The sequence below is a fragment of the Balaenoptera musculus genome, chromosome 21, assembly GCF_009873245.2.
Source record: "Balaenoptera musculus isolate JJ_BM4_2016_0621 chromosome 21, mBalMus1.pri.v3, whole genome shotgun sequence".
Classification (NCBI taxonomy): domain Eukaryota; kingdom Metazoa; phylum Chordata; class Mammalia; order Artiodactyla; family Balaenopteridae; genus Balaenoptera; species Balaenoptera musculus.
In genome coordinates this window covers 4,481,335-4,625,513 of record NC_045805.1, presented here as the reverse complement: position 1 = coordinate 4,625,513, position 144,179 = coordinate 4,481,335, and positions in this window count along the sequence as shown.

Genomic DNA, 144,179 nt, shown 5'->3' with positions numbered 1-144,179 from the left:
TTTTAAGAAAAATGTATATGAGGTTAAAACACTCAATTTAAAACAAGCCTTTTCTAAGTTTGTGGAAAAGAAAATTTCTGAGCCTTTTAACCAAGGCCCATTGTTTTAACGTTACAACAATCATGTGTTTGATTGCGCCTTAAGGAGTAATGGGTTAGCTCGTCAGAAAACTCATAGAATCTGCTGTTATTGATGGGAGTCAGGTTACTTCACATCATACAGTTTTATGAGTAAATTTACCCTTGGAATTGTAAAACAGCTGATGCACTCATCTGGTATCTTCTGCATAATGTACAATCTGCACCTAAATGCCAGTTTTTATTAGACACATTATGAGGATAAGGGCTGTCAGAGAGAAGAGATTAGTTGAAAAATATCTGTTTTATTAAAATATAAAATATAGTGGGGCCCTATTCTTAGAAAAAAATATTGACAGGTTACATTATTTCTGTGGGGTTGTAATACTTGTAAGCTTAAAAAATGTGTACGTACATGATGCCAGCTTTATCTTCTACAACGCGGAAGTAGAATCAATATGGGTGCCCGGTGAAACACAAAACTGTGACAGTAGGTCTGCTGTATTTATTATCAGAGGTCATTTGTTCTTAGCCATCTCTGAGACTTACCTGTGTTTACATGTCACACATTAAATACAGTGTGTGTAGTGTAAGGTATCCACCTATTAAGGACTCAAAATATGACCAATAGTATATTTATATGCATTTACATATGAATATCAGGCATAATTAGTGTTTTATATATATTTGGTGTGAGTATAAATCCATAGGCACTCTCTTACAGCAAATACACGAGTGAAAACATTTTTACAAGTAAATTCATTTCTGAGTGGTTGGAGAGAAGAATTGGTGCTTTATGGGTGTTGGCAAATTGTCTTTCACGGAAAGGGAACTTCTTGGCTTAAACTTTTGAGAACTGAACTTGAGTCCCCACAAAACTGTCGTTTGAAAAGATTAGAATTTAGTGATTTCTTATGCTATTTGGACAGCAGTGAGATGCTAGAGTGATGTTAGCAATTCTGACACCTTGAAGCTTGTTATAAACTTACTTTGTTCTGCATCAATATCCAAGACCCCTGGAGTTTTTAGAAATCAAAAGTGATACATTTTTGCCATTTGTAAGTCGTAGACAAGTCAGTACAATCCTCTTGGTAATGAAAATGGCCTTATACTTTTAGAGAATTATAGATCATGATGCTTACAAAGAAGCGGTCGTAAATTATCAAAGGAACAATAGATGGTTTAAAAATGTCTAAATGCTTATTAACTTGATTGTCAATAATGTCTCAGGTTGACTCAGATAGGTCAATTTGCCAGTATGCTTTTAAAGATGTCAAGCTACATATTTGTGAATATACTATAGTGCTACTGTAACAATGTTTTCAAAATTGTGCATTTATGCATTTATTTCAGTGACCTTTTCTAGTGCATTTTCCATTGGTTGTCTCCATTTTAAAGAAATGAGCGAAACTGATGAGCAAAGGATACAAGCTAACAAAGAAAAAGCATAAAAAAAGAAAGTGAAAAAAATCTTACTTTGTAATTTATTTTTAATTTAATCTGACAGAATCAAAGAATTAGTCCATTGTTTGGAGAGTTGGAGAGTCTCAAAAGATTGTTAGATTTTATTATTTGATTGAAAGGAAACATGGCTTTTAGTTATAATGTTCATATTTCTTTGAATTCAGCCTTTTTTTTTTTTTCCCATTGTAGAGTGGCATTTCATGCAGTTGTCAGGCTTGTAAAACCTTCTGCACTGATACTGTAGCACAGCCTATGAATGTAGAATGAACAGATTGGTACCGTTTGTTTCAAAGGAGCCCCAAACATGTCATAATGTCTCCAATAAGTTTTGAGATCCACAGTATAGAACACAGCAACTTGGAGGATTGTCACATGTTAAACCAGGGAGCAAAACTGTATCATCTATATTATGACGAGAGAATCAACAAATATCTGTGCATGAGCAATGTTGATTGAATTATTACTCAGAACTCATAACAACTGGTGGAGGCAGCTGAAAGCGCACTGACTTACTGTGGTGATATTTCATTGTAATTATTTAGTTGTTCATATTTTCTTGAATAGATTTTAAAATTTGTTTTTTTCTATATTACACAGAAGATAGTGATAAATGAGATGAAGTCGGTTGTTATTACCTCTTGTTAAAATCATGTATATTTCTTAACCACATGCTTTTATAAAACAGTCTTTTCCAAGTGGTCACACAAGAAGATGTATCACAATGTTTTTGTCATTTGAAAAAGGAACATAGCAACCAAGGAACAGTGTTAGGGAATTTACTATCTTATCTTACTTAATTTGTTTTAAAACAAACATAATTGCATTTTTAAACTTTTTTCTTTTTTTGCATTGGTTTCTTTATTCTATATTACAGAGAGTCTACCTTTAGTCATCTTTCTCCATAAAAACAGCAATCTGTGAACTGGATATATCTTACAATGTCTAAGGCTACTATCAATTAGAGAGTATGCCATCTTCTGTTCCAAAAGACTTTAAAATAGTAGCCATTATAATGATTTAGATGTGGCGTCACATGAAAAGGAGAAGGCGCCGTGAATGATCGCCAAAGGATTCTTAACAGCTTTAAGATTGTATGATTTTTCTGAATGAAGTTTGGGTGTTCTGAAAGCAATACCATTAGTCATGGTAAGTTAAATTATTCATATAAGCCATCTCCTTATCTTGTCTAAATAATCAGCGCTAGCATGTGTAAAGCTTTAGCAACATCAATGTTATGCCCCTTGGCAGAGAGAAAAGGGATGAGTTGAAGGAAAAAGGACTCTAATTGCATTTGTGGAAGCGTCAGTATGAAGCTCAGTGCGTGGTTCCTGGTTTCAGTTTCAGTGACGTCTTCTTTAATTTGTGAAACCTCTAGAATGCCACACCTTCCTTTAGGAGCACTTACTTCTCAGAGAATATTTAGGGACTCCAGTGATAAACTCATAGAAGGCAGCTTCTCCTACAGTTGGATCACTGCCGCCGCCATAAAATAACTTTGGTCCTTTGGGTGTTGGCTGCCAAGAATGGTGCAGGGCCCTAGTGATGAAGGCTTTGCTCCCTCTAACTTCTGTGAGTCACTCCAGCTCACGCTGGAGACAATTACCAACCAGGCCTTTCTCAGACACTGCTGGTATCATGACACACATTGGTGAAGGTTATTTTCTTTTGGCCCATGGTGAAAAATATATAACCCCATCTTTTTCCTTTTTGTTTTAAGTAAGAAAATTAAGACCTAAACTCATACACAGTTGAGCAATCACTGCCCACATGTCGTTTCAAGGGCTGTGTAGCCTGGCATCTCTTCCTTCTGTTTCATTAAATTCATTAAGTCCATTAAATTCATCAAGCAGACTCTGCTCGGTTTTATTCCTTGATGCCTAATTTTGTAAGTTACTACATGTCCTCGTGGGAATAGGTGAAGTATAATTCTTTTTAAATTTTTTTTAAACATCTTTATTGGAGTGTAATTGCTTTACAATGTTGTGTTAAATTCTGCTGTATAACAAAGTGAATCAGCTATACGTATACATATATCCCCATATCCCCTACTTCTTGCATCTCCCTCCCACTCTCCCTATCCCACCCTTCTAGGTGGTCACAAAGCACCGAGTGGATCTCCCGGTGCTATGCGGCTGCTTCCCACTAGCTATCTATTTTACATTTGGTAGTGTATATAAGTCCATGCCACTCTCCCACTTCGTCCCAGCTTACCCTTCCCCCTCCCCATGTCCTCAAGTCCATTCTCTACATCTGCGTCTTTATTGCTGTCCTGCCCCAGGGTTCATCAGAACTTTTTTTTTTTTTTAGATTAATATATATGTGTTAGCATACGGTATTTGTTTTTCTCTTTCAGACTTACTTCACTCTGTATGACAGACTCTAGGTCCATCCACCTCACTACAAATAACTAAATTTCATTTCTTTTTATGGTTGAGTAATATTCCATTGTATATACGTGCCACATCTTCTTTATACATTCATCTGTCGATGGACACTTAGGTTGCTTCCATGTCCTGGCTATTGTAAATAGAGCTGCAATGAACACTGTGGTACATGACACTTTTTGAATTATGGTTTTCTCAGGGTATATGCCCAGTAGTGGGATTGCTGGGTCATATGGTAATTCTATTTTTAGTTCCATACTGTTCTCCCTAGTGGCTGTATCAATATACATTCCCATCAGCAGTTCAAGAGGGTTCCCTTTTCTCCACACCCTCTCCAGCATTTATTGTTTCTAGATTTTTTGATGATGGCCATTCTGACTGGTGTAAGGCGATACCTCATTGTAGTTTTGATTTGAATTTCTCTAATAATTAGTGATGTTGAGCATCCTTTCATGTGTCTGTTGGCAATCTGTATATCTTCTTTGGAGAAATATCTATTTAGGTCTTCTTCCCATTTTTGGATTGGTTGTTTGTTTTTTTGATATGGAGCTGCATGAGCTGCTTGTATATTTTGGAGATTAATCCTTTGTCAGTTGCTTCATTTGCAAATATTTTCTCCCATTCTGAGGGTTGTCTTTTCGTCTTCTTTCAGGTTTCCTATGTTGTGCAAAAGCTTTTAAGTTTCATTAGGTCCCATATGTTTATTTTTGTTTTTATTTCCATTTCTCTAGGAGGTGGGTCAAAAAGGATCTTGCTGTGATGTATGTCATAGAGTGTCTGCCTATGTTTTCCTCTGAGAGTTTTATAGTGTCTGGCCTTACATTTAGGTCCTTAATCCATTTTGAGTTTATTTTTGTGTATGGTGTTCGGGAGTGTTCTAATTTCTTTCTTTTACATGTAGCTGTCCCGTTTTCCCAGCACCACTTATTGAAGAGACTGTCTTTTCTCCATTGTGTATTCTTGCCTCCTTTATCAAAGATAAGATGACCATATGTGTGTGGGCTTTCTATCCTGTTCCATTGATCTATATTTCTGTTTTTGTGCCAGTACCATACTGTCTTGATTACTGTCGCTTTGTAGTATAGTCTGAGTCTGGGAGCCTGATTCCTCCAGCTCCGTTTTTCTTTCTCAAGATTGCTTTGGCTATTCGGGGTCCTTTGTGTTTCCATACAAGTTGTGAAAATTTTTGTTCTAGTTCTGTGAAAAATGCCATTGGTAGTTTGATAGGGATTGCACTGAATCTGTAGATTGCTTTGGGTAGTAGAGTCATTTTCACAATGTTGAGTCTTCCAATCCAAGAACATGGTATATCTCTCCATCTGTATCATCTTTAATTTCTTTCATCAGTGTCTTATAGTTTTCTGCATACAGGTCTTCTGTCTCCTTAGGTAGGTTTATTCCTAGGTGTTTTATTTTTTTGTTGCAGTGGTAAATGGGAGTGTTTCCTTAATTTCTCTTTCAGATTTTTCATCATTAGTTTATAGGAATGCAAGAGATTTCTGTGCATTAATTTTGTATCCTGCTACTTTACCACATTCATTGATTAGCTCTAGTAGTTTTCTGGTAGCATCTTTAGGATTCTCTATGTATAGCATCATGTCATCTGCAAAAAGTGACAGTTTTACTTCTTCTTTTCCGATTTGAATTCCTTTTATTTCTTTTTTTCTCTGATTGCTGTGGCTAAAACTTCCAAAACTATGTTGAATAATAGTGGTGAGAGTGGACATCCTTGTCTCATTCCTGATCTTAGAGGAAATGCTTTCAGTTTTTCACCATTGAGGATGATGTTGGCTGTGGGTTTGTCATATATGGCCTTTATTATGTTGAGGTAACTTCATTCTATGCCTACCTTCTGGAGAGTTTTTATCATAAATGGGTGTTGAATTTTGTCAAAAGCTTTTTCTGAATCTATTGAGTTGATCATATGGTTTTTATCCTTCAATTTGTTAATATGGTGTATCACATTGATTTATTTGCATATATGGAAGAATCCTTGCATTCCTGGGATAAACCCCACTTGATCATGGTGTATGATTCTCTAAATGTGCTGTTGGATTCTGTTTGCTAGTATTTTGTTGAGGATTTTTGCATCTATATTCATCAGTGATAGTGGCCTGTAGTTTTCTTTCGTTGTGACATCTTTGTCTGGTTTTGGTATCAGGGTGATGGTGACCTTGTACAATGAGTTTGGGAGTGTTCCTCCCTCTGTTATGTTTTGGAAGAGTTTGAGAAGGATAGGTGTTAGCTCTTCTCTAAATGTTTGATAGAATTCACCTGTGAAGCCATCTGGTCCTGGGCTTTTGTTTGTTGGAAGAATTTTAATCACAGTTTCAATTTCAGTGCTTGTGATTGGTCTGTTTATATTTTCTATTTCTTCCTGGTTCAGTCTCAGAAGGTTGTGCTTTTCTAAGAATTTGTCCATTTCTTCCAGGTTGTCCAGTTTATTGGCATAGAGTTGCTTGTAGTAATCTCTCATGATCCTTCGTATTTCTGCAGTGTCAGTTGTTACTTCTTTTTCATTTCTAATTCTATTGATTTGAGTCTTCTCCCTTTTTTTTCTTGATGAGTCTGGCTAATGGTTTATCAATTTTGTTTATCTTCTCAAAGAACCAGCTTTTAGTTTTATTGATCTTTGCTATTGTTTCCTTCATTTCTTTTTCATTTATTTCTGATCTGATCTTTATGATTTCTTTCCTTCTGCTAACTTTGAGGTGTTTTTTTTCTTCTTTCTCTAATTGCTTTAGGTGTAAGGTTAGGTTGTTTATGTGAGATGTTTCTTGTTACTTGAAGTAGGATTGTACTGCTATAAACTTCCATCTTAGAACTGCTTTTGCTGTATCTCATAGGTTTTTGGTCCTTCTGTTTTCATTGTCATTTGTTTCTAGGTATTTTTTGATTTCCTCTTCGATTTCTGCAGTGATCTCTTGGTTATTTATTAGCGTATTGTTTGGCCTCCATGTGTTTTTATTTTTTACAGTTTTTTTTTCCTGTAAGTGATATCTAGTCTCAGAGCATTGTGGTCGGAAAAGACACTTGATACGATTTCATTTCTTAAATTTACCAAGGCTTGATTTGTGCCACAAGATATGTTCTATCCTGGAGAATGTTCCATGAGCACTTGAGAAGAAAGTTTATTCTGTTGTTTTGTGATGGAATGTCCTATAAATATCAATTAAGTCCATATTGTTTAATGTGTCACTTAAAGCTTGTGTTTCCTTATTTATTTTCATTTTGGATGATCTGTCCATTGGTGAACGTGGGGTGTTAAAGTCCCCTACTATGATTGTGTTACTGTCGATTTCCCCTTTTATGGCTGTTAGCATTTGCCTTATGTATTGAGATGCTCCTATGTTGGGTGCATAAATATTTACAATTGTTTTATCTACTCCTTGGATTGATCCCTTGATCATCATGTAGTGTCCTTCTTTGTCTCTTGTAATAGTCTTTATTTTAAAGTCTATTTTGTTTGATATGAGGATTGCTACTCCAGCTTTCTTTTGATTTCCATTTGCATGGAGTATCTTTTTGCATCTGCTCACTTTCAGTCTGTATGTGTCCGTAGGTCTGAAGTGAGTCTCTCGTAGACAGCATATATACGGGTCTTGTTTTTGTATCCATTCAGCCAGTCTATGTCTTTTGGTTGGAGCATTTAATCCATTCACATTTAAGGTAATTATCGATATGTATGTTCCTATTACCATTTTCTTAATTGTTTTGGGTTTGTTACTGCAGGTCTTTTCCTTCTCTTGTGTTTCCTGCCTAGAGAAGTTCCTTTAGCATTTGTTGTAAAGCTGGTTTGGTGGTGCTGAAGTCTCTTAAATTTGCTTGTCTGTAAAGGTTTTAATTTCTCTGTCGAATCTGAATGAGATCCTTGCTGGGTAGAGTAATCTTGGTTGTAGGTTTTTCCCTTTCATTACTTTAAATATGTCCTGCCACTCCCTTTTGGCTTGCAGAGTTTCTCCTGAAAGATCAGCTGTTAACCTTATGGGGATTCCCTTGTATGTTATTTGTTGCTTTTCCCTTGCTGCTTTTAATATTTTTTCTTTGTATTTAATTTTTGATTGTTTGATTAATATGTGTCTTGGCATGTTTCTCCTTGGATTTATCCTGTATGGGACTCTCTGCACTTCCTGGGCTTGATTGACTATTTCCTTTCCCATGTTAGGGAAGCTTTCAACTATAATCTCTTCAAATATTTTCTCTGTCCCTTTCTTTTTCTCTTCTTCTTCTGGGACCCTTGTAATTTGAATGTTGGTGCATTTAATATTGTCCCAGAGGTCTCTGAGACTGTCCTTCAATTCTTTTCATTCTTTTTGTATTTATTCTGCTCTGTGGTAGTTATTTCCACTATTTTATCTTCCAGGTCACTTATCCGTTCTTCTGCCTCAGTTATTCTGCTATTGATTCCTTCTAGAGAATTTTTAATTTCATTTAATGTGTTGTTCATCATTGTTTGTTTGATCTTTAGTTCTTCTAGGTCCTCGTTAAACGTTTCTTTTATATTCTCTATTCTATTTCCAAGATTTTGGATCATCTTTACTATCATTACTCTGAATTCTTTTTCAGATAGACTGCCTATTTTCTCTTCATTTGTTTGGTCTGGAGGGTTTTTACCTTGCTCATTCATCTGCTGCATATTTCTCTGTCTTCTCATTTTGTTTAACTTACTGTGTTTGGGGTCTCCTTTTCACAGGCTGCAGGTTCGTAGTTGCTGTTGTTTTTGGTGTCTGCCCCCAGTGGATAAGGTTGGTTCAGTGGCTTGTGTAGGCTTCCTGGTGGAGGGGACTGGTGCCTGCGTTCTGGTGGAGGAGGCTGGATCTTGTCTTTCTGGTGGGCAGGACCGCGTCCGCTGGTGTGTTTTTGGGTGTCTGTGAACTTAGTATGATTTTAGGCAGCCTCTGTGCTAATGGGTTGTGTTGTGTTCCTGTCTTGCTAGTTGTTTGGCATGGGGCGTTCAGCACTGGAGCTTGCTGGTCCTTGAGTGGAGCTGGATCTTAGCGTTGAGACAGAGATCTCTGGGGGAGCAATTGCCTATTGATACTACATGGGGCCAGCAGGTCTCTGGTGGCCCAATGACCTGAACTCGGCTCTCCCACCTCAGAAGCTCAGGCCTGACACCCGGCAGGAGCACCAAGACCCTGTAAGCCACACGGCTCAGAAGAAAAGGGAGGAAAAGAAAGAAAGAAATAAAGAAAATAATAATAACATAAAATAGAATAAAGTTATTAAAATAAAAAACAAAAAAATACTATTAAAATAAAAAAATTAAAAAAAGAGAGCAACCAAACCAATAAACAAATCCACCAACGATAACAAGCACTAAAAATTATAGTAAAATAAACATAAAAATCAGAAACTAGTCTGTCACATACAGCAAACCCCAAGTCTACAGTTGCTTCCAAAGTCCACCACCTCAGTTTTGGGGTGATTTGTTGTCTATTCAGGTATTCCACAGATGCAGGTACCTCAAGTTGATTGTGGAGTTTTAATGCGCTGCTTCTGAGGCTGCTGGGAGAGATTTCCCTTTCTCTTCTTTGTTCGCACAGCTCCAGGGGTTCAGCTTTGGATGTGGCCCCGCCTCTGCTTGTAGGTCGCCTGAGGGCGTCTGTTCTTCGCTCACACAGGACGGGGTTAAAGGAGCAGCTGCTTCGGGGGCTCTGGCTCACTCAGGCCGGGGGGAGGGAGGGGTACGGAGGAGGCGGGGCGAGCCTGCGGCGTCAGAGGCATAGTGACGTTGCACCAGCCCGAGGCGCGCCGTGCGTTCTCCCGGGGAAGTTGTCCCTGGATCACGGGAGCCTGGCAGTGGCGGGCTGCACAGGCTCCCGGGACGGGTGGTGTGGGTAGTGACCTGTGCTCGCACACAGGCTTCTTGGTGGCGGCAGCAGCAGCCTTAGCGTCTCATGCCCATCTCTGGGGTCCGCGCTGATGGCCGCGGCTCGCGCCCGTCTCTGGAGCTCATTTAGGCGGCACTCTGAATCCCCTCTCCTCGCGCACCAGGAAACAGAGAGGCAAGAAAAAGTCTCTTGCCTCTTCAGCAGCTGCAGACCTTTTCCCGGACTCCCTCCCGGCTCGCCGTGGCGCACTAGCCCCTTCAGGCTGTGTTCACGCCGCCAGCTCCAGTCCTCTCCCTGCGATCCGACCGAAGCCAGAGCCTCAGCTCCCAGCCCCGCCCGCCCCGGCGGGTGAGCAGACAAGCCTCTCGGGCTGGTGAGTGCTGGTCGGCGCCGATCCTCCGTGCGGGAATCTCTCCGCTCTGCCCTCCGCACCCCTGTGGCTGCGCTCTCCTCCGTGGCTCCGAAGCTCCCCCCTCCGCCACCTGCAGTCTCTGCCCGCGAAGGGGCTCCTAGTGTGTGGACACCTTTCCTCCTTCACGGCTCCCTCCCACTGGTGCAGGTCCCGTCCCTATTCTTTTGTCTCTGTTTCCTCTTTTTTCTTGTGCCCTACCCGGGTACGTGGGGAGTTTCTTGCCTTTTGGGAGGTCTGAGGTCTTCTGCCAGTGTTCAGTAGGTGTTCTGTAGGAGTTGTTCCACATGTAGATGTATTTCTGATGTATTTGTGGGGAGGCAGGTGATCTCCACGTCCTACTCCTCTGCCATCTTGAAGCTCCTCCTGAAGTATAATTCTTAACCAAATAGATCTGGGTCTTTTACTCAGGAACTTTAAATGTCTCCCAGTTTTCTACTGTATCAATTCTAAGTTCCTCTGTGTGGTTTACAAGAGTCTCTGCTCTGTCTGTTGAATTTTATCTCCTACTGTTTCTCAAAATGTGCTCAGTACTCTAATTAGGCCCGTTTCCTTAAGGTTCTCTGAGGCTGTCACGCTCATTCTCACCTTTGCCGTCCCTGGAGCCCATCATCTTGCCTCCATTGCTCTTTCTTTTTCCTTCCTCCTTTGTAAATCCCACTATTCTGTCCTCTGGGGACAAACTTACACCCTACGTTCGTTATGAAGCCTACACTAATTATTCCTGGATCTCCCCCTTTCATATTAAAGTTTTCAGTTTCTGTGGTGCAAAAAATAGCCCTTAAACTATTCATACATTTTTCATCAGCTGCTTAACTATATCATAAACTTCAGAATTTCTGTGGGTAGAGATTATGTCTTCAACTTCTTATGTTTTCCGATAGGGTCTAAAATAAGGTTGAAAACTCTTTCAATAAACATTTCATAGTAGAGATCTGACCTCTGTTAACTCTTTCATGTATTACAGCTGTGTAGTATCCTTTAGTTAAGATACAGGACAAAGACAAGTAGTAACCTCCGCCCTCCCCCGGCTCCTCTCCATTCCCTAACCTTCCATGCTGTTCCAGCTAATGAGCTAGGAGCAGAGATGGCAGGTCACTAGGAGCCGAGGTAGATAAGAGCTGGTGTGTCTCTCCTGAGCACTCTGTCTTCTGATGTTGGAGGCGTGTGTTCCAGACAGCAGTTTTGGACTTCAGGTTGTTGAAGTTCAGGTGGACGAGAAATACACCTATATTATTTTAAGCCATAGAGACTTTGAAGTGTATCTCTTGCAGAAGCTAACTTAGTTATCCTCAAGAATATAAGGTTACAAATGACTGTATATATGCTTTACAGAATCTTCAATTATATGTATATATGTTTTGTAGGACCTTTAAGTATTAATCCAGAGTTCTACATTAATCTAGAACTACATGGAGTCCTACTCAGGAACTTCTTCTGAGTGAACTAGAATTGTCCTGTCTATAGGAAACAGAGATGCACAGTTCATGCTTTTCTTAGCGAAAGCGAACGTTGGCACCAACTTAATTTTGGCATCAAACATTGTTGATACCATCTCTGGGTCTTATGAAAATTTGTAATCTTAGTTGGAAATACTATTGGCTAGTGGTTGGTTAAGGGCATTAACCCTGAGGTTTGGGATTTTATTCAAAGTTCTTTTGGTCTTAAAAAGAATACACTCAAATAAAAGAACTTGTCCCATTTTAGGTTATGTTGGAGCATGACAAAAATGTACAGAAGTATTCTGAATTCTAAGGGAAGTTTCACATTATATATATAGTCTCAGTATGTAATATAATGATAAAAACTGTGCATGAGAAAGTCAGGAGAGAAGGTGAATTTGATACTCCATAACTCCATCTTCATTCCTCAATCTTACGCCTTTACTTAGAGAGCCTGTGGATAGTCACGGATAAGGAGTGTTCAAAAACCTCAACTGCTGAGGAAAGCTATACTTTTAATAATATTCTCATTTGAGAAAAATGAAGTTTTAAATCTCAGGTTTATAAAATTTTAACTATGTTAACCATAAGTATATGTTGTCATAGTGGCTTAATAATAATTAGTAGTATACATAATGTGACAGAGGACCTTCAAATTTAGTTTGCATATTCACAATAAAAGTTAGACCAAGATAAAAATATCCAAATAATTAAAAGATGAGAAATATGATAAAAGATGCTTAGAAGATAAAATTTCTCGTATACTGTTGGTTGGAATGCATTCTTTCTGGTTAACAGTTTGGAAATTCACATCAAGATCCCTAAAAATGTTTATATACTCTTCTCCAGTCATCTCACTTCTCAAAATCTATCCTAAAGAAATAATCAGGGATAATATCACATGTAGGTGTATATTGATATTTTTTCTAGTTTTTTAAAATTTAATGTTAGTTTTTAAAAATTTAATTAATAAAATTTTATTATTATTTTTTAAAATAAATGCTATCTTAGTCAGTTTGGGCTGCTATAATAAAATATGAGAGACTGGGTAGCTTAAACAACAGACATTTGTTTTTCACAGCTCTGGAGTCTGGGAAGTCTAAGATCAAGGTGCTGGCCAGTTTGGTTCCTGGTGAGGGCCCTTTCCCTGGTTTGCAGAAGGCTGTCTTCTTGCTGTGTCCTCACATGGCTGATCTCTCTTCTTATACGGAGACTAGTCCTTTCATGGAGGTCCCATCCTCATGGTTTCATCTAAGCCTAATTACCTCCCAAAGGCCCCACCTCCAAATACCGTGACATTGGGGGTTAGGACTTCAACATATACATTTTGGGTGGGCACAGTTTAGTCCATAGCAAATACCTAAGTGCAAAAAACTAGGGGCTTATATACACTACCAAACGTAAAATAGATAGCTAGTGGGAAGCAGCCGCATAGCACAGGGAGATCAGCTCGGTGCTTTGTGACCACCTAGAGGGGTGGGATAGGGAGGGTGGGAGGGAGGGAGATGCAAGAGGGAAGAGATATGGAGACATATGTATATGTATAACTGATTCACTTTGTTATAAAGCAGAAACTAACACACCATTGTAAAGCAATTATACTCCAGTAAAGATGTTAAAAAAACAACAGCAAACAAACAAACAAAAAAACTAGGGGCTTGAGTTAAGTATATTTTGGTACATTTTGATGATGCTGTATTTACGGTCACTAAAAATATTATTTTAAAAAAGAATTTAAAACATTTAGCGACATGGGAAAATATTCACAATGTTAAGAGAAAAACAGGTATAAAACTACATATACTCAGTGACTCCAATTTAATAAAAAAATATGTAGCTCTACTGAAAAAACAATGAAAAGAAATACACAGAAAGAGTAATATCAATTATTTTTGTATGGTGGAATTGTTAGAGATTTAAAAAAATTTTTACACATTTCAAAAGAGTTTCTACATGTAGAAATGAAGAATATAGAAGAACATACATGAACTATTAAGCCATTAAAATAAACATCAGTTGTTTTGGTCAATGGTAATCACCAAATTCTGCTCCAGCTGTATTGAACTCACATCATATTGTTGTCTTTCTGTAAATGCATTTGCTGTTACTTTATAACAAACAAACAACAACAGCAACAGAAAACCACTTTCATCTTCTTGGGCTAGTGTACTTCATCCTAGCCATCAGAAGAGCCCTTCCTGACTCCGTTCAGTTTGGGTTATATGTTCTTTCTCTTTACTTCTGTTGCATCTGTTGTATTCCTGTGTAATGGTATTCAAATGTTATTGATTTTCTTGGCTCTGTTTCCTGCTGGATTGTAACTCTAGCTCTTTGAGGTCTTGAATGTACTTAATCCCCATGTACTTAGCATTCTAGCACAATGACTGGCACATAAACACCAGTCAATAAATGTTTGTTGACTGAAAAATACTTACAGTGACTCATGGCAATTGTGTACACAAACTGAAGTGCTCTCTTGAGGCAGGTTAAACTCCTGATGTGATTTTATTCTAAATTTCTGAAATTTTGTGTCTAAGTAGTCTGGAAGCCCTATATTAAAAACATTACACATCAACTCCTGTTAGTCAAAGATGATTTACATAATTATAAATATAAGGTTAAAGGACTTTTTTTTTAGACATTTGAATATATTTTCCAGTGATAAATTTGAGCCTGTAGTCAACCTGAATAAACAGATGTAAGCTTTCCAAAGTAGAGATGTTAACGGTAGTCTTTAACAAAAATTCCCACCTTTTTAGAATTTGTTATAAATGATAAAGTGCACTGGTAAAAATCTTCTCAACGCAAATCACGGTAATGTTTCATAAATTCGTTTGATGAGGTTATTCGTTAATTATGAATGAATGAAAAACAATTGTCTTGGTAAGAGCTTAAAGTTAACAAAAACACAATCCCGGTCACATTTACTAAAGCAGGTGAGTCCGCTCTATTGCAAAGCACTTATCTAGTTTAAAAATAACAAGTAAAATACAAGGAGAATTAAACTGAACATTTAGGAGTATTTTTACAATATAAAAATAAGTTTTGAAAATCCCCCAATATAGAAAGCCATTTCTATTAGCATAATCAAATATTCAGATCACTGACTTTTCTATAGAATGCAGATTTTATTCTGAATGATGCATGGCAATGTGCCTGGACTTTAGTCTGATTTTGAGAGACTGAGTTTATAAGATGGCTGAGATGTATCTGAAAAAGAAGGCAAACAGATAAGATTATTTCTCTGGACAAAATATGTTATCTTTGATTCCCTACCCACGCTATTTGGTTTGTCATAACTTGCTATGATGCTAACTGGTGACAGAATGAATGAATGTGCTTTCATGGAAGAATGGCAGATGCTAAAAATAATAAAAAAGGCAATACCTGAGCTCAAGTAATTTCATTATTGTGCATTCAGACAGTTTTGAAATCTGTGGAATTCCTGCCGGGAAACAATTTTTCCTTGCTGAATGGATCATTAAAAAGTCCATTTACTCTGACAAAATGCATGTTTTGATTGTGTGCATGTGTATATACATATATATATATGAATTAGTAGATTTCTCTCTTCAACTATGGATACATGAATTTCATTGATACAATTTTAAAAGAGTGAAATACATTTCTTAATACTAGTTTCTTTTTAAGGTTACTATGTTCAAGCATTTGGCAAATATCACTGCTGATAGATCTCTGTGTTAGGAAAATAATATATAGCTTTCTCTCAAACTGTAAGGTATATCTTATGTACTTGAATGTTTAATTATCTGATAGCTATATTTTTAACAACATATATTCAACATCTTAGAGTAGCAGTCATCTCTGTATTTTAGAATCAAAAGCTCAAAACAAATCAGGGTTATATGTGTAAAATATTTCATGTGCATATTTTAACTACTGCATAAAATATAAATATATATTACATATTTTACATAATCTCCACTCCTTGACAAATGTTACAGTAATTTATCAATTGCTGAGGGTCAAACAGTTAGGGTGTAGGTTAAAAATAAAATTCGAGATGAAAAAATTTGCCTGGAATACCATTTACATTTTTAATTAGAAGAAAATTAAAATATCAGCAAGATATATTTTTAGATGCTATACTCATAATGGAAGATGTTTAGGTATTTTTAAACAAGTGTCCTGAAATCCCAACAAATACACATATAATATTATATACATGACACTGAATTTCTGAATAAATAATTTAAAGTGTCCTAAATAGCTATAATTTCCCCTGTGTGATAGGAAATGGGAAAATATTTCATAATATCCAAATAATTGACTCAATTCCCTGTGTCTGGTCTATAATTGTCAGTATTGAAATATCAAAAAGGTAGATGATTTAATTTTTGGATTACTTCAAGTTCCTGTAGCCTCAAAATGAGAAGAAAAGACATAAAACCTAAATCCTAGGTGTCACTTATGTACGTGAGGTTTTAGTTACACAGTAGCAATAACAATTGTGCAGTGCAACCTTTAAAAATAACTTTCAGAGTGTTGATTTTCACAATTACAAATAAGTACAATTTAACTAGTAATTAAAATGGAAATGTTAACAAATGCTCTGCATTGATACCTCATTTGCAAGTACAGTTGATGATCTCTGTTTTGAGGCAATCTGTCTCTGTGTTTAATCCTTATTTGAAAATTTCCCTGAGGATATTCCTTTTCTTAAAAAACCGAGTGAATTATTTGAAAAAATATTAAAGTGCAACTTTCTATACTGTTCTTTTAAAGGAATGAACAATTATTTGCATGATGTCAGGGTATCAGCATCAGCAGAATTAATTTATTAGGGCAACAACATCCCTATCAATATAAATACGTAGTTCTACTTTGTATCTGACATCTCTGTTCTTGTTATTAGAAAATTTTGAGATGTAGCTACCACTAACATTAACATTACCATGTTTTGACAGTAAAAATGTTAACTTTTTCTTGAATAATTAGAACAAATTACTCCTTTTAGCCAAGTATACATTATGCCTACTACACATTATCTTTTTAGTACACCCATATATAGACATTTATTTTGACATCCTCAAGTTTTGTTGTATTCTATAAACTCAATAGTTCTCTTCTTTCAAAGTATGATTTTTTTATTCAAATAATTTCTTTCATAAAGAAAATTTATCAGTATTTTATGAAGATTGTAATCTATGATTTTTCTAATGTTCCCAATGATTTTTCTTCTGACTTAAATCATATTTCCTAAAATAAAGCAAATTAAATTAACTCTTACATGCATACCAGGTCAGTGTAGAAATTCCTGGGGGATTTGTTAGCCATCCCAGTTCAGTGTAGACACATCAGGGGAATTATGCACATATACAAGGTTAGGGTTGAAAAAAACTTGGAAAATGTGGGAACCATCCCAGTTTAATATAGACAACCATGGGGAAATAGGGAGATATTCAAGATTAGGATAAAAACATTGATTAATTCAAGAGGTATCCCAAATCAGAAGAGACACTCTGGAGAGTTGAGCAGACATCCAAAGACATTGATTGAACTGGGGAGTTATAGATTCAACCGAGGTCAGTGTAGACACACCCAGGGATTTAGAAAGACTTTTTTGGTTAGTGTTTACAACCTGCAAAATTAGGGCAACATCCAACGATAGTTTAGAAACTCCTGGGGATTAGAGAGACACCCTAGGTGATAGAAGGCAAATCTGGGAAGTTAGGGAGAAATCACTAGTCAGTGTACAAACACCTGGGGAATTAGGAAAAGGTCCGTGGTCAAACAGACCTGGGAAATTGGGAAGATGTCCATGGTCAAACACACCTGGGAAATTGGGAAGATGTCCATGGTCAAACACACCTGGGGAATTAGGGTGACAACCTCAGTTAGTCTAGACATACGTGGGGTGTAAGTGAAACAAACAACATAGAGTAGAAACTTCAGGGAACTAGGGAGATATCCAGAATTATAGTAGACACACTGGAGAATTAGGGAGTCATCCCAGGCCAGGGTAAACACTTGGCGTGGTAGAGACATGTCGGAAAAAAAAAAAAAATTAACCCTTTATGAGTCTTAGTCCTTTCCCCTAGAGTCAATATGAGTTTTGCTGCATTATTTACAACAACATAATATATTGAATTTATGCAAAATGTACTCAATTTGGTATATTTTTTGAAAATTGTACTCAGAGGTGTATTGATAGAACAAAAAATATGAATTGCATGGCTATTGTGACTCTATATAAATACAACTATTTAAAATTCCCTTTTAGAATATGTTTTGTATTACTTATATTTGGTTAAATTTTAGATATAAAAGAAATACACATCCATGGTTTTCTAGGAAACATAGTACATATGATGTCTATGTATGCTTTATTTTAATGTGAACACAGGAAGCCAGAGAGGTTGTTCTTTTTTTTTCTCCTTGGAGATAAAGCAGTTGGGTAATGGATAATGAACCACCTGTCTGCTGCTTGAGAATGTGCTCGTGTGGCTTTGTGTTCAAAGAAGCGCTCCTGGTACCCATTGCCACGTTCTATGTTGTAAGTTAATAAAGTTAGAGTCTAACGGTCTTTTTGACGTATGTTTCTGAGGCTCTTTTGCCTAAAGGGTCCTCACTATTACTAAAGCCATTCCCAGTACTCCTTTGATATTTTGCTTTTCTGTCCTTTCTTGTGGATGAATTAATAAGAACAGTGAGATTAACTATTCACTCCCAGTGATGGCTCCGGTTCATCCCAATCACCAGCCACGATTAATGCTTGGAAGCCAAACATTTCCTGCCATGTCTGGTAAACCTGTGGAAGCAAAAGCTAAACAAAGGAAAAACCCCATTTTGGTAATGCAGAGAAGGTTTACTATTTCTTTTAGAGGTGTACTCAATTTTGTCTTTTTCCTTGACATGTTTTTCTTGTGGAATAAACATTTAGTTTCAATTAAGGCAAAATATCCATGTTTCATATGCTATCAGTTAAATAATGTATTGAATTTATGTGCACATTTTCCTCCTTCAATTATCTAAATTTCTTAATGTCTCACAGTTTTGAAGTCATACATAGTTCACTGGATTTATCTTTTCCAATTTTAACCCGATTTTTATTTACTCATTACTGCTAAATTTACCTAACTGGTATTCCTGAGATCATTTTGGGGGAACGACAAAGAAAGTACAATTTGATGTACCATTTTGTACAATGTGTTTTCTTTTATCCCCGTTGAAAAAGGCATTGAAGAAAATCTGAACATTTTATAGTATCTGATTGATTATATCAATATATTTAACTCAAAAATTTTTTCTTCTTTTTCTTCCAGCTCACATTTATAAATGATAATTAATATTCATATATTATTAAACATGTATTTTAAAATCTAACTTTCTTTCTATAATGGGATACAACCAGTATTTTCTTGTTTTGTGTTCGTGACCAGTTCGTATTTACATTCCCTGTACTCTGTAGCATTAACTTTCCTCATGCTGCAATGTAGAAATCTAAGGAGTATTTATTTATTAAGCATGTACTATATGTTCAACACTGCTGGTCAGTTGGTATTCACCCATGTAAGTTCCTCTTGTTGTCTTTCTAGCTGTTGTACATTTATCTGTCTTGTCTCTACCACTACAGATCCATTAGATCTTTTCCTCTTTATTTATCTTGTTTATCCCAATGTCTCTCCTCCAGTGTGAGACCTCTCCTCTCTGAATCTTGAGGGTGGCTAGAAAGCCCATTTTGATATGTTTCCCATTTACTCTCATCCTATAGGTTCTCAGATGCTTGCATTTCCATTATTATTGTTTGTAAATTAAAAATATTTTGAGTGTTTGCTCCCAGTAACCACATAATAAATTATTATCTAAATTTTCTTCCAACTAAATTTGAAGAGTAAAATTATGAAACTGCTGACCCACATCAAATTTATGAATTCTGTTGAGAGAACCTTTTATGACTCCTCAACCAGTGTGCATTGTTCTGACTTGGCTTACCTTTTCATTCTTCCAGAGATAACCTCTTTCTCCAGAATAATTTACTTTCTAAACTTGTGAGTGGAAAACTAATAAGTAAGACTTAGCTTATTTTATTTGATCTTTATGCTACCGAAAACTGTTCATTTTAATATTTCATTTATTACTGGTTCTTCTGTATTTTGTGAGTTGTACATTAAAAAAATTTTTTTCATAGAAAATCGCTTGAATTTTTGTCAGTGAACATCTCCTAAAATTAAAAAAGAATAATTTCCTCTACTTCCATTTCTAAATGTAGTTTCAGTTTTTTAAAAAAATTTATTTATTTTTGGCTGTGTTGGGTCTTCGTTTCTGTGCGAAGGATTTCTCCAGTTGCGGCGAGCGGGGGCCACTCTTCATCGCGGCCTCTCTTGTTGCGGAGCACAGGCTCCAGACGCGCAGGCTCAGCAGTTGTGGCTCACGGGCTTAGTTGCTCCGCGGCAGGTGGGATCTTCCCAGACCAGGGCTCGAACCCGTGTCCCCTGCATTGGCAGGCGGATTCTCAACCACTGCACCACCAGGGAAGCCCTAGTTTCAGTTTTATAGTAAAAGTTTAGGCGCACAGTGACCAAGAGCTGGTTAGCTGAAAACGTTCAATATCCTGAATTGTTGGATGGGAACGCTTCCCCCATGAAAGCACCCCAGTGATTCTAGCTTCCTTGATCTCTCTGCCTGTGAACTTTCACAGCTCTTGCAGCTCATATAATACAGCTTTGTCCTAATTTTATGCTGTCTTGGATCATCTCATGTGTGTTAGATTTGCCTCCTGAAATGATAAACTTTTTTAGGATAGAGGGTATGTCTTATATTTGTACACTCCCTATACTTCTATAATTCTAAAGGTTAAACTGTTAATAAAGGGATTGTATTTGTTAGTTACTGAACAGACTATCTCTAATTTTTAAACAAAGAGTATTTATGCAAGTGATTAACTTTTAACAATAACACCTTAGAGATACAGGCATGGTATTTAAACCTTAATTTTTATAGGTAAGGAAAATTAGCCCTAGAAATGAAATGAACGTTGAAATAATATAGCAAAATTGTTCTGTTAGCCTTTTTGAAATGGTCCCTATTTTCCACAATGTTCACTTAACACATTGTTTGTCTATTAGCATCTTTACTGGTGGATATGTAGAGATAGTATTCTTTTTTTATTTTAGATGAGTGACTATCTAAACATATACTTAAACATACAATTTAGGCTATCTAAAATATGAAACACAGACAAATGATTCACTTCTCACCTAACCCCAAATGTGTTAATAATTAATCACTATAGTGATGGTAATAATGTATAACTGACAGCTGACCGCCAAATTTAATGAGGTATTAAAACATAAAGTCTGTATTAAAGGTAAGATTCCTACGTATTTTATAAATCTTTCACATCAGATAATTATATAACTAATTGCTAGTCTACCCGTGTTTCTTTTTCTGCAAACGTAAATCAGTGAGCTATCAGCAAACACTGAAGTTACATTCCAATGAAACGCTGACACTGAAATTTAAAATATTAAAATATATTTTATGTTCTGTTTATGGAACACACACACACACACACACACACACACACACACACACACACACACACACACACGTAACTACTCCAGCATAGCATAACTAATTTAAAAGTATGATTCTAACTACAAACTTCTTTATGTAAGGTAAAAATATATTCCAGCAATTTATTTGTCGTACTTTTCCTCTTAAGTAAGTGTTTATCATTTTGCTTTATTTAGTGACTACATCATAAGATATAGTTGTAGCTGCATTTATTATTTGCACAGTTATCTAGTCTTTGAATCATAGGCCTAAATATCTAATATGTGTTTCAGAATGATCTTTCCTCCTTACATTGTTTTTCCTGGCCCACAGGAGAACAGAGGCAATTTCATTACACAGGGTGTTGTGCTGAATAATATAAACGGGCACGTATTGTATAAGTACTTCCCTATGTATCTGTGTATAAGAGAAACAAAATGCATTTTGTTCTCTTTAATAGGCATTTAAGTCCGAAGAATCAGACTGTACATAGGAAGAAGGCCAGAGGACCCACTGCCTGGGGTGGGCGTCCTCAGGCCTGGGGGGCTGTCCTCTGGCACATCCCCTTTGCAGGGAGTTTAACCGGAAGCCTTTTTTGTTTTTTTCATGTGACAAGTGTTTTAATAGAGGTATCTTTTTTTTTTTTTAACTTGGTGCACACATAGATTTAAGTTTTCTATTACAATTGGCTTTCTAATAAAAACCACTTTTCTATTATTCTTCCCTTTATTTTGAATTCAACATTTTTCTACCGAGTATTCACTTCACATTCTTTGTTAGTATTTTGAAAGTAATCATAATCTTCAAAACAGTCAATAGGACCTTAGAAATTAAATCAGAATATCAATATTAGCTAGAATGGAAATTTGGATATAAGACAACAGTTCTCAGAATATGCTGACATTTTCTGAGACCCTTTCAGGGAATCCAGAAGGTTAAAACATTTTTATGATAATACTAATATGTCCTTTGGTTTATTCACTCATTCTCTCACAAGCATACAGTGGAATTTAATGCTGCAGTTACATACTAGGCAATGATCCTTTCTTCATTAACCACACACCCCTTGATGTTTGGCTCTCACTTACACAATGTCAGTATGCTTCTTGCAGTTCTTTTTGCTCTTCTCAAACAAACGATGACCTTTAGTTGAAAGGAGGAAATTAGTTGTGATAATTTGGCAACAGATAACTTGTGGAACTGAAATCATCAGAGCAGAGAGTAGGTAAGGGTTTGGGGCCTAGAGAGAGCGGAAGCTGAGGGTAAAAATCAACTAGGGGTACTTGCAAGGAAAGTGACATGTGAAATAGATTCATAATGAACAGAGTAGTAGAAAATCTAGGTAGAGGAATGATAGATTAATAATGCCTGAATATAGGGTTCATTGTCTTCTATCTCGAATTTTTATTGTGGAGACCTGGCAGTAAGCTGCTTTTAGGGGCTTCTTCCTTTTCTTTCTGAAATCATGCTGTTCATGATGAATCAGTCATCATAACAGCGGTACACGTCCTCAGTTAGCACTTGCCCTCCTGAAAGCTTCAAGCATACAAAATGTCCGGATTCACTCCTTGGTTTTATTTTTCCTAAACCCTGTATACTCCCATTGCACAGCCTCTGGTCCTAACTAAGTGATTTTTAGAAAATAGGTTAGCAAAAAAAATGCCCCCATTTATTTTTCGGGCACAAAGACTAAATGATGCCTCTACATTGCAGAGCTGACACAGACAGTGATAAGACAGATGAAAAGGCAAGAGAATCCTTGTGTGTTTTCCCCTCTTACCTTCCTTCTTATTCTTTTAGGGACAAAAGAAGGCAGCTTTCCTTTTTCCATAATCTGCTGTCACAATACTGACTGGCCTGCCTTGGGAAATTACCTCTAGAGTGACACAGGGTTTGTACCAAGTTCAGGCAGATGACAAAACTGAGGATCAAGTAATATGCAATTGAGAAATGTTTTGGAGGTGCTTTTCAAAACATGAAAGGCTTTTGGGTGTTGGCCCTGACTGGTGGTGCAGAGAACACATCAAATAGATCAGGCTATTTTTCAACAATATTGACAAATGGTACGCGTGCTCTGAAGCCTTCCTGGCAGAATAAGTGATACAGGGTCTGCTCTTATCAAAAGGAAATTCTAGCCCAATACCTGACAATCTGAAGGATCGTGAAGGATTATAGTTACTGAATGTTTGAAATAAAGGCCACCCGAAATTCTGAAATAGATGATCCCATTTATCTACTGCAACATAACAAGCCACTCCAAACTTAGAGACGTCGAATGTCAACCATTTCATTATGCTTTGATTTTCTGTGGATTGGGAATAAAAACAGCATCTCAGAAAAAGTTGTCCCTGTTCCATGTCTGGGGCTGCACCTGGGAAGACTTGGATGGTGGAGGTGACACACTTTTGAGGCTGGAGCCACTGGGAGGTTTCTTTACCTACAAGTCAGGTTCCTGGGCCGGGTTGACCAGAAGGCTCCATTGGAACTGTCAGCCAGGCACTTACACATGCTCGCTCCATGCAGCTCAGGGTTTTCCCAGCACAGCAGCTGCTGTGAGGGCTGTGTTCTGGGGAGGGGGCGGGGGGGAGCATCTAGAGAGCAAGCTTTCCAACAGAGCCCCCGGAAGCTGTATGTCTCTTACGATCTCACCTTGAAAGTCACATAGCATCACTTCCCCTGTAATCTGTAGGTCAAAGCAGTCACAATCCTGCCCAAGTTCAAAAGGTGAGGCATGTCAAAGAACTTGGGGCCATCTTTTAAGACCAGCACATTATACCCATAGTACTTTCTTTGTACTTTTTGCAAAGCCTCACTGCAACTCTGGTCCAATTTATTTGTTCTCTTTTCCCCAAATGGCTATGAGTTCATGCAGTGCAAGCATTATTTTTAATCTTAAAAAAATTTTTTTAGATTCAACAAAATATCAACTGAAATTAAACTTATTAAAAATATTGAATGAAACAAGACTGATGTTTACAAACTCTGGGTGCATGGGCTTCAGTAGTTGTGGCACGTGGGCTCAGTAGTTGTGGCTCACGGGCTCTAGAGCACAGGCTCAGTAGTTGTGGCACACGGGCTTAGTTGCTCCGCGGCACGTGGGATCTTCCTGGACCAGGGCTCGAACCCGTGTTCCCTGCATTGGCAGGTGGATTCTTAACCACTGTGCCACATGCTCTCTGCAGGGCCCTTGTACTTGCCTGGATCTACATTCTAGTGAGAAAGACAGACATAAATGAATACTTTTATTATAGGTAAACGCTATGGCAAAAATATAGAGTGTAGCTAATAGGACCGGGGACTGCAATAAGTGTCGTTAGGAAAGGTAATGAGTAATGAGTAATGAGTAGATAATTAAGTAGAACTTGTAAAGAAGTGACAGAGGGAGGCCTGCTTATACTATGGAATAGCATCCAGACACAGAGCACTCAGAAAGAAGTTGGACTTGAGGGACTTAATGATTTCAAAATGAACCCCGTCAAAAAGGCCCACCTGGAAGTGGTCCTAACAGAGGAGTGAATAGCGGGGCTAAGCAGCAGTGTGTTAATTCTGGGGAGAAAGTGTTGTGTCTCTGACCAGGTTGACAGGGAGGAAACGCCAGTGATGGAAGACCACCAAGGAATCCATGAGAGAAAATAATGATTTATTTGTCTGTTACTAATTGTCTGAGATTAGGGAGGAGAGAATGAGGAAAGTGAATTGGATGAGAGATTCATGCTTAGATGTTAGGCTGTAAAGGACTTTTTATAGCCCCCCAAAATGGGAGTTCTTGTTAATACCTAGGAGTGATTAGGGTTAGGGTTAGGGTTAGGGTTGTTCAGCTTCTCTACCTGTTTCATGATGGAGGTGGAGGTTGACCGAAGGGTCATATGCATGCAAGTGCTGCTTGGGAGGGGTCTAGAGTTCTTTGGATTATGGGAGTGGTTAATACTGATTTTCCTAGAATTTCAGCCACATGTAGGGAAATAATCCCATCTGAGTATACCATTTTACTAGCTTACTAAATCCAAAAGTATAATTAGAAGTACTTTATGATTAAATAAGGTTTATAATAAGAACAGAAGGATAGTTCCAGTTTGTAAAATTTGCCAGTGTAATTCAGCTCTTTAATAGGCTGAGAAAAATCACATAAATATGTCAATAGATGCTAAACAAGAATTCGGTGAAGTTCATTATCTATTTTAAATATTGAAGCAAACAATATAAATACTGAAACAGTTTAGAAAGTTGTATCTCTATTTAAAATATGTACTTTAAAATGCTCAGAAAATTTTACAAACTCTCTTAATGTGTTAAAAGCCTATACCATAATTATATCAAATGTCATATCTAAGGATTAATTTTAGACACATTTTCTTTGGGAGCAAAACAAAGGTGTCCAATTTTCATTATTAAAGTTCAATAAATTACTGGAGATCAGGAATAATTCTTTAAAATCCAGTAAAATAAATGTGAATTTTGAGAACATTTGAGAAAAAGAACAAATGAGTAAACTCTATCATTTCAGAGATATGATTGCCATAGAAATCCTAGCAGAATTAACAAATTATAAATTAATAGGAAAAATGAGTAATTTTGATGAATATGAGGTCAACTTATTTATTTCTTCAGCATTGATCTAAATCAGTAATGACTACTTTAAAAAATGTAATATGAAACAACAAAAATTAAAAGTGTGTCAAAATTAACCTGGGAAAGAATACACAAAACCCTTGTAATAGAAATTTTAAAATTGTAGTAAAGGAAATAAAAGGAGATCTGAATAAATGTGGAGACATAATATGTCTTTAACAATATATTTTTAATAGTACTTTGTAAGTTCAATGTGATTTGAATAAAAAATCATTTAGAAGAATTGAACATATGTACATAAATATCCATGAAAAGCTCAATTGACAAATAAAGAAGTAAGATATCTCCTAAGAGATATATAGATGCACTACAAAGCCTAAATAATAAACACAATTATTACTATTGTAGGAAATAACAAAAAGATTAATGTAACAATATAGAGTTCAAAAACAGACCCCTTGATCTGGGAACTAGGTAATAATGGAAGTGGTTCCATATCCAGTGATGAAAGGCTGTACAGCTCATAAAGTGTTTTGGGAAAGCAAACTTCCACAATAAAGTAATAAAGTTGGCTTCCTGTATCCTACCCCATGCAATGGTGAACTACAGGTTGATTAATGATATAAATGTAAATAACAAAACTATAAAAAATTTGGGGATGGGAAGAAAGTTCTTTTCAGAACCCTAAAAACACATTGCATATGGTTTTAATGCAATGGATTTATCTACATAAAAATTCAGGAATTTTGTTCAGTGGAGACTATTACAGAAAGTATTCACAGATGGATGACAGATTGGGAGAAGATGTTTGCAAAGGACTAAATATTGAAACGGTACAAAGAATGTCTTCTAAGCAAACAGAAAAGGTGGAGAAATGAGTAAGAAAATTGGCAAAGAATATAAATGGGCACAAAATGACTTAATTACATGTAAAGATGTGAAACCTCTTTAATAATCAGATAAACGCAAAATAAAACAAAAATAAAATACTAATTCACACCCATTGGATTCACAAAATGAGAAAGATACCAGAATATGGAGGAATGATACTTGTCATCTATAGCTTGTAGGATCATAGTCTGGTGCAGCCTTTTTGGAGGGAAATACATAGTAGTGAATTTACAAATGCTTATATCTTATTCAACAATCCAGTGTTTGTTATTATACTTCTGAAAATCTAGTCCTCAGTTCCAAGCAGGGACATGACTGATTATGTTTGTGGAAGTAGAAAATTGGAGGCAACTTAGGTATTTATTATCAGGAGAGTGAAAAAAGCAAAATGTGTTGGTCCTTTGCTATGGAATACTTAACTGACATGGTTGATCCTCAGAATTTAATGTTGACTGAAAAAAGTGAAAACATGACTTGTGTAAGGGTTTAATTCAGTTATTTGAACCTGTGGTGAAAATCAAATATCATGTTAAATTATATTTTAAAACATAAAGACAACTGATCACACAGACATACTCTATTCTAAATCTTGTTTTGAAATCCCTTTACAAAACTGAGAAGAACATTCAGTGTTATACCTTAAATTTTCCTGCGTATTAGGTTTTTAAATGTCACACGCTTTTGAATGTAGTATGCATCGTCTCTGGTTAAGGCAATTTTCTTGTATGTTTTCACGATGCCATAAACACACGACAGATATGCAACACCTTTCTATCATCATAAACTGGAAAACTGACAAGTCTGCCATTCTGCTCTTCTAATACTAGCCAATATTTTCACTCTGGGAAGCTAAAATATACCAAATCTTAGGTCTAGCTTGTGCAGAATTACACTTTATTATTATTATTTTTTGTTTCTGAGGGCTTGGTCACTAGTTATTCCTTCTGTAACACATTTTATGCACAACCCAAAATAATCCATTAAGCACTTCCTCCTTTCTTTCTCTGTTTCACTGTTAAAATCTAAATCCAACGCTTTTACAAAATTAAAAAATATTTTGCCAATCTGATATGCCAGGTGTATCACATAGTATGATATTTATTTTCTTTGAAGTCACAGTGAATTTTGGCCCATACCTGATGTGAATTTCTCTCTTTGCATTATTCACTGTATAGGAGAAATATGGATTGGAAAAGCAGTGTAGAATAAAGAAGACTAGAAAATGCATCACTAAATAATTGAAAATGAGTTATAAAAAGTGATAATCATAGTTCTTAAGTAAAATCCAAATATGACTGGTAACTGTATTCATTTGCCAAGCATTAAAATCTCATTAGGTAATACTGGAATATAACCTACAGGATAAAGTCTCCATGAAAGTAGCTAGTAGTTTTCTCAGAATATAATGTTGAAAACTGAGCAATTAATAATGTGGGGTGGCCAGTGGCAAACAGTATTTGCGTTTCATAAAATCTGTGCAAATTCATATTCTTCCACTTCACAGAAACAGAAAAGCCTGTTATTTTAATATTCAATCTTTCCTTTGGGGGAATGTGTTTAGGAGTAACAGATTTTGTCTTGAGCTGTCTGCTGCTGTTCTATGGCATGTATCCAAGATAAGTTTTATATTTAGATTTATTTACTGTTCTGTCCCTCTTGAATTTTCAGAGATTTTCCTTATTAGATATATTTATTTTGTACCCAACCTTCCAGCATCTTGCATGATATTTAATATTCATATGTGTCTTCCTTTTTGTTATCCCGGAATTTTGAAATGCCACTTTGTGGTATGTCCTTTGCGTAGCGTAAGTTAAAATATTTGCCATCCTTTAAAATAGCACATTTTCCATGATTCATCTTTTATTAAAATTAAACCCACAGGCTACCATAAGCATTGTCTTATCACATCTTATTCTCACATAAGTATTTAACAGTATAAATCAATGTGCTATGCGTTCTTTTATGTGTTCCTAGGGAAAAATAACTGGCTTTTAAATTATTTTTAGTTGTAATTATAACAATAGCTATACTTCTTCTCCTGATGGCTTTTTTCTTTTTCCTAGGTGGTCTATTTTTATCCTGACATTTTTGTCCATCCTGTGAATTTCATCACAGGGAAGAAACAGCAGTTTGTCTTACAACAGCTCAATTTTGATCTCCAGGTGACAAGCTGATATTTCTTTCCTTTGAAGAAGCTTTTAATATGATGGGTTAAATGTCAAGGAAAAAACTCTCATCATATATTGAACCTTGCTAAGCTCATTTTTCTTAATATTAATGACATATTGACATTTGATTTTTTTTTTAATGCTCTTCCTTTTTTAACAGATGTAAAGATTTTTTAAAAGCATGCATTTATTTAGGTAGTTTGTACCTTGGTATGAATCATGTAGTGTAATGCCAGCATATTTGTAAATATGAAAGAGATCATCAAAAGTTATTCACTCATCTTTATTCATCCCCCTGAGGTCCTAGCTGTACCACTAGTTTAAAGAATAAAACTTGAAATCTCTAGATTGAAAATTCTACGATAGACTTTATTCATTTTAACTGTAAATATTGTCTGTTATGAAAACCATGAAGGAGAGAAAAGACTAATAGAGCTGGCAGAAGAAATATCTTCTACTTTTTACATTATAGGAAAGTAAATTATAAAAAGGAGAGTCTAAAAATGATTTTTAAATGTTTCTGGTTCCTTCAATAGACTGCACACAATGATGCTTTGGAAACACAAATATTCTTTAATATTTGTTGAGAAAATACATTATATTATTTGTTTACTGTTTACCTAAGATCAGTCATTATACAGCAAAAATTAAACTTATGAAGTCACTTACCAGCCTGAAAGCGCATTTCTTTTCATAGCTTTACAGCAGACAGAACGTGAAATAAGGCATTTTAAGAGATGTGACTCATGAGTCCCACATAGCTTTAAAATGAGGAAGAAACACGAGATTTGTAGCCTGTTATATAAATGCTACAATTACGACTTACACTATTCTATCCTTACCACCATCTGGACACACACACACACACAAGCATGGACACATTTTAAAAATCTGTTCTGCACTTTTGTCACCGATAGCCACTAGCCACATAAAGATATTTTGGCTTAAATTTAATTTGATTTAATTGTAATAAAATAAAAATTTCACTTCCTCATTGGCACTATTCTCATTTGCAAGTGCTCCAAAGCTGTTTGTGACTGTTGACTACCATGTGGGACAGCACAGGTCGGAAACCTTCTCAACATTGCAGAAAGTTCTCTTGGGAACTGCTGCTAATCGATTTCCCGGTGTGGAAGGAGGTGTCTTGAATACCTTTGATTCTCTCATGATGTCGTTGCATTGTGCGCTCAGTACTTTAGTATCTAGTCATACATTTCTGTCCACTAGCATCGAGCTGTAATGTGCATCCTGTCACAAACTTCAAATTTAAAAATATCCTCACCACTGCTTGCTCTCAAGTTTTAAGTTCTTAACAATGTACCCATGAAATAACTGGGCAGCTTGCTTACCAACCCCACTATAGAGCAAAGGAAATACATTTTCTTAGGGGAAATGAACAGTAAGCATTCATGTTTGGTTACTAACTTTCGTCATTAAAATTGTTTAAATCATTTACTTCGATGTGTTTAAAGGCAAACTTTAAGAAAAAAATTTGTTGCCTCTATTGAAACTTTTCTCTTTGAGTCATTTTTCTTCAGAATGTCTTGCTTTGTAATTTCATCAGATGCCTGACATTCTGAACAGCGCTTTGAAGGAATTATCTTTTTCAAATCTGAAAAATTCCCGGTGACAAAGGCCATGGAAATTTTAAACAGTAGGCCATTCATTATATTAAAACACAAGGGGCAAAATTTACAAGGCCAGCAAGGCGTACTAGGTGTCATTTTAAAATGATTAAACCCTCTAACCAAAAGTTGTTTTATATAAAGTTAATTCTCTATCAAAATAAGTAACTTTATCCCTTTCAGGGAGAAGTTAAACCGAAGTTCAAAGAGGTTACCTAAATTCACAAAGGGAGTAATTGCAGAGTAAAGGTTTAAGCTTACACTCACCAAACCTCCAAGTCTTGCGCTGTCAAGTACACTGCACTGATGTCCTAGTAAACTGGAAAAAAAAAAAGTGAAAAAAAACCCTGTGATTTTCTGTGATGTAAACACTCCCACTGTGGCCACAGTTAGACTATCAGTGGTGTTAAACCTCACAAAACTCCCAAATATTTTGTCATTCTCTCTTCTTTCCAATCCATTCCGAGCCACTCCAGTACACCCCTGCCACTCTTCCTCCCTAATAAACAGAAAAAGTTTGAATGACAGGGAATAAGTGAAAGGTTCTCCTCAAACCAAGAACGTTACAGAAATATGGACCGTCACCCTTCTCTGTCCCTGAATTTTATTATGCCGTCTTGTCAATTAGGGAGAGCTGGCTTAACTTTTATCCAAGTATAATTATTTTTGAAGACAGTAAAAATACTTCACTGTAAGTGTCTTTTATTTGAACTTTGTTGCATGATACGGGTCCTAAAAGAAAAGAAAAATTCTAGCAGACTATCATTCCTACTGAATATTCAATTGGATTCTCTTTTCTGTTTTCCCAACAAGCTTATGGCAGGCTGGCATCCGACCACAGGTAAAGAATTCTGCTGAGTAAATGAGTAAAACGTGTGAACAGCCCTATGCAGAGAGTGAAAGAAATCCCATGTATTTGATGCTAAGATTTTATAGGAGAGGCCTCAAGACTCAAGTATTATCTAATAACGATCATAAAGAACAGGAGAGTATTAACTATACATGTTAAATGGATTTTTTTTTTTTTTTTACAGCTGTTCTCCGAATTATAATTACAAATAATCAGTATGAAGGATTCCGCCAAACAGGCCGGTTTGTTCAATTACACGCATGCCTATCTTGATGTTACCTTGATTTCTGGGTCCAATCTTGAGGCCGTGTTACCCTCCGTCTGATACACTGCTGCACAGAATGGAGAGGAGCTTTGATTGAAAACCTCTGAAAACACTGCAGACTGTGTGGCGTGCATCACACGCTAACTTCCCCACGCAGAAAAAGCCACCTCTGGACGCTGCCCGAAGGGCAGTTTCTTAGGCTGTCCCGCAAGAGATTCTGAAGCAATAGGTTTAAGGAGTGGTTGAGGGATTGGCACTTTTCACAATCGCACCCTATATCCATATATGACAGAAGCTTAATTCTTTCCTAAAGTGGAAATAAAACAAGTGAAAATCACATACCCGAGTTTCACTAACTTCAGCTCCCCAAACACATGAAGTTGTTTCATATCTTGGGGACTTTGAATTCCCTTGAATGCATTCCCTTAAATCCTCTCCCTCCTCCTTTTAAATTTTATTGGCATTTTAACTCACCTTTGGTTATGCGTTTTATGTATCAGCTTCCAGTAAAACCTGAACTGACCCCGCCCCTGGGCAACACCCCGGACATCTTTTCTCCCATCTCTTACCCACCCCAACGCCAGGGTTCTTTTGTTTGTTTTGTTTTGTTCCCTACCAACCAGCCTGCAGGCTTCTTGAGGGCAGGGGTTGTGTTCATTTCGTGTTCCTTATCGGCGACTCGCACATAGTAATCGTTAAATATAGTGAATGGATGAGGGGGGAAATCAGCTTACCTGCTCCAGAAATTTCTGTACTGAGTTATACTTTATTGTTATGTTTTTGGGCCATGAAAAAAATCCCTGTGCATATTTTAAAAGCACTCTTACTGAAAAAATGAAAACGTACAAGCACAAATAAGAAGGTGAAAATAGAACACTTGCCAGGGAAACTGACTTGGGTGAAAACATTGAAAACATAATAGAGTTGAGAATTTCACCCATACTTTCTCCACCCATCCTCAACTCCCCACAATACATTTAGAAACTCAGTTTTTTTGCTTCAAAGAAGGAGGAAGCTAGCACAGTTGGTAGCTATTACCCATTTTGATGAATATATATTCCTTCCTACTCATCACCCCCCGGAACTGTGGAGGTCTTGCGCATTGATTCCGTCATTTGTTGCTGCAGAACCTTTCCCAGTCCTTCCTTGGGTTTACTAGTCTGTAATTCCTGAGGATAACGTAATGTACTTACTTATTTTTGTAAAGTGGGTAACATGTTTGCATTTGCTCAGACTCTGGGATCTTACCGTTCCTCAGTGAGTCTTTAAATATAATAGGTAAAGACACTGAGGTTCAATCAGTAGCTTCGGAGGGCTCCAGGGTCGATTTCATCAAGTCTAGGTTACTAGGTTATGTGAAAGCATGCAGCTTGACTAAGTAGCCCCTCACCTGGTAAACCGCTGTTTACAGTTGCTGTACCATCGATGTTGAACTTTATGTGAAGTCTGTGATCACACTTAATCCCTTTTGGGAAGCGGAAAGGGATACAATTTAAAGGCTGGCATTTTGGATTTCCTCTTATTTCTTGAAAAACGTTGTTAATTTCCTTTGAAGGAAATTTTGTCTGCTGTACACAACCGTCTTTGTACTGCGGGAAGCGGCAGGAATAGTAAGACTAAGAGCAGGGCCTTAGAGCCAAGTGTCCTGGGTTCAGAATCTCAGCTTTGCTACTTACTATTTTTTTAAGCATGTTTGCTTGCTGTGTTTCTGTTTCTGTAAAGTGGAGCCATGGTGGGACCTACCTCACACACACTTCATCGGGTAATTACAAGGATTAAAGGAGTTAATGTATAAAGCACTTAAAACTGTAATTGGCACCTGGTGGGTACTAAGAGTATTAATCCTCATTTATATATGTAATGTTTATATGCATATCTATCTGTCTGTCACATACATCATTATATTTTCTACATACATGCATGTATACATGCAAACATGGCATGTTATTTCCCTTGTATGTTGCTGCTTATTCTACACACACACACACACACACACAGGACATAAGGAATGATGAAATAAATTTGTTTATTGATCTACACATATATGTAAATATATGTATAAATATACTCTACACATATATGTAAATATATGTATAAATATACTCTACACATATATGTAAATATATGTATAACTATACTATACACTGGATATCTAGTGAATATCACTGTTATTTATGATTTTAATTCCCTTGCATTTTGCTATTTATTGCATACATTATTCCATAATATTTGGTCTCTGGGTGCTTATAAACCTTATTTCTACCTCGTCCTCACTTCCATTTTGTAAAAAAAAATTTTTGAGTTTTAGGTCTTAGAGAACCTGTACTTTTGTGACGTTGATTTCCGGCAGTGTATGTATTTCATTCATTGTCATGTTCTGTTTAATCTCTTACTAATACTTCTATCTACAAAATTACCTGCTTTCCATTTTTCTCTCTAATCCATGAGATCTTTTGTTTTGCTTCTCTGTGCTAACATTTGCATTTTTGAAAGACATTTACTTTTTCTACAATTTTTCCTCAATTTCATGTTTTATTCTTTTACAGCTGTTCTCCAAATTCCTAGCTGCTACTCCCCTATTCTTAGGATATATTAAAATACTAAATGTCTTCTTGTTGTTTTTGTTTTTATACAGTGTACACCCTACAAATTTGTTAAACCCCTTCTTCACAAATCCAATGGCCATTTGCATTTAGCTGTAGAATTTTCTGTCTTTACCCACTGTCTTCTTGAACTTCTATGCAAAATCTTTATCAATAACACAGATGACAGTGTCTCTTTTGCTTCTTACTCTCCTTTTCTAGTGATATTTGAAAGATATCTCACCAAGAGTTTTATTGCTCATTATCATTGCTTTAATTATGTATTCCTATAATTCTTTTGCGAATGTGATTAAGTATCTTCTTTTCTCATTATTGTTCCTGGTCCAGTGTCTAAAATCTGCACCAGCTGATTGCTTTCTTCATCATTACAGTTTAAAATCACCTCTTGACTACATTCATCCCTCACTGAAATTAGTTCCAAGTCCCCTCCTTGGATTAATGGCTCCTCCTCCCACTGTGCTGTGCTCTCCTTTCCTTGAGAGATAAGTAGATAAGTAGCCCATTCCGTAATCACCAAATCATGAGTATAGATGATAATGCTACAGGTTATTTAGAGTTGCTCCCCTAGGTTCCAGATGGGGGGGAGGATACAGAAACTTTCCCAGTCTGATGGTTATCTCTTCAGAAGGAGATTTGGGAGGATCTTTTGTGAATTCAGTTATTTCTAGGCTGTGATGCAGAGTTACTAAAAATGAAAGTTCAGTTAACAGCTACAAATTCAAGTAAGTTTAAATCACATTACTGCCAATTATCTTTTGCCAGTACGTTGCAAAGGGGAATATTAACCAATAAATTAGCAGGTTGAACGTTTCATCCACATACAAATCGAATTCAAGCAAGATGTCCCTTACAAGGCGAAAGAAACAAAGCATGTATCCTCAACTCACTTTGTAGGACAAGAGATTCAGTGAGGTCCCAGTTTTTAGACAAAACGTAATTCACCTTTCAAATAATTTTTTTGTTGTTTACTGGTAGAATTGAATTGTGTGCTAAGTGGAGAATGTTTCCAGAGTTAACACATAATGTTTTATAAGTCTTCTACCAACTTACATATCTGTCTTGTAACCAATAATAACCTTATTCACTTGTGACTTACTCTATCAGCAGGATAGCCCTCATGGTGTAACCATTTCCTTTTTGGGAGAGTGCATCTCATACTGAAATTGAATGGTAGACAAAACCAATTCAGAGAGGAGCATAAAATTTTTGCAGTGTGTTAATCAATGATACAAAACATTTTCAGAGCTGCTTATTATCACTAAACTTTTATTTACACTTCCCTCTCTTCGTATTTCATGAAGAGAAATAACATCCCCTATTTACCTATCACTGTTTTAGGCTCAACTGAACTGTCACCTTCTCCAGGAAATTTTCTGTGACTCTCTCAGTCTGGTTTAGCAAATCCCTCTGTACCATCACCCTGCCCATGCTGGGTTTATCATTGCTCTGTGTACCTAGGATGACTCGTCTATGGATTGGTCAGCTGCACTGGGTTGTGAAGTCCTTTGTTGGCGGGATGATTTTTGCTTGCCCCTGCATCCTGGATGACTGACACTGCATCTGGCATCCCTTATTATTATTCTGCTCAAAATAACATCAACAAAACATCAAACAAAAACAGTATTGAGTATTGAGTATGTGATGAAGAGGTCTAATGATCTCATAGGGCATATGCAACACAAAAACCAAAACAGAACAATAAAAAACAAACAACAAAAATACAAAATGAAAACAAAGAAGAGACAGGCAAGAATAATTAAAGTAAATGAATTTGCTAAGTCCTATGTGAACCGTTACAAATTTGATAGGTATTTGTTGCTAGAGAAGTTTAAAGATGTGATATGTTTTGTTTTTTTTTAATTTTTATTGGAGTGTAGTTGATTTAAAAAGTTGTGTTAGTTTCTGCTGTATAGCAAAGTGAATCAGTTATATATATACATATATCCACTCTTTTTTGGATTCTTTTCCCATATAGGTCATTACAGAGTACTGAGTAGAGTTCCCTGTGCTCTACAGTAGGTCCTTATTAGTTATCTATTTTATACATAGTAGTGTGTATATGTCAATTTTAATCTCCCAATTTATCCCCCCCCCCATTTTTTCCCCCTGGTAGCCATAAGTTTGTTTTCTACATCTGTGACTATTTCTGTTTTAAAAGTAAATTTTATGTAGGAGGGGCTCTATGGAGTAATGACACCAAGAACATTTCACTGATGGCTCCATACCAATCCTTCCCCTTGGCTACTCAATCTTTCAAATAGCAAGTAGTGTGGTGGTGGTGGTGGGAATTGTGGGGGTAGAGTTTGTTCTCCCGATGATGGTCTCAAGGATGTTTCACTTCCCCATTTGAAACATCAAATTTCTGAGAGAAGATTCATGTAAGCTCTTCGTAGAGAGAGCCTGTGGGGAACCTGATTTTCTGGTGTAGTTTATAGCAAGGGGCGAAGGCTTAGATGGGATTCAGGGACAGAACTGAGGGAATCAAGACAGTATTCAGATCCTGCAAGTCAGCAGGGCCAGGGAATAAAGACATGCTGCTTGGCCAGATCCTTCTGGTTGCTGAAAGCAGGGTGGCCATCTGTCCATGTGTAGCCCTAATTCTGCCCATGGAGGCAGGGCTAAGATTTGACTGATGATTCTCTTGCAGGTCAGGGCTCTGAGACAAGCACCTTTCACAATGACAGGTGTTACATCTTTGCTCGTGCTTCCTCTATTTTTCCCTTGAATTCCTTCAGACTTAAATGCATTTAATCCAATTCTGGTAACTTGTCTTTCATCCAGTTTACCGATTTGAACTCTTCCCTTTGCCCCTCTATCAACTGTCAGTTTTAGTGATAGAATGATTATAAAATGACCCTTGAAAATGGAACCACAACCATAAAGGAAGTAAGTAAAGCTCACTGAGAACAAAAATTCTTGGGAAGGAAAAACAAACTGCAACAGGAAAACAAGCAAACAAACAGAAACCTGGACAAATAGCAAAAATAATATGAAATAAATGGCTAACTGTGCAAGTAAAAATAGGATGAAATTCAAAAGCTAGACTTGACGCTAGTGTTTGGTCCTACTTTAAAAATGTGTGAAATTGCAATCGATACACGGGAGAGACACATTTCTGAGAATGGTATGAGTCAAACATGAAAGGAATGTTGAGGATTTAAGAAGTTTAATAAGACTATCATACTGATGTTTAAAGGACTGGGTCAGTTTGAAATAGTTTACCTGTGACGAGATGATTAAGAAAAGTCTTCTAGGAATTTATACTCTATTCTGGAAAAGAAGACAATTATAGAACAGTATGAGGCTACGGGCAATGGTGAGTAAATTGTGAGGTTTGGGCTAATCATTGTGTATCATTTCAGAGAATAGGTTCAATGGGATTGGAGCAAGTGAAAAACCTATATTTAGAAAAAAAGAGATTTAATCTGACTTTTTAAGGATGTATAGGAGTGAGATGGACATGGCGTAAGTATTTCTTATTCCACATAAGAAATAACAAGAGCAAATCTAAATATATTTAATTTGGTATAATATAATTTGATTTTATTAACAGGAATTTCATAGTAAAGTGCCTTGAGATTTTGGAATATATTGCTGAAGAGATTTATGTTGTAGTCTCTCTCTTTCTCTTTCTCTCTCTGTATGTGTGTAAGTATATATATATATAAAATATTATAAAATATAACATTTTATATGTAAAATTTATATGTATACATTTAAGTATATATATATTTTTTGTATTGTTTAATTACCATCATAGATGGAGGCAAGAAAAAAATAATTCATTCTTTCTTCCTTGCTTCTATCAAGGTCTTAGTTACCCTGCATTAAGTAAAGAACTGTGTTTCACCGAGTATTTTATATTTGTTTGAAAGTAATTTTTAGCAAAAGGCATAGCCATATAAACATTCACATTTCATGTATACATTATTGGTTTTTGGAGTGAAACAAGGGTGGCCATCTTTAAAAAAATTATTCACATACTGACCGTAGCAGAGATTCTTTCTTTTAATTAAGAAGCTCACCAGACACTTTTTAAAACCATCCCCTAACTAGGTCCCTCATGTCTTGGAACTTGTATTGTGAGTGAGGGGAATCGCTTGATACGAGCTTGTTAGACAACTGAGCAGCTTGGAGCTTCCCCACTAGACCTTTCAATAAGGTTTAATCAACCAGGTGAGACCCTGATGAGGCTGGCAATTAGACTTACTGTATTTTTAAAATGGAGATGCTGAGTTTCAAAATATTAAAATGCTATTTTAATACAGTGATGACAAAATCAGAGGTGCTATTGCAGCCACAAATCAGAATCTGCATCTCCCTCCATCCTTGTAGCTCATTACAGTGCGTTGTTGAATTAACAAGGATTAATTTGCCTCTAAATTGTCACTAGGAATTTAGCCTGATTCAATATTGCCATGTGAATGGGAAACATAGTTGGGATACTTATAGATATTACACTGGAAACAATTAAACTCAGCTTTTTAACTTTCAATATATCTGAACTGAATTATCATTTTTCTTTTAGTTCTCTCTTTTAAAAAATGTATAATTTACACATATACGTGTATATAAAAGTATAAGTTGAAATACTTATTACATGATAAATACTATATGGACATAGTAAAAAATTCAAAATCTAGCAAATATAATATTAAAGATAGCCTTTCTCTTCATTCATTAGGTTTTAAGTGGCAAGCGTAAAGGCAAATACAAATTAAATAAGAGGCTTAATTCTCTCTGTTGAGAAGAGACTTTCTCCTTTCCCCTTTCTTAAAGTGTTTACTTTAGAAAACTTGTAATTAAGTTCTTTCTCTATCTCTTTAAAATGTATGTAAATATTTTTAAAAGTTAAATAAGCCTCTGGCTAGATTTATCATGCAGGATTGTCTTTCTCAAGGTCCCAGGAACCATCTCTTTAAAATGTAATTATGAAAGAAGAAAGTGCCTCTAGCTCCCAGCATCTATGGGAAGGTGGAAGTCTGAGCTTGGTGGGTACCTCACTCCAAACCGCAAAGTACCCCTTTTCATAAAGATATTAGAAGTTTGTTTTTCCTTCGGATAAAGCCAATTAGCTAACACAGATGGTTGCCACAACTCTGTGGGTGGGTGAGCTCCGTGTGTGAACTATATGTGACATATGGAGCTGTCAAGTCCTCTTACTTGAGGACTAGTTGTTGTTGAAGAAGAGAACATGCGTGTAATGGGCTGTATCTGCTTGGCTCTATGAAAGGTGAGATTTCTTTTCGTTTTCACAGTCTCTTAGCGGATTGTGTGCCGTGCGCATCACATTCTGGTTTACTGCTTACTCAATAATAAAATCGGTTTCTTTCTCTTCTACTGTAGTGGAGGTTTTTCTGAGTGGAGGGGAGATTTTGTGTTTTAATTCTATTTCTGCAACACAAACAACAGGCACCACTGTGATTCTTAATGGAGAAATTATCTAAAACATCAGAGAGCTAAAAGATCTTCCCAAATAATTGGAGAGTCTGAATTGAAAACAAAGTTTTAAGTTTTCTAGCTTGACATGTAGAGTGTGAAAGTACCTAAAAGTAGGGATGATTTTCAAACACATTGGACAGCCCAATCCTTCATCTACATTATCATCAAATGTAACCATCATCACTTATGCAGTATATCTAGATAAACTATGTACATACAGGCAGACAATAAAAAAATACACAGTCTGTTTTAAATATTGTTTTCTTAAATCTTTTTTTATTGAAGTATGGTATGCATATATAAAAGTATACACCATATAAACGTACAACCCAAAAAATTATCAAAGCTAGTAACACCAATGTAAACACATCTCACGTGAAGAAATAGAAATTTGCCCAAACCTCAAATGACCATCCCTCCCTGGTGCCTCATGCAACAGCAACTTGTTCTTTCTTCCCCATTTCTGACTTCTAATGTTATAGGAAATTGGTCTTGCCTGTTTATATAACTGGAATCATACCGTGTATATCCTCTTGCGCCTGGCTGGTTTTGCTCAAGATTATTTTTGTAAGCGTACACGTTTGTGAATGTGTAGGTATAGTTCATTCATTGCATTTACTGTATGGGATTTCACTTATAAAATATACCACAAGTTTATCTGCTCACTTCATGTTGATAGATTTTTTTTTTTTTTTCTGCTTGGGGAGCTTATAACTAAAGCTGCCAGAAGTATTTAAAAAATGTCTTTTGGTACACGTGGATGCAACGCTGGTCTATACGAGGAGTGGAATTGTTTGGTCACAGATCAAGTTTAATAAGCCTTGTTTTGCAAGTGGCTGCACGCATTTACACACCCTCTAGCACTGTTTGTGACTTCCTATACTTCACATGCTCACCCAAACTTAGCTGTGAATCTCTTTTTGAGATTCACAAAAATGGCATTGGCCGTTCTAATGCATGTTTAGTGGTGTCTCATGGAGGCTTTATTTCAAATTTCCCAGATTACTAATGAGGGTGAACACCTTTTCATATGTTAATAGTCATTTGTATATCTTTTCCGTGAAAGGGTATCCTTTTTGCCCATTTTATGATTGAGTTGTATATCTTTTCATATTGATTTGAGGGAATGATTTCTATATTCTGGATACAACTCGTTTCTTGGTTATGTGTGTTTCAAGTGTCTTCTCTCATTACGTGATCTGGTTTTTACTTTCTTAATGGTATCATCTGATAAATAGAATTTTAAAATTTTACTGTAGTCTAATTTTATCAGTTTTCTATGGTTTATATATATGCATTTACCCACACATTTGTTTAGGATTTATTCATTTCTTTCAATAATTGTGTACTTTTAAATTTAGCCCTATGTATTTGACTTTTTATATGTGCTCATAAAATATCATTTTAAAATTAAATTTTGTAATTGCTTTTGCTGGTGTATAGAAATAAAAATGATTTTCACATTTTGACCTTGTAAGTAACAAATTATTCAAATTCATTTATTAGTTCTAATGTGTTATTTGTAGATCCTGTTAGATTATTCACATTCATTAGCATTGATTCTTCTTGTAACAATATATTAGAGCTCATTTAAATTTTAGTAAACACAGAGTTGGATAATTTTTTAATGGCTGCACAGTCTTTTATGATACTGGTATATACCCACTTTTATGATACCCACTGGAGTGGGTAGCAGGGAGACTCTGCAGTCAGATGCCTGGATTTGAATCATGATTTCACCACTTACCAGCCGGGGGACCCTAGGAATGTCAGTTTACTTTCCTATGCCTCACTTCTTGTAGGGAAGATTAATTCGTGTTGCTCTTATAAACATTGTTTCAGTGGTGTGTGAATGAGTGTGAAACTCCATATTCAAATATTTCTCCAAGAAAATGCTACTAATTTACACTCCTACCAGCACTTTGCAAGAGTTCTTATTGCTTCACATTTTTGCCAACTCTTGATAAGGTCAAACTTTCATATTTTGAAACCTTATCAAATTTGAATATTGACAAGTCTAACCAATCGTAAAACAGTATATCATTATTGTTAGAATTAGCAATTTTATGATTACTGGTGAGTTTAAGAAACTTTCCATATGCTTGATAGCCATTTGGATTTTCTGCAAATTGGTAATTTTCTTTGGCCTATTTTTATATTGGATTGCTTTTCTTTTTTTTGTTTTAACATCTTTATTGGAGTATAATTGCTTTACAATGGTGTGTTAGTTTCTGCTTTATAACAATGTTTTTCTTTTTCTTATCAGTTTAAAGGGATTCTTTAAATATATTAAGTATATATTTTTTGTTGACGTAGATTATACATATGTTCTTCTGATTTGTGGTTTCTTTCCTATTTTGCTTATATTGAATTTTCTCGTACAGAAATGACTTAATCTTTCATATTAAATTTTTTGTTTTATATAAAAATTCCTTTCTAATCTTGAAATTAGAAGACACTCTTGCATATTTTATTCCAAACATTTCAAAGAAATGCTTTCACATATATGTCTTTAATGCACCTAGAATTTATTTTTGTGTGTGGTTTGAAGTTAGGATCTAATGTCATTTTGTTCATTTTCTACAGGAGAAACCAACTGTCCCAGAACAAATGATTGAAAAAGGCTTCCTTTCCCCGCTGATTTGCAATGGTAAGTCTATCTTATATCAGGTTTCCAAACACGTGGGGCTCCAATCCCAAACATCCTTGAGTTCCACTGGTCTTCTTGTCTATTCTTGCACAAATTCACACTATTTTATTTATTATTATTTTATAATAAAACTCTTAGGTATCACTGTCATTTTGCTTTAAGAATTTTGGTCATTTTTGGACACTGAAATTTTTATATACACTTTAGAGTCAATTTGTCAAGTTTCTCCTAAACAACAGCAAAAAATACAAATTGCTGGTTTCAATGTTGGAAGGGATCATTTTGGCTCTAGAGATTTTGGCAGAATTGACATCTTTCCAATACTGAGTCTTCAATTCATATACCTCCTTTTGTTTTTAAAATTCCATGAAGATACTGCACATCTTTGCTGGAGTTTTTTCGAGATAAATCAGTTTTATTTGTCATTGTAAAGTTGAATTTTTAAAGATTTATTATGGCTGTTGTTGCTATTTTACAGGAAAGCAATAGATTTTTTACAATGTTCTTGTCATCAAACTTGCTGAATTCGCTTTTTTGTTCTAAAAGTTTGTAGATATGTTTAGATTTTCCATATACACAATTATAACATGTGCAAATAGTGTTTTCCTTTCCAATATTTATGGTTTTATTTCTTTTCCTCTTTTAATGTCACCGTTTAGAAACTACAGTAGTTAAGTACCCTTATATGTTCCTGACTTTTAAAGGAAAGGTCTCTAATGTTTTGCCAGTATGAGTCATGTTTGATCAAGGTTTTAGAAAGATACTGTCATCACTTTAGGTACTATCCTTCTGTTCCTATTCTGCTAATAATTTTCTTTTTAAAGTTATTTAGAGAATTTGAATTTTATCCTATGATTTTTATATATCTACTGGGTTTTTTGTGTTAACTTTTGTAAAGTAGATTTTATGTATCTACTTATGATTTATATGTATATATATTTATATAAATATATAAAATATTTATGTTAAATATTTATATATTTTGATATGTATTGGTTTGCTCTGGCTGTCATTAAAAAAGTACCATTGACTCATTGGCTTAAACAATAGAAAACTATTTTCTGATAGCTCTGAAGCCTGGAAGTCCAAGATCAAGTTGTTGGCAGGATTGGTTTCTCCTGAGGCTTCTTTCCTTGGCCTGCAGATGGCCACCTTCTCTGTCTTCACATGGCCTTTCATTTATGTGCGAGCATCCCTGGCCTCTCTCTCCCTCTCTCTCTCTGTCTCTCTGTCTCTCTGTCTCTCTGTCTCAGTCTTCTTATAAGGACACCAGTCATGTTGCATCAGGGCCCATCCTAAAGCACTGTGTTTTAACATAATCACCCTTTGAAGGCCTCATATTCACATATAGCCACATTCTGAGGTACTGGGGGTTAGGACTTCAACCAATGAATTTGGAGGGAACAAATTTCCACCCATAATGGTGGTTAATTTGTTGAATGTTTTTCATCCCACTAGCTGATGTCTTTGGAAACTTGATCATGATGGATTTTTAAAATCAACCTTGTTGCAGTATAACTTATAGGCCCAAAATGCATTCATTTAAAGTGTATAATGGATTAATTTGGACAAATGCATACACCTGCAAAGCTATAAGTGCAGTCAAGGTATACAACATACTTATTACTGCAGATGGCCTCTCATGATACTTTGCAGTATATATGCCACATCTTTATCCATTCATTCATTGACAGACCCTTTGGTTGTTTCCATGTCTTGGCTATTGTGAATAATGCTGCAGTGAACATGGGAGTGCAGATAGATATTTCTTTTTTTTTTTTTTTAAGTTTTATTTATTTATTTATTTTTTGGGCTGTGTTGGGTCTTTGTTTCTGTGCGAGGGCTTTCTCTAGTTGCGGCAAGTGGGGGCCACTCTTCATCGCGGTGCACGGGCCTCTCACTATCGCGGCCTCTCTTGTTGCGGAGCGCAGGCTCAGTAGTTGTGGCTCACAGGCCTAGTTGCTCCATGGCATGTGGAATCTTCCCAGACCAGGGCTCGAGCCTGTGTCCCCTGCATTGGCAGGCAGATTCTCAACCACTGCACCACCAGGGAAGCCCCAGATAGATATTTCTTTAGGATGCTATTTTACTTCCTTTGGGTATATACCCAGAAGTGGGATTATTGGATCAGATGGTAGTTCTCATTTAATTTTTTGAGAAACTGCCATACTGTTTTCTATAGTGGCTGCACCAATTTACATTCCCACCAACAATGAACAATGGTTCTCTTTTCTCTACATTCACTAACATTGTTATTTCCTGTCTTTTTGATAATAGCCATTCTAACAGGTGTGAGGTGATAGCTCGTTATGGTTTTGGTTTGCATTTCTCTGATAATTAATGTGGTCGAGCACATTTCCAGGTACCTATTGGCCATTTGGATGTCTTCTTTGAAAAAATATCTATTCAGTTCCTCTACCCATTTTTTAAAATTTACTTTCTTTATTTATTTTCTTTTTTTTTTTTGGCCGTGTTGGGTCTTAGTTGTGGAACGTGGGATCTTCGTTGAGGCATGTGGGATCATTCATTGTGGTGCACGGGTTTCTTTCTAGTTGTGGCATGTGGGTTTTCGCTTCTCTAATTGTGGCATGCGGGTTCCAGAGCATGTGGGCTCTGTAGTTGAGGCGCAGGAGCTCAGTAGTTGTGGTGTGCCGACTTAGTTGCCCTGCAGCGTGTGGGATCTTAGTTCCCTGACCAGGGATCTAACCCATGTCCCCTGCATTGGAAGGCGGATTCTTTACCACTGGACTGCCAGGGAAGTCCCCCTCTACCCATTTTTAAAATCAGATTGTTTGTTCTTTTGTTATTGAGTTGTAAGCATTCTTTATATATTTTGGATATTAACTTCTTTTCTGATATATGATTTGCAAATATTTTCTCCCATTCTGTAGGTGGCCTTTTCATTCTGTTGATGGTTTCCTTTGCTGGGCAGAGGCTAGCCCTGGGGGGATAGCTGGCTGAGGACTGTTTCTTTGTTTACTACCGTCCTGAGAAACCCACTGTCACGAGCCCCACTGGCCGCCAGAGCCAGGTGATCAAGGGGTGCATCCTCTGGGGGCAGCCACCAAAGCTGGGGTACCAGACACGTGCACAAGCTCCTTTCAAGGAGATAAGGGCAACCTGGAGTGGGCCAGAGGGAGAGCATGAAGGTGATGCTCACTGGCCTCTCTTGTTTCCTGAGAGGATCGCAGTGAGTCCTTCGATGTGTGTTAAGTGAGAAGCTTGACCTTCAGGTGGCAGCTTTAAAGATATGCAAATACACTAAGTCCCCTGCACACGAACCTTCAAGTTGCAAACCTTCAAAGATGCACACGTGCGTTCCATCAGCGTCAGGCGTGAGTGACATTGCAGCTCGCCCTCTGTCTCCTGTTGCTGACGACCCTTCAGCTCTACCGTCTCCCACCTCCTCTCCCTCCTGCAGGCAGTAACTCTTCTTGCCTGTTCACTCGATACCAGCCCCTGTGTGCCAGCTGTTGTACTGGACTACTGTACTTTTCAAGGTACTGTACTGTAAGACTAAAACTTTTATTTTTTGTGTTTGTTTGCTTTTTATGTATTATTTGTGTGAAAAGTATTATAAACCTATTACAGCACAGTACTATATAGCCGACTGTGTTAGTTGGGTACCTAGGCTAATTTTGTTGGACGTATGAACAAATTGGACTTCTGAATGCAGTCTCGGAACGGAACTCGTTCGTATGTAGGGGACTTACTGTAGACCTCTTTCAGGTAAAGACTAGGGTGTGCGCATTTCTGTCTGCTGCCTGTGCGCTGGGCCCTGGGGGTCAGACAGAGCAGGCCTGGAGCCTGGTAGGAACTGTTCCTTTGTTTGCTATTGTCTTGTGGGTCTTGTGGACAAAAGCCCTACAGGCTTTCAGATCTGGGTGTTTGGGGGGCCCATCCCTTGGGTGGAAGTCTGAAAATGCGGGGTCCAAATGCTTCATTCGTCAGGGAGAAGCTGGGATTTGTGAGTTCCCTCCTGATGGGCACTGTGCTGTGGGGGGGGGGGGGGGGGTTTCTGGTGAGAGTGCGTCTCCCCTTTCCTCCCCAGTGTGGGTTTCTCTTTGCTCACCTAGTGTGTAGGAGGTGCTCAGCTAGTGTCCAGATTTCTTTCAGAGGAAATTGTTCTGTGTGTAACGGTAGATTCAATGCATCTGTGGGAGGAGGTGAGTTCAGGGGCCTCCTGTGTTGCCATCTTGGACTGTAGAACAATTCTCTTTCCATTTAAAACTTTTTCTTAGCCATTCATTAGATTTTCTTATTTTAATTTCTATATTTATTAAACTCTCCTATTTCTATGTCTATTTTAACTTTCTGCCTAATTCTCAGTAATTTTCTCAGATTAATATTCAAATTCACCAATATTTTTTAGCTCTGATTGACTTCTTAGCCTGTTCAATTAATTTTTGACTACAATTACTTTATTTTTCAATACTCAAGGTTCTACTTTAAATATGCCTTTTTTTATAGTCTGTTGATCTGGGATTTTTATGTTTTTGATGAATGCTTTTATGTCTTAGTTGAACTCATTGTATTGTTCATATCTGATAATTCTATTAATTGTAGCTCTTCAGTATTTCTTTCTGCTACCTGTTGTGTCCGCCAGTTCACACTAATGTTGGGTTGTTTCCTAGTATATTTTGTAAGATTTGGGAGAAAATCTTTAGTGAGAGTTTATTTGCAGTAAAACTTTCGGGCCATGTAGAGGGCACGACCCTCAAGAGCCGTGTTTTTTATTGGTTTTTTTGTCTGTGTTTTCCAGGTACCACAGGTTTCTCAGCAGCTCAGACTATATTTAACGTTGATTTCTTGAAGTAGGGATTTCTAGATTATACTTGAACTTCATGCCTCAAGCTTGTTGTGTTTATGAATTTCCAGGAGATTTTTAATTTTTCTGAGCAGAGGCTAGGAAAAAACAGGCAAAAACTATTTTTGGTCTTCCTCCATTAGTGGGGATTTTCTTTCTTTTCTATTTTATGCTTTTATTGAGTCTTCATCCAAAGTATATGTGAAGTTCTTAGTAACAACCTCTCAAGGCCTCTTTGCCTGTCCTCATGTGTGTTTTGACTCAAGCCCAAGCTTACTGAGATCAGCAGAATCCCTCAGTCAGTCACAGCTTCAATTCATGGGCATCACCATGTAGTTTCTCTGAGGATTTTCTTTATATTTTCTAATTGGTTCTTTCCTTACTTATAGATATCACAAACACACACACACACACACACACACACTCACTCATCACTATTTTTATGCATTTCTGAAGTTTTCTATTGGGAGATTTTTTTATGGGTTCACCCAAGGTTTCTTCCTCCTGAGTTGGGGAGAGAATTGAAAGAAGGAAGCTTATTTGCTTGGTTGAGAGATTCCAGAGGTCTCCATGGAGTAGGTGGTGGGATTTCACAATTCTGTTTTGAGCAATTACCTCCTGGGACAGGTGGTTTAAGACAAGGGCATCTCGTGGCCCTTTTATGGTTCCCAGGTCCCTCAAAGACCAAAAGTGGAATAATGTTTTGCCCACAGTCTGTAGATAGAGAAGCAACAGTTGCTGTATTCTTTTAAAAAAAAGCCTTGGATTCTCTGGGCAGCTTGTAAATATCCTGGTCAAAGAGTGTCATTGCAGTGACTCAAGGGCAGGACCAATACAGCAGATAAGACACGTACCAACTACCACACCTATCTTTTCAGTAAAAAAAAGGGGCTGAACAACAAAATAACCATTTTGCTACAATTTCCTCTTTGGATATGCCTCTGATGGCTTGGGGAGACTTCCATTACATTACTTAGCACGTTACCTGATTCACATCTCCGGTAGCAGATACTTTTAGTTATTTTTCCCACTAAGGTTAGTGGATAGAGTAGTATTTCTTACAGGCGTGCTCCCTTTGCACTAAATCAAGATGCACATTAATTGCTGAGTTCAGAAGTTATTGGATATCTCCTGTATCCCCAGTTTTTCTTTTTTCTCTAATTAAGTTACAGTATGCAGTTAACAATATTATTTTTCTATTGAAAAATCTAATAACATTATTCAATATAAGCCTTCCTGTTAATAACAAAGCAACATGTCTTATGTATAGACTTCTGTGAAACAGGGCTTTTCTGAATGTATTGTAGGGATGAGTTGTAAATATGTACCTTAGCTCAGGTAGGAGGAGAGCTATAGGAAGGTTTGGCCTTCTGGGTTATGACAATCTGAAGATATTTGGCCCATGGGGGAATATGAAGAAGAGAAGCTGATTTTTCCTCTCTGATAGTAGCAGGTACCTTTCAATCAACCTAGTGGCCTTTGATTTCATAAGGAAATAGACATAAATGAGAGTTAAACTGAGTTAGGAAGTGGAGTATGAACACTTTATGAAGAATTGAAATTACTAACATTTATCTATCCATTTATTCATCTTAAATGTATTTATTTTATGTGTCAGACATTTCAGTTAGGCACAAAATGTACAAACATGAGTAAGCTGGCTATTTTCTCAATATTTGTCATATTTTCATAAGACAATAAACACTGCATATATATGTAAATAAATAAAATCATCAGGAAAAAATTCACAGATGATTGAGCATAATGGAATTTATCAGTCCGGCAAGAAAGGAAAACAAAAACATTACAGGCAGGGGGAGCAATATTTATATATGAAGATGTACTAAAATAAAAGTGATATTCAGAGAAACTGAGGTAGTTTGGAATTTCTGAAGGTACATAAGAGAGGGCTGAGAGATTAGATTAGAATAGGACGTGGAGAGAGTTAAACCATCAAGGGCCTAGCATCATATGCTATGGAGCTGTGACTTTAATCTTGCCAATAATAGAAAGGTACTCAACAAGTTTAAAGAGAAAGACCTCACTTATACCATTACTTGAATGTACCAGCCTTGCCTTTCATTCTATCTCAGACATCTGCTTCCAAGACCTTGTCAATAATTATAACCCTTCTAAAACCTAAATTTCATGCACCCTATTCTAACTGTACTTCCTATCATGGCAGCTCACACTTAGTCCCAAAATCTTCCAGTAATGCCAAGATCCCTTAATCCACTGGTGTTACTATCATTTAACTGTCCCTCACCTGCTTCATGTCCTTGCTCCTTACCCACCATGAATTTCATAGTCAATAACTATTATAAGTCCTTTGCATATAATTTCAGATTTTTTTTTTTTTTTTTTGTACCTTGCTTGCTTATACTGGCTTGGCCAACCTACAACCTGATTAAATTCAATTCTCCACCCAGTTCCATGCCTGCATTATAATGGGGCTGAAGAAAACACAGTCATGTTGACTGGTCTCACTTTGAATTACTGACCATGAACCTCAAGAGGGCTGCTTGGATCATACTGTGTGTCCAGAATTGATTCTCCCAAGAAGACCATTTCATGTCTTCTATCCTCACTCTCAGCTTGCTTTCTATTACACTAAAAATTTTGAAGCAATCAGAAAAGACCTTCCATAGGCCCTGTCTTACTCTGCTTTGTCTGTCTCCTATGCTTGCTCCTAACCTACGCTGCTTTTCTGCCTGTTACCCCAGACAGAATTCCTTGATACTATGTAAAACCAGTGTCTCTACTTCCCTTTTCAGTACCACGCCACTTCTTTGTTCCTTGAAATAGCTAATGCTCTGCATCCCATGCCTCTTCCCCTGGTCTTTATGAAACATGTTCCTATCACATTTTTGCCCTCACCTCTCCAACAAAATTGCTCTTAGGACTCACCAGTGACTCCATGTGGGAACGACCCTTGTTGGTTCCATATGTCATCCTCTCGTATGACAGCAGTGTTGACGTGACGATTACTCCTTCTCCCTTTACTACAATTATTTTTCACATGGGCTACAACAGTCCACGTCCTTTGTTTTCCTCCTACTTCCCTGGACACTCCTTCTCAGGCTCCTTTGCAGGTACAATAGAAAATGAGATTTTTAAATTTTAGATGACAGAAATAACTGAATATGTTTGTGTTGTGGTATAAGCCATTTAGAAGTTAAAAATGTTGACGTAGGAAGACGAAGAAAGGATTGTTTGAACACCCAAGGGGAGATGGGATCCTGGGGAAGAAGTGGAGGAGTTGGTTTTGGAAAGGATCACAGAATGTTCATCTCAGTTAACAAATGGGAGAGTTGATTATGTAGAGCAGAAGCTGGTAGGTAATGGACGTGGTGGAGAGTCTGCTAAATGTTATCTTGTGATTGCTCCATTTTTCCTCGTGAAGTATGAGGAAATTCATCAACTAAAGGTACAGATGGAGGGATGAAGGAGAAGGCTTCAGGATGTAAACAGATACATGAAGTAATAAGTCTGTACTTCAGTCAACCCTAGAGGGACCTGCCCAATGCCCAAACTCACTGTGATCCCCAAGGAAGTACCAGATGGCTGTGCTAATGACATAACCGACAACAAGCCTAAGAGAGGAAGGTTTATTATTAATAGTCACAGCACTGAAGACTTCTGGAAGAAAATGAGATTCTCCACCTGGTAGCTGATGGTGCCAGGGTCATCAGAAAGCAGCGGCAGGATTACAGAAGGGAAAGAACGTGTGCCTTGAGTAGGGAGGCCCTACATTTCCTATTTACCATCACCTGATTGGATTTGGTTCCTAACCAACACTTGCAGATGCCACCAAAAAGGGAATTTGTTTTTCTAAATTCATCACAGCAGGTTGTAAGGGCCCTTTGTCAAGCTACCCATATGAGTAAAGAGGTGCTGGTTAAAGAGAGAAGAAACTGGGGAGAGGCAGGCAGTAGGACCTTGGGGCATCCCTGGGTCAAAGGGGGTGTCAAGCAGTTGTCACAAACTGGTGAGTTCTTTCCTTTTTGGTCAGCTGGGGTTGAGGAAGGAGACACCTATTACCTCTGTATGGTATGCTACATAACTTACTTATTTGTGACTTTTTTTCCCAATTATTTTCTATCTCTACCCGGTGGAATGTAAGCTCCTCAAGGACAAGCATCTTTGTTCATCTTTTTGAATGACCAGTGCCCAGTACAGTGCCAGGCACTATTTGACACAATAAGTATTTGTTGAAAAATGAATTGCACTTATAAAACTTCGTTTTTGTACAGTTTTGTAGGGATTGTAGGATCAGCATGGGAACCAAGAAACGATTTCACAGTAACTCGAAAGCTTACATTTCTCAAACATGGTGTTATTAATCAGGACCCCTGTTTTTGAGTGAATGTAAACAGAAGTGTTTTATAAGAAGAAGGTTTTCTTCTTCATTTTCTTCACATGACTGAGAAATCCAAGAGATGAACTAATTTCAATCACGGCTGGAGATGAGGCTTCAATTTATCCCATCAGAGCCCAGCTTCTGTCTTCCCATCTGGCTCTGCTCACCTTGCCTGAGTTTATTCTCAGATGAGCCGTCTATGAGTGGGGCTCCTTAAGCCCCAAGCTGACCTCTGTCTTCCAACCTTTGATCCCAAGGCTGGGCCACTCCTTGGAATTTGAGTGAAGAGCTAAAACTAAGCAGGAAAACGCATCATCTGTATTAGTGGCTAGAGAGAGGGACAATTCTGGGAGCATTTAGACATGCATATTTTTTGTTCCTTCATAGATTCAGAACAATTAATTTGCATCCAATGGCCACGCTCTTCTCTTATACAGGAATGATTTCTGTAGCTTGTTTGCCTGATGAACTCCTATTTAGCTTTCAAAACCTTGCTTAAGTTTCTCTTTTGTGAAATTGTCTGCATCTCTCTGGATTCAGCCAGGAAAATATTTAGTACAAGTATTAGGGAAAGGAGCTCTTTAATATAGGAATCTGTATATGGGCTCTAATATAGGAATTTGAATTTATCTGAATATGGTAGGACCTGGGAGACCAAAGGCTTGGAAGTCTGAGGCTGGGAGATTGGGGAAATAGTCAATGCGTCAGCCTGGAGGAAGCTGCTGATTTTAGGGACCACAAAGAGGCAGTCTGTGGAAGGTCTGGAAACCTGTGGCAACATTACTGTCAAATACCAAGCTTAATGGTTTCTGCTTTCTTTCTTCCTTCCCACCTTCCCACAAGTCCTCCACAAGTGATGGATTCTAACATGGCACCGTTCAGGCCGAGTGGTTTCTGGGAAATGTAGTTTTCAGCCTTAGAAAGGACCGGTGGTGATGTTACCAGGGTGATATCCACCATCCTAAAGCGCTGGGATGCTTAGCTGCTCCTCCCCAACCCAGCCCACCCACTCAACAATGACAGAGGCAACGAGTCCTCTGTAGTACCCCCTTTGTTGTCCTACGTACTTCTGTGGACTCCATAAATATTTCTGTTATTATATCTCTTACATGCTATTAAAATTGTTTATATAATTGCCCTCTTCCCTAGGCTTGACTGTAGGAACCATTTTCTCACTCATTTTTATCTCCTCAGAACCTGACACATAGTAGACCCTTAAATGTATCTGTTGAGCTAAAATATTGCAATAAAAATATTTAAAAAATTGTAAAGAAAGGACCAGGATGTGACTAGATAACAGAAAATAAGGACAGAAGGATGCCATTGCTAAATGTTGGAAGTTTTGTTTCTAGAAGTTGTATTTGTGATAGTGTGAAAATTCCACTGCATACCCAGGAGAATGGTGGACCCAGACTAGGGTTAGAATAACTGGCTGTTGTTTGTTTGTATGTGTTTATTTTGAAGAAAAGTGCCAAAGGCATAAACCTCTTGTTTTTATTAAGGTTGAAATTACCCAATAAGCAAAAAGTTATCAATCTCAGTCTCAAAACAATGACAAGCAAAAAACAAAACAAACTAAATATTGTACTCTTATCTAAGAGAATATTGCTTTCATAGCTCCTAACTCATTAAACTCAATTCCTGAGAAAAAAATTAAAAATGGCTAATTTGTATTTGTTGAGCATTACATATTTAAGTAGGAATGGCTGGGTCATTCATTCGGTAGCCTACATGACTTTGAGTTCCATTATTAGTCTGTCTTATCTTTAATTCTGATTTTCAAAAGCTTTTTAAGATACCTCTGATAACACATATATTTTAATGCCAAAAATAATGTGCTACTTTCCTTTGAATGAGTCTTTTTGTCTTGGAGTATTTATCCTTTTGTCCTGAGTTTAATTCTGAATTCTGTCACTAACTTGACTAACTTTGTCCAAGTCATTTTTCTACTCAGTGCAGGAGAATAAAAATAGGCATCTAATCTCACTCTATTGGAAAACCTACAATAATGTTTTCAAAGCACTTTGTATTCCTAAGGCAAAATGCATTATATAAACCCTAAGTTTCATTCTTTCTAGAAGTGAGTTGAGACTAAAAGGAAAAAAGTCCAAGTACATGATGGAATTTCTTTTTCCTGCATAAATAATTAAAATGACATTTTGCATGTGACACTCCATGTGGTCCAGTGAATAAGCCACTAAGGTCACATCCTTATTAGGTTTTAGGTATCCCTTTGCTTTTAATTTGTCATAGATCATGTATAAAATAACAGGAGTTCCCAGTCTTCATGCTGCACCTTGTTCCTGTAGAACTACCTGGGTCATTAATACAAAATTTTAAAAACCTAAAGAGAGATTTTCCCCCATTCTTTTGATGAATTCGGAGTTAATTGCCCAAACTCTCACACTTTACTATAAACAGAAACCCGTGCCTCCTGTACAGAACATACTACTAGGATTTCAATCATAGTGTTTGATCAAACTCTTGCTTTAAAGCCATTTTATGAGCAAATACATTTGCAGGCGTCTTGACACTATGAAAATAAGGCCAAGAGCGGGCAATTTTAGGTCTCTAAGCCCAGCTGGAAAAGGTAAAAACCTTAATGCCTCATGTCAGTTGCATACATGAAGCATCCACAGTATGCATGGTGTAATGGACAAAATGTTTGCGGTGAAGATGGAAGAGTATCTAGAACTTAAAGTTGAAAGAAAAGTCCAAGAACGTGTTTCCAGTTCCTTTACTCTGTTATTCTCAGTACATTCCTTTTTTGATTGTATTTGAAATGTCCATCTATGTCCCCTCCACATTTATACAATGTAATGGCCCCGTCTGCTGTTACTTTCTTCCGTAGGTACTTCAGATTCTAAGGCTCATCACCCCAGCCGTTCTCTTTTCTGTATATTAAGCGTCACTCTCCATTTCACCTGGCAAAGCCCCAAACCTTGCAGACACCCAAATCTAACGGCCTGATTTATCCTCAGCCCAACCTAGGCTGCTGCACAGGGAGAACCCGCATCAGAGAGTCCTGCTGAGCGTTTCAGCCTCCTCCGCTGCTTTTGTAAAAGGACCACACTTCTTCAGAGGGTTTCCAGGACTGGGGGTGTCCTATGTCCATCTCTTCCCTCCTTGGTACTTTCCCCACACGCTGTAAAGGCAGGAGAGACTTGACAATGGGATTCCTCGACACGTCCTGGGCTTTTCCCCCTTGATATGTAGCCAATTTCCACCCAGTCTCAGCGCTGTCCTTCTGTATTGTGACAAGCCACTCCCCTCCGCCCGCAACTCATCTCAGTGCGCGGCATCCAAAGTGCCATTCAGTTTCGAAGCTATCCTTTGTTACAAGATCATGTCCTTGGTTGGTGAATGCGGTAGATCTGGTTAAGCGTGCACTTGATGTAGCTTATCCACATATTTCTTAAAAAAATTTTTCTTCCCAGAATAATCCTAGTGAACATATATATTCACTAGAATATAATACAATAATAATTATAATATATATAATATATTTTATAATAATTATGGTGTATTTATATATTAATAATATAATTATATATAATATATTTTCCCAATTTTTGATACCATTGTTCCCACTTCCATCTGAGGAGTTTTGTTTTTGTGGCAAGTTATGTAATCACACTGACTGAGTTCAACTGAAATTCATATTATTCAAGACCAACTGGATCCTTACTACTTCTCCACAAATCTCTTCACTTCTTTTTAGCTTTTGACCCCTGAACGGTCCTAGACTGTTTTATTCTCATCAAGACCTGACTTCCCTCTCATTAACTAACTTTCTCTTCTATTTAGATAAAATAAACAGGACTATCTCATGTTAACTCCCTCTGCTATGCCTTAAAATGGCCTCATATTTTCTGCCCTTTGCTATGTGTTTCTATCTCAGAGGAAAAACCATCCTTTCTTACTTCCAAGTCTACTGTTGGACGAGTAATCGTGCAGCAAGCTCTCTGTTCGATGAATCTCATGCTTCCTCCAATGGTGCTCTGAATTGTGAAGAGAGTGAATCATCAAGGTGATTTGGGGTTTCCTGTTGTCTTTACTACGTTCCCACCTCTCCATCCCATCTTCCTAACTGCTTCAAATGCTTCCTGGGTTCAATGCCTTCCATATTTCTCCTCTTCCTTCTGTGCCCCAGCTTTCATTCACAGGCTCATAACCTCAAAAGTGTAGAAATCCTACTTGCCCTGGAGTTTCATCTCACAATTTACCCCCACTGTAGCTACCTCTCTATCCTACTCTCGCATTGCATGATGGTATACTCGTTTCTTTCCAGATCTGTCTATTGATATTTTTATATTGTTACCTCCTTCTTTGAGGTGACTTTGCCCTGCTTCTACCATCTACCATCCAGTGTTGAGAATAGAGTTAGGGATAAACATATCTCCTACATACAAAGAGTCTTATTTGGGCAGAATCTTTTTTTAAGTAGGAAATGAGAAAAGAAAAGATTAATGAGACGCACTGGACTCAGGTGCTTCATGAGACTTATTTTTCTACCCTTGTTTGACCAGTAGACCACATTCTGATTACTTGAAATGTCCTGAGATAAGTTCTTAACAAAAAGAGCAAAGTTACTTTCCTGTGAATTTGCAATGCCAATACTGTATTCTCAAGATAAAGATGAAAAGTATGTTATTTTTGTAAGTGAAACCAGCATATTTTAGAGATCTGGGTTTTGTCCAGTTTTGTATGGTCATCATTCTTAGACATAAGATGCGACATACTAGCTCCATCACAAGCTAGTAACATTCAGTACAGAAAACTGTGAGAAAGGAAATGTTGGTTGTCAGCCCCCTCTACTTTCTTATGAGTCTCCTGCCTCCCAGCCAGTCACGGGACTTCCCAGCACTCATGCTGCACCTGGCTCCTGTAGCACTTTACCTGGGTCTGAATGCGCCTGGGTTTTTGTTTGCCTGCTTTGTTTTAAGCCTCAGAGTAGACGATTTTCTGAACATGCACTTGACTTATCTTGACAAGGTTACATGCTGATATGATATTATGTAAGCGTTTACAGTTAGCATAGCATGCTTAGCAAGTGCTTTCCAAGATATAACACTTTAATATTAATAGTGAACCACTTTAGACATAAACGCAGACTAATGAGTAATGTTTTTAGACATGTTAGTTTTTCAGCAACTTTCAAGAGCTTTTCACTGGCTAAACCAGAGTTTCTTAGCCTAGATCTTTGATCACAAGAGGATTCAAAGATTGCTTTCAGAGTACCGGCAACAATAAAAAGAGCTTGCAACAGTTTATATATGCATATTTAAATTTTTTCTTTTTTTCTGGAGAGTCCAAAACATGATTTATATTCTCAGTGGGATCTGAGACCTCACAACCTATGAAAATCTTTGGACCTGTTTTGAATAACTTCAAAAACGCTTTTGAAGAGAGCCAACAGATATGCATGCAATAAAAATGGGTGACACGTTTCAACGGTAGTTGTTGTTTTCTCATCTCTGATGTAGTCACTCTTTATACTACTTGATGTATACTGTATAACAGTATGTGTTTCTCTACATAAATAGGTTGCCACAACTTGAAGCGTTTATTTACTGCTCATAAAAGGAGCTCGTCCTTCACCAATCTGAGAATCTCAAAAATCTTAGGTTGTTTTTCTTCCCGAACTTAATTGTTGACTGAACAGTTTCTTCTCTGAATAGGTCACAGACACTAGTCTTTTAAACTAGCATTTAATGCAAAAAGAAACAAATCACAAAATGTGGCTCACAATATTTTATTTCGCTTATTTTTTAAAATCTTTTTTGGATGGCGTTTTCAAATTCAGTGTTCCAAGAATATATTTTAAAACGTATATGTGAGTTCTGAAACTATATTCACTTACTCCTAAGGTAGAAAACAAAATGGAACTCAGCTCTGACATCCCTAACCCACAAATGTGAATATAGGTTGCTTCCTAATATTGCCTAAGGTATTGTATCTAACAGTAAACTGGTAGAATAAAAGATATTGTTAATTTTAACAAAATTAACTTTGTGCTTTGTCGGTGTTTTATATTTCTTTTTATATTTGCCCCAGGGTGTTTCTAGTTAAAACTAAGTCCCTCATTTGCAGTCAAAAAGGATGCATTCCTGGCATCACCTGGCAGTCTTATTGGTTGAGTATAAATAGCTCAGTAGCGGTCCAGCAAAACACTACTAGATGCTCCCTTGGGCATGTTTTGAATTTTTACTTTTCATTTTTCCAATATACGGAAACATAGGCACGTTGATTATAAAACACCTCTGAACTCAACTTAATTTGCTGCGTATAAATTATTTTCAAACCCAGAGCCCGAAACATTTATCTGACCAGAGATAGTACTTATTGTACTTAAAATCGTGTCTGTGCATACAAACTAAAAGTATCCACGAGAAGTTATTGTAAGCGTGTGCTTCTCATTTGATACAGAGGTCTCTTTTGCTTTGCTCCATTAATTGTCACTGAGTGCAATTTTATCATAGTTAAAATGAATTCAAGCCTATTTCCCAGTAGCAATAATTCTAGAGGGTTGGAGAAATTAATATTCCTCAAAAACTAATTAATAAACTCTAAAAATCGTTTGCATAAAGGATGTTAGAGTCTTGCAGCCATTTTGTATTGTATGTAACTAATGAAAAGGTCCGTTTTCATTATTGCCTGCAGCCGGGAGGTGACAGGCGTGACCACCCCAAATGGCCAAGCAAAAGGCTAAGTGATTAAGAAATCATGTGGCATTATTTCATTGAAAGGATCACATTGTTTTTGCAGTAAGTCTCTCGAAGGATGGAAGGAAGGAGGGAAGGAAACAAGGGAAGGAAACAAGGGAGGGAGGGAAGGAGAAAGGGAGGGAAGAAGAAGGAAAGAAGAAAGGATGCAGAAGCCCACCCATATACCGGGATGGTTTTTGAACCTATGCTTTGTTCTACCATAGATTTCAGAACTCTCCATGTTTATTCTACTTGAGCCTGGTTCATTTCTGCATTTTAATACTACGATGCAGTAAGATGAAGTGCTGATTTCACCATAAACCTACATGCAAACAGGTTCATTATATAATACATATTTCTATGTTAGCAGAAATAACTTTCCAACTGTTCCTCTGTTTTGATGTCAATTTATTGCAAGAAACTATTGCCTGGAAGCAGAGCTATTGTGTTGCTCTGCTGAAAATTACTGTGCCTAACAGCCTTCATATGTTAAATTTGTTTGACTTATTCGTAGAGCCCACCAAGGAGCTCCAAAGAAGGGAGCATAGCTCTTAACAGACAGAAGATCCATTCATTATTTCTATTATAATTACAGTGAAAACATTATCGATACATCAAACCACAATAATTACTCTTTGAAAAGGAAAGGACGTTTAGCTTTCTAATGTCGTGGAAGATGTTGTGTGTAAAATCTGTTAGCTTGTTCACTCTCCAACTCGCTAGGACAGCCCAGAAATATCAAATGCAGCTTTCCACATCATTTCCTCCAGCAAACTTCATTTCCACCATCAACCGTGGTGAAATTACAGGCCTTCAAACAGAACGTACGGAACAAAAATCGTTTCATCTGAATGAGGATGTAACATCACGGCCCACCCCAACCTCAAGCAAAAGAAAACAAAATGAGTTTTTATAGCTTTGAAGACAATCCACGGGAGGTAAAGTTTTCCCCATAGCAGCACCCTACTGAAAAGTGTGCTCTTAGAAAGCATGTCAATTACCAGCTAGCTGAACATGATTCACAGTTCTCCAATAAATCTTTTTACTTCCAGTTTTCTGAATATGTAGAAAATTACTTGAAGAAATAACATAGAAAATAAGAATGCTAAAGTCAGCAGTTGAAAATGGAGAGAGTAATGTTGAATTGCTTGGTTAAAGAAATTGATTGAATCTGCACTAATACGTTACATTGGACTCCATATTTAAAGTTAATATGACAAGATTATGTCCTCGTTGTTAGCTGTGGGCATAACGGTACTTGCATGGACCCATATGGAATCAGGAGCTTTTTTTTTTACTGTACCTCTGAAGAATCTTTGGGCCTGGGGAAATGGTTGTTTTTGGCTTATTCTTTTCCCTTAAAACGCCCAAGGCTCTTTGTTAAACGTGAATGACCTCATTTCTGATTGCTGTGTGCCAGGTCAGTCTGTCTGCTGTTGTTATTTCCCTCAAGTCGACAGTTACTCCACATTGTTTCAAACTGTGTTTCTGTATTCTTAAAGCTTTTCTTCAGACCGCTGTGCTTATAGCCATTATAGGGCATTCTAGGAGCAAAGCACTTTTACAATCTTACAAAATGTAACAGGAAAAATACAAAAATTATTTCATTTGTTACACCACACAAAGTGGGAACGTTTGCTTAAAAATGTCCCTGAAGAATGTTGCTGAATATTTGCATCAAGAAAAATCTGTTTAATTACAAAATAGCAAAACAATAGTTTCAACATTAAACTAACATCCTGGGTTAGCAGTGGTTTGAATAATTCTCCAAAGAGACCTAATGTTCTTACTAAAATAGACAAAAATGCTGCCTTGTCTACATTGTAAAAGAGGATAAAGACAAGCCCTAGTTTACAGGCCTGGATTCTGGGAATTATATAGAAACCAATTTAGAAGAAGCAACAGAATACAGAGTTTTAGTTCAAGAGTTGTAAAGGACTGAGTGGTAATTCAGTGGGTTAGCATATTTCTTCATAAAAATAAACTGCGCATTTCATATGCTCAGGGGTCTTTCTGGAGTAATCAGAAATCATTTGGATTCTCATTCTTAAAAATATTTTAGATTAGGTTATCTCTAATATATTTTATCAGATTTTATTACTATGACTACAAGTTCATTGAGGGATAAGCAGAATATTAATTAATATGTGCAAATAATATGGTATTTTGAGTAGGTATATCCATGGTTTGATGCTTTTTTCTTTAACTATTTTTTAGAAATGTTGATATTTGCAATATCAATTTTTTAGAAATGTTGATATTTGCAACATCATTAAGGTGAGTTCAACGATGGTGTTAAAATCTACATATTATGTCTTACATAGTCAAAATATAAAATTTAAAGTTTGCTGCTTCCCACCCACCCCTACTCAGTTACCAAAAGTTCTTCAAAATATTTATGTTTAATTTAAAAAATTTGTATGCCTTGCAAATATTTTCTCCCATCCAGTAGGTTGTGTTTTTGTTTTGTCATCGTTTCCTTTGCTGAGCAAAAGCTTTTAAGTTTAGTTTGCTTTAGGAGACAGATCCTCTGAAATATTGCTACAATTTATGTCAAAGAGTTTTCCTTCTATGTTTTCTTCTAGGAGTTTTATGGTTTCTGGTCTTATATTTAGATTTTTAATCCATTTTGAGTTTATTTTTGTATATGGTGTTAGAAAATGTTGTAGTTTCATTCTTTTACGTGTAGCTGTCCAGTTTTCCCAGCATCACTTATTGAAAAGACTGTCTTTTCTCCATTGTATGTTCTTGCCTCCTTTGTCATAGATTGATTGACCATAAGTGTGTGGATTTATTTCTGGGCTATCCTTTTCCACTGATCTGTGTGTCTGTTTTTGTGCAAGTTCATACTGTCTTGATTACTGTAGCTTTGTAGTAGAGTCTGAAGTCAGGGAGTGTGATACCTCAAGTTTTGTTCTTCTTTCTCAAGATTGTTTTGGCTATTCAGGGTCTGTTGTGTTTCCATACAGATTTTAAAGTTATTTGTTCTAGTTCTGTGAAAAATGCCATTGATATTTTGATAGGAGCTGCATTGAATCAGTAGATTGCCCAACCTCTCAGCCTGCCAATATATTTGACTCCTCCATATGAAAAATATTTTCTATGTATAGTTACTCCCTTTTAGTTTGCTACCCTACATTTCATTCCTTCATCACCTCATCAAATAATGAACTGTGTTTCTGATATATAGTAGACCCTGACAATATAAAAATGACAAAGACAAAAACTCTATTAGAAGAAGTTCAGTCTAGTGAGGAAGACAGCCAGAGAATAGGAATATTAAACCTACTGCCTGCACCAGACATATCAGTTCTTTTCTTTCTTCCCTGACTGCCCTTATATATCCTCTTAGACAAGGTATATGAACCAAGGCCTGGTAGGTGGCATTTTTCTTAAGTTCACATTCTCTGCTTCTGCTGCATATTACTGAGTCATGGGTGAACACAAGTCAGATTATCTCTTCCAGATTTATACATTTATATTTGGGATACAGAGACTGTGGGATGCAAATTGGGGTAATACATAATGTAGATGGTAAGTAAAGAAGCTGGTCTACAAAAAAAGAAGGTAGATGGATGGAAATAAATACATAACATAGTACCATGTTATAAAACAGAGAGAGAGAGAGAGACAGAGAGAAGACACTACTTGAAGATGTCTTCATTCTTTTGAAGCTCTATTATACTTTGTCTAATGTAATCACATACATGTGTATGTATTATGTGTAGACATCTATGTATACACACCATCAAACACATGTATAAAATCATGCATAGTAGGTGGAATGCCCATTTCTTGTGGTGATTTACATATTAGCTCTCTGGAAAAATGACTTGTTGGCTGAACAGACAGGAGAGGAGAATAGTAGATTCCCCTTATTTCTTACGGCAAAAGAAGTATATGCCAAGACATATGGCATTAAAGAGTAAATGATGTTTGGGAATAAAGTAGTTCCAAAGCATAAGAGGCCAGGGTATGTCTGGGGCAATGGACACAGGTGATATTAAAACAGAAGGCAGAAGCCAGGTCATGAATGACCACATCCCCCATGGAGGAGTTTGAATTGTATTCTGTAGGTGATTGGGAGTCACTGAAGGATTTTAATGAGGGGAGTGATATGATCAGGTTTTTATTTTAGAATATTGATCTTTCAGATATTCTTGGGTGAATTGTTGACTGGCCATATATGATATGTCCTATACCACGTTCAAACTAAAATGCTCATGAAAATCTCCTTCTGTCTGCCTACACATGAAAGTGATGAAAATAAACCATGACAATGAAACCTAAAAATAGTAGTCATGCTACACAACGATTAACTGAAAAACTGATGGGCTGGAATGATAAACATAATCCTTGCCTATGCACACTTGGAGGGAAATAAGAAGGTAAGCAACAGAAGACTTCTACTTATCTGTCTTCTGGCTTGGGTCACAGGGGATGTTTAAACAGAAAAAGTACACTTACTCCATGACTGAACAGGAACACTTAGATCGGAGAGTAGCTTATTAATATATCAGCTCTCACATGTATCATATACTGTGTGTGTTTTTTGTTTTTTGTTTTTTTTTCTGATGGGATATTTTGATGAAACCAGTTTGGAGACCAGTGCTTTTATTCAGCATTTTTTCCCTTTTCAGAGTTTTAGAATTTGACAGAAATTAATAGTTCAGTATAGTCACTCTTGAATAATCCTAAATTAGTTATTGGAATTAAGACTGAAGGTAGTAGTATGATAATTCACTCCTGGTTTAGATTTGAGAGAAAAATGTTCCTAGCTATCACATGAATGGAGTTAGAGTTAGAAATGAAGTTAGTGGCGATTAGGAACATTTTAGTATTATTGTGTTGGCAAAAATCAGACCTAAAAAGAAACATCCTCATTCAAAAGTGAGCAAAGATATGTCAACTGCATGTGAAATCCATTAAAATCTGCACTATGAAGGGAAGGGAACATTACTCTGAAAGCTCTGAGTAAAGAATCTGTGAAAATTGAATAAGAAATCAGATATAAAAAAAATAAATAATCCCTTTATATTCATAAAGTGATCCAAAGTACAAGAGCAGGGATTGTAAGGAGACACCTATCCTACTTCCGGTTCATCTCTCTGCTTCTAGTTTTATTTCTCTGAAATCCTCTCCTGCATAAAAGCCTACGATTTCCAATGGTTCCCTGCCACCCACAATGTAAATCCAACCTACCTGCCATAGGTATCTCCAGGAATAGACACGTATGTGCATATCCTGCCTCATTTCTCATTACTTCTCACAAGGCACTTGAGGCTCACCAGTACCGAATCGACTGTGTTTCACACAAGTATTATTGGCACTTGTCCTAAACGCCTTGAGTCTAGAGAGCCTTCCCCTTCCCACCTCATGTGGTGAAATCCTAGTCGTCCTTTGCAACTTGTCTCCAGGGAGCGTTCGTGTCTCCACTGGGCCTCATCTTGATGGACTCATAATGTTCTCTACACATTTCTATTAGTTCATTATCAGAGTGTTTTCCAATTATCTGTTGTGTGTTTGTCTCATTCTTTGGAATGTGAACCCCTTGAGGTCAGGAGCTATGCTGTATTCATCTTTATAAGCTCAGTGCTTAGTATGACACTTGGAACAGAACAGCAGAGGAAGATGGTGAGCTTCCGAGACAAGCAGAGATGAAGAGAGAGAACGGAAATGAGAAGGAACAGCAAGGAATCCTAAAAATATAGCAAGAGGCTTGAGAACTACAGGAAATCAGTATAGAGCTGTCGACAGAAAATTGAGTGAGTCAGATGGTATACAAGTTACTCCAGAATACAGAGGAAAAGATAAGATAATGAGCAGAAATATAATAAGTAGAAATGTTTTCTGTAAGCTTATAAGAGAATAAGATCCTGAAGCAGAAGCCAAAACGAATGGAACAGAAGCAATTAAAAAAACAGAATGAATGAAAGATGAATGAAGATAACTTTAGTGAAGTAAAAATAAAATCTCAAGCTTGAAAGAGATTGTTATTTTCTAGGCAAAACTGAAAAAGAGACCCTTGCCTAGAGAAATATTAGTGGCATCTTCAGCCTCAAGAAAAAAAAAATAATCCTACTGGCTTTCAAGCAGAAAAACAATAACAAAATCTGGGTTACTTAAAAAAAATCTTATGGTAACAATCATCTACCATGTGAAATTCCAGAAGGCAGTGGAGCAAAAACCAGCCATAAAATTTTGAGAGAAAACAGTTTTGAAACGAAGTGTCAACACCCATGCAAGTTGATATATATATGTAAATGCAACAAAAAAAGATTTTCTCAGAAACATGTCTTTCAGGGTGCTTGGGTAGTGGGATTAGAGTGAATGTCTTGAAGACTTATTCCCGCTGAACAACTGAACTTGAGATAAATGCCAATGAAAAATTTAAGAATGAGTGCTTCATAATATTTAAGTACTACTTATGATCGCTGAAATATTAACATGAAATGAAAATTTTAAATCAGTTCCCATTGAGATGGATAAAACAAAAGGGAAATACTTATAATTTCTTAAAAATAAAATAATGATTATTTGGGTTTATATTTCAAGAGTGATTTCACGAGAAAATAGAAATTGGTGAGGGGTAGAAAAATCAAAGATATGTTTTCCTCCAGCATAAGAGAGAGTAACATTTTTGTATATTTGTTTAACTTTCATATTAGGAGAAGTAGATTCACGTAGGTTTTGGAAAACTTAAAGACAAATAGCACTGGAATGTTTAAAAAGCTTGACTTTCAAATCATTGCATAGAGTAGAAGAGCTCTGTGCATATAATAAACAGGCAGAAAATAAATGAAACAACAAGGAAGTCTAATAAACCAAAAACATAAAACAGTAAAACAGAAATATAACCAAGGACGTCAGTTATTGCTATAAATGTTCACAGGATAAAGTCCCCTACTGAAACAAAAACACTCGCAGATTTTGTCAAAAAACAAAAACAAAAGTAAATTCAATTATATGCTGCCCATAATGGAAAAACCTAAAGCAGGGTTACACTGAAAATTTTGAAAGAATTGGCAAACATTTATTAGACAAACAAGAGGAAAGACACACACATGGGAGTTTAATTAATGATAGACAAAATAAAATTTTTTTTTTTTTTAATTTTTATTTATTTATTTATGGCTATGTTGGGTCTTCGTTTCTGTGCGAGGGCTTTCACTAGTTGTGGCAAGTGGGGGCCACTCTTCATCGCTGTGCGCGGGCCTCTCACTATCGCGGCCTCTCTTGTTGCGGAGCACAGGCTCCAGACACGCAGGCTCAGTAATTGTGGCTCACAGGCCCAGCCGCTCCGCGGCATGTGGGATCCTCCCAGACCAGGGCTCGAACCCGTGTTCCCTGCATTAGCAGGCAGATTCTCAACCACTGCGCCACCAGGGAAGCCCCCAAAATAAAATTTAAGAGAATAAAACTATTAATTTTTATATTGACAAAAATTATTACATTCCATAATAAGGCTGTGTATTGAATCTCACTAGAATGTGAACTCCTTGGGGACAGAGTCTATCTCCAAGGCCAGACACAGTGACAAGTGCATAGTGTTCCTTCAAGAAAAACTTTTTCAATAACATGAGACAAAGAGGGTAATTTTTTACTCCGAGGGCAGTAATCGCCACTTTTGCCTATGTGTAATATATACTACTGAAGGCTCATTATATGCAATAACTCCTTCAGGCATAATTCATGATGAAGACAATCTAGTCATAAAACTATGAAGAGCAAAATATCTATGACAAAAGCCATCAAAAATCCAAGTTTAAAAGACAACCACACAGTTACTGGAAGAATCATTAATAGACCACTCTCATTAAAGTATTATCAAATACATAAATTATAAAGAAATTGGAGGTTTGAACAACATCATTGATATGGTTAAATTAATGTATACCACATTTTGTGCCCTACAAATATAATACATGTTTTTGAAAAGGTTGAATAAATGAAAGTAAATGAATCTATTGTGTGTAGAGTGATATTCGCTGAGATAGGAAATTCGAGGTTATGGTCAGTTTTAGAAGTCTGGTTTGAGACATTCTGATATTGACAATTTGCTTTCTGACACATACAATGACAGGCTCAATTTTTAGTTGAAAAATTTTAAATTCTCTAAATGATCCAACACCGAGTAACTGAACTTGATGGATTGCAACTCCAGTTTATCTGGAGAGAACTTTACTGGAACAGCACCAATCAACCATCAAATTATGCTAATGGGGCACAATATGTATATGACTGAAAGCACACATTCCTATGCATAGATGGATGAGGGATGATTCTCAAAGGAAAGGACACATTAATTGGGGACACATTTCTGGAGGTGTTTGTTATGGATACCAGAAAACCCCTTTATTATACCAGTGGTCTCTCTTCACTTCTTCATTCTACTGGATTTCTTTGCAGCAAATGATAATTCCCCTTACTTTTCTTCTTGAAACATTCCATATTAATTGTTCTACAATTGCTCTGATAATTTACCCTCAGTCTCACTCACTATTTTCTCCTTTTCTTGCCCATGTCCTAAACATTGATGCTTCTTGAGAATAAGTCACTATTATTCCTTCCCAGCTCAATAGACTCGGAAACACTCTTTAGTAACCTTGGTTTTTACATGGAACAGTGAAAGAAAATCAATGGCAATAATAAGGGAGAATGGGAAGAAATAATGTGCTTGACTGGGATTGCATTGATTCTAAAGACCAATTTTGAAACAACTGCCATCTTAACAATTTTCATTCTTCGATCTTTGAACATGGTATATTTCTTCATTGATTTAATATTTATTCATTTATTTGGCTGTGCTGTTTCTTAGTTGTGGCATGCGGGATCTAGTTCCCTGACCACGGATCGAACCTGGGCCCCCTGCGCTGGAAGTCTAAACCAGTGGACGAGCAGGGAAGTCCCAATTTCTTCACTGATTTAAATCTTTAATTTCAGTGATATTTTGTAGTTTTCACTGTACCTGTCTTGTTCAAAGTTGAACAAGAATGTCTTGTTTCCGGATGTCATTATAAGATAAATTAGTTTTTTAATTTAAATTTCCAGTTTTATTTTACTGCTTTTATTTAGAAATATATTAATTTTTGTCAACTGTATACTCTACACCTTGCTAAATTCACTTATTAATTCTGTTAAGTTTCTCGTATATTTCTTTAGCTTTTTCTCTATGCAGGATCATGAAATCATTCCCAACCTGTTTGAATTTTATTTCAATTTGCCTCCTTTTTGTACGCTAATAAAATTGAGTAAAAGAGATGAGAGTGGGTATTTTTGTTTTATTTTTGATCTTAGTGGGAAATTTTGTTTTTCCATGTTTAATGTGATGTGAGCTCTAGGTTTTTTGTAGATATTCTTTATCAAGTTAAAAAAGTTCCCTCCTATCCCTAATTTTCTGGGAGTTATCATGATGGTTGTTGGATATTTTTCCTTTTTTTTTTTTTTTTTTTTACCAATAAAGTCATTTGAGCCTAGAGGTTTTAAATTTTATTTATGCATGTCAAGTGTTTAAATTTATTTATTTATTTATTTATTTTTGTGGGTGCTTATCTGGGATGTGAAAAGTTTTTGTTTTAATTAAGAGAAATTTTTAAGTAAAGAAATCCAATTTCTTTAACAGATATAAAGCTCTTCAAATTTTCTACTTTTTTTATACAGTCAATTTTTCTGTCTTTCAAGATAAGTAATTTGTTTAATTTATCAAATTTATTGGCTTGTAATTGTTGATAATATTCCCTTATTAGTCTTTTGATGTCTCTAGTATCTAGTGATATTTCCCATTTTATTTGTGATGTTGATAATTTATATCCTCTCTTTTTTCTTGATCAGTCTAGTTCAAGTTTTACCAATTTTACTGATTTTTTCAAGGAATTTACTTTTGGTATCATTTCTTTTCATTGTCTATTTCATTGATTTTTACTCTTATCTTTTGTGGAAGTTTATTTTTATTCCTGGTTTGCAGAGAGTTTTTACATTATAAATAAATGTAACTTTTTTGTTAAGTGGTTAGTGTTCCGCCCACACTGAAGGGAAGGGGTTAGTACAAAGCATGTATGACAGAGGCAAGAGTGTTGGAGACTGTCTTAGAACTCTTTCTACGTAGGTGGATATAGAGTGATCTTCATGTAGGGCTTGTTGAACCTGATTACTAAGGCAACACTCTTCTGTGGTCTTTAAAGGATACCCTGTGTGTTCAGTGAGGATTTTCTATTCTGGATGTTTAGAACTCGAATGTTCCCTTTCCTGGGGTGAGCTCTGAGAATAGATCAGTTTATAGCTTCCTAGTATTCTCACCTGGCCTCATGGAGTTTCACCCTTTGCCTGTGCATCTTAGCTTTCAGCAATAAACTTAAGGGAAACAGTAAGCAGATTTCTGGAGCTCTCTCTCTGCATAGTTTTCGCTCTTCTGTACTCTGTTCTGACTGTCTCAGCCTCCTTGAACTCTGGTCTCTTCCTCTTCAAGGAAGAGAGACTGATTTGCCTTTAGGCAGAAATCTGGGGTTATGATAGGTCTCACCACGTTCATTTTCTTTCCTTTAGGGCTTACAGTCAAGTGCTGTTTGTTGCCCAATGTCTGAAAACAGTTTCCTTATATATGCTGTCAAATTTTCTATTTATTAATAGCAGGAAGGTCATTTCAGTTCTAGGAAATCTGAGATGGCCTAAAGCAGAAGTCTCCATGTGTGATTTTAGAGTGAAGGTACCTGTACCAAAGTAATGGAGGACAGAAGATGGAAGTAATCAGTTATTCTCCAGCCTTGATTTGGGTTTGTTTCTTTATACCTGACATGAACCTGTTACCATGTTTCGAATGTTGGTCAGAACTAGAGTTTGGAGAGTGGAACGTACAATTTTAGGGTCGGTACAGGTGAATAGTACGTTATTTTGTTAGTAATTCTATCAGGAATCTAAAATACAGCTTTTCTCTCTTCACCTCAGTAGTTAAGGAAATTCATTTTTTAAATCTGTTTCTGAGTGTCTATCTCAAATTAGGAAAATTGTTGAAGCAGATAATTGAGAGGATGTGACGAGCAGTTGACCCAAGGCCATTGGAGGCTCCTTCCCTGCTCCGTGTCCTTGGAGTGTACTTTCTGCCCGTTGTTCGCACACCAGGAGCTGTTTTCAAGGACGCAGCCTTGAGAGAGCAGTGCGTTGTTGAGACCACCTGGATGGTGGATATCACAATAAAACGGGTCACGAAGATTTTGGTCACACGAATTTTTTTGATGCATATAAAAGTTGTTTATACTATACTGTAGTCTATTAGGTGTGCAATAACATTATGTCTACAAAATATATATATTTACATATAAGATACATATATATATCTCTTAATTTAAAAGTAATGCTGCTGGAAAAATGGCGCCAATAGATTTGCTGAACACAGGGTTGCCATAAACCTTCAGTTTGTAAAAAACACACAATGTCTCTGAAGCACAATAAAATGAGGGACACCAGTCAACTCTTAAGATTCTGGAGGGTGGGTGGAGATCTGCGCATCTAAGGGCGCCCAAGACAAGCCTCCTGTGTACATTCCCTGCTTGTTAAACCTGCTACCTCCCAGTCTGGAGTGGCTGCCTCTTTCTTGGTCTCTCCTCGCTTCTGAGTCTGGGAACCAGTTTGCGAACCAATAAATTGAACTTGGAGTTTGCATCATTCAGATGCAGAAACGAAACAGCTTGGAGAGGTGCCAAAGCCTTATTTCCTGACTGGGAGAAATTTCTGTCATTGAAGATTTCAGAGAATTTTCACCACAGCTGAGATGGTAGAAGGGGCTCATTGATGGGGAAATGCCTAGAAGGTAAGGCCCAAACCAGTTTAACAACAACTTTTGGAGGGTATTTTGTCCCAACATCTATTCCTTCTGTTTTTAGTTCCCACTCTCCCCTTCTCACCCCAGCGTGTTAACTTAGCATCAAGTCTCAATGCTATTCCTCAACTGGATCCATAAAGCTCTGGTTAGACAATACCATTATCAGACATTGGGAAAAGGTTGATTTCCTCAGTTATTCTCTGTCCTTAGTGTATTTTGTGTATGGGGATGTGGGAAGGATATGTATAATGCTAACATCTGAATATTCTAGGCTTACAATGCCAATCATAACCCAATCATCCTTTAGACAAGGGGCCCTGTCTCAGAATAATTACATAAGAATTTCTGGGATGATTTTATACGCAGTGGGTTTGAGAACCACTCCTTAGATTATGTCCTTTAGGAATCCCTTGTGCTTTGTTTGCAGGTCAACTGTAATTGGAATGTAGTTTGGTGAACAGTTCTTTTCAATGCCTATAATTTGAAAGTAGTTTTATAAATTATGCTATTTTTTTTTTTTCCTAAAAAAAACCTTTGCATATCATTTAAGATCTAGTGTGGTACATCCAAACCTGTTTAGAGTTTACCATTAATTTCTAAATGTTCTCTTTTATAGAACTTAACTTGTGAATTTAGTAAAATATCCTAAACTCGCTCAGCCTCAGGGTATGTGAGAATGAGCTTCTGCTTTCCTGGGAGCAAACTGCAGATCAGCATTTTTAATGCTGCCTGAGGTCCTTTGTGTGCGTGTTTTTAAAAATTACCAACATAGATCACGTTTATGTTAATTGTATGAAAAAGCAACAGAAATAATCAGTAACGTTTACACAACTTTAAGTAGTTAACCTAGTTCTGAGGCAGCAGAATTATTCAATAGTCAGCATCTTGAAGTAGGTAAAACAGGTCATAAAGCATTTCCTTTGACTACGTTTTTCTTCTTCCTTTTTGCAGGCGTAGTTGTGTAACGTGTGTGTCGAAGTTGTCGTTGTAGCGGTGTGGTTTAAATCAAATCTGTCTCAATCTACACTAAATATGTTTCTTTACGTATGTTACACAGTCTACTCTGAATGCTTTCTGTATTTTTCATAGGTTCCATGCAGCTCATAACAGGAGAAGAAATGACACTCTAGATGTGACAGGAGAGAACAGACACACAAATTCCCTTGTGTAAAATTACACACAAAAAACATAGAAAAAATACCTGTACTTTAAAAACTTTATAAGAAATCAACATTTATTGAGTGTATGGCTCTATACTTCCCTGACTGAACAATAAGCTCTTTTTTTTTCCTTGAAAAGAAAGCCGCAGAGTAATGCAAAACAGGAAACAAATCTTAGAAAGAAGTTGCTGTATACTTCCTCAGGGGCTGTGTAGCATTTTCTGTCTAAATCACACACTAATTCTCTGCCTTATCACATTGTCCTTTTGAATAAATGTATGGTTTCATCAATGAAAGATGAGTAACAGAGCAAAAAACTTTTTTTATTGAATCTATGATTTTGGAAGGAACATAGATTTAATTGAATATAGTCATACTACAAGCAGCCTCAGTGAAGATGTGTGATTAAGTAAAAGCCTTGAAGCCTTAAAATTGTTACTGACCTTTCCAGGATTGGAGTGGCCTCTCACGCTCTTATTCTGCCCTCCCTCCCCTTCACTTAACTTCCTGATTGTCTCCTCATCACACTGGACCTTTTGTGATATGTCCATAATTGATAGATTCCTACCCATTTGTTTTGTGTATTTTTATCCCATCACTATTCCACAGACTTCTGTCTTAGACGCACACATAGACATCTCTTAAAACATTATAGACCATGGCAAGAACTTTTTTGTTGTTGTTATTATGTGATGGTTAATTTTATGTGTCATCTTGACTGGTATAATATAGCTGGTATGCATAATTTACAGATAGCTGATAATATAATTTCTGGGTGTGTCTGTGAGGGTGTTTGTGGAAGAGATTATCATGTGGATCTGTAGGCTGAGTAAAGAAGATGTCCCCCACCAACGCAGGGGGGCACCATCCAATTGACTGAGGGATTGAATAGATCAAAAAGTCAGAGGAAGTGTGAATTTGTTCTCTTGCTTGAATTGGGACATCCATTGTCTCCTGCCCTTGGACATCAGTGCTCTTGGTTCTTGGGCCTTTGGATTTGGACTGACTTACACCAGTTCAAGTCCAGTTCAACCAGCTTGCCTGGTTATTCAGCTGGCAGATGGTAGATGGTGGGACTTCCCAACTTCCCTAATCGTGTGAGCCAATTCCTATAATAAATCTCTCTCTATATATACATACACAGATATATATGTATATATATACACATATATACACACATATATAGACATATAGACATATATGTGTATATATATAATTTTATGTTATGTGATTTCTATGAGTTGGAAGAAGATTTTGTTCTTGATTATATTTCCTCAACAATAGTTGAATAACAATTTTGAAATCATAACCAAATGCCATTTTTATAGATGGAACTGAGATCCAGGAAGATCTTGTAACTGGTCTGCTGAGGCTCTTAGAGCTGGTCAGGGACCAAGCCATGATTAGAAGCCACAGCTTCTACATTCAACATAGTGCATTTTCCACACCCCTTATGACCCATGTCCACACTCAAAAGTTTAATTGTATCTGAATGTTCCCAGTATGAATAGCTAATAAATCCAGAGGAAGAGTTTTGTCTGTGCTTCAATGGAAGCGAATCAGCACAGGTTGACATCTAAGGTTATTGACATTTCCTAAGTGATAGTTGCTCATGTAATGTGTAAAGACTTATTTTGCTGACTTAATGAAAATCCAATCATTTCTACACTTTGAGGATGCTGAGTTAAATGAGAGAAAGAGAGAGGGAGAGAAAAGAGGGGGACGGAAGTCCTGCAAACATGGGTCGATTTATTAATACCATTTTTGCTAGTCCAATAGTATATGACATGAAATGTATTTACAAGTTTAAAACATATATGTGTATTACTTTTAATGAGAGAAATTCAAAGGAGTGATGCATAGCTACAAGGTTGAGGAATAATAAAAAATAGATAGTAATAAATGTGATATTGTAGTTTTGACCGCTCAGGGGAAGTAGATTTGGAATAAAAATGAGATGGGCAAGACAATCTAACTTGTACCAATATACACTGTAAATTGCAAAAAAAAAAAAAAGAAAAAGAAAAAGCCAAACCCCAAATAGCCAATTTTTAAAATAGCTTAGATGAGAATGAAAGGATGTGAAGGTCAGCTGATTCCATTTTTCACAGGGCTGTAATGTGTAAATGTCTCTTTAAAAATTGTGCTTGGGCTTTTATTCTCATGAAAACAAATTCTTGTAAAGTATCTAAGGAATGAGGGCTTGTAACCAGCAATCAGGAAGCTTAAACTTAGACTAGAATAAGCTGTTGACTCTCTTTCAATGCCTTTGGCTATTATAAAATTTAAAAACGTGTTCGTGGCTGGGGAGAAGGACGGGATTTGAATTAAATATTACTTTCATTTTCATGCGTGAATTTGCCTGAAGATTAAAATATTTGGATTTTTGGGGGAGTGTGGGGGGAGGATATAGGAACACAAGAGGTAATAACCTCATTTAAATGATTTAACCAAAAAGCGTTCTATATAATTTACTCTTTCAGTATTTGTTTTTTGTAAGTAATATCACATGTCAGAAAAATGATGCCTCTTTCATATCAATGTGATCATTGTTAGATAGCATGGAAACAATGACCTGAAGAAATCCTTTACTTTTAATTTGCATTTGAACTTAAGGAAACGCAAATTAATTAGTATTAAGTTTCACCTCATTGCTACTTACAGAGTAGTTTTGTCCTGTATCGATTTATGTGCCTGTAATTTAAAGATGTGTACTTTAGACTCATAAGCTTCACTTATAATTTAAGTTTCTTCATAAACTTACTGACCGTATCTTCCCAAACTGATAACATATAGAGGTGTAAAGATTAAAAAAGTATAAATAATATTTTGTTTAAACTTGTTTCTTTGAACATGTAATACTTGGCAGAGTTGGGGGAAAATATAAACTATGAACATATTTAAAAGATGTGAATGCCCTAATAGCCTTTACAATTATTATTTATGTTTCATAAAACTCATTTATGTTGATAATAGAGAATATAGCATAAAATATCAATTTTACTGTAAAGTTAGCAGTGGCAAAATACTTGCTTTATCATTTAAATGAAACTCAATATAATTCTGCAACTCAGAGTCACATTTTAATAATTGCAAACTAGCAGGATATAAGAAAAATGATTCAAGCAAAAGTACAATTCCAGCAGAAGCCACTTCCTGGTGTGGTGTATATGATTATCTCAGGAATAGATGCCAATTTTAGAAGATAGAGAACAAAGTAAGAAAAAATAAAAATCACTTCATAGTCACCAAAGTGTATTCTCATCATTAGCATATTTGCATTTTGTGTATTTCTGCTCAATATTTTTTCTATCCCCAAACTGTGAACAAACTCTAATACAGTATATGTAGTGTTTTTCTCACTAGATATTATACTGTGAAAATATTCTCTTGACATTAAAATTTTTCAAACACCTATTTTTATTACATAAAATAGTCTTGTATATAGATATGTCCTAATTAAGTGAACTGTTTTCTAATTGTTGAAAATTTGATTTATTTACATATTATAACAAGATTGTTATTGTAACAATATTGTAATGGAGATATTTTTACATATTTTTATATCCAAATATGTGGTGATGTAATTAGGAAAGGTGTCAGAATTAGAATAATTAAGTCAAATAGTATACACATTTTTCAGTCTCTCGATGCAAACTGTTGAATGTTTTCCAGATGTTCGAACCAATTTATATTCCCTGTACCCACTCATAAGCACCACACAATATATTAAAACATATTTTTCACATATTAGAGCATGTTTTTCTTCAATCACTATAGTAACTACAGAATTGCAATATTTTCTCTTTTGTCCAATTGCCTATTCATCATTACATTTTCCTATTTTTTTTTAGGGGTATATGTGTGTGTGTTTGTGTGTGTGTGTGTATACAAATACAACATTAACATTGGCATATTTTCTCATTTAAAAATGTTTATGTTGATTTTATTTAAGTTCTTTTTCGGCATTAAGAAGCTTTGGTTACTGTTCATTCAGGTCTTCAATTTTTATTTATTTTTTGGTAATTTTTTTGTTGCTTTAGTAATTAATAAATTGCTTCCAAATCAGCAAGTTAAATATTCCTTTAATTTTATTTTTTAATAATTTATTTAAATATTCACTCTTTTGTCTGTCTGAAACTGATTTTGGTTTATGGTGTCAATACTATTGGGTTGGCCAAAACATGCCTTCGGTTTTTAAGTAAAAATAAAAGACACATTTTTCATTTTCACCAAGAACTTTATTGAACAACGTATTCACCCTTTTGTTCCACTACCTTCTGCCATTTTTCAGGCAACTTCATAATTCCATCTTCCCAAAACTTTTTATCTTTTTGAGCAAAGAACTGTTCCAGGTTCCTTTTACAGTCTTCCAGGGAATCGAAATTTTTTCCATTAAGTGAATTTTGTAAAGACCCGAAATAAATGGAAATCCGGAGGTGCAATGTCTGAAGAATACGGCAGATGAAATCAGAACTTCCCAGCTAAGGTGTAACAGCTTTTGCCTGGTCATCACAGAAACATGCGGTCTTGCATTATCCTGATGGAAGATTATGCCTTTTCTGTTGACTAACTGTATTGATACTTCATTTTTCTTTGTGGACAAATAATACTCCATTTTATGATTATATCACACTTGTTTATCCATTAATCAGTTGATGGACTTTTTTTCCCCATTTCTGGCTATTGTAATTATTGCTGCTAGGAACATTCTTGACCAAGTTTTTTGAGGATATTTGCTTTCAATTCCCTTTGGCATATACATTCGAGTGAAATCTCTGGGTCATTTGGTAATTCTATGTTTAGCTTTATGGGGAATGGCTACACTATTTTCCAAAACATGGTGCAATTTTACCTTCCCACCAACATTGTATGAGGTTTCTGACTTCTTCATATCCTCACCAACAGTTGTTATTATGTGCCTTTGTGTTCATACCCATTTTAGTGCATGTGAATTGATATCTCTTTATAGGTTTGATTTGCACTTTCCTCATGACTAAAGATGTTGAGCATGGTTTTTGCTTTTTAGTTATCTGTATATCATCTCTGGAGAAGTTTCTATTCAGATCCTTTGCCAATTTTTAAAATTCAGTTGTCTTTTTGTTGAATTGTAAATTCTTATGTACTCTGGATATAAATCCTTTATATTTTCTTCTATTCTATAGGTTATTTTGTCCACTTTCTTGATGGTATTCTATGAAGCACAAGTTTTTAATTTTGATGAAGGTATATATCTCCCTGTAACACCCTAACTATTATAACAAAGGAGATTTACTTTTGTGTTTTTTAGAATTTTTGATTACCGCACTGGTACATAAGCTCATGCAGTTAGGGACTCTGTTAGTTTCTGTTTATCAGTGTATCCCCAGCATCTAGAACTCTAACTGGCTTGTAGTTAGACCAATAAGTATGAGTGAAAAGAATGAGTGAGAAAAACCTCTTTCTTGCAGTAATTTGGTATCTTTGTTAGGATTAAGATAGGGTCTGTTCTGGGCTTGTCTGAATCCTCTTTTGTTGTGTCCTTAACTTTATTAAGCAACAATTTTTTGAGTACTTATTATGTGTTTAACATTGTTTAAAATGATTTAGGCATAGTAGTAAACAAAATAAAAATCTCTCCCCTCATGGCACTTAAATTGGGGATATAGACAACATGTGATAAATACTGATCATAATAAAGAAATTATATTGCCTAATAGGAAAATGGAAACTTAGAACAAGGTGAAAAAAATGTGGATGTAGATGAGGAGAGTGGCAGTTTTATATAGGCTGGTCTGGATAAGTCCTATTGAGAAGGTGACATTTAATCAAATATTGGGTTGCCCATCTTACAGAAAAACCCAAACCAAATTTTTGGCCAACCCAATACTTGAAGGAGGAAGCTCGCCTTACAGATATGTGGGAGAAGAGATTTTTTTTTTTTTGGGCAGAAAAACAGTTCATGCAAAAGGAAGCACATTTGGTATATTTGAGGAAGAGTAAGGAGGTCACTGTGGCTGGTGCAGAGTGAGTGAAAAGAGTCATCAAGGGTGGGAGCTGGGAGTCAGATCAGAGAGCGCCTTTGGTTCCACAGCACAAATCTGGCATGACTGAAATGGAGAGGCCTTTCAGGGTTTCCACTAAAGGAATGGGATGCGATGGCTTACATTTTAAGTGACCATTGGGCTGCTATGCTAAAAACAGACTGTAGGGGAGAATGAGGAAGTAGGTAGACCAGTAGGAGGGCTGTAGATTTCAAGGTAGTGGGAGGGGAGCGGTTGAGAAGGTTAGATTCCGAATCTATTTTAAAGGTAGAACCAAAGGGTTCTCCTGATGGATTGGATATCGTCCCGAATCTGTAAACATCGTTTTAAAACTTATCCAAATCACATGCTAATCCATGAAAGACTAATCCCAAAATACCGAAAACATTTCCATCTAGTCCTACTCCTTAAAGACCTAGGTTTAGGGTGTTATAAAAAAACCCAAAACCTATTTAAAACAACAAAAAAGCACCTCCTCTCCATAAAAACCAGTTATCTTCTTTGACTGAGAGGAAACCCACTGGTCTTTTAGCAACATATCATGCCATGGAGTAACTATTTCCTTTTCTCCTAACTGGGGGGAAAATTACCACTGTCACCATCATCCTGATTTTAGCAAAATTGCTTCTCTGTATTTTACCTCTGGCCTGAGATGTGAGGGCCAGAAATGCCCCTCCTTTGTAGCAAAGTATAGGCCAGGCTAAAATATTTTAATAGGACTTTTTAAAAGGTTTGAAAAAGGCAAGAAAATATAAATAAAATGCACTTAGAAAAAGCATCAACCACATGGTTTACTCAACTATTCCTTAAGGTTCTTAACAGAGGATATTTCAGCCATGGTTTTTGCCTCTATGGAATAGTATGGTCTTTCAACCCATCACCAAGAAACGGCCTCACTTTACCTGGAATCCTTGATGTCTAAGCTCTAAAGAGTGAGAACCAAGGAAAACAAAATGACTTTCCATTTTGTTATGTAAAGCCCTCCTTCTGAGTTACTGCTTCCTCTCCCAATATCTGTCTCTGCCATGTAATGAATACCATGGTTTTTCAGTGATAGCCACAGGAAAGCTGTCCTCACCTTAGGCCAACAAGACACTCAGTCAGAACACAAGATGTTAAGCCTAATATCTGTACAACAGAGACACACAGAGAATAACAAAAGAGTGGGTGGTTTTTACTTTTTTTGTTGTTGTTTTTTTTTGCTTTTGCTACACATATGGGTACTTCTGAGGAGACCAAAGTTATTAACTTTTCTTCTAACACGTCACTACAAATTAGCTTGTCTTCGCATAATTGGAAAGATGAAAGTAATGTGATGTACGTGTTGAATCGGTTTGGCTTCTGAGAAAGGTGTATGTGTTTCATTGTTGTGCACCCTCAGAACTGTTATCAGCCTCCTCATCCTTGTGAGAAGATATGGATTCTGTTCTGATTCCAGAAGAAAAATAATGTGGATCTTTCATACAAAGCATTCTGAAGATGAGCTATTTAACTACTTAAGTCAGCTGTTGAATAATAAATTAATAACACGATTATGCTAATAAGTAATTCTAATATTTGCTCAACAAAATAAATTTACCTACTTTGGAAGCAGATCAAGTGGTTAAACAGATCACTAAAAGAGTATTCTGGAAAAGATAGCAAAGTTCTATTAATCTAAACTTCTATTTTAGGACAGGTAGCAATGTTTTGTTGGCCAGCTATACATGACAGAGTCCCTGTCTTAGGTGTTTTCTTGTAAATAAAATGATAATCATACTGCCTACCATTTTATAACTTTACAGTCTACAAAAAATCTTCATTACATTATTTCATTTAATGGGCATACAAATAGGGGCATAACTGCCAGAATTAAGAGCATTATTATGGTTTTAGTTTTTTGTTTTTAGGCTAATGATAGGAAAGCAAGGAAAAGGTTTTCTCTAGTTATCTGTCCAAATGGTTATTCAAAACAAGCTTTGTACGGTTCTAATACAAAGTTTTTCAATGTTAAGAAGATTCCTTATTTGAGAAAAAAGTCTTAAAGACAAACTTTCTTGGCAGACAGAGGGCATGGAGCTGAAATGGTGTTGGAAACAGATTTGTGAGAGAAGTCGAATGTGCCTTGAGGCATAAGGATACTAATTTTGTTTTATTGGATTTTACTGTAGCTATTAATATATTTTGCTAGAGATTTATGTGATCAATTTATCCTATGGCCTGAACTAATTCCCCCAGTATATTTTATCAGAATATGTGTTTTTTTCTAAATTTAGCTTTATTTCTCAAATTTTCCATGCATGGGAAATATTATCCTATATTTCCCAACATTTTAAGTATTACAAAATTTTTTTGAGCATCTAAAGAAAAATAAATCCAGAATATTATTATTATTATTTTTTTTTTTTTTTTTGAATGACCACAACAAAAGCAACAATGATTGCAATTACCAAACATGAAACACACTCATACTATGTCATAATATTGACATTCAGTCCAGTAATCCTCCACTGTAACAGCTCCTTTACTTTGCAGTGAAAATTGATTTGTATATTCTTTGCCTCTGAGTCCTTGTGGGATTTTTTTTTTTTAAATTCAGACAGAAAGTCACAAAAATTATACTCATCCTCATCAGTTCACTCAGTCCCATGTAATTAATTTTTTTTTTCATCTTGATCTTTTGTTAGCACTTTTATGAGTTCATCAGTTTTTCATTAGAGTTCTGAAAATGCTTATTCATTCAGTTCAGCAGTACAGTCAGTTACCAGAAACCTGTACTTGTCAGAGTCTTTTCCATGAATTTCTTGAAGATGAAACCCTTTTATAGGAACATATTTGCAAAATCATCAGAGTACACCCAGAACTGTCTGTAAATGACAAAAGACTTAAAAATGACCACGGTTAAAGATTTGATGAAAGTTCATACTAATGCAGTTGACAAGAAAATTAGTTATTTCTGAGATATACATTTTAAAGTAATAACTAGGATTATTACTTATAACATTATACCAGAACATATAAGATTTTTAGAAATTTCATGTAATGTCTGAAACATTTATATTAACATATTTCCATACATATTTCCATACAAATACAAATATAAGATTTTTAGAAATTTCATGTAATGTCTGAAACATTTATATTAACATATTTCCATACATATTTCCATACAAATACAAATATAAGATTTTTAGAAATTTCATGTAATGCCTGAAACATTTATATTAACATATTTCCATACAAATAACCCAATGAAAGTTTAGTATTAGTTGTTTTGTTTGTTTTTTTATACTGCAGGTTCTTATTAGGCATCAGTTTCATACACATCAGTGTATACATGTCAATCCCAATTGCCCAATCCAGCACACCACCATCCCCACCTCACCGCAGTTTTCCCCCCTTGGTGTCCATATGACCATTCTCTACATTTGTGTCTCAACTTCTGCCCTGCAAACTGGCTCATCTGTACCATTTTTCTAGGCTCCGCATACATGCATTAATATACGATATTTGTTTTTCTCTTTCTGACTTACTTCACTCTGTATGACAGTCTCTAGATCCATCCATGTCTCAACAAATGACTCAATTTCGTTCCTTTTTATGGCTGAGTAATATTCCATTGTATATATGTACCACATCTTCTTTAGCCATTCGTCTGTTGATGGGCATTTAGGTTGCTTCCATGACCTGGCTATTGTAAATAGTGCTGCAATGAACATTCGGGTGCATGTGTCTTTTTGAATTACGGTTTTCTCTGGGTATATGCCCAGTAGTGGGATTGCTGGGTCATATGGTAATTCTATTTTTAGTTTTTTAAGGAACCTCCATACTGTTCTCCATAGTGGCTGTATCAATTTACATTCCCACCAACAGTGCAAGAGGGTTCCCTTTTCTCCACACCCTCTCCAGCATTTGTTGTTTGTAGATTTTCTGATGATGCCCATTCTAACAGGAGTGAGGTGATACCTCATTGTAGTTTTGATTTGCATTTCTCTAATAATTAGTGATGTTGAGCATCTTTTCATGTGCTTCGTGGCCATCTGTATGTCTTCTTTGGAGAAATGTCTATTTAGGTCTTCTGCCCATTTTTGGATTGGGGTGTTTGTTTCTTTGATATTGAGCTGAATGAGCTGTTTATATATTTTGGAGATTAATCCTTTGTCCGTTGATTCATTTGCAAATATTTTCTCCCATTCTGAGGGTTGTCTTTTCGTCTTGTTTATGGTTTCCTTTGCTGTGCAAAAGCTTTGAAGTTTCATTAGGTCCCATTTGTTTATTTTTGTTTTTATTTCCATTACTCTAGGAGGTGGATCAAAAAAGATCTTGCTGTGATTTATGTCAAAGAGTGTTCTTCCTATGTTTTCCTCTAAGAGTTTTATAGTGTCCAGTCTTATATTTAGGTCTCTAATCCATTTTGAGTTTATTTTTGTGTATGGTGTTAGGGAGTATTCTAATTTCATTCTTTTACATGTAGCTGTCCAGTTTTCCCAGCACCACTTATTGAAGAGACTGTCTTTTCTCCATTGTATATCTTTGCCTCCTTTGTCATAGATTAGTTGACCATAGGTGCGTGGGTTAATCTCTGGGCTTTCTATCTTGTTCCATTGATCTATGTTTCTGTTTTTGTGCCAGTACCATACTGTCTTGATTACTGTAGCTTTGTAGTATAGTCTGAAGTCTGGGAGTCTGATTCCTCCAGCTCCATTTTTTTCCCTCAAGACTGCTTTGGCTATTCGGGGTCTTTTGTGTCTCCATACAAATTTTAAGATGATTTGTTCTAGCTCCGTAAAAAATGCCATTGGTAATTTGATAGGGATTGCATTGAATCTGTAGATTGCTTTGGGTAGTATACTCATTTTCACAATGTTGATTCTTCCAATCCAAGAACATGGTATATCTCTCCATCTGTTGGTATCATCTTTAATTTCTTTCATCAGTGTCTTATAGTTTTCTGCATACAGGTCTTTCGTCTCCCTAGGTAGGTTTATTCCTAGGTATTTTATTCTTTTTGTTGCAATGGTAAATGGGAGTGTTTCCATAATTTCTCTTTCAGATTTTTCATCATTAGTGTATAGGAATGCAAGAGATTTCTGTGCATTAATTTTGTATCCTGCAACTTTACCATATTCATTAATCAGCTCTAGCAGTTTTCTGGTGGCAGTTTTAGGATTCTCTATGTATAGTATCATGTCATCCGCAAACAGTGACAGTTTTACTTCTTCTTTTCCAATTTGTATTCCTTTTATTTCTTTTTCTTCTCTGATTGCCGTGGCTAGGACTTCCAGAACTATGTTGAATAATAGTGGTGAGAGTGGACATCCTTGTCTCGTTCCTGATCTTAGAGGAAATGCTTTCAGTTTTTCACCATTGAGAATGATGTTTGCTGTGGGTTTGTCATATATGGCCTGTATTATGTTGAGGTAGGTTCCCTCTATGCCCACTTTCTGGAGAGTTTTTATCAGAAATGGGTGTTGAATTTTGTCAAAAGCTTTTTCTGCATCTATTGAGATGATCATATGGTTTTTATTCTTCAATTTGTTAATATGGTGTATCACATTGATTGATTTGCGTATATTGAAGAATCCTTGCATCCCTGGGATAAATCCCACTTGATCGTGGTGTATGATCCTTTTAATGTGTTGCTGGATTCTGTTTGCTAGTATTTTGTTGAGGATTTTTGCATCTATATTCATCAGTGATATTGGTCTGTAATTTTCTTTTTTTGTAGTGTCTTTGTCTGGTTTTGGTATCAGGGTGATGGTGGCCTCTTAGAATGAGTTTGGGAGTGTTCCTTCCTCTGCAATTTTTTGGAAGAGTTTGAGAAGGATGGGTGTTAGCTCTTCTCTAAATGTTTGATAGAATTCACCTGTGAAGCCATCTGGTCCTGGACTTTTGTTTGTTGGAAGATTTTTAATCACAGTTTCAATTTCATTACTTGTGATTGGTCTGTTCATATTTTCTGTTTCTTCCTGATTCAGTCTGGGAAGGTTATACCTTTCTAAGAATTTGTCCATTTCTTCCAGGTTGTCCATTTTATTGGCATAAAGTTGCTTGTAGTAGTCTCTTAGGATGCTTTGTATTTCTGTGGTGTCTGTTGTAACTTCTCCTTTTTCATTTCTGATTTTATTGATTTGAGTCCTCTCCCTCTTTTTCTTGATGAGTCTGGCTAATGGCTTATCAATTTTGTTTATCTTCTCAAAGAACCAACTTTTAGTTTTATTGATCTTTGCTATTGTTTTCTTTGTTTCTATTTCATTTATTTCTGCTCTGATCTTTATGATTTCTTTCCTTCTGCTAACTTTGGGTTTTGTTTGTTCTTCTTTCTCTAGTTTCTTTAGGTGTAAGGTTAGATTGTTTACTTGAGATTTTTCTTGTTTCTTTAGGTAGGCTTGTATAGCTATAAACTTCCCTCTTAGAACCGCTTTTGCTGCATCCCATAGGTTTTGGGTCGTCGTGTTTTCATTGTCATTTGTCTCTAGGTATTTTTTGATTTCCTCTTTGATTTCTTCAGTGATCTCTTGGTTATTTAGTAACGTATTGTTTAGCCTCCATGTGTTTGTCCTTTTTACGTTTTTTTCCCTGTAATTCATTTCTAATCTCATAGCGTTGTGGTCAGAAAAGATGCTTGATATGATTTCAATTTTCTTAAATTTACTGAGGCTTGATTTGTGACCCAAGATGTGATCTATCCTGGAGAATGTTCCGTGCGCACTTGAGAAGAACGTGTAATCTGCTGTTTTTGGATGGAATGTCCTATATATATCAATTAAATCTATCTGGTCTATTGTGTCATTTAAAGCTTCTGTTTCCTTATTTATTTTCATTTTGGATGATCTGTCCATTGGTGTAAGTGAGGTGTTAAAGTCCCCCACTATTATTGTGTCACTGTCGATTTCCTCTTTTATAGCTGTTAGCAGTTGCCTTATGTATTGAGGTGCTCCTATGTTGGGTGCATATATATTTATAATTGTTATATCTTCTTCTTGGATTGATCCCTGGATCATTATGTAGTGTCCTTCCTTGTCTCTTGTAACATTCTTTATTTTAAAGTCTATTTTATCTGATATGAGTATAGCTACTCCAGCTTTCTTTTGATTTCCATTTGCATGGAATATCTTTTTCCATCCCCTCACTTTCAGTCTGTATGTGTCCCTAGGTCTAAAGTGGGTCTCTTGTAGACAGCATATATATGGGTCTTGTTTTTGTATCCATTCAGCCAGTCTATGTCTTTTGGTTGGGGCATTTAATCCATTCACATTTAAGGTAACTATCGATATGTATGTTCCTATGACCATTTTCTTAATTGTTTTGGGTTTGTCTTTGTAGGTCCTTTTCTTCTCTTGTGTTTCCCACTTAGAGAAGTTCCTTTAGCATTTGTTGTAGAGCTGGTTTGGTGGTGCTGAATTCTCTTAGCTTTTGCTTGTCTGCAAAGCTTTTGATTTCTCCATCAAATCTAAATGAGATCCTTGCCGGGTAGAGTAATCTTGGTTGTAGGTTCTTCCCTTTCATCACTTTAAGTATATCATGCCACTCCCTTCTGGCTTGCAGAGTTTCTGCTGAGAAATCAGCTGTTAACCTTATGGGAGTTCCCTTGTATGTTATTTGTCGTTTTTCCCTTGCTGCTTTCAATAATTTTTCTTTGTCTTTAATTTTTGCCACTTTGATTACTATGTGTCTCGGCGTGTTTCTCCTTGGGTTTATTCTGTATGGGACTCTCTGCGCTTCCTGGACTTGGGTGGCTATTTCCTTTCCCATGTTAGGGAAGTTTTCGACTATAATCTCTTCAAATATTTTCTCTGGTCCTTTCTCTCTCTCTTCTCCTTCTGGGACCCCTATAATGCGAATGTTGTTGCGTTTAATGTTGTCCCAGAGGTCTCTTAGGCTGTCTTCATTTCTTTTCATTCTTTTTTCTTTAGTCTGTTCTGCAGCAGTGAATTCCACCATTCTGTCTTCCAGGTCACTTATCCGTTCTTCTGCTTCAGTTATTCTGCTATTGATTCCTTCTAGTGTAGTTTTCATTTCAGTTATTGTATTGGTGATCTCTGTTTGTTTGTTCTTTAATTCTTCTAGGTCTTTGTTAATCATTTCTTGCATCTTCTCAATCTTTGCCTCCATTCTTATTCCGAGGTCCTGGATCATCTTCACTATCATTATTCTGAATTCTTTTTCTGGAAGGTTGCCTATCTCCACTTCATTTATTTGTTTTTCTGGGGTTTTTTCTTGTTCCTTCATCTGGTGCATAGCCCTCTGCCTTTTCATCTTCTCTATCTTTCTGTAACTGTGGTTTTTGGTCCACAGGCTGCAGGATCGTAGTTTTTCTTGCTTCTGTTGTCTGCCCTCTGGTGGTTGAGGCTATCTAAGAGGCTTGATGGGAGGCTCTGGTGGTGGGTAGAGCTGACTGTTGCTGTGGCGGTCAGAGCTCAGTAAAACCTTAATCCACTTGACTGTTGATGGGTGGGGCTGGGTTCCCTCCCTGTTGCTGTGGCGGTCAGAGCTCAGTAAAACCTTAATCCACTTGACTGTTGATGGGTGGGGCTGGGTTCCCTCCCTGTTGGTTGTTTTGCCTGAGGCAACCCAACACTGGAGCCTACCGGTGCTCTTTGGTGGGGTCAATGGCAGACTCTGGGAGGGCTCACGCCAAGGAGAACTTCCCAGAGCCTCTGCTGCCAGTGTCCTTATCCCCACGGTGAAACAGAGCCACCACTCGCCTCTGCAGGAGACCCCCCAACACCAGCAGGTAGGTCCGGTTCAGTCTCCCCCAGGGTCACTGCTCCTTCCCCTGGGTCCCGATGCACACATTACTTTGTGTGTGCCCTCCAAGAGTGGGGTCTCTGTTTCCCCCAGTCCTGTCAAAGTCCTGCAATCAATTCCCTCTAGGCTTCAAAGTCTGATTCTCTAGGAATTCCTCCTCCCGTTGCCGGACCCCCAGGTTGGGAAGCCTGACGTGGGGCTCAGAACCTTCACTCCAGTGGGTGGAATTCTGTGGTATAAGTGTTCGCCAGTCCGTGAGTCACCCACCCAGCAGTTATGGGATTTGATTTTACTCTGATTGCGCCCCTCCTACCGTCTCACTGTGGCTTCTCCTCTGTCCTTGGACGTGGGGTATCCTCCTTGGTGAAGTCCAGGGTCTTCCTGTCAATGATTGTCCAGCAGCCAGTGGTGATTCTGGTGCTCTCGCAAGAGGGAGTGAGAGCACGTCCTTCTACTCCGCCATCTTGGTTAATCCCCCCAGAATATTATTATTGTTTGTCCTGAATGTTTCTCCCACAAATAAACCAAGATTATTTACATGATTGCATGTCTCCAGCGTTATTGAATTCTTCAATGAAGTGACAAATGGATTACATTTTTGGCTGTGTGGCTTTCATTGCCCTATTGCTCTTTTGATAATATTTGCCTGTGACAAGTAGTTATTTTTCATTAACACATTCAACCATGAGTAATAATATTTTAATAATGGTGGATGTGAAATTGATTAATAACCCACAAGTATGGCAGTCGGACAGGGCTTCTCTCCATCTCAAATACAAAGAAAACAACTCCATCAGTAGTTATGTGTTTGCATAGAATGATCAATTTATGTGGGATTCTGAGTAAAACTCATTCATGAGTAAAAGTGGACATTGGCAAACTACTCAAGTTCTCTGTTTATAGATAACTTATTTCAGGAGATATTAATTACAATGATGGTCATAATCAGTAAGAATTCCTTAGTTAGGGAATTCTTGTAGTATGTTAGTAGATATCATTCTTGAGATAGTTGATGTTCTTTAATATATTTTACAATTTGTTTAAATGTGTAGGTGGTTTTACAAAAACTTGAGATACCTCTGTGACTGTAATTTATCTTGGAATAAATTGTTGCTTTGTGTGTTTTAAAAACAAGAATAGTGTGTAAAATAACTTTATATTTATTGGTATATAGCTGTGTTTATATGTATAGATCTAGCTTCCTTTCTTCTTTCCTTGCTTTCTCTCTCTCTCTCTCTCTCTCAATTTCTCCCTTCCCTTCCCTTTTCTTTCATCTGGTAGCAAACTCATTTTCTTCAAAGTCGGCATAAGAAAGTCAAAATAATAAAAACTTTAATCATTTTTTCAAAACCATACATCATGCTGGTCCTCTTATTCTATATTATAGATAAATTGTTTGTATTGGCTAATCTACTCATTTTACATATGCCAGGAATTCTCATTCTCATTATTTATTAGTTATTAAAGGTAGACCAAGAGAGATATTCAGAGAAGTAAGAGGTGCTGGTCAGGATAGACCCTGTAGGTTCAGGGAGAGGCTTCAGTTTTTACTCTGAGTGAAAAGGACAGCCATTGGAATAGTGTAAGCAGAGGAGTGTTATGAATGAAATGATATTTTAGAAGCACCAGTCGATGCTGAGTTGAGAACTGACTGTTGGGGGGAAGGTAAAAGGAAGAAGACCAATTTGGAGGCTATCCAAATAATCCTAGCAAGAGATAACAATGGCCTGGACCAGGATGGACCAGAATAACAGTGCAAATGCTAAGAGATGGTCAGATTTGGGGTGTATGTTGATGACAGAAGCAACAAAATCTACTGGCAATTTAGACATATAGCTTTAGAGTAAAGAGGAACCCAGAATGTTTTCAAGGCTTTTATCCTAAACTACAAAAAGGATGATGTAGTTGTAAAATAAGATCAGGAAAACTGTGGGTACAACAGGTGTTGGGAAAGCTCCGATTTTCAGTTAGGAAGAATTTAATTGTGGGCTATCTATTTGTCACCCACATGGTGATTTTCAGTAGGTAATTGGATGCGTGAATTTTAGGTTCAGGAGAGAGTTCTATCTGGGATACTTAAATTTAGGAGACATCATTTAATGAAAGGTTTGTAAATCAGGATCTGGATGAAATCACATAAGGAGAAAAGAGAAAGGTCTGAGTGCTGAATGTTAGGGCACTGCACTGTTGAGACATTGTGTGAAAAGGCAGAATCTGCCATGATGGGCCAGGGAAGCAGTGGCAGGTGGGGATCCAGAGAGCGAGGTGTAAGGGAAGCCGGGGGAGGGAGCCAGTGCTGGTGGTCGAGTAGGATGAAGGCTTGACCATTGATGGTAGCAATGTGGAGGGAGTTGATGACCTTTGTTTTCCTAGAAGGGACAATAGAAATAATTATGTATTGATAAATTGCATTTTGTGATTTTCCTCATCTTGCCAGCTCTTAATATTGTGTCCCTGGCAATATTTTAATTTTTTTCAAGTATTGAGCCTTTTACTCCTCAGAATAAACTATGAAGAGGAGCCCATCATTCTTGCCGCCTTAGAGATATGGCAACTGATGTCAGCGAGGTTACATATCTGGGTCATGTGATTACATGACCGGTAAGTAACAGAGCTAAGATGTGACCTCTCAAGTGGTCTGATTTTACAGTCCATCATCTTAAGCACTGCACTAGAAGGTAAAGGAAAGCAAAGATCAAATTTGTGTATGAGTCTAAGTAGTATGATGAAAAAAGGAAAAATGACCATCTTGGAATCATCACTGAGTGATAAATTCAGAGTATTGTCATATCTATTTTTTCCCCTAAACATTTGCTCTTTTAGTAAACAGTTGAGCCACTAACAATTAGGCACTGGCTTATTTTTTTGGAATTTAAACAGTTTTATTTTTAACATTTTTTAATTAAAAATGCTTCTGGTCTGAGTCCTGAGATGGCAGAGTCATGCAAAGTAAAATTCTTTTTTTTTTTAATGGATTAAAACAATTTTTAAATTTTATATTGGAGTATATTTGATTAACAATGCTGTGTTAGTTTCAGGTTTTCTGTAATAACCTGAACGGGAAAAGAATTTGAAAAAGAATAGACACATGTATATGTATAACTGAATCACTTTGCTGTACACCTGAAATTGGCACTGGCTTTTAAAAAGAGTGCTGAAGAGTCAATAAATCAGTAAGAAAAGGCCTTTCTCTCTGGTGGTAGTAAGGCGAACAGAAGTAACAAGAGTGAGCATATGGGTGGGATTATTGGAATGCATGGTTTGCTGGTTTGTGTAAGTTTTGAGCTTCAACTTAGACCTTTTGTACTAGAAACCCAAGACAGGCAATAACAGCAAAGGCAGAATTCAACAACCGCTAATATCATTTCTGCCGCCAGTCACGTCCATCCTGAGGAAAAATGCCTGACCTGGGGACATATTCCTCTGTAATGAGCCTGGGCAAAGCTTTAATCCCATTATCTACTGCTCCTCCTCTGTCTCCTCTAATTAATAGCCTTGTTTTACTATTATTATCATTGTTATTAGTATTTATTTTAAAATCAGGACTTGATTTTATTATACCCATCTAAGTCCATCTGGTCAGATTGGAGTAAACTGAATCCACTATCTTTAATTCCTCTGGCAAACCCAACCTACAACTGAAACTCAAATCGTTGAGTATTTGAGTTGTGGAATGCTGATTTTATCATTTGGCTTGATCTCAAAAGCTCATTGAGACTTCCTATTCTTTAAAAAGTTATATGTATTTTTGTAAAATCAAAACATGGCATACTCTTTTCATTTTGGCCCCAAATTAACTATATTGTCTACTTTGTTTCCTCAAAGTGAACACATTTTAAACTCACTGCTTCAGCCAGGCTTAATCTTTGCTTAAGCAATTTTTCCCAACCCCTAGTCTGATGATACTCATGTTTCTTTACAAGGACCTCATCAGGAGACAATTTCTTTCTTAGAATTAACCTGATTGCCTCCTATTTCTGCTTTACTGTTTAATTTATTATCTATCAGATTTTATTTTATTTCACGTTGTACAATTTGTTTCCTTATTATACTCCCCATTTCTTGAAGGGACACATTTGTATGTGTGTTTTATTCATAATATTATTTTGCCTATTCCTCGATTGTAAACTAAATGGTGATTGCAACATTTAACATGCTCAGACCTACTATGACATGTTGGAAAATTAGACTTCATCTGGTAACAGGAGTTTTTTGAGAGATTCAAGTAGGGGGAGTGAAGTTAGAGATTTGTAAAACATAAACATAGAAGCAGTGTAGCATGTGGATTGGAGGAAGGAGAGACTGAACTCAAGGAGGCCAGCTAGTACATGACTGAAATACTATTGTCAAGAGTTTATTAGCTCTGAATTTCTAAAACGGTAGTAAAGTGAAAAAATTGGAGACATATCCAAGGCATTAAATGTTTTCCTCCATAGTTCTAGGATACTGGGGAACATGACCAATGAAAATCTTCCCTCTAGAATCCTCTTCCCTCATTTTTATTATTCTGTTGCTGGTTTCACCTTTCTCTCTCTCTCTCTCTCTTAATAGACTTTATTGTTTAGAGCAGTTTTAGGATCATAGCAAAACAGAGAGGAAAGTACATAGATTTCCCACTCTGCCTTAACATATGCATAACCTCCACCATTATCATCATTCCTCACCAGATGGTACATTTGTTACAATCGATGAACCTATATTGACATGTCTTTATCAACCAAAGTCCAGAGTTTACATTATGGCTGACTCTTGGTGTTGTATATTCTATGGGTTTGGACAAATGTATAATGAATGACGTGTATTCACAATTATTGTATCACACAGAGTAGTTTCACTGACCTAAAAATCCCTGGTGCTCCTCCCATTCATGTATCTTACAGATTGAGGGTTTGGGGACCTGTCCCTTTTCTTGCCTCCTTACCATGCTGTTTATTCTGCAATGGCTTAACTTCTGGAGGCTGGTTTCACATTGACCCAAGGCCCTGCAACTAGGCCATTTTCTGGGGACAAATACAAAAAGAACTTGGTTCTTCTCTTTGGACTCGGCATCGAATCAACCTTGATGCCATCAGTCTACAGGTCATATTGTTTTAACCCTGTTTATTATGGCCAAACTTCAGTTTCAGGATCCACTAAAAAATTGTAGGAAGAGAATTTATGTCTTCTTGCTCCTATGCCTGAGTTTCTTTCTTGGTTTCTCCAGGATTTTATTTCTATTCCAATTCCTCAAACCCCAAAACTGGAACTCTGCTTCTAAGCTATAATCTTTGTGATATTCTGTCTCATGTCCTTATTCTTGTATTTCACAGCAACTCCTCTGTGATTATTACACAGTCAGATTTCCCAGTTGCTGCTTGCCGATGATTTGTGTTTATTGATTCACTCACCAAATGTCTTTATGAAGAACGTGTTATGCATAAATGACTTCACTAGCATCAAGGGGAGAGCGTATATGAAAAGAACACATCCCCTACCCTTAATGAACTTATAACCTAGAGGAACTGACGATCTTGACTACTTTCCTCTTCTGATTTATGAGGGATTAACTGAATATTCTTAACTGGAAGTCCGTCTTTAAGAAACTTACATAAGTAATATATAAATGCATTTTTTTGATAAAAAACGAAAGTAGAGAGGCAGAGTAAAAAAAGTAAAAGTCTTTTACAGAGTAAAAGTAAACGAGTAAAAGTCTTTCTACACACACACATATCCATGCACACACACCCACTCTTTCCAGAGGAACCACCAGGAAGAATTCGACATGGACCCCTTCACTACTTTTTCTTTGACTTTAGAAAATCTATATTTATGGATATCCAAGCTTGTACATTTTTCGATGTAAATGGATTTATATTATTATGCAACGATTCTACCTTAAACATCCTTCTGGATTTATTTGTCTTTGTTTTAGATTCCTTCTACAACTCAGATTTTTGAACACTTCCAAAGATGATCAAATAAGGCACTGCCACCGAATTATAGAAAGCTAATATCAGTCCTAAGTTATATGCTAACACTATTCTAACAGAAAATACACATTTAACCAAATTCTAAAATTCTACCTGTTACATTATGAATATGTAGTACTGGTTAATTAGACAATGTCCATTGATTTTCAACTCAAGGGGATTATCCGTGTAAGACGGCTTAAAATAGGAAAGTGTCTTTATTTTGGTATGAAAGTCTTGGGGGGGGGGGTGATAAATATTTTTGATGTCTTTGGAAAACAATCAACCTGCTAATAACATTTATTTTGCTTGAGGTCTGGAATTCAAAGTTCCATATTAAAGAGCTGTGGGTATTTAAAAAATGGACAGAAAATATGTGGAACACTGCAATATGCACGACAGACTTCATGCAAAATGATAGGACTCTTAGGTACTTTACTCCAACTGGATGAAAGCTGACACCGCTTTGCATTATGGTTGAAATAATTTTTCCCCACGTGGCACATTTAACCCTGAAAATTAAGTCAAATGCCAAGTGTTTTCTTTTCACTGGAGCACACTAATTATAGGAAATATTCATATCATCTTCTGTTGTGCATTTCTTAGATTTGACTTATCAGCCTTAAATGCCTCGGTCTTGCTTTGGCTGAATCTTATTGCTTTACTGTTGAACTATTCCATTATACAAGAAGGGATTAAAGAGAAAACAACAAAGTAAGCTGATAACTGGATGATGGATGTCTTAATGTAATAGGAATGCTAAGTTTTCACAAGTAGATTTGTTGATTGATTGATTGACGTTTGCTTTAGCGATGTTCATTCCATGGCAACGCTGACTTACATAACTGTCTAATTGTATGTGGGCACTGAGAAGGAAAAAAAAAAAATTACTGTAATAGAAAGTGAAAATACTGCACACAACTGGAGTTTCTAATTTTGAAAGATATTACAATATTGGGTTTATATTAAGTTCTCAGCTTGGAATTTTATATAAAACTTTGGTGTCTGTTAAAACAATAATTATTTAATTTAAAAATATACATTAGCATAAATAATTTTCTAAATTGTCAAATTGTCCATCTTTAGGGTTATGATTATTAAGTGAATAAATATTTATAAGAAAATAATCATAATATATTGTCATCTAATAATCATATTATTTTACAACTTCTGTAACTCAACCATTGGACACCTTGAGAGTCTGTTGACAGTCTCAAAAGTCTGTTGGACTTTTATTAGTTTTATGATCCATTTGGGTGAGTAAAGTACTTGGTGAAAAGTTATGCTCTTTTAGGGAACATTAGATGGAGGGCAACAGAATGACTAATTTGTAGCAGGATTATAAACAAGGATCAGGAAAAACAAGTTTCACAATGAAAAAACAATCTCCGTAAAGAAGAATGTATATAAGAATCAGGATAAATTTTTCAGATCTAGTTTTGAATTTGGAAATGATAAATCAAAAACAGAGGTGGATAGAATCAAGATAATATTTCAAGGTCACCAAGCATAGGAAGCAGATCATCAAATCAGGGAAAATATCCCTCTTTATGGCTACACATCATATAACATCATTTTATATTTGAATCTATTCTGAATCTCCATTAATGTTGCCATCTTGTTCCTGCACTGTGAACCGAAAAGAGCTTTGAAACAAGCACCATTTATTAGAAGGGTTTTAAAAGTATGTTCTTAAATTCAACTTCATCATCTTTCATGAACCACTTATTATCTCTTTTATTATCTACCTCATGTAAATTCTCTGGAAGTTACTTGAGAAATTAAAAGGAAGATATTGAGCATGTCAATAATTTTTTAGAGCAAGCATTAAAAAGCAGTGGGGTGCAGTAATAGATTTTTTTATGGGTGATATTATTTAGCTTTCCTTTATTGTTTCTAGTTATTTTTTCAAGTACAATAGATGACCATTGTCCCCATAGCCCCAACCCCCAGATAAAAAACAAGCCTCTTCCAAGTCCAGGGTTGGGGAAACAAAATGAAGAGGAGGTTAGCACCAAAATTTTAATCATTTACTTGTACATTTCATCCTATAAAGCACCTTGAGAAATTTAATTTTATATAGTTCAGAGGTTACTGGTGAAATCCCTGGAGACAGAAAGACTGGAGTGTGAAACTTGCTTCTGATACTTTTTCCCTGTGTGATCTTACACAAGTGATTCCAAGCTTTAGTCTATTCACCTATAAATTGAAGAAAATCCTAACATTTACGTAATAAGGTTACTGTGAGCATGAAATAAATCAATGCATGTAAAGTTTATAGAATTATATGGAGAAGGTATACCAAAAGCACTTCATACATATTAGCTATTATTTTAATGTGTTAGTAGTCTGGTATCTTAACTCATTCACCATCTAAAAAGCTGAGCTGGTTTCCCACTGTCTACCAGGTGAAGTCCAAGATCTCTGGCATGCCATTTAAAAGTCCTTCACAATCTGGTCCAAACTCCCTTTTCCATCCTCAACTCCTGTCAATACCAAAAAAAATTAAATAAATAAAAATTTAAAATGTGGCTGTGTAAACATCACAAACTTTCTGGTAGAGTTTCAGAATGCTATTTGCTAATTCTAAGTGGGTTGTTTTCGAAAAGCCATGATCCATCTGCAAACCAGTTTGCTTTGCCCAGATAGCCTTCCAGATTTTTCCAACCTTACTTCCCATTGTGCATGCATTAAGATGCAGCTAATTCTCACCTCTTATTGTAAACCTTCCCTGTCCCTCCTGTCATAATGAATTAGTTTCTCTGTGTTCTTACATCAGTTTTTATATATTTTTATTTCACTGCCGTAACCAGTACTATGATTATCTGTTAATGTGCATTTCTCTGCCACAAAGTTGTAAATTTCTCATGAACTCGAGAAATTTGTGTTTATCACAGTTCCTAGAACTTGATAAACATTCAGCAATGTTTTCAGAAAAAAAAATGCATGGATACTAAGAAAACAATAGGAGGCATTCACATAGTTTAATAAAGCTTTAATAAACATTGTTATGAGCTGAATGTTTGTGTCCCCCTCCCCTCAAATTCATATATTGAAGCTCTGTCCCCTAATGTCATAGTATTTGGAGGTGGGCCCTTTGGGAGATAATTAGGTTTATAAGAGGTCATGAGGGTTAGACTCTCATGCTGAGATGTGTCCTTATAAAGAGGAAGAGAGATCTCTCTCTCTTCTGTCTCTGTCTCTCCCCCTACCCCACCCCCTTCTCTCCAATGCCTGCACCAAGGAAAGGGAACACACGGTGTGAAGGCAGCTTTCTACAAGCAGGTCCTCACAGGACCTGAATCTGCTGGCAACCTTGATCTTGGACTTCACAGCTTCCAGAACTTTGAGAAATAAATGTCTGTTGTTTAAACCACCCAGTCTATAGCATTTTGTTACAGCAGCCCGAGCAGATTAAGATAATATTATGTGGTGTTTCCCCATTATGTAGAGACAGATTACATTTTCAAGGGAAGTTAGTCTGTTACAGGACTGAAATCTTTGAATAGAGCATATCACTGTTTTAAAATTAGAAGACTTTCATAGAAGTAAATATAGATAAAATAAAAGAAAAATTTTGATGGTCAAGTGGTCAAGACAGGCTGGAGGGAGATGTAAGAAACCTAATTAATAAGTTAGTGGGTAGTGAATAAATTTTCGTAAATGACTGACTCAAAATGGATGAAAAAATGGAAACCTAGTCAGCTGTCCTCCACTGAACTTTCAGGTTGATGGGAGATGTCATACTTTCTAAAAAGGTTTTTTCCACTGAATTCCCCTTACTCCTTCTCAATTGAACAGTTAGCTCTGCCAGGTGTGATCTTACAACTTTGCACATTTCTATGTATTCCAGACATAAAATTCTATTAATCTAGTGTTCTAGTAAATTGTCCATTAATTCTGAATTCAGAGCAAGCTTTAAAGTTGTAAATAAGATCAAACCTAAAGGTTAACAAAGGCTATCAGTTCCAGATAAAACTGATTGTTGTTCTTTCAATAACCAAGAGAGGAGTATCTAAATGTTTCAGGGCAGTAGGTCTATGTACATGCATTTGGCCACAGATTTTGACCCAAGGACTTCAAATATCGTTACATTTTTTAGCAATTAACTATTCTCGTATTCACATATTCATGCATTATTCAGGTCATTTATTTTAATTAAAAGAATGCAACACCTTCTAATGATTAATAATTGGATGGCTTACAAAAGTAAATTTTAATTTATTAGAAATCATCAGGATTACAGTAATAGATGTTTAATCTATTCCTGCATAAAGTTAGTTGCATAAAGTTATCTTCATGGATAAATAAAAGTGTACATGGTCAGGATTTGAGGTTTGTCTGTATTTCATGTCTTATGTAATGAACAGCACAATAGGCTTTTTTGGGGTCCCAGGCAAGCAGTTTATTGAAATCTGTTGTAATTCAAGCTAAGTCTGCATTGGACTTATTATTCTGCCTCCAGGTTTGGAAAAAATAATAAAATAACACAGTTTCTTCAAAATTGACATTCGGATACTCCTCCCTACCCTCCACATATAACCTGTGCCTTGATTTTTACATACCACTTCATAAATCGTTACTTTTATCTATCGCTTTCCTGTTTTTCCTTTCTTTCATAAAACCATCCTAGTTTGTAATACTTCCCTCAGTTCCTGCTCTAAGATGGGAAATCATGAATTGCAAGGAAAAATATAACAATAATTTAGTGCTTATTGCAGGAATGACAACTGAGGAATGAAATGCTTCTAAAACTGCATCCAACTAATCCCAAATGAAGATCATTTTCATGCTTAATAAGTAGCTCTATTCACTATATTTTGTTTTGTTGTTTCATATATTTCCCAGTGTGGCAGACTTGTAACAACTTTTGGCCCCCAAGCACGCTGTTGTTTGATTTTAATAAGACATCAGATTGCAGTGAAACTGGACAGAACGATTTAAAGTGCTCATCTATCTTACAGATCCCATAAACCTTCATTTGTATTTCATAGGAATGAATGGGGATGAAATCCAGTGCGATTGTAAGTAATCTATTTCTAAGTTTTTATACCCTGACACCACCACCTCCTCCCACTTCACAGCAAGCATTTTGGTTCTTTTTTGTAAGAAAGTGTCCAGAAAAAAGAAATCTCTCATGGGCTGATTTGTCTGGACAATTCTTTGAAAACCTCATGTTTACCGTAACAGACTCAGCAGATTCCACTGGCCGCAAGTCAAAAGATTAACGTTAGATTTCTCTGCATACTAGACATTAATGCACCTTTTTGTTCAATGAGCTACTTTAGCATATGGAATAGAAAGTTCCACTCTGTGATTTTGTCTTCAGCTAGCTGAGTTATAGGCACTTCAAGTACTTTTTGGAGACTAGATTTTAAATAACTCAGTTCATAGCACTTCAAATGTTCTGCTGACATCCTGAAGGTTTCTCACACGTAGATATTCAATGCAGGTGGAATAAAACATCAGTAAAGGACCATACAAATGCTCAAATATTAAGTATTCCTTAAAAACATACTTGAGCATTTTTTAAAAGGAAAATAAACGAGTTATAAATTTTAAAATTTGTTTGGTAGATATGGAATTAGTTAACCCTGAAATCCTGAGCTGCTACCATACAACAGGGAAGATTGTTTCTTGTGTTCTACTGAAATCATCATAATCATTAAAAAAAAAAACTCTTAGGTTAAATTTGATCTGCAACTTTTCTACTTGACTAAAAGCAGGTTGTGATAAACTCCCACCACCATCACAGAGTGAGAAGAAATGAGAAAAGATGAAACAACATAGAAAGAGAGGGAAAATGCAATCCTACGAGTAGAAGTAACTGTATCTGATATTTTCTCAGTGTTCAGAGATGTCACATTTATTCAAGAGATGTGTTCACTTAGGATTTCTCATAACTGCAAACTCACATAATTCAGTGATTTCCATTGTCAACCACAACAAGGTAGTACCCACCAGACTAACCCTTCTGTTAATAAGGATAAAAGCTGGATTAGGATATAAAACAACTCTTGAAAAGCTTTGAAGAACAATCGAGGCAGACAGTAGTAGAGGGGCCCAAATTCTGGAGATAAGGGAGAGAGACTTCTGAGTCCCACATTCCTCTCTGCAGTTGTCCAAAGCGTTTTGCCAAGTCCCTGGGTGAGGAGGCAGGACAGAAAGTGGAGGCCTAAAGCCAACAGAGGTCTCATGCTGGGGAGACAGAGGCTGGTGTTGGGACTCTCCAAGAACTGAACTTGAGGGGAAAAAAATAACTGCAGACAAGTGAGTGGGAGACTGCATGAAGTTTACCACCAAGGCTTTTGACCACTTCCTAAACTATGGGGTGTTCAGGAAGAGACATCCAGAAACCAAGCAGCAGGCTATAGTTGGAGATCTAAAGGACTGAGCAAATATTTCAGCAGTTTAATAGTTCTAGGGAAGACGAAGCAACAGTTTAGAGATTAACACATTGGATGACTCCAAAGGATGCTCAGAGATTTTTAGTTAAGGTCCGAGAAAGAATACCCCCTAAGAGCATATGCCCATAGGCATACATCTATGCTTTAGAGATAAGAGCTGATCAAAGGAAGTTCAAACTTCGCAAAGCCCCAAACCTTTCCTTGACTGGTCCAGGGTGATCCACCAAAAGAGTCTATGCCTTCATGAAGATTAATCCTCTTTTTAGGAAGATCATCAGGCAGAAACTCTACAATTTTTATGACTAAAAATTACTAAACATGTCTATAAAATCCACAAAAACCAAGATAAAAAATACAGGCAGTAAAAATAGATTGACAGTTGATGAAAAGATGGGGACTTTCCAGACCTGGAATCTATAAGAAGGTCAACTTAAAATTTTAGAACTAAAGAAATACAGTAACTAAATATAAGAATGAAAGAAGTAGAATAATTAATGTATTAAATGTGGCAGAAGACAAAATTAGGAAACTTAAAAAAAAAAAAACAGAATCCTTTAAACACATATAGAAATAGGATGGGATATTCAGGAAAGAGTATAAATGATATAGAGGATATACTGAAAAAAATCTAAAATACATTTAACTTAAGTCCAAGAGAAAGAGGAAAATAAAACAGAAGCAATATGTGAAATACCATTGCATAAGAATTTTCCAAAACTGGCAAAGACATCAACTTACAGTTCAAGCAGCTTGATGGTCCTAATCAGAAGAAATAAAAAGAAAATCACACCTGCATGTATTATATAAAACTACTGAACAAAGATAAATATAAAATCTTCAAAGCAGCCAGAGTAAATACCACGTTTTTTTTTTCAACAGAGCAAAAAGAAGAATAATACCAGATTTTTCAGTAGAAACAATAACAGCAGGAAGAAAAAGAAATTACATTTTTATTTTTTCCAGGTTTATTGAGATATAATTGACATATAGCTTATAACTCTAAGGTATACAACGTAATTATCTGATATGCGTATATATTGCAAAATGATTACCACAAAAATGATTAACAAAAGCATCCCCTCACATAGTTACCGTGTGTGTGTATGTGTGTGCGTGTGTGTGTATCTGTGTATCTGTGTGTATGTGTGTGTGTGTGTCTGTGTATGTGTGTATGCTCTGAGAACTTTTCAGATTTACTCTCTTAGCATTTAGCAGTATTTTTAACTATAGTCACCATGCTTTACATTAGATGCCCAGGACTTATTCATCTTATAACTGGAAGTTTGTACCCTTTGACCATCTTTACCCATTATTTCACCTTCCTCGCCCCTAGCAAACACCAATCTACTCTGTTTCTATGAGTTCAGTATTTTTAAGATTCTGCTTATGTAAGGTCATGCAATGTTTGTCTTTTTCTTTCTGACTTATTTCACTTAGCTACCCTCAAGTTTCATCCATGTTGTCAAAATTGGCAGGATTTCTTTCTTTTTTATAGCTGAATAGCATTTATATATAGATACATTAATATATTATTATATATATCACATTTTCTTTATCAATTCATCTGTCAATGGACTCTTAAGTTCTTTCCATGTCATGTCTCTTATGAATAATGTTGCAATGAACATGGGGGTGCTGAAAACATTTTGAGATAGACATTTCATTTCCTTTGGATATATCCTCATAATTGGGATTGCTGGATCATATGGTAGTTTTATTTTATTTTTTTGAGAAACCTCATGCTGTTTTCCATAGTGGCTGCATCAATTTACATTTCCACCAACTGTGCCCAAGGGTTTCCTTTTCTCCACATCCTTGTCAGCATCTGTAATCTCTTATTATTATTTTTTTAATAATAGTCATTTTAACAGGTGTGAGGTGATAGCTCATTGTGATTTTGATCTCCATTTCCTTGATTTTTAGTGGTGTTAAGCATTTTTCCATGTACCTGTTGGCCATTTACATTTCTTCTTTGGAAAAAATGTCTATTCAAGTCTTTTGTCCATTTTTCAATTGGATTTTTTTGCTATTGGGTTGTATGACTTCCTTGCATATTTTGAATATAAAACACATATCAGATATATGATTTGCAAATGTATTTTCCCATTCCATATGTTGCCTTTTCATTTTGTTGATTGTTTCTTCTGCTGTGCAGAAGCTTTTTAGTTTGATGTAATTGCACGTCACATGTTTATTTTTGGTTTTGTTGCCTGTGCTTTTGGTGTCATATCCAAAAATTTATTGCTAAAATCAATGTCAAGGAGCTTTTTACCTGTGTTGTCTTCCAGGAGTTTTATGATTTCAGGTCTTTATCCATTTTGAGTTAATTTTTGTAAGTGGTGTAAGATAGGGGTCCAGTTTTATTCGTTTGCATGTGGATGTCCAGTTTTCCCAACACCATTTATTGAAAAGACTATTTTCCCCCATTGAGTATTCTTGGCTCCTTGTCAAATATTAGTTGACTGTATATGCATGGGTTTATTTCTGGACTCTCAATTCTGTCCCATTGGTCTCATGTGTCTGTTTTTATGCTGGCAACATACTTTTTTTGATTGCTCGAGTTTTGTAGTGTAGTTTGAAATCAAGAAGTGTGATGCCCCCAGTTTTGTTCTTCTTCCTCAAGATTGCTTTGACTATTTGGGGTCTTTCACATTTCCATATGAATTTTAGGATTGTTTTTTCTATTTCTGTGAAGAATATTATTGAAATTTTGATAAGGATTTCATTGAAATCTATAGCTTTGGGTATTATGGACATTTTAACAATATTAAGTCTTCCGATACATGACCATGGGATATATTTCCATTTATTTGTGTCTTCTATTTTATTTTTCAGTATCTTATAGTTTTCACTGTACAGATCTTTCTTCTCCAGGGTTAATTTTATTCCTAAGTATTTTAACATTTTTGATGCTGTTGTGAATGGGATTGTTTTCTTTATTTCTTTTTCAGATAAGTTGTTGTTAATATATAGAAATGCAATTAATTTTTATATGCTGTTTTTTTTTATCCTGCAGGTTTACTGTATTTGTTTATAAGTTCTAGAAGGTTTTTTTTTTTTTTTTTGGTGGAGTCTTTAGAGTTTTCTATATCTAAGACCATGTCTTCTGCAAACAGAGACAATTTTAATTCTTCCTTTTCAATTTGGATGCATTTATTTCTTTTTCTTCCCTGATTACTGTGGCCTGGACTTTCGGTACTACCATGTTGATTAGGAGTAGTGAGAGTTGACACACTTGTGTTGTTCCTGATCTTAGAGGAAAAACTTTCAGCTCTTAGCTGTGGGTCTGTCATATATGGCCTTTATTATTTTGAGGCGTGGTTCTTCTATTTCTAATTTGTTGAGAAATTTTTATCATAAAAAATGGTATATTTCATCAAATGCTTTTTCTGTATCTGTTGATTTCATCATATGATTTTTATCTTTCATTCTGTTAATGTGATATATCACATATATTGATTTGTATATGTTGAACCATCCTTGCATCCCAGGTACAAATTCCACTTCATTATGGTGTATGATCCTTTCATTGTTTCGATGAATTCTGTTTGCTAGTATTTTGTTGAGAATTCTTATATCTATATTCATCAGGGATATTGGCCTTTAGTTTTCTATTCTTGTAGATCCTCATCTGGCTTTGGTAGCAGAGTAATGCTGGCTCTGTAAAATGAATTTGGGTGTGTTCTCTCCTCTTTAATTTTTGGAAGAGTTTGAGAAGGATTGGTATTAATTCTTCTTTAAATGTTTGGTGGAAATCATCAGTGAAACTATTTGGTCCTGAACTTTTACTTGTTGGGAGTATTTTTATTACTGACTCAAATCTTCTTATTTGTTGTTGGTCTCTTCATATTTTCTGTTTCTTCATGATTCAGTATTGGTAGGTTTATGTTTCCAGAAATTTATCCATTTTCTGGGTTGTCCAATTTGTTGGTATATAACTGTTTGTAGTGGTCTCTTATGATCCTTTGTATTTCTGTGGCATCTGTTGTAATGTCTCCTCTTTCATTTATAATTATACTTAGTTCAGTCATCTCTCTTTTTTATTAGTCAAGTTTATCTTTTAAAGAACAAAGTCTTAGTTTTGTTAATCTCTTCTATTCTTGTCTCTTTTTCTTGGTTTCATTTATTTCTGCTCTCTAGTTATCATTTCCTTCTTTACACTAAATTCAGACTTAGTTTCTTCTTTTTCTAGTTCTTTGAGGTGTAATTTTAGGTTGTTTATTTGAAGTCTTTCTTTTTTTTTTTGATACATGCATTTATAACTCTACACATCCCTCTTAGAACTGCTTTGGCTGCATCCCATAAGTTTTAGTATGTTGTGTTTCCATTTTCATTAGTCTCAAGACATTTTTTGACTAAAATACATATGCACAAATGAGTGTGTATAAAACTGGTGAAATCTGAATAAGATTGGTAGATTATTCTTAATATCAGTTAATATCAGTTAATATCAGTTTTCTGGTTTTAATATTATTATAAAATATATTATTATTATTATATTTCTGGTTTTAATATTATACTTTAATTTTTCATAATGTTACCATTGGAGGAAAGTGAGGGAAGAGTATACAGGAAATCTCTGTATTGTATCTTAGGACTGCAGGTGACCCTACTATCAAAACAAAATAAAAAAATACAGCATCTGGATAATTAAAAGCCAAGTCTCAGAGTAGGAAAAGATAATTGTGACACATATGTAACAATGATATCATACCCAGGTCTATCTAGATCTAGACACAGATATAAATATGGATATAGAAATAGATGTACATATATATGTACATACATGTGTATATACATACATTTAGATTTCTACAAATGAATAAGAAGAAGATAGACAAACTAATAAACTGATGGCAAGGACCACAGACCGGCACTATAAACCAGGATGTTTCCCAATGGATTAAAGGTATAAGAAAAGGTGCTAAATGATAATCATTAGTCAACATGCAAGTACAAATTAAAACCACAGTAAGGTACCATTACACACCAACCAGAATGGCTAAAATTAAGACAAACAAAAATTTCAAAATGTAAAGTGGTATGAAGCGATAGCAAGGATGTGAGGTGACTGGAAGTCTCAGACACTGTTGATGGTAGTACTCTATGACCCTTACTATATGACACAGCAGTATCACTCTTTCATACACATTGAACACAAGTGAGTCCATATTTGCACCAAAAGGCACATGCAAGAATCTTTAGAGCAGCTGCTGTGTTGGATTGTCTCCTGTCAACTGAGCATCACTCTCTGATCTCCCTCTGAAATGCAGAAAAGAAGCTTAGGATGACATTTTCCGGAATCCATTCCTGATATTATTCAGGGTTAAGTTTTGTCAATGAGAGTAACTCACAGTGGAAGGTGAAGAGGAGTGGAGGCCCTCTTCTCACAGGAATCTCACTGCAACTGGTTGACCTTGATGTGCAGTTGGGTGTATGACTCAGAGCATCTTCTCAGGGAGCAGCTGGACATCTTACTTGCTGCTGCTGACTGAGACAGTTGATGGGTGTGTTCTCACAGACCTGGAGAAGCGTGCAGCGTTCCTGGGGGCCTTTGACAACTACCTGCCTTGGTGCTTCAGGTGGAGTCTCCAGGATCTGCTTCCCAAACTTTCTTCTTCACCTGTGCTTACATTTTTTGGCAATTTCCTTATATTTATCCTATGTTTCCTCCTCTGCCACCACCCCTGCCAAACTCTATTGAAGTTTGTGTAAATTCTAATTTACGTACGAAACCACTTTATTCTCATGATTATTAGGGGGACCTTATTTTCTTGAGTAAGTCCAGATTGTTGCTAACACCCCAAACAACCAAATTTCCATCAGTGAAAGTTGGATAAATAATTATAAGATACATTCCAACTACGGAAGACTATATAGTTATGGTTCTCAACCGGGGGTAACTTTGTTCCTCACTGTACATTGGAGAATGTCTGGAGATATTTTTGGTTGTCACACCTTGGGGCACTACTGCTGGCATTTTATGACTAGAGGCCAGCATTCCTGCTAAACATCTTACTCTGCATTCATAGAACAGTCTCTAACAGTCCAAAATGTGAAGAGTGCCTAGATTGTGAAGCCTGCTATATAGCAATAACAAACAATGTGCCTCTGCTACCATACTCAACACCCAGAGAGAATCTCAGACATAATGTGGAGCAAAATAGCCAGATGAAATCAGTATATAATGTATGATTCCATTTAGATGAAATTTAGAAATTGCCAAAAATAAATCTATGGTTGCATTTTGACAAGAGAGAAAGGACCAGGAGAATGCGAGGGTGTGGTTTGGAAGGCTGGTCTGTATCTTGATCATCATGGTGGTGTCTCATGTAGAGAATAGGCAGATAATAGCTTCTTGAAAGACAGGAGGTGAAAAATTCAAAGCCTGGGTGTGTGGACATTAGGGCAGGCCATGTTAGCACAGAGGATGGCCATTGGATCGAGAGCAGCAGTGAAGGCATAGGGTGAGGTGCAAAGAACTTGGAACTTGAATATAGCAATTGCACTCAAAGGTCTTAAAAACCAGTTCAAAAAAGTCTAAATTATTATTTTTTGGGGGGAGCTGGGTAAAGAGGTTTCATAGATTGAGATAGCTCAAGATTTCTCACTACCTACATGCACACATATAACTTGTTTAATATGTCTTATTTTATATATCTGTTTATATATGTGGTTTATTTGATTATTTTCCTTAATAAATCTTTGTGGTAAGAGTGCTTGTCCTATATTGCTGATATTTTTCTTGGAATGCTTACAAGAAAGGGAGATAATGTCATTTGGTGAAATTATATGAAAAGAATCACCCTAGGAAGTTTAAGAAAAATATTATAAAGTGCTACACTCATGAATCAAATAATTCTTTCCCAAAGATTCATGCTTGTAGCTTTGGTGACACAATATAGACTTTGAAAATATTGTTTCTGCTTATTACTTCATCTCAAAATATTCTCCCAAGATAAAATATTGTATATCTGTTATAACAGTGATGGCTTAAATGTATAAAGTTGAAGTCATTTAACTGTTATTAGTGGTTCATGGCATTAGATAGTGACAAATTCTTCTGATAACAACACTGTTTCCTGATTAATCAATTCCACATATACCTGCACATTTTTGATAGAATTTTGGTCCTATTAAATTTGTCTTCTATCTATTTAAGGAGGTGGTACAAAACGTATATATTAAAAATTATACAATCACAGAGATACACACAGATGAGACAGTAGCTGAAGTTCTGATGAGTTAAAGTAAAGTAAAATTATTGAACTAAATCACTGCCTTTTTGCACATGAAAATTCAAGTGAATAATATTTATTGGTCTTATTTTGGGAGGCTTTTTACCATATTACAGCAAAATGTAAAGCAAAAAAAAATATGTTGGCTTACTACATTTATTGAGAACATAGGGAATAAAGTAATCTTTAAAAACGATGGCTTACATTGTTAGATTAAGAATGCATATAAGGAAGGGGTTTGCTTTAAGATTTAACTACTGCTATCTTTACTAAGATAATTTGTGGCTCATACAACTGTGTGCTTGGTAGTTAATGAAAACATACATGCCTCTAAATGTTGAAACACCATAAGTTTTGTGATTGATTCTCAAATTATTCATAGTCTCAGAATCACATGGTGTTGATCTTATGTATCTATGGAAACAATAAAATTATTCTTTTGTCTTTTTGTTAGTGATATTTTAGCTGTATAGAGATTGCAGTGCCTCCTGCCATATCAAATAGATCCAAGATTATTTACAGATATAAAGTATATTATAAATTGGCTTATATAGTGCATGTTTTATTATCTATTACTCTTGAGATATCCAAAGCAGTCTCCTTCACTACCCTGAATAATTACAATTTAGTATATCATACATGATAGAAAACCTGTGGAATTACATCCACTATTTTTAAGAATAATCAATTTTCAGAACATGCTCTCAGGTAAAAGTAAAATATGTTGTATTTACTATTTTCAATTAAGTTCTGTTTCTTTATCTTATTTTGTGTGAAAAACTAATAGTTACCAGAATAAATAGCCTATGGAGTAAAAGTCAATTAAGTGGCAATGTTTATTAAATGTTGAAGTATTCTGTTTTGTCTACAAGAGAAGTACAGATTAAAATGGATTTGCTGATAGTTGCCATAGTAACATTATTGATTTAAAATACATACTAGACAACATTTTAACATTTGTTTTTTGAGATTGACATAGCAACATTATAGAGAGGTCATACGATGATTACTTGTCATCATTTAAAGTCTAGTTTATATAAACATTCCCAAAAAAGGGTGCCTAAAGGAGTCATCACAAAAGAATAAACGGCTTCTCACTAAGAAGTAAACTCAAAGCTCAGGTCTGTAATTTTATTAGAGAAAACAAAAATCAATATGTCGGTGTGTGTCTGTGTGACTCCAATATAGCTAACTGCTGGGTGTGGACCAAGCTTAATAGGGCCAACTTTTGGTTACTCTTCAATGCCAGTCATTTCATGTATGCTTTTAAAAAAACCCTCCTCCTTCTCAGTCCTTGGCATTTATTTGATAATATCAAGGAAGATGTCCCCACAAGGATGTTCAACAAGCATAATGTTCTGCTCAGTAGCTCTGGCCAAATGTGCAGGAGGGCCCTAGGCTTTGGCTGGGAAAAGCCAGGTAGCCTGGCCTTGGGGAGACCCTGCTGAGGTCTGCAGAGGCTGATTCACATTTCACGTGAGGCTGCAAGAAATTCAGTGGCAACTTATAGTAGACTGGACAAAACTGAAGTACTTCATGGGTCTGTAATGTGACTTGTCACTGGTTCATAATCACAATCGCCACCTATCATCAGACAATCCGTCAGGCTCTGGCAGTCTAATAATAGGTATTTTTTTACACATCATGGCCATTATTATAGTGATAAACCTGTTATTCCCAGGGATGCATTTTCATTGCTTTGCCATTTACATACCCATTATGTGAGTAACAACTATTATACGCTGAGCCCATAATACATACTGGGCACCACGCATTCTCATTTGTCCATGGCGATGTCGTCCCCCTGGCCTTCTTCTGGCTCCTCAAACACACCATGTTTAAGCCCATTTTGGGGCCTCTGCCCTTGATGTTCTGTCTGCCTGGTGGACTCATCACTACTCTGCACCTGGCTGGATCCTTCCTGGCATTCAGGTGTAACCTCAAGGTCATCTCACCGCAAAGACCTTGCTTGACATTCTAAATAGCTAGTAGTTCACTTTCTATCCCATTGCCTTACTTCAATGTATCACTATCTTTTGTTTCACTGTTTGCTGTCTGTCCTGTCACTAGAGCATATAATGTAGGAATTCCTTTGTTTAGTTCATTACTATATCCTGGACATTGTGCCCTCAATAAATATCTGTTGAAAGAATGAAGGAATACATCAATGCTCTAAGTACCTACATCAACTCAGTCCTTTCAGTAGCTCTGTGAGATAAATGTTGGTATTTCCATGTCACAGAGGAGAAAACTGAAACCAAGAATGGTTGAATGAGTTGTCTGAATGTCTTCAATATTTAAATGATCATAGAATTATATCAGCCCCACCCTTCTCTGGGGCACATATTTCTGTTGCTTCTAATGGTTCATAAGACGGGGGGCAGCTGACATCCCTGGCAGCTGCCACCATGCAAGTTTGCTTGTGCTTTGTAAGAGCTGCCCCAGGTACTCTTCACGGTGTTGCTTTCACCACACCTCAGACCTATGTTTAAGGGGTAATTAGCTGGAATAGCTCACTTACCTTTGCTCTCTGATAGATGAAGATATGGGCCAGACCAGAGCACATATTGTTGGCAAGTTTGGACCATTTCTGTGCTCATCTGTCTCTCTTCACATCACCCCTGAACTGACAAATGAATCCATACCACCTTCCTTTCACCGTATTCAGGGGCAGACTAATGGGTAAAGCCCCATACAGTCCAAGTAAGACTCTAGGCTTCAGGTACCTGTTCCCCCATCACATGTTTTCTTTCTGCTCCAACCTCACCTTCATAGCTCACTTCTGGACAGTCACCTCTGACACTTTATTTCTCATTCAATGAGTTTAGTTAAGTGTGTTTCAATGTCTGTATATTCTCAGGGTGAAAGAAACATATTCATTTTTACTTATGAAAACAAATACAAGAAATGTTTATTATCCTTGTTCTCTCTGCATTAAATATGCATATCAGTTGATGAAATTGAGAGTAATTTTTGCAGGAAAAATAAAACGGCCTGGAGATTTTTTTCAATGTTCTCACTCCCCATGACACATTTTTAATCCCAGCATAGTCATAGACTAAATTCTTATAAGTTAGTTATATGTGATACCAATAGCAGATTCCACTATCCTAAAATTTGCTAATTTGGGGAAATGTAATTAATTAGAGAGAAGTATTAAATCTTATCATCAGCAAGTATTGAGCACTTTCCTTTGCCACTCAGCGAACCAGCTTCTACATGATCTTAGACAATTGTGCCTTTGGAAAACATCATCGGAGAAAGACTATACTTGAACATCTTTGGAGTTAACAGTTACTGTTAATAACTGACACAGTAGTTACACTCTAATTAGTTGATCTGTCGGTACTTGTTTCCCAGCTAAAACAACATTGTCTATTCTCCACCAGTAAAAGTTAAAGCAAGCAAACAAACAAAAAAATGCAAAACTGAGGTTCTCTCATGAGTCTTCAGAAGTAGATGTTCTAAAGGAATAGAGAGTTTGCTCAAGATCCTTTGGATAAACCAGTGATGGCAAAGGGCAGGGTGCTTCTGCCTAAAAGCACTCTGATGCTGGAAGCCACTAATTGCAAAATGTTTATTTGCAAGTTTTTGTTCTTCATCCTCTAGGTTATTTTCTTTCCTCTACTGGTATAAAATGCTAAATTATCAGTAGACACCCTTCTCCTTAAATCATAGTATTCCCAATACTCTTGTCTTGATAATCACCAGGTATGTGAAGGCACTGATTCACCAGTGACTTCATGATCATTAAAAAATGATCATTAAAAAAAAGTACAAGAAGGAATTCTGCTTAAAGGGGTCAAAATACAACCATTATAAATATGATACAAGATCACTATCCATTGAATGAACAGTGTTGTCAGTTTGGATTGATGACAATCCCAGGAGATGATGGTCCATCCTTTAGCCCAGGCTGAAAACCCACTAGAAGAGGGAATGAATAAAGGAAAAAAATATGGTCTCTGGAGACAGCTAGGCTGTGTGTGTGTTTGTAGAAGGTGGTGGTCGTGGTAGGGAGTGGGAACTTACATAGAAACTGCAGTTTATAAGACTGACTGATATATTACTCACAGAAGAGATAAATCTACCAAGCAAAAACATGACATGCATCACACACTGTCTGCAATGAGAGCCCCCTGATATCAGCTTGATCAGACCCATATGTTCCAGGAAATAAAAGGACAATATAGAAAAACTTCCCTATATCTCTTCATGGACACATGTTCTAATGATGAGATCACTGACTATCCCAGCACCTTGCCTATTTTATACACCCTGACCAACCCTTGCCAAGACAAATTTATGACTAACTTTAGCCACATTCTAAGATTATCCTTCCCCAACTTCTCCTATGAAATGCCCCACCATCATTTCTGTGTGTATCACCCCTTGCTGCAAACTAAATAAACCCACATTTTTTTTTGGCCACCTGTATTTTTGGTGGTCAGTAGTTGTGGCTTCTATCAATAGTTAACAAAGGTAAAATTTAGTAGAACTATAGAATGGTTATGAAATAGGCATAGATGAGCTCTAAGAGTGCAGCTTCAAATTTTTATTTAAATGGCTAGAAAATCCTGTACTAACTCATTTAAAATATTTTGCTCTTTACTGCTTTAAATTAAATCTTGAACCTGGTGAGTGGAAGGAAAATTAGATAATTTTAAAGAATGACTAAAAAGAAAATATTTACAAGAAAATATTTTTCTCCTCATTCGCATCTCTGTTTAGACGTTTTGGCAACCATAAGCATTAATGAAAATTCATGCTTATGAAATAAATTTCGCCTCATTTTTCTCAACCTGTATGACGGTCTTTACAACATTGATTTTTTTTTTTTTAAAGAGGCAAATCCAATATCCAGATGATCAATTTATCCCATTCCCTACAATAAAGACAGAGGAAAACAGGTGTAGTGTAATCAAGAGTGCTTTTTTTCCTAATAAATTCTTTTAAACTTTCAGAAAACTCTAATTTCCCTGACACTATCTGGTTGCTGACTTAATACCATCTGATGCCACAGTATTTGTTGTCTTTTTATCATACTCAGGACAAATCAGAGAAATTATGAGCTTCAGTCTAACCAAAGCAGAGCAATTACATGAATTATCTGATGTTGAAAATGTGTGTAATTTAGGCTACTACGATTACACATAAAATGATAAAAGCTACTCTACATTTTAATATCAGATTTACCATTTATCCTCTTAGGGAAGTATGCATGCACACAGTAAAGCTTAGGTAGTAATTATGAATTATAGTTAGAAACTGAATAATTGTAGTCCTGGTTTCTTACATTATTATGATGATTATTTTATTTCATTAAATATTCTCACCAGAATTTCTAACTGCATTTTACACTGTACAACTAACAATGAACTAGAAAGAGTTGATGGTCAAGTTCTATTTCCAAATGTTTATAAGTTCTGACCCATAAACAGCACATATTTTAGAAGTTTGGGAAGGCATAGGTGAAAAGTTATATGGATTAATGTGTTCACCAAAAAGAACTAATTTTTCTTCATCCTTTAGCTACATTTGATACAACACAAAATCTATTTAGTTACAAGAATAATCATGTCATGCACTTCATTTCCCCAAAATAAATACACTTGAGTTGAGGGGACAATGTGGAAATGCCCCATTTGCAGTGGAACCTTCTTTCTTTTTTTTTTTTTTAATTTTTTGAAAAACTTTCTAGTTTATATTGGAGTATAGCCGATTAACAATGTTGTGATAGTTTCAGGTGCACATCAAAGTGACTCAGCCATACATATATATGTATCCATTCTTCCCCAAACTCCCCTCCCATCTAGGCTATCACATAACATTAAGCAGAGTTCCCAACCCTTATTTCTATTTTGAGTTCATTAGTTCATTCAATTCCAGAAAATTAAATCAACTCAGGGAATGAAAATTTCATACTAAAATCTACAACAGTGAAAACTCAGTGAGTTTTTGCCCCTGTTTTTAAACTGGAAAGCTTGTTAGGGTAATTCTTGGTGCATCTTTGCGTGTGGTTCATATGGCGAGGGGGATAATGCCCTTTGTTCTGAGAGTTTCAGTGTCACATTCAGCTTCCCAAACTCCTTCTTTCTTGGAAGGAACCTAAAGATGAGGACTATTTAAAATAAAGAGATCTCTGAACTCTCTTATTATTTGAAGATCAGGTCACAACACCTGCACTTAATTGTACCTTAATCATGCTGCAATTGTACCTTAATCTGTATAAGTCAGGCAGCGAATTGTGTATCCCTATGCATTTATGGTATTTATTATGGTTCAAATTCTCATTCTCTGTTGTACTGTGTAATTCAGACCTTTGAGGCATGGCTTTAAATTATGTGATTTGTTGAAATGATTAGTTTTGGCATGTTATAATGTGTAACACTCTCAGAAAATAGCTTTATTAGGTCAGCATTCACTAACTGGAATTGCACAGTCCACACTGAGATAAAAATTCCTTTCCTTAAGAGATATTTTCTGATAATACATGTAATAAATATTTAGAAAATTTTGGAAAACTTCTTAGGGAAGAAAAAATCCAAGTTAGCATGATTCCACCATCCAGAATTAACTTCTGTTAACGTTTCATAAATAGTGTTCATATAGGCATTTTAAAATAGGTATTTTAAAATCTAAATTAGAATCATGAAGACAGTGTACACTGTAATGGTGTAACCTGCCTATTATACTTAACAGCCCATTATTTTTCCAGATTCCAAAGTATTCTTGCATATGTTGCAATGCTAATTTATCCCATAATTATGAGAAAAGCATGCAGGGGGAAGTCTTAACTAGAAATGACCCATCGTCATACAGAGTTGACCAGGAGTACATGTGAAGTCCAGATGACAGCACCAATTCTTCTCTACCATTGTCCTTGGGTCCTTTTTTAAGCAGTGACAGAGTGAACACATATCAACATGTAGAAGACTCCTCTTCTGGTCTCCTTCCCTTAGTCTTTTCTGCTTCTTTTCCGTAGGTAACAGCTCTGCGACACACTGCCCATCCTTTAATCCACACGCTGCTATCCATATTTGCAATTCTTCAGAGAGGAGGACCTAAGAGAAAAATATATATATATATATAAAATAAAATTAAATATATAAATATATATAAATTATATATATGTATGTATAGTTTGTTTTTGATATTTAAATCCTGTTGCATTAAAGAAAGACACTTTCTCAAATAGAGGTAAGGATGTTGAGGATACAAAGGGGTGATGGAGCATAGAACCCACATGTATCATGATTATAATGGGGACATATTACTCCATCATACTAACCTATTACTCTCAAATTTTAAGCTATTTCTTTTTTTCCCAGTTATAAATAGTAATGCAATGGCAATTGTATTTTCGTTCAATAGTGTCCTTAAGATAAATTCCTAGAGGTGAATTATTCAATCGAGCGTATGAACATTTTCATGAAACTTAACTCCCAATGCCATATGTCTACTAGAGAGATATAATTTATACTATATGATGGTTGGCTGTATTCTATTTCCCTCCCCCTCCTTCAGCCCTGACCCTAACATCCATTCTTTGCCCCTTCCTGCTCAGCTTTCTGTCCGGGAAGTTCACTGGCAGGAATTTGATTACATCACTTAGGCTTCCTTGCTCTTTGGTTTCTAGTGGGGCTCAGTCACAGGGAGACACCAACTGGAGATGGAGGGTTGGGAGTAGGTCAGGGCAGCTATTTCTACCCACCACAAGCTCACTAATTCTCTTCTGGGCAATGGCTGTGCTGTAAACCTACAGCTCCCGTACAGAACCCACACTTCCAGAGCCTGACTTCATTCAGTCTCCTCCAACCCGACTTGTTCCCCTCTTGGTCTTGAGTGTGGTAATGGCTTTTTGCTGTTGCTAGCCCTTGATCCTTCACTCTTCCTTACGATGCCCTTAACTGCAACTGCACTGCAAAAGGAGAAACTTCATTAAACTGTCCTCAATTAAGGACTCAGAGTATGCCGTCTGTTTCCTGCTATGATGCAGGCTGATATATAATATACACAATAATATATATATATCCCCCAGCACTGTCTGAGGACACCTACTTCAAAATACCCTTGGTAATACAAAGGATGACTTTAAAAAAATATTTGACAATTTGAAAAAAATTTTAGGAGAAAAACAGTTCTCATTTTAATTTAATTTCTTTGTTTATGAGTGAGGCTGAGTATTGTAATATATAATTAATATTTTAATATATATTTACGGCTTTAGGGGCGTGAACATTCTATCTACTGCTTGCCCACTTTTTAAAGAAGGGTATTTTTCTTATAGCTTTGAAAATCATCTTTATATGACAGGAATACGAAATTTCAAATTTGATATTTAATTTTGCTTAGGATTTAAAAAAATATCTCCTTTGTCATTTCTGCCATTGTTTTGACCTTTAAAAGGTCATTTTCTAATTCCAGTGTCAGTCACACTTGACACATATATGAAAATCCTAGTCTCATGATAGCAAATAACTAAACTTGATTGCAAATATCCTAACCTTCTAAAGTGGGTTCAGGAAGGTGTCCCTGACTCCTTGGTTGCTGGTCTCAGTCATGAATGACCCGACTTGCCTGTAGCGCTGTGGTTAGTACTTGTCAAAAGATAAGACCCCGAGTCATGAGCAAAACCACACATCCGCCAAGCTGGTGCCCACGTGCTTGCCCCCAGTGGTCACCACCAAATCAGGATGACCTCTCTTTTGTTCTGCCTTCCAAATTGTACACAGTGCCTCTCCATGGGAGAATGTAACCGACTCCTGTTGTGAAAAGAATCCAAGAAATTCAGTGAGTACTTACTGAGTGAGAATATTTCTGAAAAGCTACAAACTGTATCTGGTATGTCCACCCCCTTGGACAATTAGTTCGTTATACATCTTATTCTCTTATTTGAACTTCCAAACTCATCAGTGGCAACATCATATTTTGCCCAACATGGTGCCAGGAAGATGTGCCCATTATGAACCGAAAAATAGGGGACCCAAATTTCGTATAAGTCTCTGTAGTTTTCTGTGATACATATTCATCTACTAGCCCAATCGTCACCCTCGTTTAATATCATATAACTTAATGACCACTCATCATATAGACAATATTAGTGGAAGGGAATGAGCTTCTGCAACTTGTCATAAGGTTGTAGCTGGGATTTCTAAGCTCTTTCTTCCAACACAAATTTCTTGCTCTCTTTGCCCTCAACTAGAGCCTCGTCCAGTTATTGTTCTTAACCTCATAGATTGTACCAAATTATCACTGAAATTGTGAGTCATTAAAGATCTCAATTATTTGGGGGTGTCATACCCTTTCATTAACTTGTAGCACTGGACAGGGGCAAATTCCAGACATTCTTCTTCTTCAGCCAGTTTTGTAGTAGCAATTCCATTTTCCCCTTGATAAACAAGATCAATCAACTGTGATCCCCATTTGTTGCTGACTGATTAGCCATAAGTGACAATGTGGCAGCCTCAACTTGTGATTCAGAGCAACCGTTGTTGTGATTCCTGGTGGAAACATATCTTCTTTGGGATCTAAGACCTATAAATTAGCGGGGTCCAAGATACAGGGGAGAGAGAGCGTAACAAAGCATCTGATGCCATATTTTGATGTTTGCTGACAGCTTTTCAGCCTCCCCCCTGCTTTCCCTTCTGCCCTGCACCTGGGCAAGCTGAGAAGGACACCTTCCTTTGATGCACTGGTGAGAGGTCCAAACCACAGGAGCCCCTGAGATGCATGAGAACCCTCCCTCAGCTCCCAACCCCCAACACAATAAAAACATCTCCCCTGTCTCTTTTCTCTGATCTCTCAGGCCACGTTTGGACCTGTTTAGGAGGCCTAGCACAATGATGAATCAGAGTAATAATGTCAATCATTCTCATTTTGTTCTGAACTCAAGGGGAAAAAAGCAATGTTTACCAGTAAGATAGTTGCTGAATTTTTTTCCGCAGCTTTTCTTCCTCAGAGTATCAATTAGATTTGTGTGTGGCATCCAGCCACATCACAAAGCAGTAACTTCAGAAGACATTATTTAATTAGGTGATGATTCTATGGGAAGAAGTTTGGACTGGGCTAGGCTGGCCAGTTCTTTACTGGTCAAGATATATTTCTGGTGAAGTAAAGCTTATAGCATTGCAAAGTGACCTACTTTATCTCTAGGACTTTGTCTTGCCTTAAAGTCTACTTTGTCTAATATTAATATAGGTATAGGCATACCTCACTTTATTATGCTTCACTTTATAGTGCTTCATAGATACTGCCTTTTTTTACACATTGGAAGTTTTTGGCAATACTGCATCAAGCAAATCTATTGGTTCTATTTTTCCAACAACATTTACTCACTTCACGTCTCTGTGTCACATTTTGGTAATTCTTGCAATATTTCAAACCCCACCAGCAAAAAGATTACAATTTGCTGAAGGCTCAGATGATGGTTAGCATTTTTTAGCAATAAAATATTTTAAAATTAAGGTATGCATTTTTTTAGACATACTGCTATTGCACACTTAATAAACTACAGTATAATGTAAACATAACTTTTATATGCACTGGGAAACCAAAAAATATGTGTGCCTCAATTTATTGTGATATCTGCTTTATTGCTGTGGTCTGGAACTGAACCCACAATATCTCTGAGGTCCGCCTATACATCGGTTTTCTTTGATTGGTGTTTAAATGGCATATCTTTTCCATCCTTTTACTTTAAATTTTCTGCATGCTTATATTTCAGATATATCTCTTAGAAGCAAGTATATATTGTTTGTACTTCATTTAGCTTATCAAGCATTTTCTTTCAAATGGTTCATTGCCATTTATTTATATATTGGACTTTATATGATACTACTGTATTCTTCTTATCTGCCCTCAGTATTTTACTTCTCATTTCCCTTCTTGTTGATTGACTGAGATATTTTTATTATTCCATTTTTTCCTGTTGGTGGGCTAGTTATATAGTCTTTTAGTCTTCTTTAGTTGTTAACCTAGACATTTTATGCTCTCTTGACTTATTTAATTCTATAAATACTTTCAAACACCACAATATCTATTTTTTTTATTCAGTCAGTGTTACTTTGTATTTATTCTGTATTTTGCATTTTCTTTGGTTTTCACAATTAAACATATTAAATCTTCTAACTATATCCTTGCTGTCTCATCCTCTCTTCTGTAGTTTTTTTTCCTTTGTCTTTCTGTGCCTCATTCTTGATAGTTCTCCTCATCTATTTCCCAGTTACTAATGTTCTCTTCAGCTAAATCTCATTTCCTGCTATATTTGGCTACTGAGTCCTCAATTTCAGTAATTGCATTTTTAGTGTAGAATTTTTACTTGCTTCTTTTTCAAACCTGGAATATAAAATTTGTTTTTTTAAAATCTTTGAGTTCTTTGCTGAAATGCTTATGCTTTCCTTTTATCTCCACAGTAAGCATAGTTATTTTACAACCCATATCTATTGATTCTACTACCTGGAGTAACTGAGGACTTATTTTTGCTTAACATTTTGTGTGTGTTGGTCTCCATTCAGATGTCATAGCTTCTTACGTTTCTAGATATCTTTGATTGAGTGCTGAACATTTTAGTTGAAATATTATTTTTTAGAAATAATTGTCAGAATGTTAGATGATGTAATATTCTTTCAGAGCCAGTTGTAAACCTCTTTCAGGTACCTGAGGACATTAGAAATATATGATCAGTCAAACCCAGTTGCAGAGCATGAGATTAGTTTAGATCACTGATATAACTCACAGAAGTGCTATGGTCTATGTAAGGGCTTGTTGACTGCTATTTATATTTACTTTTAGGAGACAGCACTTTAAAGGGTGGTTACAGTGCTATATAGATAGCAGGGCCTCTTCCAGCTCCTGTCTTACTAGTTCCATGAGGATGAAGGTTTCCTGTTCATTCCCTCAGCTGTTTGTCTTGTTTTAATACTGGGCAGAATGATCTCAAATGCTGGGCTCCTCTCAATGACATCCAGTGTATTCCACGCCTTAGACTTGTAATTTCCTTTAATTGTATCACGATGTTTACTTTGCAGTTTTCTACTTCCAGTAATACATTTAACGCAGAAAATGAGAGGCTAACAAAACCATTGGAAGGTCTGAGAAGTGAAAAAATATGGAAACCCAAGGAGTACAAAGAAGCCACTTCCAACAGTCTCAACTGAGATTGAACTAAAGCAGACGACTCTCAATAGGGCATCCAAAATCTGCAGGCGGCATCCCAAGTCAGTAAGTTGCTGACACCCAAGCATCTACCTGCAGTCACCACTTGAGAATAATCTCTTCCATCTTCCTAAACCCACAGATTCTTGGTGGTACTGTCCATAACCCTCCTGGCAAGAAAGACTTGCAAGCAAAGTGTTCAGGATTGATGCCTCTGCATACAGCAGAGAGTTTAGAATGGTGTGAAATACGCTGAGTATTCACAAGGAATATCTGGCACATCTCAACCCATTAAATCATAATTTCCAGTATAAGCAAATGATTAAATCTCTGAATATGTATTTCTATAACTGATCTTTTGAATAAATGTTAATGTTTTATAATCCCTAGATTGTGTTTAGCGCTGTAATAGCACTGCAAATATCACAGGATAAACCATTTTTATTTTATTTTAAAAGGACCAAATGAAAACTGCAAAGGAAACATGTGCTAAGCAATTGTTAAAATTAGCCTTTCCTTGACAGAAGTCATATTAGTACATAGAATTCTATACTTCTAGCTGCGGTGGCTATGCATTTCTAATAAAATAATTAAATGGATTATAAAATGTTTTACTGTAAACATGGTAATTATTTTGCTAGATTCTGTGGGTAAAATATTGTAATTTTCCAGCAAGTTTTCTTCTCTTCAGAGTCAGTGCTATTGTAACTGAAAGTGGGGTCCGGCTGCCCCCCCCCGCCAAAGGCCAGTACAAAGGCCAGGTTGGTGGAAAGGAAAGTTTGCTTTATTTTGGATGCCGGTAACCAGGGCGGGGAGGGGTGGGGAGTGGACACCTGTCCAAAGGCCAGCTCCCCCTCCCCAGACGGTCAGGGGGTGAGAGCTTTTATAGACAGAGGGAGGGGCCACCTGCAGAAACAGCACAGGCAGCTCTGACTGTCATCTTGAAATTGGTCATCGGTGGTCTGACCAGCATCATCTCGATAGTTTTAGGTACAGTTAATCTTCAGTTCCAGGGTCGGTTTGTTTCCATTTCTTTGAGGCCAATTCTCAGAATTGTGGCAGCTTACGTCATGGCTACAGCCTGGTCATCATGTGTTAACGTCTTCCACCTGGTGGGGTTTAGTATCTATAAGACAGCTCACAGGATACGGCTCAGACTATGATCTACAGCCCTTGAGGAGGACCTAAAGGTCCTTGACTTTGCTTAATGACTAAACTATTATTATTTGGTCTCCTTTGGCGGTTTTCCTTTGTTTCTGCATTTTCTCACTGCTCTTATTAAACTTATTCTTTGGCTAAAGTTTTTCCACAGATAAAAGGCAAGCCGAGGACATGGGGGACAGGGTCCATAGGGTCCTGCTCTGTTTCACTATGAAGTGCAATAGACCCTTCACATCACTGTGCTCTAAGTTCTTAGAGATACAGCTCTGGGGGAATAACACCTAGTGATACAAATGAATTAGTTACTGATGATGCAACAAGGATCTCAACAAACATCACACTGAGTGAAAGAAGCCAGGCATAGAGAATATTACTGTGTGATTCTATTCACATTAAGCTCCAGGAAAGACCAGTGTAATCTGCTGTGACAGAAACCAGATCAGTGGCTGCCTAGGACTAGAGCTGAAGAGAGGACTGAGTGAGAAGGTGCAGGAAAGATTTGAAGCGATGGAAACATCCTGTATCTTGATTTGGGAGGCGGTGACATGGGTGTGTACATTTATCAAGGCTCGTTGAAATGTGCATCTCAGTGGGTACACTTTATATAAATTATACTTCAACAAGGTATGTTAAAATAAACAAAAAAAGCCAACAAACAACAGAAAGAACCATTAGATTGGCCTGAGGAAGCAGAAGTCAGTTTCCTGGAGAAAGAGATGTGAAGATAAATGAAAGGTCAAAGTCGTCAGGGGTGGGAGGCAAGATTACGCAGTTCCTCAGGAAGACCCTCTCTCAGGAGATGCTCCTGTGAGAAGTTGACCTGGAAGATTGTTACCCTCAGGTCTTCTGGAAGAAGCAACTAAGGTTCTCATTTGAGACTCAGAGAAATAAAGAAGGAAGAGACAGGTGGAACGAGGTCTTTCCTTTTGCAAATGACTGCGTTTCCCCACAGCCTGCAGGGCGGCTGAACTTGAGCAGGAAGCAGCTTCTGAGTCCTGCTGCGGGGCTGCTGCCACCGTCCCTCGTGCCTCCTGCGCCATCGGCAGTCAAAGCATCTCGTGCAGTAGGAACACCCGCGGGCTTTGGTGCCCAGAGACAAGGATGAGAGTCCTCGTCTTGCCACCTACGAGCTGTGTGACTTTGGCCAAATTACTTAAATTCTACTTGGTTCAGTTTATTCATTGGTGAATGAGAAATATCCATGCAGCACTAAATGGGGTCGCACATACCAAGTACCAAGTGCAGCGGCTGGCACATAGGAAGCTTGATGTTTTAATAGTAGCTCTTTCTAAGCTGCAGTAATAGAAACCAAGCTTCACGGTTCCCTTCTGCTTAATGACTGTTCTCTCTCATTTATGTTTTGTGAGGAAACTTACAATTCAAATAGGCTCTTCCACTCCTCTCATCTTAGCTGTTGTTATGAGTTACCCAAAGGTCTTCATTGCCACATCTTTCTTGTATGATCCCTAAATTGTTTTCAGGAGAAAAATCACACCTGAAGTGTATCCTCATGATGGGAATCCTGGTGGGCTGGCAATTCCCCCCTCAAAGATGTGCACACCCTAATTCCTGGCACCTGTGAATACACTCCCTTGCATGGTGGGATTAGTTAAGGGTTTTCAGATGCGAGATTAGATTATCCAGGTGGAGTCAATGTGACCCTGACCTTATAGGAGGGAGGCGTGCAGCTCACAGCCATAGTTGGAGGTGTGCTGCTGGAAGTGAGATGGCGGGTGATGTGAAGACGGGGTCATGAGCCAAGGAACACAGGCCCCTGGAGACGCGGAAAGAGACGACGAATTCTTCTCTAGAGCCTCCGGGAGGAATGCAGCCCTGCCGGACACCTTGATTTTACACGTCTGAAGGTAAGAACTTGCTTTTGTTGTGTTAAGGCGCTCTGTTTGCAGCAGTTGTTGCAGCAGCAATGGGAAACTCATGCAGGCATGTTGGGTAACCCATGAGAAGCTCCACACATGCTCTCTGCAGACACCCCTGGACTCGAGTCACCTCCAATCTGAGACCGTGTTCCTGGTCCAACTCCCCTGAGGCTGCTCACTGTTACGGCCCCCTGTTCCTAGGTTTCTCTGAGAGTGAAGGCCCATACATCCCACCACCCTCCCACCCCAAATGCTTCGGAGGGGGGAGGGGGAGAGAGTCTCTCTTCTCTGCTGTTGAACTGGCAAATAACCACGTTGTCTCTGGCTATTCATTTGTGAAATATGTGCTATTGGTTACAAGGCTTTTGCTGAGCTGGCCAAGGAATGACACAGGGCAAACTCATCACTGCTAATGGGATAACCAGAAAGTTCTATATGTTTAACCGCAGCTAGAAATAGAGAGCAAGGGAATGCATCTCTTTTCTCCAATCTCCTGAGCACACTTCTGGGGCACTAAGGACTTAAACCGTCCCGCACTTTCCTTAGGTTTAGAAAAGTAATCATTAAAATGAACATGTTCCACGTCATTCTTTGAAATGAAAATTGGTTATAGTAACAACTATCTTTTAGGAAGAACTGTTCAATGAGTAGCATGTGTGTGTGTGTGTATATATATATTTTTGCTGCCTTGCAAAGTACCTGGGAGAGAGCTGTTTTCTTCAGACTGATGATTGTGCGGAGAGCACTGCAGGTTGAATCACTTTAGAGATAATGAAACATTCAATTAAAATAAAAATGCTTGTGTAATGGCTATAATTACAAAGGAATGTGTTACGGAGAAAAAAGCTAAATTTGAAAAATCTATTTTGAGTTTCTTGTGATTCTAAATGTAAGAAGAAGTGTAGAGGAAGCAATCACTCTAAACGTCCCCTTTGTTTTCAAGTGAATGTAGATGGAAATTCTTAAATACTTGTTTCAGGGTACTCTGAATTTGGTAACTTTCTCTGGAAGAAGATTCAATGGTGGTAAATAGCAATGGGAGGGCATAAGGAATCAGAACCTTGCAAAATAGGGTAATATCAAATGGAAAGGACTGCTCTCTGGATGGAAGAAACCACGAAGCTTTAAGTCACTGCCTTAGAAGCTCTGTGATAGTTTCTCAACTCTGGCTGAGGATTCAGAGGAATCACCTGGGGGGCTTTCAGTATCTGATCCCAGGACCAGAGACATGGGCTTAATTGGTTTGGGGTGTGGCCTGATGGGTTTTTAAAGCCTCTTTCTGCCTCGGTGGTTGGAGTATTCAGCCAGGTCTGCCACCCCGCCTGCATTTCTTCCTGGGATCTGTGACACTGCTGGGATCCAACCTTAGTCACTGGCTTGGCCTCCTCTCAGTTAAAAAGAAAAAAAAAATGAAATTTGTAGCTGGCTGAGCCTTAGGAGGTGTGATTTTCAACATTACTCCCTCCATGAAAGACAAGTAGTGACTCAGCCTGAGCCAGCACGTAGAATAGCTGCCTTCACACGATGTTATAGACTAAATATTATCAAAACATCGAGACTCCGCCATCAGGTTTATCTTCCCATTAAAAAGTCCTCAAACAACTCGGCTCCATTAGTGAGTGGATGGTGAGTGGCCGTTACTGGAGAAGCATCTTAGTGCTGTGAATCCCAGCCCCTAGCCTGAGAAATCCTCCCTCTTGGCCCTTATTTACACTGCTCTCTAACTTGTGCCAACAACTACAGGCCTGCCATTGAAAAGTATCTTAATTCAGATGAGAAGGAAAGGAAAAAGGAATACATTTTGTAGATGTGTGGACATTCAAAGTTATCCTGCTTTAATTGAAAGGACTTCTTTGCTTTAAAATTTTACAGCCTTATTTATTGTGATATTAATTCAGTAATCTATTAACATAAGTGTCATTATTTTTAACTGTAACAAATTATCGATACCAGTAATTTTATCTATTTTCTAGTATGTGCTGTGGGCTTCCTAACCTAGAAGTTATGTGGTATAAGGGGATGTATATGGAGTGCTTTGTTTCATCTTATCAGGCATCAGACTCATTTCTCAGAGGGTGAATGAAACCTATGTTATGCCTCAGAGAGTTTGAAAAGTTGAAGTTCAGTTGTAGTGGAGCTATTGAACCTCTTTCTTTCTGCCAGGATGCTCTGAAATTGTCAGAGCTGGGACAAAGTGGTGGTAAGCTTCAGTCTTTGCTCCTACCTCAAACCATATAAACAAACTACGTAATGATAGAACACACTCAAATACAGTGTGATTAACAAGAGTAAAAGAATTTCTCCGAGGAGAAGGAACTGTGAAGAATTCCTAAGAAAGTAGGGAAGATGATACTGAAGAGGGAAATGGCGGCACATAGGAATATTGAGAGCCTGCAGAAGGGAGACTCACAGGGATGGGACCACATCAAGGCCATACATGCCTGGAGGTGGTGGACCCCCGGAGCAGGAGAGGTGTGGGACCACCTGGCAGGGCGATGAATTCAAGCCCAGCAGAGGGACCTGTCAGGCTGCTTGATCCTTGTATGTTCCCATCTCCTCTGTGAGCCGAGGTGTGGGACAGGGCATCTAACAGAAGTGGGAGCAATCCTGAACACAGAGGCAAGGCGGTGCTCCGAGTGGCAGGTTCTGCCAAGCTCAGCAGTCAGGGGACTGAGGTTTCCTGCAGGGGTGCTTCCCATTCTAGCCCAAGAAGGGGGTGCTTTCCAGAAGGCTACTTCTTTCCCTATCCTAAGGTGGACTGCATGAGGACAAAAAATAATCTCAGTGTGACTAGATTCTTGGAGAAAATATTTAAAATGGACATAGCAGACAATTTGTATGTAAACATATAATTGCCTCAAGTCAATAAGAAGTAAAACCCTGTCAAAGAGATGGGTGAACGATCTTAATGGAATTCAGGGAGTGGAAAATATAAAGGGCTTCTCAGGAGTTCCCTGGTGGCCTAGTGGTTAGGATTCCAGGCTTTCACTGCTGTGACCCGGGTTCAGTCCCTGGTCGGGGAACTGAGATCCTGCAAGCCACGCAGCACAGCCAAAAAAAAATGGTCTCCTCACATGGAGCAATCCTCAACTTAGCCACATACTTAGAAACTGAAATTAAAAAATAATAATGAAATAGTTAATTGGAAAAAATCTAAGTCTGACAGTAGCAGCAGTGGTAAGGATAAGGGAGAAACGTACTGTACTGCTCGCTTAAAATGTACCTTTCATTCATTCATCTGTCGTTGGATACTTGGTTTGCTTCCACCATTAGTCTGTTGTGAATAAGGCTTTTATGAACATGGTAGCACAAAACGTGTTCAAGTCTCTGCTTTCTCTTTTGGGTATATACTCAAGTTGAATTGTTGGGCCATATGGTAGTTCTATCTTTAATTTTTTGAAGAAATGCTATGTTTTCCTCAATGACTGCACTGTTCTACCATCAACAGTACACAGGGGTTCCAATTTCTCTATATACTTGCCAATATTTTTGTAATTTTTTTAGATAGTAGGCATCTTAGTAGATGTAAGTTAGTATCTCAGTATGGTTTTATTTGCATTTCTCTAATGATGAGTGATGATTGTCTTTTCATGTACTTACAGGCCATGTGTGTATCTTCTTTGGAGAAATGTCTAAATTCTTTGCCCATTTTTTAAAACAAATTTGATTTTTGTTTAGTAGGTGTTCTTTATATACTCTAGATATTAATTCCCTATCAGATAGTGATTTGCTAATATATTCTTCCATTCCATGGGTTGCCTTTTCACTATGTTGATAATGTACTTGGCACAAAATATCTTAATTTTGATGTTCAATTTATATGTTTTTGGTGTCATATCCAAGAAATAATTGGCAAATCCAATGTTGTGAAACTATTCCCCCATGTTTGCTCCCAAGAATTTAATAGTTCCAGATCACTTAGACTTTCCATTTTGAGTTAATTTTTGTATATGGCATAAGGTAAGGGTCCAACTTGAGGCTCTCTATTCTTTTACTGTCTGTATGCCTCTTTGTGACAGTACCACACTTCTTTGCAAAACTTGCTACAAAGCTATGGTAAGCAATTGGGAAATGGGAGACTGTAACTTGGTTACTGAGATGCCATGTGAATTTTAGGACGAATTTTTCTACTTTTGCCAAACACTTCATTGGGATTTTGATAGGGATTGAATTGACTCTGTAGATCATTTTGGGTAGTGTTGCCATCTTAACAACATTCTTCCAGTCCGTGAGCATGATGTCTTTCCCTTTACTTGTCAAATTTAATTCCTTTCAGCAGTGTTTTATAGTTTTCAGCATACATGTCTTTTTGTCTCCTTGGCTAAGTTAATCCTAAACATTCTTCTTGATCCTATTGTAAATGGAATTGTGTTCTTAATTTCCTTTTCAGTTGGTTTATATATCGAAATGCCAATATATTTTTATATCCAGAAACTTCATTGAGTTCTTTTAGTTCTAACAGTTTGGTGTTTTGTGTAAACTTGAGGGTTTGCATTTCAATTTTTAGGCCTTGTCATGTGCAAATAGATAATTTTATTCTAGGACTCCTAGTATTATGAAAGTAGCAAGAGAAGTCATTCTTGTCTGTCTTTAAATATTTTAAAATAACTGTTGAAGCAAAAACTGATTATATATAAATTTTTATAGCTTAAGTAGATGCAAAATATGACAAGAATATAATGTATGGGAGAGGAAACAGAAGTATACAGTTGTAAAGCTTTTCTGTATGTACTGAAGATACACTAAAAGATGTATATTAAACATAGCAAACAATGAAAACAAAAATGCAGCTATTTAGGCTTCTGGGGATATAAGAAGTTCTAAACTCACTCAATCTATAAGAATGTGAAAAAGACGTACAAAGAACAGTGGTAACAAAAAGAAAACAAATAAGATCAACCATATGAATTAAATGTTAAATGACCTAATAACCAACTAAAAGCAGATGTTAAATTCAATTAAAAAAGCAAGAACCAATTATATGCTATCTCCCACATACTTATTTTATCAAGATATAGATTGGTTAAATATAAAAGTTTAAATACTATAATATAGTAACACAAATTACTTCATATCAGATTAAGTAGACTTCAGAAGGAGAAATATTACCAAAGATAAGGAGGAATATTTGATAAATTGCTCAACTACAAAGATAAACTCCTATCTATATATGCAAAATAAGCTTAAGTATGCAGAGAAAATCTAATCAAAGTATAAGGAAAACTGGATAACTCAATTACAGCATGTCTGCAATTATACAGATAAGGACACAGAAGATGTGAAGAACACCAGCAAGCAACCACACCTATAACATTTAGGGAATAATATGCCAAACAGCGAAAAACGTTCTCAAATGACCACAGAACATTGATCAAGACCATATTCTGGGCCACAGAATGTCTCAATTTTTAAAGGATTAGAAAAATGAGTATCTCCTGAGCATTTTGAAATTAAATGAGAAATCAACATAAAGACACAAAATCACCAAACAGTGGGAAGTAACGTAGTGTACTTCTAAAGGATTCATTGGTTATAAAGGAAATAAAAAAGTATTTTAAAATGTTTCAAAATAAATTAAAATTCACACATTAAAACTTCTGAGATGCAGGTAAGGCAGTGCTTACAGGGATATTTATAATATTAGGTGCTGATGTTAGAACAGAAGAAAGATTCCAAATCAGTGATATAAACTTCAACCCTAAGAAACTAAAGCATGCAGAGCAAAGTAAACACAAGGTGAACAGCAGAAAGAAATAATAAAAATGAAAGCCATAAATGACAAAATAAAAATAAGAGTCAATGAAACCAAGAACTGTTTCTTTGGAAAGATCAACAGATAAAATTACCATGATCAGGAATAAAAAAGCAGATAATCACAGGAGATGCTACGGATATTTAAAGGTCAGTGAACTATAGCTTCTAGGCCTAATCTAGGCTGCTGTTCACTAAAAGTCTTAGTGGAGCCCAGCCATAGCCATTTTCATGCCTATACTGCTTTTGTACTATAATAGCAGAGTTGAATAATTGTGACAATGTATGGCACACAAAGCCTAAAATATCTGGCATCTTACAGAAAGTTTACTAATCCCTGTTTATGAATAATAAAGAGGAATTATATAAAAAAATTGTACGAATTTATTAAAAAACTTGCTTGAAATGAGCAATTTTCCAGAGAAGCAATAAAGGTGTATCTCACTAGAACATGAAAATGTTAACCTGATTCCATTTGATGTCACAAACCTCCAAATGAAAACTTCTCTCTAGATACATTTTGAAAAAAATTACCAATTCCGCACACCACAGCAGGACACGTTCTGACTCAGGAGGTGAGCATTACTCTGATAATAAAACAAAACTTAAGACCTTACAAGAAAGGAGGTCTACAGACAATACCACTTAAGCACATAGACAAGATCTTCAAGAACATTTTAGCAAGTCAAATCCAGCAATGTATAAAAGAATAATGACAAATGGGTTTATCACAGGAATCCAAGTTTGGCTTATTTGGACATCAACGTTATTAACCATATTAACTAGTTAAGGAAGAAAAATGATCATTTCAGTGGATTCAGAGAGATTTGTCAAAATTCAGTCATCCTTGATAAAATTCTCAACGAGATAACATTAGAAGGAAAAATCTGCAACACAATAAAGGACTTCTATGGGAAAAACCTAACATCATACTTTATAGTGAAAAAAGAAATGCCCACCCCCATAAGAACAAGGCAAAGATTTCTCCTTTTAACATTTACATTCTACATTGAACCAAAATTCCTGGCTGTAGTAACAGAGGCAGAGCAAGGAAAAATGCACTGGCATTGGAAAAGACTGTCTCCATTTGCAAATGACATGATTTCCTAAGTGCAAAATCTATAGAATATGTAAGTTGCTAGTGAAACTACAAAGCATGTAGGATACAAGGTCAATGTGGAAATCTCAATTTGTGTTTCTCGGTACTATCAGCAAAAAATTGAAAATTGAAATAAAAATGCTGTTTATGATAGCATCAAATGACAAAGTGTTTAGGGGTACATTTAAGAAAATATGGTCAAGAAATATACACTGAAATATTGCTGAGAGGAATTAAAGAAATGGTGAGATATACCTATTTATAGATTGAAAGACAATATTTTAAAAATTCCAATCCTCCCTGAATTGATCTCTAGGTGCAGTACACTCCATATCGATAGTACAGCAATACTTTTTATAAAAATTGACAAACCAATTCTAAAATCATGGTAAAGTAATTAGAATAACCAAAACAATTTTGAAAAAATTTGGAAGATACACAGTACTTGATTTCAAGATTTGAAACCTATAGTAGAAACAGTTGGGTGTTTGTCTAAGGACAGACATACAGATCAATGAAACCATATAGAATGGTCAGAAACGTACCTGTACATTTATGGTCAATTGATTTTTGACCAAGGTACGAAGACAATTCAACAGAGGAAATAAGGATTTTAACAAATGGTCCTGGAAGTTGACTATCCATGTGGGAAAACAGTGAACCTCAGTCCTTACATCATATACAAATATTAACTTGAAGTGGATCGAAATATATAAGAACTACAACTGTAAAACTCCCACAGAAAAGCAGGAGGAAACTGAGACTTGAGTTAGTTTCTTTTACAATCCACAATGAGTATGAGTCAAAACTATTTACATATTCCTTTTATTCCACTTGTGAAGTGATGGTTGCTTTACTCAGAGTATCTACAAATCTGAGCACTCACTTTAAAGAAAGATATGACTTTTTATTCCACATCTATCTGCCAGAGACAAATTAATCTGATTCATCTTGAGGTAATGCGGTCTATATACATAGAGGTAATGCAGATTTTATATACGTTTTAGTGGCAGATTTCAGGAAGTGGAAGAATCTCACTGGCACAAACACTTCACAACACAGAAGAAAATACTGTTGACTGGGACTAAGTGAACAGATCTATTTTTAGTTGGCAGGCTTCCTTGAGAAAACTTAATCTGCTGAACACCTACAGCAGGTTAAGAGATCTAATACTTCCTGAAGACTGCCAGTAGAATGGATATGTCTTCATTTTGATGTGTCCTTGACGAGACATCTGCTTGAATGTAGAGTCGCTGGGTTTATGGAGGTTGTTTCTTTCCTGTGTGGTCACATCTCTTCCTAGATTTTCACTTGCTTGCTCGACCAAGTCCCACACTGTAACTCCTCTAGAATCGCACACAGGCTGTATCACCTAGAACCTGCCATTCCTGCTTTCCCTGACTTCAACCATCATCAATTTCAATTGATAATCTTGTCTGTTGTGTAGATTATCTGACTCTGCCATCATTTTATAACTTCTGCTGGCCTAATTCAATTGTTATCTGTAATACCGAATTTTACTTTAAGGACATAGGTATATGGTTTTTCATAATTTCCTCTGCAGGAAATTGAGTTTGGAACACCTGGTAGTGATGGCTCTTAAGTAGCAATATTATTCTTTTTTTTTTTTTTTTTTTTTTTTTGATTTATTTATTGATTGATTGATTACTATGTTGGGTCTTCGTTTCTGTGCTAGGGCTTTCTCTAGTTGTGGCGAGCAGGGGCCACTCTTCATCGCGGTGCGCGGGCCTCTCACTATCGCGGCCTCTCTTGTTGCGGAGCACAGGCTCCAGACGCGCAGGCTCAGTAGTTGTGGCTCACGGGCCTAGTTGCTCCGTGGCATGTGGGATCTTCCCAGACCAGGGCTCGAACCCGTGTCCCCTGCATTAGCAGGCAGACTCTCAACCACTGCGCCACCAGGGAAGCCCGCAATATTATTCTTGATAGAGTATGTGGTGAAAGTGGCAGAGATTATTAATCCTCATTAAAAAATAACGAGAGTGAGTCTATCTCGTATCATTTGTGGTGATGAACATATTTCAACGAGACAGTAGCTTCTATTTTCTTGGGAGAATGCTTTCAGCACCAACAGTGAGAGGCCAATTTATCACCAATTGTTTAGACATGATGATTCATCTTGACAATTGGAAACAGAGGCCCAATATATCCTGGGTCTCTTTTAGAATGTATTTGGGGAACTTAATTTTTTATTCTGCTTTTCCATAATTGTTTATATCTAGACCTTATAACTTACATATTATGAAATTGAATAAAATAACAATATAAGCACCATAACACAATTATAATCTCCGATACCTACAATAACCACTCTTTAGTTTTAGATTATACACTGTAACTTTTAAAAGGTAACAATAGTCACTTGAAATAGCCACATTCAACTTAAAGAAAATTTAATAGTTTAAAACATGTAAATGCAATTATCAAAGGAAATGTAAAAAGTAAGCATAGAGCTGCTTCTAGCAACATGGCAGATAAGCTATCTAGGAGCTTGGCTTCCACTTCAATACACAAAACATCCAGAAGTGCTGTAGAGCAAAGATCCTAGTGTGGAAAAACAGAGGGGACTGGAAACCAGAGCTGTCAGCTGAAGCTATACGTGCATTGGAGTCTTTTGCTAATCTTGGTAACCAAGAGGCTTGCGTTTTAAGGAACATGTATGGAACAAGAGATGAGGCCTTGAACGTGAGCACAGTGGGGCTTTTGATAGAACGAAGCAATACTCCCCAAAAGGACATACCCTCAACCCCAAACTGAAGAAATTCCAAAGACTAATCACCACCATAAAGTTGTGCAGGGACCTCGCACAAAGCAAATGGAGGGTTATGTTCGTTTCAGGGAAGGTATTGAGGCCATGAGATATGGAAGGTAGAAATACACAGGGGGTTTCAGCCATATTGGTCACGTCTAATTTCTTAACAGAGTTGGTAGGTCTTGTGCATTATTTTTCATTTATGTGTTTTAAGTAACATAGTAAGATGAGAATATTAGACGACTTGAGAATGGAATTTAGTTTTCCCCCCTCCTCCCTGAGAGCCAAAAAATGACATAATTATCCTAGAAGAAAAATACTGCAGAGAGCCTTCTGGATCCAAGGCAGGATCTAGAAGTTGAGTTAGTTCTCCAAAACTTAAAGGAAGATGGAAATTTACCTAATGAAGCATGGAACAGAATCACAGGTCAAAACCAAGACAGGAAAACAGGTCAGGATTTCCTTAAACAGTGAAAACTATTAATAGTCAAGTCAAGCAGGCAGACAGTAACTAACTGAAATAAAATAATGGATACAAGGCAGTGTTTTGCCTGTAGTTCAAGCCATCTGTCAGGATTTAAGAGGTTGGTAGTGAAATAAGAATTTGGGCAGTGCAAATGTGGAACCAAAATGACAACACCTATACAGAGCTCAAAAAATGATACGGCTTCTTCTGTTTTAGAAAGCAATTCTGACCTCCTGATGGAGAATTAACTTGATGTACCTAGCCAAGGTGAAGTGTTCTCCATCATTAGAAATCATTAGCTTCTCGAAGTGAAAACCGAGGGGACTCTGGGCATCCCGAAAGTAATGTAAAATAGACAGCTAGTGGGAAGCAGCTGCATCACACAGGGAGATCAGCTCAGTGGTTTGTGACCACCTAGAGGGGTGGAATAGGGAGGGTGGGAGGGAGATGCAAGAGGGAGGGGATATGGGGATATATGTATACCTATAGCTGATTCACTTTGTTATGCAGCAGAAACTAACACAACATTGTAAAGCAATTATACTTCAATAAATATGTTAAAAATAAATATGTAAATAAATAAATAAATGAGTAAGCTGCCTCACTGTGGATGAAAGTCTTGGAAGCAGGGAAAACTCCACCCAAAGAGATTGTCCCTTACTGTAAGAATATAATTTCAAGCCACAGAAAACCCTCTGCTGACTTAAGCAGAAAGGAAATGTATTGTAAAACTATTAGGTAGTTCACAGGCTCACTGAGAGGCTGTAGAAATATAGGAGGATTGATAGCAGCTAAAAATCACACCACAGAACTTGGTCCAAGAGGAGCTCGTTACTTCTGCGGCACATCACTTGACACAATAAACTTTTCTAAGCCAGCGTGCTCTTCAAACTCAGAAATTTCCCTGGCCCTACCATGAGCAGATTTCTCATTAAAGTGTCATAATAAGGTGGGCCTAATTGATAGCCGTTTTCAGCTTTTAAAATAGAATTTCTTCCTTTCTTGAACTCCTGGATCTCAACAGGAATGTTCAATAAATAGAACTTTTCCAGTCTTATTCTAGGTAACTTGAGAAATAATCAAATCTGAAACTTAATACAACATTTGGAACCATTGTAAATTCCATGTTATAGTCAAGATATTTGGGAGGTTGTTGAGGTCAGAAACCCAGATCAAACTAGCATGGCTTCAGGCATAGCTCTGTTGAGGAGGCTGCAATGAAATTATCTAAGAGGATGTGGTAATCCTAGTAAGCTTGGACCACATCCCAATGCTTGGTGATGGAGAATTGGGTCAATTGAACCAAACTACATAGATAGAAGAGAAAGGGGAAGGAACGGCTTGTCACAGAAAACAGGTTAACGAAAAGGGGGGCAAATGAATATATTCTTTGGGTCTACCGGGGCAAAACATGTCCAGGATGGAAGCTCTTATCTCATTTTATGTGCTACATGTTGAATGATACTGCAGGTTACTTTCTGATGACTTTTAGGATCATTGGATTCTTCCTTTCTTTGCCTTCAATCTTTTAACAGATTCTTTAACTTCTGCCAAAATATCAAGTTTCAAATGGTATATTGTAAACAAAATTGGATTTGAATTAAGGGATTGGAGTTGATGTTGCTAATAGCTATTAGTATAGTTTTGGATAGTAAACTTGATTTCTTTGAACCTCAGATTTCTTATTTAAAACTTCCATTTAAGATTCAACTCATCTTCTAGGTTCTCTTGGACCCAAATTACTTCCCTTCTCTTGTTTTTCAAAATCACTTAATTTATCTATTTAGAGTTCATGACTTAAAAGCTTGTAAAGTACTCACATCTTAATTTTTCAGATTATTATGAGGATACATGCACCCCAATGTTCATGACAGCATTATTTACAATAGCCAAGATATGGAAGCAACCTAAGTGTCCATCGACAGATGAATGCATAAAGATGTGGCACATATATACAATGGAATACTACTCAGCCATAAAAAAGAATGAAATTCTGCCATTTGCAACAACTTGGGTGGACCTAGAGGGTGTTATGCTTAATGAAGTAAGTCAGAAGAACACTGTCTGTTATCACTTACATGGTGAAATCTAAAGCATAAACACATGGATCTACCAACAGAAACAGACTCACAGACATGGAGAACAAGCTAGTGCTTACCAGGGGACAGGGAAGGAGTCAGGGCAAGATAAGGCTAGGTGATCAAAAGGCAAAAATTCTATGTATAAAATAAACAAGTTACAAGGATATATTGTACAGGGCTTCCCTGGTGGCACAGTGGTTAAGAATCCGCCTGCCCATGCAGAGGACACGGGTTTGAGCCCTGGTCCGGGAAGATCCCACATGCCACAGAGCAACTAAGCCCGTGCGCCACAACTACTGAGCCTGTGCTCTAGAGCCCATGTTCTGCAACAAGAGAAGCCACTGCAATGAAAAACCCGTGCACCGCAACGGAGAGTAGCCCCTGCTCGCCGCAACTAGAGAAAAGCCTGAGCGCAGCAACAAAAACCCAATGCAACCAAGAATAAATAAATAAACAAAAAATAAAATAAATTTAAAAAATGATATATTGTACAGAACAGGGAATATTGCCAGTATTTTAAAATAAAATGAAATGGAGTATAATCTATAAAAATACTGTATCACTAAGTTGTAGACCGGAAACTAAAATAATACTATAAATCAACTATAGTTCAATAGACAATAAATAAAAACAAAACAAAAACATCGCAAATATTTTCTTTTCAGTATCATCTCCTTTGCTCCAGATTATATGCATTGCCACTACACGTTCTTCATGGTTATTTGATAATTTCAAACAATTTTGAATATTTCCAAACAAAATTCTAATAAGTATAAACATTTATGTAATACCCTTCAAATAGATAAATTTGTTTATATCTGGTTCTTAGCACCAAATAAGACTGAGAAGATAATATATTTATTTTACTTAGTATAACTGGAGAGAATACTGGCCATTATCATTTGCATTTCTTCTTATTGTTTATCTTCAATACATTTTATATTATAAGAAGTTTCCTAAATCATGGCCTAAGAGTTTTATAGATTATGTTATAAGGTATAATTGACATACAGTGAACTGTACATGCTTAAATCATAGTGTGATAAGATTTGACATATGTATACACCCATAAAACCATCGCCACAATTACAGAGTGTCTACAATTTCCCCAAATCTGTCATGCCACTTTGTAATACCTTTCTTTTATCTCTCATCTCTCAGCAACCAATAATCTGCTCTGTCAACATAGGTGAGATGCATTTTACAGAAACCTGTATAAATAGAATCACCACGTCTTTTCTTTCACTCAACAATATTATTTTGAGATTCGTGCATGTTGTGTGTATGCATAGTGCATTCTCTTTTGTTGCTAAGTAACGTTTCATTACTGATCATCTTTTCTCTTTCTGCCATCAGTATGTTTTTTTCTAACATCTTTATTGGAGTATAATTGCTTTACAATGTTATAGCTTTCTGCTGTATAACAAAGTGAATCAGTTATATGTATACATATATCCCCATATCCCTTCCCTCTTGTGTCTCCCTCCCACCCTCCCTAACCCATCCCTCTAGGTGGTCACAAAGCACTGAGCTGATCTCCCAGTGTTATGCGCTACTTCCCATTAGCTATCTATTTTACATTCGGTAGTGTAAAAGAGTCAATGCTACTCTTTCACTTCATCCCAGTATACACTTCCCCCTCCCCATGTCCTCAAGTCCATTCTCTACATCTGCGTCTTTATTCCTGTCCTGCCCCAGGGTTCATCAGAATGATTTTGTTTTTTTAGATTCCATATATATGTGTTAGCCCAAGGTATTTGTTTTTCTCTTTCTGACTTACTTCACTCTGTATGACAGACTCTAGGTCCATCCACCTCACTACAAATAACTCAATTTTGTTTCTTTTTATGGCTGAGGAATATTCCATTGTACATGTGCCACATCTTTATCCATCCATCTGTTGATGGACACTTAGGTTGCTTCCATGTCCTGGCTATTGTAAATAGTGCTGCAATGAACATTGTGGTACATGACACTTTTTGAATTATGGTTTTTTTCAAGGTATATGCCCAGTAGTGGGATTGCTGGGTCATATGGTAGTTCTATTTTTAGTTTTTTAAGGAACCTCCATACTGTTCTCCATAGTGACTGTATCAATATACATTCCCACCAAGAGTGCAAGAGGGTTCCCTTTTCTCCGCACTCTCTCCAGCATTTATTGTTTGTAGATTTTTTGATGATGGCCATTCTGACCAGTGTGAGGTGATACCTCATTGTAGTTTTGATTTGCATTTCTCTAATGATTAGTGACTTTGAGCATCTTTTCATGTGTTTGTTGGCAACCTGTATATCTTTATGGAGAAATGTCTATTTAGGTCTTCCGCCCATTTTTGGAGTGGTTGTTTGTTTTTTTGATATTGAGCTGCATGAGCTGCTTGTATATTTTGGAGATTAATCCTTTGTCAGTTGCTTCGTTTGCAAACATTTTCTCCCATTCTGAGGGATATCTTTTCATCTTCTTTATGGTTTCCTTTGCTGTGCAAAAGCTTTTAAGTTTCATTAGGTCCCATTTGTTTACTTTTGTTTTTATTTCCATTTCTCTAAGAGGTGGGTCTAAAAGGTTCTTGCTGTGATTTATGTCATGGAGTGTTCTGCCTATGTTTTCCTCTAAGAGTTTTATAATGTCCAGCCTTACATTTAGGTCTTTAATCCCTTTTGAGTTTACTTTTGTGTATGGTGTTAAGGAGTGTTCTAATTTCATTCTTTTACATGTAGCTGTCCAGTTTTCCCAGCACCACTTATTGAAGAGGCTGTCTTTTCTCCATGGTGTATTCTTGCCGCCTTTATCAAAGATAAGGTGCCCATATGTGCATGGGTTTATCTCTGGGCTTTCTATCCTGTACAATTGTACTGGCACAAAACAGAAATATAGATCCATACTGTCTTGATTACTGTAGCTTTGTAGTATAGTCTGAAGTCCAGGAGCCTGATTCCTCCAGCTCTGTTTTTCTTTCACAAGATTGCTTTAGCTATTTGGGGTCTTTTGTGTTGCCATACAAATTGGGAAATTTTTCTAGTTCTGTGAAAAATGCCATTGGTAGTTTGATAGGGATTGCAGTGAATCTGTAGATTGCTTTGGGTAGTATAGTCATTTTCACAGTGTTGATTCTTCCAATCCAAGAACATGGTATATCTCTCCATCTGTTTGTATCATATTTAATTTCTTTCATCAGTGTCTTCTAGCTTTCTGCATACAGGTCTTTTGTCTCCTTAGGTAGGTTTATTCCTAGGTATTTTATTCTTTATGTTGCAGTGGTAAATGTGGGAGTGTTTCCTTAATTTCTTCTTCAGATTTTTCATCATTAGTGTATAGGAATGCAAGAGATTTCTGTGTATTAATTTTGTATCCTGCTACTTTACCAAATTCACTGATTAGCTCTAGTAGTTTTCTGGTAGCATCGTTAGGATTCTCTATGTATAGTGTCATGTCATCTGCAAACAGTGACAGTTTTACTTCTTTTCTGACTTGGATTCCTTTTATTTCTTTTTCTTTGATTGCTGTGGCTAAAACTTCCAAAACTATGTTGAATAATAGTGGTGAAAGTGGGCAACGTTGTCTTGTTCCTGATCTTAGTGGAAATGGTTTCAGTTTTTCACCCTTGAGAATGATGTTGGCTGTGGGTTTGTCATATATGGCCTTTACTATGTTGAAGTAAGTTCCCTCTCTGCCTACTTTCTGGAGGGTTTTTATCATAAATCAGTGTTAAATTTTGTCAAAAGCTTTTTCTGCATCTATTGAGATGATCATATGGGTTTTATCCTTCAAATTGTTTATATGGTGTATCACATTGATTGATTTGTGTATATTGAAGAATCCTTGCATTCCTGGGATAAACCCCACTTGATCATGGTGTATGATCCTTTTAATGTGCTGTTGGATTCTGTTTGCTAGTATTCTGTTGAGGATTTTTGCATCTATGTTCATCAGTGATATTGGCCTGTAGTTTTTTTTGTGACATCTTTGTCTGGTTTTGGTATCAGGGTGATGGTGGCCTTGTAGAATGAGTTTGGGAGTGTTCCTTCCTCTGTTATATTTTGGAAGAGTTTGAGAAGCATGGTTGTTAGCTCTTTTCTAAATGTTTGATAGAATTCGCCTGTGATGTCATCTGTCCTGGGCCTTTGTTGGAAGATTTTCAATCACAGTTTCTATTTCAGTGCTTGTGATTCGCCTGTTTATATTTTCTATTCCTGGTTCAGTCTTGGAAGTTTGTACTTTTCTAAGAATTTGTCCATTTCTTCCTGGTTGTCCACTTTATTGGCAAATAGTTGCTTGTAGTATTCTCTCATGATCCTTTGTATTTCTGCAGTGTCAGTTGTTAATTTTTTCATTTCTAATTCTGTTGATCTGAGTCTTCCACCTGTTTTTCTTGATGAGTCTGGCTAATGGTTTATCAATTTTGTTTATCTTCTCAAAGAACCAGCTTTTAGTTTTATTGAACTTTGCAAGTGTTTATTCATTTCTTTTTCATTTATTTCTGATCTGATCTTTGATTCTTTTTGTTCTGCTAACTGGGTTTTTTGTTGTTGTTCTTCTTCTTTTTCTAATTGCTTTAGGTGTAAGGTTAGGTTGTTTATTTGAGATGTTTCTTGTTTCTTGAGGTAGGATTGTATTGCTATAAACGCCTCTCTTAGAACTGCTTTTGCTGCATCCCATAGGTTTTGGGTTGTCGTGTTTTCATTGTCATTTATTACTAAGTATTTTTTGATTTCCTCTGTGATTTCTTCAATGATCTCTTGGTTATTTAGTACCATATTGTTTAGTCTCCATGTGTTTTGTATTTTTTACAGATTTTTTCCTGTAATTGATATCTAGTCTCATAGCATTGTGGTCAGAAAAGATACCTGATACGATTACAATTTTTTAAAATTTACTGAGGCTTGATTTGTGACAGAAGATATGATGTATCCTGGAGAATATTCCATGAGCACTTGAGAAGAAAGTGTATTCTGCTTTTTTTTGGATGGAATGTCCTATAAATATCAATTAAGTCTATCTGGTCAAATGTGTCATTTAAAGCTTGTGTTTCCTTATTTTCATTTTAGATGGTCTGTCCATTGGTGAAAGTGAGGTGTTAAATTCCCCTACTATTATTGTGTTACTGTCGATTTCCCCTTTTACGGCTGTTAGCGGTTGCCTTATGAATTGAGGTGCTCCTATGTTGGGTGCATAAATATTTACAATTATTATATCTTCTTCTTAGATTGATCCGTTGATCATTATGTAGTGTCCTTCTTTGTCTCTTGTAATAGTCTTTATTTTAAAGTCTATTTTGTCTGATATGAGAATTGCTACTCCAGCTTTCTTTTGATTTCCATTTGCATGGAGTATCTTTTTCCATCCCCTCACTTTCAGTCTGTATGTGTCCGTAGGTCTGAAGTGAGTCTCTTGTATACAGCGTTTATATGGGTCTTGTTTTTGTATCCATTCAGTCAGTCTCTGTCTTTTGGTTTGAGCATTTATTCCATTTACATTTATGTAGTTATCGATACGTATGTTCCTATTACCGTTTTCTTAATTCTTTTGGGTTTGTTATTGTAGGTCTTTTCCTTGTCTTGTGTTTCCTGCCTAGACAATTTCTTTTATCATTTTGTTGTAAAGCTGGTTTGGTGGTGCTGAATTCTCTTAGCTTTTGCTTGTCTGTAAAGGTTTTAATTTCTCTGTCGAATCTGAATTAGATGTGTGCTGGGTAGAGTACTCTTGGTTATAGGTTTTCCCCTTTCATCACTTTAAATATGTCCTGCCATTCCCTTCTGGCTTGCAGAGTTTCTGCTGAAAGATCAGCTGTTAACCTTATGGGGTTTCCCTTGTATGTTACTTGTTGCTCTTCCCTTGCTGGTTTTAATATTTTTTCTTTGAATTTAATTTTTGATAGTTTGTTTATGTGTGTTGGCGTGTTTCTCTTTGGATTCATCCTGTATGAGACTCTGTACAGTTCCTCAACTTGATTGACTATTTCTTTTCACATGTTAGGGAAATTTTCAACTATAATCTCTTCAAATATTTTCTCAGACCAATTCTTTTTCTCTTCTTCTGGGACCACTATAATTCTAGTGTTGGTGCATTTAATGTTGTCCCAGAGGTCTCTGAGACTGTCCTCAACTCTTTTCATTCTTTTTCTTTTATTCTGCTCCACAGCAGTTATTTCCACTATTTTGTCTTTCAGGTTAATTATCCTTTCTTCTGCCTCACTTATTCTGCTATTGATTCTTTCTAGAGTATTTTAAATTTTATTTATTGTGTTGTTCATCATTGTTTGTTTGCTCTTTAGTTCTTCTAGGTCCTAGTTAGATATTTCTTGTATATTCTCCATTCTGTTTCCAAGATATTGGATCATCTTTACTATCATTACTCTGAATTCTTTTTCAGGTAGACTGCCTATTTCCTCTTCATTTGTTTGCACTGGTGGGTTTTTACCTCGCTCCTTCATCCGCTGCGTATTTCTGTGTCTTCTCATTTTGCTTAACTTACTGTGTTTGGGGTCTCCTTTTTGCAGGCTGCAAGTTTGTAGTTCCCGTTATTTTTGGTGTCTGCCCCCAGTGGGTGAGGTTGGTTCAGTGGGTTGTGTAGGCTTCCTGGTGGAGGGGACTGGTGCCTGTGTTTTGGTGGGTGGGGCTGTATCTTGTCCTTTTGGTGGGCAGGGCTGCATCTGGTGGTATGTTTTGGGTTGTCTGTGAACTTGATGATTTTAGGCAGCCTGTCTGCTAATGGATGGGCTTGTGTTCCTGTCTTGCTAGCTGTTTTGCATGGGGAATCCCGCACTGGAGCTGGCTGGCCATTTGATGGAGCTGGGTCTTAGTGTTGAGATGAAGATCTCTGGGAGAGCACTTGCTGATTGATATTACATGGGGCTGGAGGGTCTCTGGTGGTCCAGTGTCCTGGACTCGGCCCTCCCACCTCGAAGGCTTAGGCCCGACACCTGGCCAGAGCACGAAGACCCTGCCAGCCACATGGCTCAGAAGAAAAGAGTGAAAAAACCAAAAACAAAAAAATGGACAGAACCCTAGGACAGATGGTAAAAGCAATCTTATACAGACAAAATCACACAAAGAAGCATACACATACATACTCACAAAAAGAGAAAAAGGGAAAAAAATATATGTATATAAAAAAAAAGAGAGCGACCAAACCAATGAACAAATCTACCAATGATAATAAGTGCTAAATACTATACTAAGATAAACATAAAACCAGAAATAAATTAGGCACAGAAGCAAACCCCAAGTCTAGAGTTGCTCCCAAAGTCCACTGCCTCAATTTTGGCAACATTCATTGTCTATTCAGGTATTCTTCAGATGCGGGGTTTATCAACTTGATTGTGGGGATTTAATCTGCTTCTCCTGAAGCTGCGTGGAGAAATTTCCCTTCCTCCTCTTTGTTTGCACAACTCCTGGGGTTCAGCTTTGGTTTTGGCCCCGCATCTGAGTGTAGGTTGCACTCAGGCGTCTGTTCCATGCTCAGACAGGAGGGGGTTAAAGCAGCAGCTGATTAGGGCTCTCTTGCTCACTTAGGATGAGGAGGGGATGTGGGTATGGTAGTGAAATTGGAACACGGGGCAAGTCTGAGGCAGCAGAGGCTGGCATGATGTTGCAACAGCCTGAGGCATGCCATGTCTTCTCCTGGGGAATTTGTCCCTGAATCTCGAGACCCTGGCATTGGCATGCTGCAGAGGCTTCTGGGGGTTGTGGATAGTGACCTGTGCTTGCATACAGGATTCTTAGTGACAGTGGCAGCAGCCTCAGCGTTTCATGCCTGTGTCTGGTGTCCGTGCTGAAAGCTGCAGCTCGTGCCCATCTCTGGAGCTCGTTTAGGCAGTGCTCTGAATCCCCTCTCCTCGTTCACCCTGAAACAATGGTCTCTTGCCTCTTTGGCAGTTCCAGACTTTCTCCTGGACTCCCTCCTGGCTAGCTGTGGTGCACTAGCCCCCTTCAGGCTGTCTTAACACAGCCAACCCCAGTCCTCTCCCTGGGGTCTGACCTCTGAAGACTAAGCCTCAGCTACCAGCTCCCACCTGCCCCAGCGGGTGAGCAGACAAGTCCCTTGGGTTGGTGAGTGCTGGTCGGCACTGATCCTCTGTGCAAGAATCTCTCCGTTTTGCCCTCCGCACCTGTTGCTGCGCTCTCCTCTGTGGCTCTGAAGCTTCCTCCTCCGACTCATCCCCCCGTCTCCACCAGTGAAGGGGCTTCCTAGTGTATGGAAACGTTTCCTCCTTCACAGCTCCCTCCCAGAGGTGCAGGTCCCATCCCTATTCTTTTGTCTCTGATTTTTCTTTTTTCTTTTGCCCTACTGAAGTATGTGGGGATTTTCTTGCCTTTTCGGAAGTCTGCGGTCTTCTGCCAGCATTCAGTAGGTGTTCTGTAGGAGCTATTCCACATGTAGATGTATTTGTAGGGAGGAAGGTGATCTCCACGTCTTACTCCTCTGCCATCTTGAAGGTCTCCCATCCGTATGTTTTTTGGTGTAATGTCTGTTCACGTATTTTGTCTGCCTTTTATATTATGTTTAAAAAATTCCTGAGGTTTGAACATTCTTTATATATTCTGGATATAATTCCTTCTCAGATACATAACTTGCAAAATTTTCTGTTAGGCTGTGGTTTGGCTTTATATTTTAACTATATATCCTGAAGATGAGAAATTTTAAATTTTGATACAGCCAGTGTTACCAATTTAGTTCACAGATTATTTAAGTATCATATTTGAGAAATCTTTGCAAGCCCAATTTCAAAGACCTTTCACATATATTGACTTCTGGAATTTTTAGTTCTAGGTTTAACATTTAATTATATGATCCATTTTTATTTAATTTTTGTATTTTGTACAATATATGGAACAAAGTTCACTTTTTTCTGCACATGGCTGTGCAACTTTCCTATATTTGGAAAAAACCCTTTCTTCACTGAGATGTCTTTCAAACTTTGTCAAAAATCATTTGTGCATGTGTGTGTGTCCACTTCTGGACTCCCTATTCTGTTTCATGGATTGACTTGTCTATGTTGATGCCAGCAACACACTGTCTTTTTATGACTCACATTTAAAATCTTGTCAGATAGTGTTCTCCAATTTTATTCTTTTAGAATTTTTTTTGGCTATTCTGATTTCTTTGGATTTTCATAGGAATTATAGGATCACCTTGTCAATTTCTACAAAAATCCTCTTGGTATTTTTCTTGAGATTGCATTGCATCTAAAGATCAATTTTGGGAGAATTGACATCTTAACAACATTGAGCCAGTGTGGCTGAACTTTATGTTGAACAAGTTCCCTTTTATTCCTACTTTGCTGAGAGTATCAGGAAATGAATGTTGGATTTTGTCAAAATGCTTTTCCTGAGTTTATTAAGATTATCATGCCTTTTGTTTAATTTGTTAATAATATGGTGAACAGTATTCAGCTTCAAATGTAAAACCAAACTTGTAGTCCTAGTCATGGTGTATGTTTTAAAGTATATTTATATTCTTCACCATTTTTTTAGTATTTTAATCTATGTTCATGAAAAGTACTGTTCTGTAGTTTTCTATGTCTAGTTTTGACCTCATGTACTGGGAAGCATTCCATATTTTTCTACTTAGGTTTGGTAGAATTCACCAGTGATGACATATGTGTCACTAACTTTCCTTGTGGGAAAGTTTCTTAAATTTCAAGCTCTGAGCCTCGGGCACTCCCGGATCATGATGAGTTGCGGCTGGGATAGGGGAGGATGGGGGCGTCTGTTGTTGCTTCTAGACACTAGGGAATGCAGCTGCACCTGGATCCAAAGCAGGCTCTCCATATCGACCAGGCCTGGAGGACAACACCTGGCTTTAGGACTGAGCAGAGAACAGAAGGCCGGCCACCCAGTGCCTTTGGATTGAAGACGTTAACCCATTTACATGTAAGCCGTGTAGCTGACAGGTTCTTGGTGCTCCAGCTGGGTGTCAGGCCTGAGCCTCTGAGGTCGGAGAGCCAAGTTCAGGACATTGTACCATAGAGACCTCCTGACCCACATAATATCATTCAGTGAGAGCTCTCCCAGGGATCTCCATCTCAATGCTAAGACCCAGAACAACTCAGTGACCAGCAAGCTCCAGTGCTGGACACCCCATGCCAAACAACTAGCAAGACAGGAACACAACCCCATCCATTAGCAGAGAGACTGCCTAAAATCATCATAGATTCACAGACACCCCAAAACACCACCAAATGTGCTACTGCCCACCAAAAAGACAAGATTCAGCCTCATCCACCAGAACACAGGCACCAGTCCCCTCCAACAGGAAACCTACACAATCCACTGAACCAACCTTACCCACTGGGGGCAGATACCAAAAACAATGGGAAGCACGAACCTGCAGCCTGAAGAAAGGAGACCCCAAACACAGTAAGTTAAGCAAAATGAGAAGACAGAGAAATACGCAGCAGATGAAGGAACAAGGTAAAAACCCACCAGTGCAAACAAATGAAGAGGAAATAGGCAGTCTACCTGAAAAAGAATTCAGAGTAATGATAGTAAAGATGATGCAAAATCTTGGAAATGGAATGGAGAGAATATAAGAAATGATTAACAAGGACCTAGAAGAACTAAAGAGCAAACAAACAATGATGAACAACACAATAAATGAAATTAAAATTTTTCTAGAAGGAATCAATAGCAGAATAAGTGAGGCAGAAGAATGGATAAGTGACCTGGAGATAAAATAGTGGAAATAACTGCCGCAGAGCAGAATAAAGAAAAAAGAATGAAAAGAATTGAGGACAGTCTCAGAGACCTCTGGGACAACATTAAATGCACCAACACTAGAATTATAGGGGTCTCAGAAGAAGAAGAGGAAAAGAATTTGTCTGAGAAAATATTTGAAGAGATTATAGTTGAAAACTTCCTTATAATGGGAAAGGAAATAGTCAATCAAATCCAGGAAGCACAGAGTCCCATACAGGATATGTCCAGGGAGAAACATGCCAAGACACATTAATCAAACTATCAAAAATCAAATTCAAAGAAAAAATATTAGAAGCAACAAGGGAAAAGCAACAAGTAATATACAAGGGAAACCCTGTAAGGTTAACAGCTGATCTTTCAGCAGAAACTCTGCAAGCCAGAAGGGAATGGCAGGACATATTTAGAGTGATGAAGGGGAAAACCTACACCCAAGAGTACTCTACCCAGCACAGATCTAATTCGATAGAGAAATTAAAACCTTTTCAGACAAGAAAAAGCTAAGAGAATTCAGCACCACCCAACCAGCTTTATAACAAATGCTAAAGGAACTTCTCTAGGGAGGAAACACAAGGGAAAGAAAAGACCTACAATAACAAACCCAAAAGAATTAAGAAAATGGTAATAGTAACATACATATCAATAATTACCTTAAATGTAAATGGAATAATTGCTCCAAAAAAGACATAGACTGGCTGAATGGATACATAAAAGAAGACCTGTGTATATGCTGTCTACA